The 121896-nt window shown below is 38.2% G+C and overlaps 1 protein-coding gene across 5 annotated transcripts; it reads right to left on the bottom strand.

The window, feature by feature from the left end:
* Positions 1-7121: 7121 nt before the first annotated feature.
* RCOR3 (REST corepressor 3) lies at positions 7122-64832 on the bottom strand. 5 transcript variants are annotated; one of them, XM_049858622.1, is made up of 12 exons: positions 64471-64832; positions 64067-64123; positions 56930-57007; positions 53946-53998; positions 51881-52042; positions 50345-50469; positions 49538-49616; positions 35189-35407; positions 28934-29011; positions 19158-19215; positions 10728-10969; positions 7122-10282 (listed from the first exon to the last, which is right to left on the bottom strand). In XM_049858622.1, the coding sequence occupies exons 1-12, from the start codon at positions 64637-64639 to the stop codon at positions 9938-9940; spliced, it is 1665 nt and encodes a 554-aa protein (XP_049714579.1). In that variant the 5' UTR covers positions 64640-64832; the 3' UTR covers positions 7122-9937. The 5 variants fall into 5 exon arrangements, with proteins under 5 accessions (XP_049714579.1, XP_049714580.1, XP_049714583.1 ...); XM_049858623.1 differs by having other exon boundaries at positions 64474-64832; XM_049858626.1 differs by lacking the exon at positions 64471-64832 and having other exon boundaries at positions 56381-57007; positions 64067-64085.
* Positions 64833-121896: the final 57064 nt, after the last annotated feature.

The raw sequence follows: 121896 nt of genomic DNA, 5'->3' as shown, positions 1-121896 counted from the left end.
ACTGATCTTGGGTTTCCCAGTCCCTGCAGCTACATGAATCAGGAGAAGCCTCCAGCCTGACCTGCGGATTTGGGATGTTCCGGCCTCTACAACCACGTGAGCCGTTTCCTTGGTAAAAATCTCTTTATATGGATATTTATATGCTTTACTGGTTTTGCTTCTCTAGAGAACCCAGCCTAAGACACATACCCCCACCACACACACACACACACACACACGTACACGCACACGCACACGCACACACACACCCCTCCTCATTTCTGTTCATGATTTGCTTGCTACTGGCATCTAGGGGTTAGAGCCTAGGTATGCTCTAAACATCCTCCAGTGCACAACAAAGAATTAGCTAGCTTTAATGCCAAGGTTGAAAAACTCTGGTGTATTACAGTAGTTGAGTTTCAGATGTTAAACCAAACTTGCATTCTTGAGATAAACGCCACTGGGTTATGTTGTGTAATCCTTTTTGAATCTTGATGGATTTAACATTTTTTAAAAAAGGATTATTGAATCTCTGTTCATAAGGGATATCAATCTGAAGTTTTCTTATGCTATCTTTGTCTGGCTTTGAATAGGAATAAGAATGATCTCACAGATGAGTTGTGGAGTGTTCTTTCCTCCTGGCTTTTCCGTGAGTTTGTGTAGGTTTGGTATTCTTTCTTTTTTAAGGGTTTGATAGAATTCACTAGTGAAGCTATCTGGGCCAGGACTTTTCCGTGTGTGAAGCTTTTAAGTTACAAATTCAGTTTCTTTACCTGATTCAGATTTTCTATTTCATCCTGAGAGTTTTGGTAGGAATTTCTCCATTTCAAAACTGTTTCCAAATTTGTTGTTTATAACATTCCTGCACAGTTCTTTTCAATTCTGCAGGCTATGTAGTGATGCTCCTCTTTCAGTCTAGATTTTGATAATTTGTGTATTTTTTTTTAATTTCTGGTTATTCTATCTAAAGGCTCTTTTTTTTTTTTTCTTTTGTTGATCTTTTTAGAAGCAACTTCTGGCTTCAGTGATTTTCTCTATTGTTTTCCTGTTATGTATTTCATTTATTTCCATTCCGGTCTTTATTATTTCCTTCTTTTGTTTACTTTCAGTTGGTTTAGCTCTTCTTAGCTTTTTAAGATAAAAATTTAGATGATTGATTTTTGGCTCTTTCTTCCTAATATGTTAAAAGCTATAAATTTCTCTCTATGCACTGCTTTGCTGCATCCCAGATTTTAATATATTTTTTCATTTACACTCAAATCAAGATATTTCCTAATTTCTCTTGTGATTTATTTTTTGACCCATAGGTTTAGAAATGTGTTAAGTTCCAAATACTTGGGGATTTCCCCGATTTTCTTCTGTTGCTGATTTCGAATTTAATTCCATTGTACTCAGAGAACATACTTCGGATGACTTGAATCTTTTTATATTTATTAAAACAAACTTGCTTTTGGCACAGAATATGATCTATCTTGGCAATATTTCATGTGCACAGGAAAAGAATGTTTATTCTGCTGTTTTGGGGCAGAATGATCTATAAATTTCAGTTAGGTGAAGGTGGTTGACAGTGTTGTTCAACTCTTACATTCTTACTGATGCTTGGTTTACATATTCTATTACTGAGAGGCAGGTGCTGAAATCACCGACTATAATGGTGGATTTGCCTATTTTTTCTTGCACTTTTATCATGGGTCCTCTTAATGAACTGATACCTTTATCGTTGTTAAATGACCAACTTTATCACTGATAATATTCTTTGCTTTGAAATCTACTTTGTCTGATATTCAATGTAGTCACTCTAATTTTCTTTTGATTAGTTAAATGGCGTATATTTATCCATTGTGTTATTTATTGCTACATAACAAATTGTTACATAACAAATTGCTCCAAAATTTAGCAGCTCAAATATATATATATATTCATTACTTCAGAGTTCCTATGAGTAAAGATTCTGGGCACAGCTTAACTCCATCCTCTGCTTCATGGTCTCTCATAGGTTGCAATCAAGGTGTCAGCTGGGCTCTAGTCATCTCAAGATCAACTGGGGAAGGATCCATTTCCCAGCACATGTGGTTGTTGGCAGGATTCAGTCCATCACAGGTTGTTGAACTGAGGGCCTGTTTTTCACTGGCTATTGGCAGGAGGCTGCCCTTAGCTCCTCACCTCATGGACCTCTTCAACATGGCAGCTTGCTTCATCAAAGCATGTAAGCAGAGATGGCAACAGAGAGCCTGCTAGCAAGACAGATATCATCATCTTATGTAACCTAATCACAGAAACAATATCCCATTACCTTTGCTGTTTTTTTTTTTTTTCTTTTGGTCAGAAACAAAATCACTTAAGTCCAGCCCACACACAAAGGCATGAGTACCAGGAGGCAGGAATCTTAGAGGCCTGCTCCACATGTCCAGCTCTAATTTAAGAGTATTATGGGATTCTTCTGAGAATATTGCTGTTTCCCTGCTCTTTTGCCCTTATGGAATGGGAGATTCCTTAATTTTGTGGGATCTTAAATCTATCCCCATCTACTGTGGCACCTCTCTTGGTTTTCCAGCACTGCTAAGTATTATTTTCATTTTTATATTGTCATTTCAGTCAGATTTTGAGAGGGAAGAAAAGCAAACAAGTCTGTACAATCTGTTGTCTTGAACTGGAATTTACCCTTTTCATTTGTATTGCACTTTAAAATTTAAGATGATAGTGATGTAAGTAGGCCATGTAAAAATTTCTAAAGTGCATGTTGTTGTTGTTGTTCTTAGGTGCCGTCAAGTCGGTTCCGACTCATAGCAACCCCATGCACAACAGAACAAAACACGGCCCGGTCCTGAGCCATCCTTACAATCCTTGTTATGCTGGAGCCCATTGTTGCAGCCACTGTGTCAATCCACCTCGTTGAGGGTCTTCTTTTCCGCTGACCCTGTACTCTGCCAAGCATGATGTCCTTCTCCAGGGGCTGATCCCTCCTGACAACACGTCCAAAGTATGTAAGATGCAGTCTCGCCATCCTTGCTTCTAAGGAGCATTGTGGTTCTACTTCTTCTAAGACAGATTTGTTTGTTCTTGTGGCAGTCCATGGTATATTCAGTATTCTTCGCCAACACCATAGTTCAAAGGCGTCAGTTCTTCTTTGGTCTTCCTTATTCATTGTCCAGTTTTCACATGCATATGATGCGATTGAAAATACCATGGCTTGGGTTAGGCGCACCTTAGTCTTCAGGGTGACATCTTTGCTCTTCAACACTTTAAAGAGGTCCTTTGCAGCAGATTTAACCAAATGCAATGCGTCTTTTGATTTCTTGACTGCTGCTTCCATGGCTGTTGATTGTGGATCCAAGTAAAATGAAATCCTTGACAACTTCAATCTTTTCTCCATTTATCATGATGTTGCTCATTGGTCCAGTTGTGAGGATTTTTGTTTTCTTTATGTTGAGGTGTAATCCATACTGAAGGCTGTGGTCTTTGATCTTCATTAGTAAGTGCTTCAAGTCCTCTTCACTTTCAGCAAGCAAGGTTGTGTCATCTGCATAATGCAGGTTGTTAATGAGCCTTCCTCCAATCCTGATGCCCCATTCTTGTTCATATAGTCCAGCTTCTCATTTGCTCAGCATACAGATTGAATAGCTATGGTGAAAGAATACAACCCTGGCATACACCTTTCCTGACTTTAAAACAGTCAGTATCCCCTTGTTCTGTCTGAACAACTGCCTCTTGATCTATGTAAAGGCTCCTCATGAGCACAATTAAGTGTTCTGGAATTCCCAGTCTTCGAAATGTTAGCCATAATTTGTTATGATCCACACAGTCGAATGCCCTTGCATAATCAATAAAACACAGGTAAACATCTTTCTGGTATTCTCTGCTTTCAGCCAGGATCCATCTGACATCAGCAGTGATAGCCCTGGTTCCACGTCCTCTTCTGAAACCGGCCTGAATTTCTGGCAGTTCCCTGTCAATATACTGCTGCAGCCGTTTTTGAAAGATCTTCAGCAAAATTTTGCTTGCATGTGAGATTAATGATATTGTTCTATAATTTCTACATTTGGTTGGATCACCTTTCTTAGGAATAGGCATAAATATGGATCTCTTCCAGTCAGTTGGCCAGGAAGCCGTCTTCCATATTTCTTGGCATAGACGAGTGAGCACCTCCAGCGCTGCATCTGTTTGTTGAAACATCTCAATTGATATTCCATCAATTCCTGGAGCCTTGTTTTTCGCCAATGCCTTCACAGCAGCTTGTACTTCTTCCCTCAGTACCATCGGTTCCTGATCATGTGCTACCTCTTGAAATGGTTGAATATCGACTAATTCTTTTTGGTATAATGACTCTGTGTATCCCTTCCATCTTCTTTTGATGCTTCCTGTGTCATTTAATATTTTCCCCATAGAATCCTTCACTAAGCAACTCGAGGCTTGAATTTTTTCTTCAGTTCTTTCAGCTTGAGAAACGCCGAGAGTGTTCTTCCCTTTTGGTTTTCCATTTCCAGCTCTTTGCACATGTCATTATAATACTTTTTCTTCTCGAGACACCCTTTGAAATATTCTGTTCAGTTCTTTTACTTCATCAATTCTTCCTTTTGCTTTAGCTGCTTGATGTTCAAGAGCAAGTTTCAGAGTCACCTCTGACATCCAGCTTGGTCTTTTCTTTCTTTCCTGTCTTTTCAATGACCTATTTCTTTCTTCATGTATGATGTCCTTGATGTCATTCCACAACTCGTCTGGTCTTCGGTCACCAGTGTTCAGTGCACCAAATCTGTTCTTCAGATGGTCTCTAAATTCAGGTGGGATATACTCAAAGTTATATTTTGGCTCTCGTGGACTTGCTCTGATTTTCTTCAGTTTCAACTTGCATATGAGCAATTGATGGTCTGTTCCCTAGTCGGCCCCTGCCCTTGTTCTGATGATATTGAGCTTTGCACCGTCTTTCCACAGATGTAATTTGATTTCTGTGTGTTCCATCTGGCGAGGTCCAGGTGTATAGTTACCGTTTATGTTGGTCAAAGAAGGTATTTGCAATGAAGAAGTCGTTGGTTTGCAAAATTCTTTCAGCCTCCAGCATTGTTTCTATCATCAAGGCCATATGGTCTAAAGTGCATACCAAACCAAAAACCAAACCTGTTGCCATCGAGTCAATTCTGACTCACAATAACCCTATAGGACAGAGTGGGACTGCTCCAGAGGGTTTCCAAGGCTGACGTTTTTACAGGAGCAAGTTACCAGGTCTTTTCTCCTGAGCTGCTAGGTGGATTTAAACTGCCAACCTTTTGATTAGCAACCAAGCACTTATCCACTGTGCCACCAGGGCTCCTTCTAACATGCATAGGGCAGGTATAATTTTCCTCATTTTAAAGATGAGGAAACTGAGGTTCAGAGAGCTTAAATAACTTGTTCATTGGAGCTGGGATTGAATTTTAACTTTTATTTGGAGATGGACGCTTCTTCCAGAATTGGTCTATGTAGTTTTATTTTGCAAATGATATTTTACGTGAGAACATCTATTACAAGTTATAATCAGTTCCATTAACATGAAGTGTCATCCTGTTAAAGGCAGAGGGTTACCTCTTCCACATATAAGCCAAATGACAAGGCTGCCTCAGTGATCTTGATTTTTTTCCCCCGAACTCGTTTGGAAAGCAGAGAGAGTCAGCGTGTGAACAAAAATGGTTTTGGGGTAAGAGCCTCTATAAGCCAAATCCTGCTAAGTAAGAAAGCTGTTGAGGCCAGTAAGTTAGATACCTCAAGAGGTATCTTGTGTTTTAGTATTATTCAGGGTTTTCTTAGTTATTGGTAATTGTACCTTATGTTTAAATAAAATTAAATCATACAGAATAAAAACCTAACCTTTTAAAAAATAATCCAAAGCGGGGAGGGAAGATATAAAGCATTAAGGATGTAAACTCATTATCTCATTTAGCATTATGATGGCTGCTCCCAGATAGCTCCACTTGATATCCCCACTATATTTTCTTTAGGGACCCTGTTCACCTAAATTCCAGTTTTAGGATTCTAAAGTTTAAGAACTTACCATATTGTAAAGGCCCATTTCCTTATCAGTGGACAATAGTCAATGGTCTACTTTAAATCCAGTGATGACAACTTGCAAACACTCCAACACTAATTTCTAGTTTTTGTCTTTTCTCCCTTAAGTGTATAGGACTTATGAGAAGGAAAAGGACAGATGAGTCCATATGGCTTTTTCCCCCCTACTTTCGAGTGGCTGCTTAAGCAGCCACTGAAATGACAAGAAAGCCTCTTGAAAAACAATTTATCTATTTAGGTACTAACTCAGACACTTAGCGTTCCTTTAACGTTTAGACCTAAAAATCCACTGTTACTAAAAATTTTTTGCTGCAGAATATTCCTTCACTAAGGCAGTTTAGTTATAATAAAGATGAAGGTTGGGAGAGTTATTTTTTCCCCAAGAGAAAGCAGTTTACGTAGTCCCATAAATCAGCTGTCAGAAAATGAGGTAAAGTTTCTTGTATTTTCTAATAGAATATAGCATGGTTGGTCAAACTTGATTCTTGGACTTTCTGTATTCACTTATTCTTATAAATGCTGCAAACCTATCATGAATGTTTAAGTTAAAAAAATACACATTTTAGTTTTTTTTGTTTTCTGTAATTAGAATTTATTCATTATCTATTTTGGGGAAGCACAAAGAGAATGACAGATCTTGCTTAAAGAGTTCTAAGTCAGCTTACTATTACTTTTGAGGGGACTCTGATAACCCAGTGTTAACTGGTCAGCATTTATTAATATTTATGGATAATATTCTCTTGATAGCAGGGTAATATTCTTTTGATAATGGAACATATTAACTAAACAGTACTTTAACTGAAGTACTTGCCTTCATTTTTTTTTGAAAATCATGACTTGCATTCTTTGCTTGCTCTGTGTCTATTTTTAAAAAGAATGTAGGCCTATATTAGGACAATTTTACATTCTTTCATCTTTATTTTACTCACTTAATTGCAAACTTATTATGAACAAGTTTACATCATAACTTACCTTTATACTTCCATCCTTATTACACTGGAATGAAATTATACAGAATATTTTTTCATTAAATTTATCAGATGTACCAACAGTGTGATTTATTTCTATTTATATAATAAAAACAAAAAAAAGTTGCGTATTGATTTTTGAAAATGATAACCCTGAAACCTTAATGAAAATGGTCATTAAAAGATTCCTAGGTTTTGATTTTTTTTAATAAAAATCAATATTTAGAATTTCACAGTAAAGAGGGCCTATATTCCTCATACAACGTGAAATTATGTAAAAATAGAAGACATACACATCTTTAAATCTTTAATCCTTTGATTAAGCAGCAAGCATATCACTCTTCCAGGCCAAACACTGCTTAAAACAAAAAAGAAAAATGACGTGCAATATATTTACAAAATATGCAAAGCACACAACAGACATCTCACTATATACATGTGTCATTATTACTACTGAAGCTAAGATTTTTCTGCTGTGTGCTCTAATGGACATAAATTACAGCACATCCCTCAGATACAGCACCTTGGCCCATGTCTGGGATAGGACAGATTTTAAATGAATCACAATATACCGAACAGCTGGACAGATGCTGGGACTGACCAACTTGACTGACATATGCCACATATCGTATACTGAAGGTCTATCGACGAGACAAGACAATAAAAGCTATAAAGGTTATAGAATGCACATATGCAAGAACTGATCTAAGTATTTAAAAAAAATGCATTAGATATTTTCTTTTAAGATATGTAACTGTCCCCAATGGCTTTTAAAGTAAAAATTCTTGAATACTAAGAATTTTTTAATCAGTTAGATTTTATCTACCATTCAGGAGCAGAAACTGAGATGATCCAATGAGAATGAAAGAACCCATTCTGGGAAAATGTTTTTACATTATGCCAGAACTTAAGGTCCTTATGGAAAGAAGTGGTCTAAATTTCAGAAGTAAAACTAACCAATGAATTAGTTTTAGCTCTTTAATGTTTTAGAGGCAATGGTAGGGACTATTTTTCCAATATTTTGGGAAAAATATGATCTCTCAAAACAAACTAAGTCCTTAAATGTTAACCATGTTATGAACCAGTTCTAAATGTAATGAGAATATGAACGTGCAAACATTTAGCCTTACGTTCCACTAGTATAGCAATTTAAGTGATCTGTCCCTTTGCCCAAGTTATGATTCCAATATTAAATTATTCTATCAAAAACATTAGTAACACATTGTTGAAATACCATCACTTGTAAAATACTCCTTATAGATGTTTAATGATTATGTGTTGAATTGAGGAGACTTGAAATATCTTTTTTTTTTTTTATAAAAAGGGGTCTCAGCATTTTAGTTAACAGCACAATTGTGACAATATACTGATACATTTTTTAGATAACACAGAGCAAGTTCTCGATTTTATTTTATGAAGTAATGTTGATGATTTAACCCTAAACCAAACCCACAAGTACAGGCTGGCTGTAAGGAATACACAAATGCATCCAAACAGTACGACAGAGATTTATCAAGAAAACATCTTTTATATTAAGTGCAGACCGTATTCATAAGATGAGGGCAATTTTAAGTTCAGAAAAATCTAAACACAAAAGGGTATTACAAATAAATGCTTCCATAACTACCATTTCCACATAAATGATGAAATATAATTCTTTTAAAGTTCCCAAGTGTAGGAAACTACAGGCAGTCCCTGGGTTACAAACGACCGACTTATATACAACCGGTAGTTATGAACCAACCCCTGTAAAGCCTATTATATTAAAAATTCCCAGTACATACAATGGTTCATAGAAACAAAACAGGTGCTACTTTGTGACTCACATTAAAACATTATCATCACTGTATAATTATGTTAAAGATTTTTTAGTGTATCTGGAAGTGTTTGTTTTTTATGCATAGAAAGGTACACTATACTATCTAAGACAAACATCTGACTAACTGATGTTAGATACGAACTGTACCTAACTCTTCTTTCATACAAATTCGACTTAAAGACAGACTTAGGAATGGAACACGTTCATAATCTGGGGGCTGCCTGTACTATTTAAAAGCGCATAACATTTAGAAACATTAAAAAAAAATCAACTCCATTTTCAAGGAACTTAAAAGACATTGTACTTGAACAAATTAAGTTCTCATCTGTATGTAAAATTATTATTCCAATCCCCTTATTACTGATAAATGATGGGCCAATGACCTTTAAACAAGGACTTTGCACTAAGACCCTTAATTGTATGTTAAAGGGCTAGTAAATTCAGTATATTCTTTGTGGTTTCATGTAATTGCTTTGCAATTGATTAAATTGCTTTCTTTTAAAGGAATAATTAAAATTCCTCTGGAAAAAAAGCAACATCTTTTGAAAAATGAATATTCAGCTATAATTTCTTAAATATGCATTAAATGAACATATGTCAAAATCTGAAATGCAGGCTATTTATTCTTGCACTCCTAACGTAGGAAAATGTTTATTTAAAAAAAATTAAATTAAAGAAAACAGAAAAAAAAAGTCAAACATACTTAACTGAAGAAACCTAAGGAGTTTTCACAATTCCTTAATCAATATTTCTGTACTAATAAGAGCCCTGACTATGAAGAGGCTGGAAGATAAAGAACTTCAATGAAATAAATATAGTAAAAACAAAACAACAACAACAAAAACCTTGGTATATAGAATACTTAATCTTTTTTTTTTTTTTTCCTTTTATGAGATCACATTGCTGAACATATACTCTAGAAAGGAGGCTATCTGGAGGCTTTTTGTTGCATAACATTTTAGTCTAGTGAACTGAAAAACTTCTTAGACACCCACTTACGCTATTCCACTACCACAGAAGTAGTTTGGAGCCTCAGTATCTAGGAAGGATTATTCTTTTCTGTTTTTGCATCAGTCAGATGAGCACTGGTATAATGATGGGGTGAAGAGTTATTGCAGCTCTGTTCAATTAACTCTTAGTGCAGTGAGGACTGTGAATCTGTCTGAATTCCGATAAGTGATGGTGGCTGTTGACCACCAACGGTGGCCAACACTGGTCTTGGGTTTAGACGGGGTGGCATAGAATTAGCAGGGCGGATGAGAGGTGGTGGAGGCTGATTTAAAGTTGGCCGGGGCTGGATGAACCGAGCCTGCTGCTGGAGTGGAGGAGGCTGCCGGTGAAGAGCAGGGGCAGCAGGCAGGGTTGGACGAAGAAGTGGTGGAGGCTGGTTCAGAGTGGCAATGGGGGCTGTTGGTGTTGGAGTGGATGATGGGGCAGGAGGAGAAGGACCCAGAGTCCGAGGAGCCTGTGGGGTGTGTGCCTAGAGGTGAGAAAACAAAAATACACGAATAAGATGATGGCTCCTAATGAACTTAATACAATATAGATAGTTTGGGCTGTCACAAGAAAAACAAATCAAAACAAAACAATAATGTAACACCAGTGTTTATTGGAAGCACAAGCTTCTTTTATTTTAAACAAAACAAAAAGCCAAAAAAGCAACGAAGCTACCAAACAGGCATCTTATTAGTTAACAGCTTAACACTGGAAATAAAAATAAGACTATGAAAGAACAATACACTCTCCATTCTTCTAGGATCAGAACTTAGTGTGTCATTATGACTTCAGCGTCACGAGAAATGCGCCACTGAGTAAGTGTATTGTCAACCTTTCATGTTCATTTAGCTAATCCTCTGACAAATTAACACCACAGAAAAAGGTGATTCCTCAACTCATATTAGCTCAAATTCCACACACAAACACACCTCCTCTTCTTCATCAGTGCTCTTCCCTGATGGCACATTAGAAGCACTTTTTGTCTCCTCCCCTAAAGTAGAAGCATCACCATTAGAAGCCTGGGTTCCTTGTTCTGCTTCCCACTCCTGCAATACCTCCTCTAAGTTAAACCGACGCCTGTAGTTTACAAAGAAGTTCTTCACTTGGCCAACAGTCTTGTTGCCAATTACATCTGCAATAGCTTGAAAATCTTTACCATATTTGCGGACACCTGGAAGGCAAAGTAAATAATACACCTGTGAAGGATGAGTAAGGAGAGCTGTGTGTACTATACATCATGCACACGCAAAAGATACCAGCAATGAATATCCTTTCTGATAAACTCTGCTCATTTCTCAATTCTGAGATAGAGGCTAAGATAGCAGGGTCACAGGATGAAAACTACCAATTATGTCATTTCATCAAGCCAGCCACTTGCCTTCAACTGAACAATCATAAACTTACCATTTTTTACATACTCAGTTATTTTCTCCAATCCTCTCTTGAACTCTCAAATATAGTCCATTATTGTAAAGCATTGAATTCTTTGTTCCATCCTCAATTCCACATTCATTTATTTCCCTAGTAGCCAGTCACCTAAATTTGAGCAACACCGTTTGTGAACAAAACTGGATGGGAAGAGCCATCTCTTTTATCCCCTCAATGGACTGAGTGAGTAGCATTATGGTTCCCCATTAAGACAAGCATTTTAATTTAGGTTTTAATGCTCACTCCAATATGGTTACTTGCCTATTCCACCAGGGTACCAAGGAATAGAAAAGAGGTAATAATTTAAACATAAAAAAGCAAGAGAATCATCATAATCTGACGGACAAAAAAGTGAAGATATTTTTCAGAGTTAGATGGATTTTAACTCTTCTAATAGTTCTAAAATAGTTCTAAAGACTGTATATATGAAGGATTGTTAACTACGCTTTTCAGCCTGAAGAATACGATTACAGCGGCAACTACCTGCAGGGCACCTCTCATCATCACTGCCTTACACTTTAGAAGACAGTGATGATTTGAGAACCTAACTTTTCATTAAGGAAGTTTTATTATAATGAAGGATGATACTTGAACTTGAGATTACCAATTATTCCACAGGATTTAAAATGACTTTATATAATCAGATAGATAATAACTTTAAGGGAATTCTAAAAGAAGTTTACTCACTCATTCTAGAATGAGATGCACTTTGCTTAAAATATTAAAGTTGTCAGGAATTCTGATTTTATAATTTGATAACTACTTTTAAAATATCAGGAACAGTAACTCATTAATGAAAGAGATAAGAGACAAAAATACTGATGTTCATGTACTGAAGTCTGTACTTCAACATAAAGAGGGGTTTAGGTAAATATATAAACAAACATATAATCACAGATGAGAGGATAATAGAAAGGTACGTTAAGAGCCCAGCAGAAATGCTAGATACAGTCTTAACTGATACCAATTGGTACAAAATATCCCATTACCTTAAAGCACCATCACATTGTGGCATAATTCCCATTTTTAAGTTCTGCCCTTATATTATACTGAGAAACTGAGAATAAGCATCTCTGGCTACATTCAATCAGCTGGGCTTGACTCTGCGGAGAAGAGCATTGTGGTAGCAGGTCTGACACTATTATCCTATGAGCATATCCCATCTTTAATGCAGAGTTTTAGGTTTGTAAACTATGGTCATTTGCTGTGTTCTCAAAGGGAAAGACATATATACGACAATAAATAACAATACTGAGGCATAGTTTACAATGTTTTCAATCAAGATGAATGAATTTATATTCTCTTAAAATTTGTGAGTTGATTTTCCATTAGAACTTCATAGTTAAGTCCGAATTATAATAGGGACTTGGGTTTCACAGAGGGTTTTTCCGGCAATAAAAATCCAGGTTATTCCACAGTGGGAGTCACTGTTAAATATCCAAATACTTCTCTACTACTTAAACTTGGGAAGAAACCAACTCTTTTAAAATGGCTGAGTTTCTATGCCATTTCTAAAAGTAAAATTTGATCATTGCATTGAAGAATAACTACTAATTAGACACTAGACACAGTGCTCTGTCAGTATACTAATTTTCCTACGGGATGCTTAATTTATATCTAGAAATGGTTAAAACTGAACACATGAGTTTAGAAATGAAAAGCTTAAATAAGACTAGCAAGAAGTTACATTAGAACTTTACTCTGACTCCAAATCTGAAGATATTACAACCCTCAGAACACCGATTTATTTAGCAAAAATAATCCAAAACCTACCACTAAATTGTCCCCAAGCCATGATACAGCTCTTCTTTTGACTTTATTCCTTTTGATCCTTCACTTCTTTATTTTCTCTTGCTTAATGGACTCTACCAATATTGTTACATTTCCAAAATTACAGAGCCCAAACCCAGAACTACTCCCCACAGCAGCTCGTTTTTCCAGAGACTTTGGATGTCAAAAACTTTTTTCAAGTCACCTAGGTTCAGGGTCAAATGTCTGTCAACTCATGTAAGCCAGTCTTATATTACCTACTTTGGAAAATCTTAACCCTCGGATTGCACTGCAGACTTCTGTATTCTGGCTGAGGATCCCTCCCCATCAGCTCACCAAGACAAGTGTGCCCTCAGGATGGCAGGGAGGGCTCCTTAGCACTCTCCTCTGGACAAGAACAAGCTCATCTGTTTGCCCCAGTGTGTTGTGACAAGTTTCCTAATTTTCTGTGTGCCATGATGTGAAAAAGGTTGGGAAGTACTGTCCTAATGAAACACAAATCACACCAGCACTGCGGCAGTGCTGAGTACACAGAAGTGCTCAGGAAATAGGATTGAGTTTTCTTTCTTATAAAACTTTATTGTTTTTTTCCCCCAATTCTTCCTAAAGCCACAAGTGGTATATATGACTAACTTATCACCTTCACACTTTCAGTAATGCTGCTCAACAGCATGCTTTGATTGGGTGGAATTCTTAGGCTCTGTACTGTAGCTGGCAACTAGGCAAACTCTAGTCAAAGACTGATTAAAGAAAAGACTTAAATGGAACCACCCCTTCAGAAGAGCCCCAACTATGATTTGGGAGGATAATCTAGCAGGGAGTAGTGATGAGGAACAAAGAACTTTACCAATATATGGCATCAGAGCTACATGAGTTCCAATCTGTACCTGGCAGGAAGGGCAGTCTATAAGCCTTTTCAATAGTTTTCTAAACCTTTTCAATAGTTTATAATAAACAAAGCAATCTGGTTGTTTTATCACCAAGGGAGTTAAATAAGATGATTAAACTCTCTTCTGAAGATATAAAAGGCTCAGGCCCAATTGAACCACAGTTGCAAAATTAATTAAACTTCTCATTTTCAGGGCAAGAGGTCAGTTTTTCAAGGCTCGATGGAATAAAAATTTAGAGAAACTTGCAAGAAGCAAGTCATAAATTTCCCAGGAAGAGCAAAAACTTGTTTACAGTCAAATTTCTAAATTTCATTTGAAGATACAATGAAACAACTTGGCTTTCTACTCTGTGGTAGACGATACCTTATAATCTAACTTAAATGCTTTTAAACTTATTTGGAAATTAACATAAAAATATAGCTCAACAGGATATTCTGTTATTACATTTTATGAAATCCCACAGTTTTCTACCAGGAGTCTATACTACTCAACATAAAAACATCCATTCTTATTTCTTGAGCTTTGGCTAGTTAAGATGGTAACTTCAGGTGCATTTATAAAATATGGTGTTTCTCAACTCTGGACATGAAATCACAGAATTTTTTTTTTTTAATTAGAAGGGCTATCATTGGATACCTGGTTTTGGTATCATTAAAATGTTATTTTTAAAATTTAATTTTAGATTACCAAAAAAAAAGCCGAAACACTATCTTCAAGCTGCTTCTGCATAGTGTAATTTTGGGAGCCATTTTTTCTGCTTTTTATAGCAAAATGTCTTAAAGTGAGCATGTAATTACTATGATAATTGGGAAACATTAATTTCTCAAAAATCAATTTTTGAAATAATAGAAACACTGTCACATCTAGAAACTCCAGGGATGTGGCTGTTTTCTATCAGTAAGAAATAAATTTTAAACTCCAACCATTTGGAAACATGCACTTTTTTCCACCTCCTATAAATTTTTTCAAGAAATTCAGAATTAATGATGGTGGAAAATATATCTACGGCAGTGGACAGCAATTGGTGCATCTATGCGAGGGCTGAAAGTCAAATCATACATCCTCCTTCCAATGTCTCTTCATTCTATTTTCCTTATTATAATTTAAATTCCATTACAAAAAGGCTGGGAAAACTGAATCACGAATTATTTGAAGTGCATCACAGGGCAGACAATTCCACTTCTGGGCCTCCAGTCTCACAGTATCTCTTATAATTGAAAACTCTTTAAAGCAAACTGGTGCCAGTTAAATGGAAAGGCATCAATCTCCTGTCTCCCCTTCTTTCTGACTCTTCACTTAATGGGTTACAATCCTGTTTTTATCAATTGCCAAATCTATTTTTTCTCCTACTTTATGAACCATTCTAGCTTTTTTTTTTAAAGTATGTGATAAAATTAGAAAGAACATGATTTCTAGACTTGCAACTTCAGTTCTCTTAAAAAAGAATATATTATGAACTGTAGGAAGAGAAAATAACATTTAACTATAAACATAACCCAACGAACATAGTTCCATCATTTCCTGTTTTATATGAGAAGGCAGGCAATATGAAAAAAACTAAAAATTAAAGGTGACATCAAGTTAAACAAGTTTTATCAAATAAAATAATAAAACTAACAAAACTGGACATAGTGTTGTTGTTTATCCTAAAAAAGCACAAATGTTTTAGTTGGGCAATAGTTTTGTTTTTCTTTTAGTTTTTTTTTTTTTAATGACTAGAAAATGAACACATTTAAGACCTAAAATAAAAATGGCAAATATTTTATACCATGCTTCTGCCTACCACACACCTGTAAAGGGTAGATGGTGTGTACTATCATTAAAATATACTGTTACTTTTGAAAACAGCCAATAATTTTTCCCTTTCACATTAAAAAAAAAAAAAACTAAAATCAAATTCCTTTCTTAATTCTTGATAGCTAAAACAATATTTACTACATGAATATCAAGTTTGATTTTAGAGCATATTTCTAAAACACAATACAAAAACAAACAAACAAAAAAAACCTCCATTGCCATTGACTCCATGCTGAATCATAGCAGCCCTACAGTACAGAGTAGCACTGCCCCATAGAGTTTCCAAGGAGTGCCTGGTGGATTCGAGCTGCTGACCTTTTGGCTAGCAGCTGTAGCACTTAACCACCATGCCACCAGGGTTTCCAAATGCACTGTAGGTGATAAAAAAAGTATATATATATGCCACAAGCTATAAACAAGGCTAACAGTTCACCATTAATGCAAATATAAGAGCGTAACTAGTCTCAGTGTTAATACAGTAGTTATTAAATGGAAAATTTAGATACTGAAGGTTGGAATAGGTGACAAATTGTACAAATACCATTCTTGGCAAATATTTTGACAGGATTAAATTATCTGCATTTATAATATCTCACTTGGGGACTCTTGAAGAATGCTGTCAAAATGAAAACACAGCTAGAACTAGAATTAACATAATAAAGTGATACATTACAAAAGTATAAATATTCCTGTTTGGTTTGAGCATGATTTTTCCCCCTTCTAAGGAAGGGAGCCAGAAGGGAAAACTTACACATACAGGGTTTAGTTAACAACAATATGAGTAGATGGTACAGGAAAGTGAGGCAGAAAATACATATTCAAGCTCCAAGGAATCTTAATATATTTGTCTGGCTTTAAAGGAGTCACTATGAAAAAGTTTATTTAATAGTAGTTATAGATCACACTAGTGACATCAAATAGTTCTTTCTCTAAGTCACTAACAGTTACTGCAATCCAGATAAAATAAAGCATTTAAAAAATGAATGTCAAATCAGAATGCATATATAAAATGTCTTGAATATAAAGTGCTATAGAAGTTTTTTTTTTTTTTTATAGAAGTTAAAACATGTTAATATCAAAACAAGTAATTTATTATTACCTTCTAAAACTTAAATGACCATTAGAGTAATACCACATAAAGGTTTACCACAAAGAGTTTATAAACAAAAGAAAACAACTGCTTGCTAAGATAAGAACTTTTCGATAGCAAACTATAATTGTGAAAACTAACACTATAATTACGTACCTTAACACACTAAGACTAGGGTGACACTGCTATATGACTATACTGTTTATAAGACACACTTCTGAGCATTACATAAATGTGTGAGCACATGAGACAAAATTGGCACTTTTTATTCTCTCTAAAATCATTACTATGGACACAAGGAGCTTTATATTGATTTATTTTATGTAACAAAAATATACAAGCAAAAACAACCCAAGTGAAAACAAAAATTCCAAACTGTCAAAACAAATAAAGACATGAACACATTCTTAAGAAAGTGCCTTGGAAATCTTAAGAATATGTGTATTTCTGTAAAAACTGCTGTATTAGTGTTAAAGGGTTACTTTTAATATATGCAGAAGAATATGATACTGAATATCTACCTCAGTACAGAGGAAATGTTTGATTATATCTATTAACACTCCATTCTTTCATTTTAATATTTACAAGCTGAGATAATATCCACATATACAGCTTAAACTATATAACTCTTGTGATTGTTTCTTCCCTTGTATGCAGCTTTGCGTGATATCCAACCTAGCCGTAAGATTCAACAGACGCTAACTACCACTGAAAGCAGGGTTGCAGGACAATTATCAAATCTAGAATGCTGTGCACAGAAACATTAGCCCAGATTTTCCTACGAGATCCTTGCCAGAAAACCCTTTCACTGGAATGATTTCTTATAGTAGAATACGGGATTAGTATACTGACCTTTAAGTTAACTGAATACTGCAAACCAGGGTTCAGTTCTTACGCACTATGAGCTATGATGGAGAGAATCATAGGCTTTATACGAATAAAAGCAACGTCTACTTTTTTTACTCTGTGAGAGCTGTAAGTCATCATAGATCTAAATGAATATGAAGCAGCCAGTGAAAACGCTCCCTTTTTTTTAAACAAATTTTAGACTGTCAGTTTCTAATTTTAAAAAGCTATCAACTGAAACTTTATTCAGAAGCTTAGTCCTACAATGTGCTCAGTGTACGTGCAACACCCACATCCAAAGCATCAAGCATTTCTCACTATGAAAGACTTTAATGCCGTACAGGCCAAAAGGGAAGGCTGATATCATCCTGCTGGTACTTGTCTGTGACATTCTCAAACCATACTGGCTGGCTAATTCTCACTTTTCCGGAATCCAAACTGCAGAATCATCTACCAGTCAATCTTTAACTAAATCATTCTCTAAATAACTGTTAGATGCTTACACAGCATTTTTACATTAAATATGCTCTCTGATGTATATTAGGAAATATTTTTAAAGGTATGCTATGTTTCACTGCTAGAGTGATTACATGCATATCTACTTGGCCCCATTCTTCCACAGTAGTTAGCCTAGATAAAAAGCTATTAGCACTGAACACAAAACGGGCTCAGCCAGAAGAAACAAAGTCGACCAAACTTTAAATGACACCATCAGTCCTGCAGATAGTTTATCTTGAGAAGAAGAAAAAAGTAACCCACAATGCTGATTAAAATATACAATTTGCCCTTCATTAAGTAATTCAAACATGAGGCAATCCAAGTTTATGCATCCAGTTTGCCCATGTATATTCGTAACACAAAGAATCTTTTGCCATATAATTTAACAAAGCGTTCTTATAAACAGTGCATACACAAACACTATATATACACATATTTTTGATGTCTCTTAAGTCTCTCCCTCTCTATACATATATATGTATGTATGTATATATACATATGTATATATACATACGAATGTTACATAAATGTGTGGTTTCTAAGTTGGATTGCTAAGCATTCAGTGGCACATGTCTTAAGTAAGGTACGATACACTGTTAAGCACACAGTTAATATTTTTAGTACCTGACATTTATCAAATAGAAAAATACTATATAGAGTATTTAAAGAAACCAGAAACAGACCATAGCTCATTTATGCTTTTAACCGTGAGCTATCAATGAGTGATATAGTAAGAATGAACCCAATCGCAGCCATGCTGAGTAGAGGCTCAGGGCACCTAGATAACTCGCTTGTCAGCATCATCATTCTATTTAGTGCTGAGAATGCGTTATGTGTTACGTTCAGGACCCAAAATATACACAGGTTCAGTATGTCACATCCACAAGTACAACACAGAATTCCTGGTCACCAGGCTTTGCGGTGAACACAAGAGCCCTTTCTTGATCCACTTCTAAAGGAAGGGAAGAACTATGGTAGTCACTTTTCATGAAAAGTTAAAGATAATTATTAACAACAATAACTGCTTATCTTTAATATACCTTGCACTGCTAGAAGCTGCTCCTCTGTGGTCCAACGGGCATTAATTTTCTGATTTGACTACAAAATTAAAGAGAAGTTTCCTAATGAGGATATGAAGACAGACGTTTTTCCAAAGTGCTTATTTTTTTTTTAACTTTTCACCAAATCACAGACACGAGATTACTAAAACTCTAATTTATGAAGACTGAATTTCTACAAAGATTAAACAATATATTCTGCATTACCTTTTACCCACACAGAAAGATAATGAAAGAGAAACGCTCCAGTTTGGGAGAATGAACAACAGTTGCGTTTATGCGCTAGTCAGAGACATTAAAACCTGAGAATATCTATTAGTCTCTCTATTTTCTGACTACAATGCTCCTATCACACCCTGTGGATATTAATTCAGGCCTAGTTTTAAACAGTTTAAAAGGCTTTATTTCCTTTTGAAAGGATCTGTTAATCTCTAAAATTCCTTCCCTTGATATTTACATTAAACTTATCCTTACCCCACAACAGCAGTGATATAAATTAACACAGAACTGTAGACCCAGGCTTAAGTCTTAAACTATTTCTTTAAATTTCTGAAGTGAAAAGTGACTCATTGATAAGAATGGATCCCCGCTCCCCACCCCCCCCCACCCCGCACCCAAGATTTCCCATTTTTTTTTTTTTTTTTAAAAACCTAGGTTTAGGGTATGCCTATTACGGTAATATCACAATATTAAATACCTAATCAAAGTTCATTTGGGTATACCTACTGACTAGGAAATCAAGGGTTTTGGCAGTGGGTGGATGGAAGGACAGAAATAAGCACACTGGTTTACAGAGGCTTGCAGTAGGAGCTGCCAAGAAAAAGTGGCCTGGTGTAATACCTAAGCACACTGGACAAAACAGAAGAAAGGGTTCCTGAGTGGAGAAGAGTGTTTAGGTCTCACCTCACCTGTGGTCTTAAGCAGTTAAGAGTTTCTACAGTACAGAGAGACTCTGGGTAACACCAACTTTTTCATCATGAATGAAGAAAAGATGAAACAAAAATGCAAAATTAGAAAAAAGTATTTTTATTACAAGAGAAAGGAAGGGAAAAACCCAGAACAAAAAGCACTGAATTTCAGATAATGAGATTAAGATGGTGGCTACGAAACAAGCCTTAAGGTTAGGATACTAGCACAGAGGCAAAGGAACAGTAGCAAAAAAGGAAGAGAGAAAGAAGGGGAATAGGAAAAACGATGAGGAAACACACAGAAGCTGTGTTAAGTAAAGGGTGAACCAAAGCAAAAAAAGGGAAAAGAAACAAATGAAAAAGGTGGTGATGGGGGGAAAACTAGAAATTTAAACGTATGTTCCAAAAAAAGGGGAGTAACAAGAATGGAGTAGGAGGTAATATTTGAGTTAATATCCAGGCCATCTTATTCTATCTCAGCTGTGAAAGGTTGATCAAAGAGGTCCTTGGTACCCAAGAAAAACTGGTTCTGGCACCTACTTAAAATAGGGCCAAATATTTCATAATGAATGATGAAAAATAAAGGGTTGATTGCAACTTAATATGAAATATGAAACTATGAGTTGTAAAAATCAGTTCATTTTCTCAATTTCCTCTTAATCATTTTTTCTCAAATTATTCTTTTGACAAATTCTTCTTCTGAAGTGCTGGCCTCTAAATCATCTTTTTTTCTTCAGTTGTTAACTCAGCTGGACACTCATCTACAACAATCCTGCGGGTGATTTAAACCACTCTCTTACACCTTCACAGACATCCTGAAGTCTTGCATCTTTTGAAATTTTACTTTGATTTGTGCTATATTTGCACCGTATTAGCAAGAGAGTGACAGAGAAAGATGTTGATATGGTGGATGGGATGGATAATGCCAGAGCTCACTAGGAAAAGTTGACGAGCAGAGCCGAATTTCAAAAGGGATCAGTGCATTAGTCAGTATCTTTTTTTTTGGCCACCTGCGCTTCTTGGGGCTTCCTCTAGATCAGTGAGTGCTTGAACTCTAAGGACCCCCGTAAGACCTACGATGCAAGTTGTTCTGAGGATCAAACATAAATACACGAGGATATATTTAGAATGTATGTAAAAGCACCAAGCACAGCACCTGGTGGTGTAGTGGTTAAGGGCTACAGCTGCTGACCAAAAGGCTGGCAGTTCAAATCCACCAGGCGCTCCTTGGAAACCCTATGGGGCAGTTCTACTCTGTCCTATAGAGTTGCTATGAGTCAGAAACGACCTGAAGACAATGGGCAACAAATAAAGTGTCTGAGCAAACAGAATTTGATTAACTGGCTTGTTAAATCTGAAAAGGAGTCCTGGTGGCACAGTGGTTAAAATGCTCAGCTGCTAATCAAAAGGTTGGCAGTTTGAACCCAAGAGCTGCCCCATGAGAGAAAGGTGTGGCAGTCTGCTTCCATAAGGTTACAGCCTTGGAAAACCTATGGGGCAGTTCTACTGTGTCCCATAAACTCACAGTATGGGTCAGGATCAACTCGACAGCAGTGGGTTGGTTTTGGTGTAAATCTTGAAAAAAGGTATCATTAACGAAAAGCGAACAAAAAATAAATATTTTTTTAAATATCAACAAATGTTTTTACGTATGCCTACAATAAAGATGACCGAATACAGACACGTCATCTAAACTTCCTAATGCTTATAATCTAATTAGGAGATGGGATGAACATGAATAACTATAATTAAAAGCAAACAATACAGGGTATATTGGTGCGGTGTGATGAATTGTTTTACATGGCCTTTCTCACTATGGTCTCGTAACTCCTACCCAAGTAGCTGGGTGGGACTACACAAATAAGGTAATTGTGGCCCATCGAGGGGACTGGGTAGTGTGTTAATAATGCAAATAAAATTCATGGCACAGGTGTGGGGTGGGACTATGCAAATAAGATCTATGGGACCCTAACGAAGGTACTGGTCAGTTTTGCCATTCTGGTATACTTAAAATGAGCTATCCTAGATGCAGAGAGGATCTCATCACTACCAAGGAAGATGAGCCAGGAGCGGAGTGCATCCTTTGGACCTGGTATTCCTGCGCTGAGACCCTCGTAGACCCAGGAGACAGAGAGCTCTAACACTGAGGACAGCAAGAAGGAGAGAAGCAGTGGCAGAGAAACGGCAGTAGCAAAGGCAGCAGAAGCAGGAGACCAGCAGAAGACAGCGTGCTGGGCTTCCTGGCCCAGAGGGGAGAAAGCCTTTGGGAAGGAGGCTTGCTGGTGGAGTAGGGTGCCTCCTGGCACTTGGTGGAGCTATGTTTGCCGACTCACAAAGCTAGAGCTGAAAGCCTTCTGGCCAAGGCTTACCAGCGGAGTAGGGTGCCTCAGTGTACTTGGCGGCAGAGCTAAAAGGAGCTTTGTAACACTTGCCTGAGTAGGGCAAAGGCCAAAGGGCCAAAAGAGCTTTGTAACACTTGTTGGAGCAAGTCAGTGGCCAGGGGCCAGAAAGAGGCATGCCTGCTGGCACGGTTGAGAAGAGGATGGGCTGCAAAGAGGCTGTCCTGATGGAAGAATTGAATCCTGAGTGTTCCTGAACCTGAATTGTAACCTGTTACTTCTCTGATAAACCCCTAACTGTGAGTATGGTCTGTGAGTTCTGTGTGGCCACTGCAATGAATTATCAAAACCAGTAGTGAAGTAGAGAATGCCAGGGGACGGATGGTTGGTGTCAAAATTGGTAAAGATGGCAGAGAGAAGAGGCATGTCCCATCTCTGTCTCAAAGGAATCGCCTTGGGCTGTTGATGTTGATTCTTGTTCTCCGTTGTGAAGTTAGAGGTCAGGTGCTGCACCCATGCCATTTGTACAATTTGAGATTCAAAGACAGGCAAAAAAAAACACAATGATTGGAGTGCGAGAAAAGGAGCAAGAAAAAGGAAAGTTGGCAGGGCTGGAAACTAAGATGGGTTTTAGAATAGGAGAAAATTCTGACAGGCAAAAATGAGGAGAAGGTATTCCATGTGAAGAGAACAATGGGATTTGTGTCAGGAAGAGGTGAGAAATAAGCCTGGAAAGTTGACAATATTTAACTAAAGTAAAATAATCCAAGAAGTTGGATTGTAAGAAGAAGAATGCGATACCAGAGCTGGAGAAAGATTAATTAATGACCTGTGATATGCAGATGGCACAACTTTGCTTGCTGAAAGCAAAGACGACTTGAAGCACTTACTGATGATCAAAGACCACAGCCTTCAGTATGGATTACACCTCAGCGTAAAAAAAACAAAAATTCTCACATCTGGACCAACAAGCAACATCATGATAAACAGAGTAAAGACTGTAAGTTGTCAAGGACCTCATTTTACTTGGATCCACAATCAACATCCATGGAAGCAAAGTCAAGAAATCAAATGACGCACTGCATTAGGCAAATCTGCTGCAAAAACTTCTCTAAAGTGTTAAAAAGCAAAGATGTCATTTTGAGGACTAAAGTGCGCCTGTCCCAAACCACAGCATTTTCAATTGCCTCATGCATGAGAAACTAGACAATAAATAAGAACTGACACTTTTGAATTATGCTGTTGGTGAAGAATACTGAATATACCATGGACTGCCAGAAGAACGATCCAATCTCTCTTAGAAGAAGCACAGCCAGAATGCTCCTTAGGAGACTTTGTCTCAGGTACCTTGGACATGTTATCATGAGGGACCAGTTCATAGAGAAGCACATCACGCTTGGTAAAGCAGAGGGTCAGAGAAAAAGAGGAAGACCCTCAATGAGATGCACTGACACAATGGCTCCAACAATGGGCTAAAATATAGCAATGACTGTGATGATGGCACAGGACCAGGCAGTGTTTCATTCTGTTGTACAGATGATCACTATGAGTCGGAACTTCCTCAACGGCACCTAACAAAAAAATATAAGGTCCCCCCGCTTTGGAAAGGCAGTGAAAATGAAGGTTGGTAAGTTCACACTAAATTTAATTTGCAATCATTTTTCTGGGAGAGAGGGATGGGATGGCAAATGTATGATTATAACCAGAATAAGATTTTAAGCCTGGACAGCTGGGAGAAGTGTGATGCCATTAAGAACCTAGGAAGTCAAGAAATGCTGATTTGGGAGGTGTGAGAAGGTGAGGCTAAGATGAACTGAATTTGGGATACACTGAAAATGAGGTATTAGGTAGGACATTCAGGTGGAACTCCCACTGGAGGCTGTATTATATTAATTTATTCACGCAAAGGTTTGAGGACTTTCTATAAGGGAGTAAAATGGAGTCATATCTTACTCAGATGTGGGGTTCTAAAATCAGCCTGTGACTTAAATAAAGGTGTTTCTTCCCCCAAAATTACCCCTGAAGAATCCTTACAAAAGCAGCAATGGAGACAGGCACAGAGTCTCTCAATAAGTTAATGCAGTTAGGTATTCTTTTAGCATTGGAATGGACCACTAGTTTTTCAGGTGAAAACTGTTGGCTTGAATTTACAAAAGTGTTGTGTAGAAAAAAAATTCAAACATTAGATTCTCACTCAGTTCAACGAGATGCTCACATAGGAGGCATGTGGAAGCTAAGACTGAGTAAAGGAAGAGTAGGATTTACAGTTTCCAGCTCATAACTGCTCACTCTGGGCATACATTCAATAAATGCCATCCAGACAGAACTGCCAGCACTACTAAACTTGCTATTATTAAACACATTCTCTTTTTTATTTGGCTGAGTGCCTATGGTTGAATTTGTGTCATTTAAATATACACATGACGTGACTTTTAAACATTGAGTTGTGAGACTGTATGATATATCCAAGAGGGGGCGAGAGAGAAAGAAAGAAATTCTGAAGATAAAAGCTTAGAGAAAGTCCATATTTATATTTAAGTATAGAAAGGAAAATTACAGCTGAGAAGGGAACATAATAGTAATAAGAGAGAACTTAACCTCTCAAAAGTTAAAGAAAGAAAGATAGGTAGTCATCTATGTCAAAGGCTCAGAAAAAGGAGGAGGAGTTAAGAGTTGTGGAATTTGGTCATCATTGTCAACATTAACCTTTACAAAGCTTCAGTAGAAAAAATCCAAGGGGACGTTGACATTGTATAGGATTGAATAGTCTGTGTGACAAAACGGGAGCAGTGGAAGAGGGAGAAGTCTGAAGGAAAAAGAACAAAAAAAAATGTTTAATATACAGGATTCCTGCAAGTTACTGATTTTTATATTCTCTTTTAAACCCAAGAAACTTTGATAGAGATTTAATTTTAAGAAAGAAAAACTACAATACATCTAGAATCTAAAATCGCGTGGTATTTGTGGCTTGCTAGGTGGTACCACTGAGTAGGTGGTACCACTGAGTATATTCTTCTACAACGAACCCCAAACTGAATGCTGTTTTAAAATATAATAATGCAAAAGGCCCCAAAGAGCTTTCTAGAACAGTCTGTGTCATCCTTAGTGAATTCAGAATCTTTACAGCATCCTTTCCTAGCTAAACTAGCTTGTCTTCACATCTTTCCCATTCACACTATTAGAACTGGAAGAGTTGGGAAAGGATCATCAAGTTAAACCTTCTATCTAATACTGAAAATTCCATTCAGAGTCCCTAATAAAAGGATGCCATCCATCTCTGCACGAAAACATCAAAAGGTGGGGAAACTTCTAGCTTCAAAAGTACTCTTTTCTCAGCTGTAATTAGTCTTCGTTCCTGTGATTCATTAATTTCTTTGTCCCCACCTACCCACCTCCATCCAAAATAAAACAAAGCATAACAAAACGGACTATCCATTCTCCACCCCCAACACTCTTACATACTTTCAAAGAATCGCATTAATTTCTACTTTGAAATGTTCTTTGAGTTCATCATTTGCTGTCTATTCCTACAGCTAATACCCAATCCTACCTGACAGTCCTTCATCATTTCACTTTATTAATCACAAACTTAGCATTTTAGCAGCTATAGCTTCTCTGTTCTAATTTATTCTGCATAATACAGAAAGGATTATTTTCCTAAAATTAAAATTTTTCATTACAAACTACCTATATTGAAGAAATTAATACAGTTTTTCCATTTGACTGAATTAAAAAGGCAAATCTCTAGCTTTCACAAGGACTTTCATACTCTGGACCTTGCCCACTCATCCCTATCCTAAAGAAGCCTCTGCTCAACCTTATTCAACATCCCTCTCATAGGCTGCCTTCCGCAGAAGACAACATGCTTCTAGAAAAAAGATGGTTTTACACTTCCACTGAATTCTCAATATTAATTAGCACAATAATGAGCACATAACAAGTATGCAGGGAATACTTGTTGGCTGGTTTCTAAAAGTGCTTTTAATTTTCCCCACTGGATTTATATTTTGAATGTGCTGCTCAATATCAAACCACTGTTTATGTTATTCCTTCTGCCTGGAACACTCCCCTCTAAGAAGCAGTTCCTAATTATCCTAGCTAGAATGAATAATGCCCAACTCTGTTTTCGTGTAACGCTTTACTTACAAACCTATCATAAAACTTTTATCAGTCTGTCTTAAACATCTAGATTGATTTTTTTTTTTTAAAGAAGGTGGGAAAAGCCGCATCTTCTTCATTTTTATGTGTTTCCCCTGTCCCACACACTTCTCACAGTGCTTAACACAGCACCTTACACGAAATAGGTGATCAGTAAATACTTGTGGAAGTGAATGGGCTTTCTTCACCAAATTCTTCCCTAAATGAAAATAACAAATACAACCAAATTAATAAGTAAAGCATCTTAGTAACTGTTTACTTCCAGTTGAGTTACTTCATTTAATGACCTGTGTAATTATTCCAAAGGTTGTAACATGCATTGATTAGGTATGGTCTAACCTGAAGGTAAGGGATGAAAACAATGATTTCTCAAAGTCTATACTGTGATTGTTAATCTAGTATTTTGAAATACATATATTCATATTGTCCCTTACTCCCACAAAGCAATAGAAATATGATAAATATAAATACACCCTGGGCATTTTCTAGATGATAAAACATGTATGTTTTACAAGTCCTGTGAGTTCTATAAATCAACCTCAAAGTAATATTCAAACTTCAATGTATGGATGGCAGACTGTTAAGACTGTGGTTGTTTTATTTTGATCAGTTTTTATAATAAACCAAAATATATAATAAATATTTGATAACTTCTAAACCAATAATTACATTAAAACGTGAGAATCTAACATTCAGTTCTGCTATTATATAAAAATGTCCAAAAGTAAGAGGCAGCGTGATATACACTAACGTAAGATTACAACCGGGACTCTTAAAAATCTGAAATCGGGCCAGAGTCCGATCATTACTAGTCATGAGACCTTGAAGAAGTCAGTTAACTTCTTTGAGTCCCAGTTTCCTTATGTAAAATAATAGTATCTGCTCTACCTACTTCTCTGGATTTATGTGAAGCTGAAATGAGGTAGTATATGGGAAAGTTATAAAGTACTATTATACTTTCATGTCTTACTTTATATAATGTTAACAAGGCTGTCCTGTAATTTTCTGGAAATTTTGTTTAAGATCGGAATTATCCTTTCCTTGAACATTTGGTAGATTTGTCCAATAAAACTGTCTGGACTTGGTGTTTCTTGTGAGGAAGATTGCTAATTATTTCTTCAATTTATTTAATGATTATAAATTATTCAGGTTTTCTTTCTTTTTGAGACAATTTTGGTAAAACGTATTTTCCTAGGAATTTCTCCAATTTGTTTAACTTCTTGGCATAAAGCTCTTCTATCTTATTTAATTTTTCAATTTGCAATTATAGGCATTTAAAGTGTTTTGCTTATATGCATCTTCCAAATAAAAAAAAAATTAAAAATGATTTTTTGTTATAATAAGATCACATAAAGTAAAGTAATATTTTTGTATTACATTGTCCTTAAATAAATGTTACTAGAATGTCAGTTTACTTGTAGGTTTAGTATATTAGTATATACATTTTTCATTCTTTTAAATTATTTAACCCCTTGAAAGGGATTATTGAAAACAAAAACAACTTTTCATAATGATTCTTCCTTCCTGAAAGATTCTAATCATTAAGAACACATATTTCTGAAGCACTTTTCTTCTGCTTCCCCCCAGCCCCTCAAATGTATTTCATTTGTAGATATTTCAGTCAACTTACGATTTGGGAGGAAAAAAGTCCCATTAGAACCAAATAAGATTATTTGACTATTACATACATAGAAAGGCAAATCCAGGATATGAAGAATATTAAAAAAAAAAGATTTTATTATAGAAGCTCCTACAAAAAGACAGACTTGATTGGACCTTAAGGGCATTTAAGTAATCCTATAATTATCACAAATATTAGAAAACATATTTAGGTTTCACCTGAAATATAAATAAGACTTGAGAAAATGGTCAATCTACGTCTTGTTTTTAGATTTTATTTTCAGGGATATGAGTACATGGATGTCACTTTACATACTGAAATACTAATTGGAAATCTGAAACAAAAGACAAATACCTTAAAGTAAAAATTTACTAAAATTGTCAAGATGAGCTCCTGTTCTAGTGATCTTTTCCTTGCTGTCAAGACAAAACTGCGCTGGCTTACTCATCTGATGGCCCTCTAGTCTCACACGCACTGTGCCTCCTCATACAGCTGTTTTCTCTAATTACTCTGCTTGATGTGAACTGTCAGGAGCAGGAAAGAAATGGTTTAAGCACAAAATCATTAGTCAACTCACAAAAGGCCAACTATCTACATGCCAAAATGGACTGATTTATATTATGAATCCTGCAAAGTATTAATAACACATGTGACCCGAACAGTAGTTGAACACTGGACAACTCAAAGAACAGAGTTCCACCACTTAATCACATGTATTCTTCAAAAACATACCTCAGGAGGTTTGAATTCTTCAATTCCACCTTCCATTTTCTGTTTAAGTGCACTGTTAACTTGCTTAGCATTCTGAACCTTCAATAAAATAATCCAAAATGTGAATCAGATCACTTAGTACTTAGGTAAATATCTGACTACTCAATAGATAAAAAGGGTAACCAAAACCCTCTTCAATTTTATTTCAAGAAGATACATTTAACACTTAAGAGTACGACACATCACTCATTCAACTAATATACACATCAACTAATAGACAAAGGCTGTAAGTTACAGTCCCTGAATAGCTTTTAACAATGTCTCTTATAACCAAAGACAAGTGGCACATATAGAAATTAAATTCCATCAGTATGTCTCATTACCATAATGTTTTCACCAAATAACATTTATTCTGCTGCTACTAATGAAGGTGGCAATATTGTTTATGATGTACACAAACATCATTCTCAGTGCTTTATATGTAATAAATCACTTAATCCCCAAAACCTTATAAAGTAAGTAAAATCAGCTCTGCTATAACTCGACACAAACATTCTTTAAAAGTCATCATACTATACAAATTCCACAAAGAAAGGGACATAACACCCAAAACTTTGTCAATGATACATAAAAAGAACCTAATAAAAATGGTAGCACACTTACATACATGATAAATAGTACAAAAATTCATAAATACTTTCCATGATAAATAGTATAAAAATTCATAAATACTTTTCATGATAAATAGTATAAAAATTCATAAATACTAGAATAAAGATGGCATTGTATCTTGAAAAAGACCTTCAGTTTGCTTCTGAAGTGGGCATAGAAATGGTCACAGCTTGTGAGTTACTGTAAAATGGCGGAAGGAGGGTTATCAGAAAAAAAGTTTTAACACCAGATGTGGATGTGTGTGGCTCATAACCCACATGGTGAACTGAAGTAACTGGTAGACATCTGACCAGGGGTGGATTAACCAATAAGCAAGATAAGCATAGGCTTACTTGTGCTTACTTACTAATCTGTAAGGAACAATTTCACATTTTTTCACCACATCAAACATTCTGCTTCAAGGTACGGCTAGCATCTGTCTCTCTCCCAACCCTGCAACACCTTCCTACTGAATCAAAGCCTTACTGGGTGGATGACCCAGTAAGCAAGGTAAACCCGGGCTTACTTGCATGTACTTTCTAATCTGTGATGAACAATTTCACACAGGATTTCATCACATCAGGATTAATCTGCCCCTGCATTTGAGGTATTTGTACACACACATTCTATATATTCATACCCAGCTCAGTTTAGCAGGGTACAGTTTTTCACTGATAATATTACCCATAAACAAACACAAAATTCACATTATGCTCAAACTCTTCCCTAGTATATTAACTGTGCTGGGACAAATTCATGTTTTCAAAATAAGCATTACAGCAGAACTGACTACTTCTATTACAACCATTTTACAGATGGGAAATGTAGGGCATAGAGAAGTTAAGAAATTTTTCCCAGGTCACAGATACAAGAAGTAGAACCCAAATTTGAACCATACCAATTTTCTACTAGAAATACTGTTAGTTTCCACTTAGAATATTAAGGACTGGGATTTTTTTTCACTTACTTTCTTTTCCTGTGTTTGTTATTTTTCACTATAAGCAATCAAACATTTATAAAATGACTTGTGAATTTTTTTTTTTCACCAGAGATCTTAAAAACACAACTAAAATGTATAAATCTCGGATGGCACCACGGTGGTGAGGTGGTTGGCATGTCAGACAGACACATGGAGATAAAATATAGTCTCAGTCCCTGAGGAATTCACAGGTTAAGTGGAGAGATGAATAAATATAAAAGTACGATAAATGTCAAAACACCTAACTAGATGTGCAGAGAGGGAAAAAGAGAATAAGTGTGTTTGTGCATGTGTCGGTGAGCAGGCAGTGATGAAGATTAGGGAAGGTTTTTCAGAGATGACACCTAAACTGAGTTCTAAAGGATTACTAAGCATTAAATACGCAGACAATGTTGGGGGTGGGGAATGCATTCCAAGCAGAATAGCATTTAGGAAGACAGGAAGGCCCTAATGTATGGGCAAGAAGTCAGTCTGGGGCTAGAAAAGGGGTTTAAATTTTGCCTAAGACTGTTGGAAATCTAAAGGATTTTTAAGCAAGGGAGCAACATGACCATCTTGGCCTTTTAGAAAGATCATTCCAGTAATAATGTAGAGAAAGAAATGTGGTAAAAGAGGATTAATTTAACAATTAATTTAATAATCCAGATGAGAAATGTTGAGGACTTTTAATTAAAGCAGTAGGAATGAAGAAGTAGTGGTGGTGTACACAGCCAAGTTAAAGAAACAACTTGGAAACAAAATTAAGATGTCTTTGTAAACACTTGATTGTGGAAAATTAAGGAGGAGGAATCAAGGATAACTCCTGGGTCACTGGCTTAGTAACTGACTGTATGTGGTGCTAGTCACCAAGAGAAAACATGCAAAAAGAAGAACAGAACTAGGGTGGGTGTGGAATAATTCAGTTTGGACATTCTATATGAGATGCTCTTGGGATATAAAAGTAACAATAGCTAGCAGAGTTTGTAACTCACGAGTGCAAACCTTCACTATGTCACATATCAAATGAATAATCAAGAAAGGAGCTTAAAGCTTAAAAAAAAAGTTCTTTTAGTAACAAATGTTGTAGTGGTTAAGTGCTATGGCTGCTCACCAAAAGGTCAGCAGTTCAAATCTACCAGCCACTCCTTGGAAACTTCTACTCTGTCCTCTAGGGTCACTAGGAATTGGAACTGACTCGACAGCAATGGGTTTGGTTTTCGTTCTTTTTTTAATCCATTGCTAGTGGGAACGCAAAATGGTGCACCCATTGTGGAAAACACTGTGGCAATGCCTCAAAAAACTAAAACAGAACTACCATGTGAGCCAACAATTCCACTCCTGAGTATACACCCATAACACTTGAAAGCACAGACTCAAACAAAGGCTTGTATATGTATGTTCACTGCAGCACTATTCACAATAGCCAAAAGGTGGAAAAAGCCTAAATGCCTATCAACACATGAATAAAAGCCAGTGCTGTTGAGTCGATTCCGACTCATAGCGACCCTACAGGACAGAGTAGAACTGCCCACACATGAACAGATAAACAAAATGTGGTACCTACACACGATGGACTACTACTCAGCCAGAAAGAGAAATGATTCACGCTACAACACGGATGAAGATCAAAAACCTTATGCTCAGTGAAATAAGTCAATCACAAAAGGAGAAATACTGTATGATCTCATTTATACAAAAAGGCAAGAACAGGCAAAAGTACAGTGGCCAAAGTTTCTTAGTGGTTACCAGGGGTGGGAGGGAGAGAGGAAAGAGGGGTTACTGCTTATGGAGTACTGAGTTTCAGTTTACGGTGATGGAAAAATTGCATTGCTTAAGGGGAGGGCTGCACAGCCAATTAATGTCAATAAGCTGTACACCTGTAAAAAGCTGAATGAGCAAAAGTTGTGTGATACATATATTTAAAACAACAAAAAGAAGTGTAGCGCCTGAGTGTGGTTATGTACAACCAACCACCTCATGGGATTTGTTTCTCGGTTTGGAGGTTTAGGGTCAGGGTTTCATGGGATATCTCAGATAATTGGCCTAATAACATGTTTAATGTTTCTGTTCTACTCCCTCATTTGTTGTGTAGGGCCTGGGGTCTTAAAAACTTGCAAGCAGCCATCCAATGTACAACAACTGTTCTCTACAGAGGAAGAAGGAGAGTCATAAATAGGAGGAGGAAACAATATGTGGATAATTGCCTCCATGAACAACTGCCTCCTTTGCCATGAGACAGAACAACTGGATGGTGCCTGGCTACCATTAATGAACATTTTGGACAAAGATTCTACAGAAGAATCCTGATCAAAAGGGGGAAAACGCAGAACAGAATTTCAAATTCTCATGGACTCCAGGCTTTCTGAAGACACAGAGGCTGGATGAACCCCTGAAACTACTGCCCTAAGATAATCTTTAAACCTTAAACCAAAAATATCCCTTAAAGTCTTCTAAAAACCAAACAACTTAATAAAGAATGTCTTCCTTGAGCATTACACTCTTAAGATCTGTCTATACGGGATCAAACTGACAACAGCAACTTGAAAGATCAGACAGGAATCTTATGGGGCAGTGAGTTTATGTTAATGGGGGAGGAACAACTCAGAAAAGGAAGGTGAGAATGTACTCAATGTCACTGAATGATGTATGCAGAAACGTGAATTGGTGTAAAGTTTTCATAGTGCATATTCTCAACAACAAATGAAATAAATTATTATTTTTTTTAAATCTCTTTTTAAAAGTCAATAAAAATAGTCCACAGTGTAGAAGTAGTAGTACTGAGGATGAAGTTCATACTGAATGAGCACATTTTATTCATCACTAGAAAAAAAAAAAACTGAATACTTTATTAATATTGTAGGCAAAGCTTTTTTAGAAGTTTTCCAAAGAGAAGGAGTGCTGTGGTTAGAAGATGGGAGTCCTCTTTAAGCATTGATGGTTTGACTAAAGACTAAGCATTCAATCAAATGTATACTTAAGAGAGTCCAGTGTCATAAAAGTCCAGGGAAAGGAATTCTGAGAATGAAGAAATGGTTGACAGTGTCAAATATTACTGAGCAGTGAAGGGAGATAAGAACAAGGAAGAGTGCAGTAGACCTGGCAACTTGTTCATAAACAATCTTAAAATAGCTTTTTCAGTGGTACAACTGGGATGGATGTGGGGGCAGAAACTAGATTTCAAAGGGTCAGGGAATAAATGCTAGTAAGAAAGCACAGGCAGCTAACGCGGTATATTGTAATACTAACTCTAAGTAGATCGTGGTAAGCTAAAGATGTATACTGTACTTCTTAGAGAAACTACTAAAAAAAATGCAAAGAGATAGCTGAAAATATAAATATGATCATGTTATACCGCTCTTTGAAGACTTCTGTGGTTTCCTAACTCAGGATGAATTTCAAGTTTCTTAACATGGCCTTCTTGTAAGTCCTACATGATTAGTCCCTGTCTACCTCTGCTGTAGCCTGCTAAATTCAAGCGGAAACGAATGAAGAGCTTTAAGGTGAGCGACCTTGATCGGACCGATGTTTTAAAAAGACAACACTGGCAACAATGTTAACATGGAGCCGAAGAAGTGGACAGCAAGGAGAATCAACAGGACAGTTACTGTCAGACAAAAGGTGATAAAGGGACTAAATAAGGGCATTAGTGATGGGATAAAAACGAGGGGATTGATTTAAAGGAAATTTCAGAGTTAAAACTCATATAACTTAGTTACTGCTTGGGTTTGTGGTGGGTGAGTGATAATGGTAAAAAAGAAATCAAAGATGATTCTGACATTTTGACAGATAGGGAACAGAGGAAAAAAGTCTTCAGAGGAAGATGAGGTATCTGGCAGACAACTGAAATATAGCTATGGAGCTCAGGAGAAAAGTCGGAACTTGAGATGTAGATTCAGCAATCACTCCTGTATTGTGTGGGGTTGGTTGATATAGGCAAGGAAAATACAAGTACCTAGATTTAAGGGAAAGGGAAAACAAGAACAACAAGAAGAAAAACCAACCAACCAAAAAACAGGAAAAGAGTGCTTGCTTACTATGTGCCAGGCATTTTTAAAGCACTTACACATTATCTCATTTAATTTCTCCCAAATACCATACTATTATCCTCATTTTCCAGATGAGGAAACTGAAGCTAAGAGAAGTTAAATGGTTCCCCTAAGGTTGTATAGTAAGTAAATGGTATAAGCCAGGGTTAGAATGTAGGCTCATTGACTCTTGATCCTGACTCTTAACTACTACCTAGTTATGATGACTGTACTCTTAACAATACTACCAGTAGTAATACTAGTACTAGCACTACGGATGATGATGATTAGCATTCACACTGTACCAAACACTGTGTTAAACAACTTACATGTATCATCTCAAATAATTTCCAACAAAAGAAGGGTGATTACCATCCCCAATTTCATAAATAAGAAAAGGAAACTGAAGCTTAGAGAGGCTATATAATTTGCCCAAGATCAGAGAGCTAACAATGCTAGGATTCAAATCTAAAACAGAAAGACAGGGGCCATCTTATCATTTGTAAAAAAAAAAGGTAAATTTTAAAGAATAAACCTTATGTAAATCTGTGGCTGAGAAAATATGTAAACAACTGAATGCAATCTAGGTAAAAGCAGATAACCATAACGGAGTCATAAAAATACGTGATTTTGATAAAATACCTGACGTTTTAGAGAAATCAATTCCATGTCCAGTTGCCTCAGGATGGTGTTGGCTGCATTGGGACTACAGGAAACAGCTACCACATCTTCTTGGGTTAAATACATGCCCTTAGGTGGACGGCACTTAGAACGCTGAGAATGATGGCGATGCTGTAAACTCTGATACTCTCTCCTTCCCAGTCCAATCTTGCTAGTTTGGACAGGTTGTTCAGTATTACCCTAAGGGAATAAAGATACAATAATAGGTCATTTGGTATTTTACAAATGTATAAATTGAATTCAGTCTATTACTAGTAGAAGTATCTGTTGCACTAAGCATCCCTAAAAATACTTTTAATCAATTATATTACATACAAGTCCAAACATGCACACACACAGAGCACTTACCAACCAGGGAAGGGGGAATGGGGAAAGGGACGACACCAAACAGCATAAAATATCCTTGATTAATCCACTCAATCAAATGATCGGTTTCTAGACCCAGAGGACTACGAATAAATGAAAACAAATAAACTGAATCTAAACTATTCCTGTTTGCTTCAAGATGAGATAAATTTTCCCTCTGCAATAAAGGGGGAAAACAGTATAGCTTATTAATGCTAAGTTTTTAAAGAAAGTTAAAAAGGAAAAGGGGGTGAATTATGAATTATGTATAGATTAGATAGTTGGCAAAAAGAAGTAACATTTCATTCTTATTTTAGAGCTGCTGAAAGAGAACTATGCCTCTAAAGGTAAAAAGAACACAAAATTATCTTAACTCTGACAACATTTCTAAACTCCAAGGCCATTTATCTATAAATAAAAAATGTGAATTTATACCTCAGAAGAGGTCACGAAAGCTCTAATGATAAACATAAGATCTTAAGTAGCATTTCACTATTACTTGTAGTATTTCTTTTTTTTAAAAATAATTTTTATTTTAACGTACCATTACATAAGGTTTTTTTTTCTTAATTTCAACCATTTTTAGGTGTACAATTCAGTGATATTAGCTATATTCTTCTTGTTGTATAACAATCACCACCACCTGTTTGCAAACTTTTTGTCACCCTCAGCAAAACCTCTGTGCCCCTTATGCAATGTCCTCATCTTCCCCTCCCACCTGCTCCTGGTAACCACTAATTACTCTGGTCTCTATGCTTTTGCCAATTCTGGATATTTAATTTAAATGGGATTAAACGATACTCGTTCTTTTATGTCTGACTTATTTCACTTAGCATAATGTTTTCATAGCATGTATCAGAATTTCATTTCTCTTTATGGCTGAATTACTTGCAGTATTCTGAAAGAGTGACATAATCAATGTTTCCGTGCTTCTGGGACGTTAGAAACTAATGTTCATTAGTTTGGTTATATTTCACAGAATAGATTTAATAACCCAATTCTTTGGAAAAGGAGCTCTGGATAAAACGTTTAAAACAACTGCATATTGAAGAAGCATGATCCACTTCATTGCTTAAAACCTAACCCAAAGGAACATCGTGGGTTTGATGTTCTGGGAAACTCCTCAAATTGTAGCACTCCTAATATTGCTGGATCAAGTATTTTAAAAAAATCTCTTAAAATTCAGCGCTGAGCTGGCAGGAAGTAAGGAAATTTCTCAGATGCCAGAAATAACAAGGAAGCAGGAATCCAGAGGGATAAGTGCATATGCAGGAGCTGGCCTCTGCCTAATGCTAGGATTCAGGGGACATGGGTAGTGCACAGGAGACAGTGCTGTTAACTCTGGTAGGGGAGCTCCATCACTGCATGATGTAGCAACAATAACACTGCCCTGCAGACAGAGAGGAGGATTAAAGGGAGTCATGCCTAGCTTACCCTTGGCTGGGTAGAAAGGAAAGAAAACATAAAGAGTCTCGCCTGAGATCCCTAACCACAGAGTTACATTCGGGCAGATCTGGGGCCTGAATTTATATGAGCTGTCTGGCCCCTTCAAACCCCCAAGTCAAAAATCTAGTTGAAAGTGACAGGCTGGCAGTGCCTGTAGATCCTCTCTAGATGAATATACTTTAAACCCGGTTCTCAAAAATTTTCCACAAATAATGTTTTATGAAAATGAGTTTACAACAAGAAATTGCTAAACACATGAAGAAACGAGCCCCAAAAGTGAGAGACAGCAAAATTACACCTACAAAGGTCAAAGATATTAGAATTACTGGATACAGAGAATAAAATTAAGGTGTTATATGTGTGTAAAGAAATAAAATACAGAATTGAAAATACGATGATGGAAGAAGAGTCTATCGAAACTGATCGGGCAGAAATTCAAAAGAGCCGAACAGAACATTGTCTTAGTCATCTAGTGTTGCTATAACAAAGAGAAATTCAGGCTACAAGTCCAAATTCAGGGCATCAACTCCAGGGGAAGGCTTTCTCTCTCTGTTGGCCTTCTTATCCTTGTTCCCCTGCACTAGGAGCTTCTCCATGCAGGGACCCCGGGTCCAGAGAACACCCTCTGCTGCTGGCACTGCTTTCTTGGTGGTATGAGGTCCCCCTGTCTCTCTGCTCACTTCTCTCTTTTACATCTCAAGAGATTGCCACAAGACACAATCCAATCTTGTAGATTGAGTCCTGCCTCACTAACACAACTGCCGCCCATCCTCCCTTATTAACATCATACAGGCAGGATTTACAACATACAGGAAAATCATACAATACCAGGAATCATGGCCCAGCCAAATTGATATGCACATTTTTGGGGGGACATAATTCAATCCATGACAAACATCTAGAAATAAAAAATATTATAAACAGATTAGGAACTCAAGTGATGGGTTAATAAGCAGATTAGACAGAGGTCAAAAGAAAAAATATATATATATATGAAAAAAATGCCTATAATTGAAAGAAAATACCCACAACTGAAACCCCCTTGGATAAAAAACTCTTAGCAAACTAAGAAAAGAACTGAGTTTGTGTAAAATTGGGATTATATGTTTCTTTAGACAGAAAGATAAAAAGATGAAAAAAATAAGTGGTTAAGAGACACAGATGATAGATACAACTTGAAATTCCAACATATTTCTAAAAGGAGTTGCCAAGGAAAAGGATAGAGAAGACGAGGGAGAAACAATATTCAAAGGGTCAACAACTGAGAATTTTAGAGAATTTAAGACCTAAGATTCAGGAAGTAAAGTGAATCCCAGGCAGGCAAATACCAAACAAAAGAAAGATGTTAAGAGAATGCTTCTTAGCTCAAGTAAATACCTGAGACTAAATGGGCAGCTCCTGTCTGAAGGTGAGATGAGAAGGCAAAAAGGGACAGGAGCTGGTTGAAAGGGGACAGGAAATCTGGGATGGAAAGGAGGAGTGTGCTGTCACATTACAGGAAGAGCAACTAGGGTCATATAACAATGTGTGTATAAATTTTTGTATGAGAAACTAACTTCAACTGTAAACTTTCACTTAAAGCACAACAAAAAAAGGAAAAAAAAGATGCTAACACTATATCAGGCAGAAAATAGTCTTTCAGGCAGAAGTCATCACAAGAGATGAAAGGGTCACTACATATTGATAAAACGTTCAATTCACCAGCAAGATATAATAATTCTACACTTGTTTTTAGACACCTAATAACAAGAAACAAAAAAAAACCAAACCCAGTGCCGTCGAGTTGATTCCAACTCATAGAGACCTAATGACAAGAGCTTCAAAAAATACAAAAAAAATTTCACTTCTCAATAATTGATCAGGTAAGCAAACAAACATAAACAAAAACCAAATTATCAAGTAGGTAAGCAGTAAGAACACAGATTTCAACCATAGCTTAAACGAACAAATGCAAAGAAAACCCTGTAACCAATACACCCACTCCCCACTTATCAACATGGTTAGGGACCAAAGACCACGTTGTTATGAAAAAATCAATGTTATGTGAAAATGGAGGCTTGACCATATCAGATCACAAAATGATGGATGACTACATCATTATATAACTGCCAAATTACATCATTACGTAACTGCCAAATCACTGAGAATCATGCTTTGACATATAATCTTAACCATCACATCCAGAGTTAAACTCACCTCACAACTCAGCATTCATTACTGCCAGACAGACGTTCATCATTAACATGGAAAGCTGGGTAATAGATTTTTTTTACTACTGTTGTAAATGAGAAATGTCAGATTCTGAGATAACGGTGAGGGGTAGGTGTAATTAGAATATACATTCTTCTCAAGCACACATGGAAAAACATTTATAAAAATTCCATATTCTCGGCTTGGAGGTTTTAAAATATGTCATTAAAGTCCTCAATACTCTGCCATCAAAAAAATGAGGTCAATATGCCTTCCCCTTAATTCTGGACTTGCTTATAGCCAGAAGAATGCAGTAGAAGTAATGCTGAGTAACTTCCAAGGTTGAGTCAGAAACAGCTGAGTAGCTTCCACAAGGCAGAAGGGCTTTGGGGATGATTACTTCGGGAGAAACCAGCCACCATGGTAAGAAGACAGATTACTTAACGCAGATTACTCAAGCTGGAGAGGCCACATATAGCTGGCTCCAATACAGCCCAGCTGAGCTCCCAGTTGACAGCTAACATCAACCAGCAGCCATGTGAGGAAGCCATCTTGGTCTTCCAGGTCAATTAAGCCTTCAGATGACTGCAGCTCCAGCCAATATCTGATTGCAACTGAATGAGAGACCCCAGGCAAAAACTGCACAGACAAGCCCTTTCCAAATTCCTAACTCACAAAACTGTGAGCAAAATAAAATGATTGTTATAAGGCACTGAATTTTAGGGTAATTCATTATATAGCAAGAATAACTGGAACACAGATCATAAAATACGTCTCAACAAATTTCAAAGAATTGTTGTCATAAAACAAAGTCAGAACCAAAAACAAACAAAAGTTGGAAATTAAACATGCAAACAGAAACTCACTTCTGAATAACCTATGGGTCAAAGATGAAGTCATAACAGGAATTTAAAAACATAAACAACAAATGTTGATGAAAATAACTATATATCAAATTCTGTGGGATTCAGCTAAAGCAGTAGTTAGAAATTTAGAAGCTTAAATACCATATGACAATAATTTGAAAAATATGTATGTGAAACTGAGAAAGTCCCAGAAAATTATAAGTAAACACAATAGATTCCAAAAGAAATTAAAAATCTGAATGTTCTTTATACTCACTAAAGAAATTAAATAAATAATTAAAAGCCTTTCCTCAAAGAAAGCTCTAGGCCTACCTAGACAGTTTTACAGGAAAGTTTTAGCAAACATTAAAGAAACATATAATTCCAATTTTACACAAACTCAGAGAATAAAAAAACTGATATTTATCCAGCTCATCACAGGAGATTAGTATAACACTGTACCAAACCGAGCAAGGAAAGTATAAGAGTAAAAATACAGCCCAATCTCAATTATAATAATATAAAAATTCTAAATAAAATACCAGCAAACTATAAAAAAGAAAAAGCATCTGATAATATTTAACAGCCCTCTGTTAAAAAAAAACTCTAAGTAAACTAACCACAGACTTGATGGCAAATTCTTTTATCTGATAAAACATACCTATATAAAAAAAATTCAATGAACAACTTACTTGATGGTAAAACAAAAATCATTCCCTTTAAAGAAAGGAATAACATAAAAATGTCTGTTATCATAACTTCTATTCAACACTATACTAGTGATCCTAACCAGCAGTTCAATGAGGAGAGGAAAAGTATAAATATTGAAAACAACCAAAATTGCTATTTTTCTCAGGTACTATAAATCTCCACAGGGGGAAAAAAAAATCCAAAAAAAAATTACACAAATGTTTCACTTCTCCCCAGTTGAGACACAGATTCAATGTAAAATCCTAGTAGGACTGCTCTAGGAATCTGGTAAGACTGATGAGCAAAAGACCATCAAGTAGTGATATTTGTCCTAGCAGCTATCAAGACTTATTATAAGCCTATATTAATTAAGACATTGTGGGACTGGAAAGAGACATTTAACTTACAGAAGGAAGAGAATAGTGAGTCATGCATATTCGGAAACTTCACATATGATAAAGCTGATATTGCCAACCAGTTAAAAAAGATGGCATCACTTTCATATTAAAAAATAAAATAAACAAAAAATGGATCTCTATCTCACAAGATGAATTAAAACTCAATTACCACTAGATCAAGGACTTATAAGTTAAAAAGGAAAATTTTAAAACTTTCAGAAGAAAACATAAAGCCTTGAAATTTGAACATTTAAATGCTTTTGATGAAATATCTTTTCATCAAAAACATGTACAAAGAATTGGGATAAACTATAACAAAAAACTATACTGCTTAAAAATCACTGCAACAAATAACTGTTGTTGTTAGGTGCCACTGAGTCAGTTCCAAATCACAGCAACCCCATGTACAACAGGACAAAACACTGCCTAGTTGTATGCCATCCTCATAATCGCTGCTATGTTTGAAACCCTTGTTACATCCACTGTGTCAGTTCATCTCCTTGATGATCTTCTGCGTTTTCACTGACCCCTGTTCTACCAAGCATGATGTCTTTCTCCAGGGACTGGTGTCTCCTGACAACAGACTCAAGGAGCACTCCGGCTGTACTTCTTCTAAGACAGACTTCTTCGTTCTTCTTGCAGTCCCTAGTATATTCGATATTCTTTGCCAACACCATAATTCAAAGGCATCAATTCTTCTTTGGTCTTCCTTATTCATTGTCCAGCTTTTGCATGGATAGGAGGTGACTGAAAATATCATGGTTTGGGTTATGAGTACCTTAGTCCTCAAAGTGACGTCTTGGCTTTTCAAAGAGGTCTTTTGCAGCGGATTTTCCCAATGCGGTATGTTGTTTTGACTCCCTGACTGCTGATTCCACAGGCGTTGACTGTAGATTCAAGTAAAATGAAATCCTTGACAAGTTCATACTTTTCTCCATTTATCATGATGTTGCTTACTGGTCCAGTTATGAAGATTTTTGTTTTCTTTATGTTGAGGTGTCATCCATACTGAAGGCAGGTGCTTCAGGTCCTCTTCACTTTCAGCAAGCAAGGTTGTGTCATCTGCATATGGCAGGTCCTCAATGAATCTTCTTTCAATCCTGATTTCCCATTCTTCTTCATATAATCCAGCTTCTTGGATCATTTGCTCAGCATACATATTGAATAAGTATGGTGAAAGGATACAACCCTGACACACACCTTTCTTGATTTTAAACAACACAGCATCCCGTTGTTCTATTTGAACAACTGCTTCTTGGTCTATATACAGGTTTTGCATGAGCACAATGAAGTGTTCTGGAATTCCCATTCTTCGTACTGTTATCCATAATTTGTTATAATCCATGCAGTCGAATGCCCTTGCATAGTCAATAAAATACAGGTAAAATATCTTTCTGGTATTCTCTACTTTCAGCCAGGTCTATCTGATATCAGCAATAATTATCTCTTGCTCAACGTTGTTACAGGTTGAATTGTACCCCCCAAAATGTGTGTCAACTTGACTAGGCCGTGATTCCCAGTATTATGTGATTGTCCACCATTCTGTTATCTGATATGATTTTCCTATGTGTTGTAAATCCTACCTCTATGATGTTCATGAGGCAGGATTAGAGGCAGTTATGTTAAAGAACAGGATTCAATCTATAAGATTAGATTGTATCGTGAGTCAATCTCTTCTGAGATATAAAAGAGATGAGCAGAAAGATGGGGACCTCACACTACGAAGAATGAAGAACCAGGAGGGGGGCACATCCTTTGTGCTTGTGGTCCCTGTGCTGAGAAGCTCCTAGACCAGGGAATCATTGATGACAAGGACCTTCCCCCAGAGCTGACAGAGAGGGAAAGTCTTCCCCTGGAGTTGGCACCCTGAAATCGGATGTTTACCCTCCTAGACTGTGCGAGAATAAATTTCTCTTTGTTAAAGTCACCCATTTGTATTTTTGTTAAAGCAGTACTAGATAACTAAGATAAATGCCCTCTTCTGAATTCGACTTGAATTTCTGGCAGTTCCCTGTCAATATACTGCTGCAACTGTTTTTGAATTATCCTCAGCAAAATTTTACTTGTGGGTGATATTAATGATATTGTTCGATAATATCTGAATTCTGTTGGATCATCTTTCTTTGGAATGAGCATAAATATGGATCTCTTCCAGTCCGCTGGCTAGGTAGCTGTCTTCCAAATTTCATGGCATACATGAGTTAGCACCTTTAGTAGTACTGCTTCTGTTTTTTGAAACATCCCAATTGGTGTTCTGTCAATTCCTGGAGCCTTGTTTTTGGTCAATGCCTTCAGTGAAGCTTGGACTTCCTCCTTCAATTCCGTTGGTTCTAGATCATATGCTGCCTCCTGATATGGCTGAACATCAACCAGTTCTTTTTGGTACAGACTCTGTATTTTCCCTCCATCTTCTTTTTATGCTTCCTGTGTTGTTCAATATTTTGCCCATAGAATACTTTAACGTTGCAACTAGAGACTTGAATTTTTCTTCAGTTTTTTCAGCTTGAGAAATGCCGAACGTCTTCTTCCCTTTTGGTTTTCTATCTCTAGTTCTTTGCATATTTCGTTATTTTACTTTGTCTTTTGTCGCTCTTTGAAATCTTCTGTTCAACTCTCTTCAACATTTCTTCCTTTTGAATTAGCCACTGTACGTTCAAGAGCAAGTTTCAAAGTCTCTTCATACTTCCATTTTGGTCTTCTCTTTCCTTCCTGTCTTTTTACTGACCTTTTGCTTTCTTCATGTACGATGTTCTTGATGTCATTTTACAACTCACGTGGTCTTTGGTCATTAGTGCTTAAAGAGTCAAATCTATTCTTGAGGTAGTCTCTAAATTCAGGTATGATATACTCAAGGTCCTACTTTGGCTCTCACGGATGTGTTTTAATTTTCTTCAGTTTCAACCTGAACTTGCATATAACCAATTGATGGGCTGTTCCGAAGTTGGCCCCTGGCCTTGTTACCATTGATGATATTGAGCTTTTTCATCATTTCTTTCCACAGAGATAACGGATCTGACTCCTGTGTTTTCCATCAGGTGAGGTCCACATGTATAGTTGTCATTTATATTGTTGAAAATGTTTTTTGATGAGTAAGTTGATGGTCTTGCAAAATTCTATCATGTGGCCTTTCACACTTCTATCACCAAGGCCGTATTTTCCAATGATCGATCCTTCTTCTTTTTACAATTTTCGCATTCCAACATCAGTAATTATCAATGCATCCTGATTGCATGTTTGATCAATTTCAGACTGAAGAAGTTGGTAAAAATCTTTTATTTCCTCACCTTTGGCATTAGTGGTTGATGTGTAAATTTGAGTAATAGTCGTATTACCTGGACTTCCTTGTAGGCGCATAGATATTATCCTATCCCTGACGGCATTGTACTTCAGGATAGATCTTGAAATGTTCTTCTTGATGATGAATGAGATGCCATGCCTCCGCAATCTGTCATTCCCGGCATAGTAGACCATATCATTGTGTGATTCAAAAAGGCCAATATCAGTTCACTGCAGCTCACTAATGCCTAGTATATCGATCTTTACGTGTTCCGTGTCATTTTTGACGTCCAATTTTCCTAGATTTCCTACTTGGTACATTCCACATTCCAATTATTAATGGATGTTTTCAGCTGTTTCTTCTTATTTTGAGTCATGGCCACATCAGCAAATGAAGGTCCCGAAAGCTTGACTCTATCCACATCATTTAGGTCAACCCTACTTTGAAGAGGCATCTCATCTTCTGACACTACTTATCCATGTTTCATGGCTGCTCATAAGGTTTTCACTAGCCAATTTTTTTTCAGAAGCGGACTGCCAGGTCCTTCTTTCTAATCTATTTTAGTCTGGAATCTCTGATGTAGGCTGTCCACTTTGGGTAACCCTGGAGGTATCTGAAATATCGGTGGCATGGCCTCTAGCATCACAGCAACATGCAAGCTACCACAGTACTACAAACTGACAGACAAGTGGCGTACCAAAGAATTAGTATCCAGCATATATAAAGAGGAACCCTGGTGGCGCAGTGGTTAAGACCTCAGCTGCTAACCAAAAGGCCTGCATATGGAATCCACTAGCCACTCCTTGGAAACCCCATGGTGCAGTTCTACTCTGTCTTATAGGGTTGCTATGAGTTGGAATTGACTCAATGGCAACTGGTTTTCAGTTTAAATATACATAAAGAATTCAACAAGAAACTAAACTTTTATAATGCTGCTTTTAAGAAAAGACAACTCAATATAAAAACATGTAAAAAACACGAATATTTCAAAAAAGACACGCTAGCCAATAAACAGATGAAAAAATGGTTAGCCTCATTAGTAATCTGATGAATTGAGATTAACAACACAGTGAGATACCATTTCATACAACCAGGTTTGTAACATTTTTTTAAGCAGTTCTGTATTTTATTTCATGCAATATTACATCATTAACATTTTCTATGTCACTGAATGTTTTGAGAACATAATTTTAATTCCTCTTTTATAATCCACTTTGAGGATTTCCCATAATTAACTTTTCTCTGTATTTTAACATTTAGGTGGTATCCACTACGGAAAATATGCAGTTTTTTTTGACATAAATATTTGTGTTTACATCTGGTTATTTTCTTTCTTTCTTTTATTATTGTGCTTTAGGTGAAAGTTTACAGAATTAGTTTCTCATTAAACAATTAATACACAAGTTGTTTTGTGACACTGATTGCCAAACCTGTGATGTGTCAACATTCTCCCCTTTTCTACCCCGGATTCCCCGTGTCCATTTGTCCAGTTTTCCTATCCCTTCCTGCCTTCTCATCTTTGCTTTTGGGCACGTTCCTCATGTGTTATTGTTTGTCCTATAGACATGTCTAATCTTTGGGTGGTTTTAAAAATCTGATCATATTAAGTATTGGCAAGGACATGGACAATGAGCACTCTCATAGTCCTGTGGAAGTACATCAACTATGGAAAACAATTTGCCATTACCTAGTAAAGTTGAACGTGGTATACCCTAAAAACAGGGTGATTCAACTCCAAACAATCCTACGCAGCATTGGTATTGTTATTTAATAAGTCACTGCTGGCATTTAATTGGGACAATCTGCACTATGCACTTCAGGATAGTTGGCATCCCTTTCCCCTTCCCATTATATGTCACTGGTGTCCCATAATCATTGTAACAACAAAACAAGTCTCCATAATTCCTAAATGCCTCTTACGGGGGCAATGGTACACCCAGCTGAGAACCACTGGCCTAAAAACTCTTATACGTATATATCCAGGACATGTTCATATCAGCATTGTTCATAGTAATAAAAAATAAGAAATGATGTCTGTCGATAGGAAAATGAATTATGGTATATATATATACAAACACTATAATATAGCAATGAAAATGAACTGCAAAAACATGTTGATAAAAAAAAAGCAGCTAAGAACACATACAATATGATTCCATTTAAATAAAGTTCAAAATGTACAAAACTAAATGACATATTCCTCAGAGATACATACTTATGTGATAAACGTATATAGAAAAATACAAAAGTAAGAATAATTGATAAATTTTAGGAGAGTGGATCCTCTGAAGAGGGATGCAATTGAGGACACACGGGACTTCTGTTTCTTAAGCACACTGATGGATATACTGGTGTTTATTATTCTTCTTTAAACTGTACATACACATTATATATACTTCATATTTCACAACTAAAAATTAAAAAAAAAATTGCTATGGAATGTGTCAACATGAAAAAGCAGCTATAAAGATTTACACTAAAGACAAAAATGTAATATCTTTTCCTGCCTGCTGCCCCTATCATTTGTGAAAGAGCAGAGAAAGGAATGAAGCTGCTGACATATAGTGCCAGCCCTGAATCACAAGCCTGCAGTATCCTTTTCACACTTTTTTATTTATACCCCTCTCATGGTATTTGCTAATCTGATGAGATCACAGGCAAACAAAAGGGCAAATGAGTATGTATCATCCTGCATAGCTGAGCAAAACAGTATCCCACGTTTATATATTTTCTAGCTAACTGAACCCAAATCTTTAATTTCTCATATTTGTTCAGTAATTAGAGTTTATAACATATATTCTCATTCATTATAATAAATTTTACTGAATGCTTACTATGTACCAGGCACTGGGACTAAGAAAATAAGTAAGACACAATTCTTGCTCTAAACAGCTTACCACCCAGGAATGGCCAGGTGGGAAGTAGGGCTCTGAGTAAATAAGTACTGCTCTTAACACATTCAGAACTGTAATAGATTTAAAGAAAAATAGGGAGGTGGTCAATTCAACGTAAAGCACAGGAAAATTTCATAGAGAAGCTAGATATTATAATTGTGAGGAGTCTTCTAAGCAGATTTGAGAAGGGAATTCCAGGAAAAAGAGCAACATAACCATAAGACAAGAGTTGGGGAACTAAAAGGCATACCCGAAACACTGTTAGTAATCTGCAATACATGTGGTGGACTGGGCAATGACTAGGTAGAGTTTGTATTTTATCCTATAGACAAGGCCCAGAAGGAGTTTCAAGGTATAGACATGGTTTTAAAATGATTACTTTGGCCAGAGGGTAGAAAATGGGCTGGAAGAGATGGTGTGAAAAGTCTGGAGGTGTGGAAATAAGTTAGGATAGAAAACTGCTGCAGTAATTCAGAGAAAAGAGGAGAACCTAAAAAATAAAGTAGTAACACAGAAGAAAACACAGAAAAGGACAAATTCCAGTTACTCGAGAGAGAGAGAGAATGAAAATGAATAGAGAAACAGAAGTTACTAAAATTGAGACACGATGCTTAACAAGGTAGACAGGAATCAGAGGAAGGTATTATGAAAGTCAAGAGATTTTCAGGAAGAAGGGAGGAGTCAGCAGCTTGAAACAATACAGAAAGGACCAGGAGGATACAAGGCATAATCACTGGACGTGGCAGTCTGGGATCACTGGTGACCTCCGCCGGCAGTTGGGGGTGGGGGGTGGGGGTGGGGAACAGAAGCAGCCTGACTGAGGCAAACTCAAGAGTGCATTAAGGAGCGCAGTTCTTTCAAGAAGACTGCCTAAGAGATAAACAAGGTTTTAAATGGAAGACCTGAACATACTTTAAGCTGCAATGAAAAGACAGCATACATAACGGAGAAAGACCCGGAGGTATGAAGGATGGATAAGATCAAACAAGCAATGAAGACTGCTCAGAACAAGAGAAAGGACCCTTCTTACTGTGAAACTGGAGGGAGAGTGGCATTCAGGAATAGATTGTTCATTCAACAAACATTTAGTGAATATCTGCCATGTGTCAGGTACTGTGCAAAGCGTTAGGGTGTACAAGACAACTAACTCAAGTCCTGGCTTCTAAGAGTTCACAGCTAGGTGGGGGAAATGCAGTAATTATAACGTACTAACAAATGCTTTTTTTTTAACAAATGCAGTAAGATGAAAAGGGTAGTACTGTAGCACACAGGTTAGGGGTAAGGGCTGAAATTAAGGGAGTTCCTGCCTGATATTTTCTGTGAAGCAGAAGGTGAAGTTACTTGCCAAGTTTAATGCACGACAGAGTGTGGTACGCAATGTGTAGCGCTGCTGTTGGTATACCTTAATAGCAGGTATGCTAAACAAAAACAAACAAACCCATTGCTGTCGAGTTGATTCCAACTCACATCGATCCTATAGGACAGAGCAGAACTGCCCCACAGGGTTTCCAAGGCAGTAAATCTTGATGGAAGCAGACTGCCACATCCTTCTCTCATGGAGAGGCTGGTGGGTTTGAACTGCTGACCTTTTGGTTAGCAGCTGAGCTTTTAACCACTATGCCACCAGGGCTCCTGCAGGTATGCTACTAAAGTCTAATTTGCTACAACATGAAACCAACAAAATGGTTTCAGGGAAAAGTGGGTAACAAAACCAGAAGCTTACTTTTATACCTTCATCTGAGGGTGGCTATGTATATTTTCTATGGATTAAAGGCCATGGATTATGACAGGGCTTCTGTACTTCTCGGCGGATGAGATAACCAAAAATTAGACTACTGGCTAATTGGGGTTCTAGACAGTGCTGTAGTTCCAAAAACCTCTAGTTGGCATTGAAATATACTACCTCCCAAACCATTATATGTAATCCCTGAGTGGTGCAAACAGTTAACATGCATAGCTACCAAAAGGTTGGAGCCCACCACAGCAGCCTTGGAAGAAAGGCCTGGTGAACAACTTCTGAAAAACCAGCCATTGAAAACCTTATGGAACACAGTTCTACTCTGACAACGCACAGGTTTACCACGAGTCAGAATCAACTGGATGGCAAACTAGTTTTGTTTAAATCATTATATAAAAAAAGTTTTTCTCAGTATGAAGTACTTTTCATTCTGTTTGAGTGGATATGTAGAACAATTACAAGCACTCTACTTAATAATCATCATTACCTCTTTTTTGGCTTCTTTTTTAGGATCATAATCACTATCATTCCCATCCATTGGGTGTGTTTCCTCTACATCATCATCACTGAGAAGAAATAAAGATTAGTAAACTTAATTCCTTCCTTTTAATTCTAGTCCAGTGCTCTTATCAAACTTTAAAATACCCTGTTAATAGTTTTACTAACATTTTTCAATGGAACAACAGTTGTCCTTGGAAAGATGACCTTGTAATTTAGATTTTTGTTGAGTTTAGAAACATTTAACTCTTTAGGCATATAGAATCATTTAGCAAACATCTCTAGCTAAAAAAAAAAAGAGAGAGAGAGACTCAGTTGGACATGGATTTAGAAAAAAATTATCTTTTGGGAAAGTACATTATATCTGTTCTCTGATTGGAAGATAAAGACAAAAACCAGTAAACAAAATGATTTTATACTATGAGAAAGGTTCAGCTACAATAATGTGCACTTTCAGTTACCCAGGTAATTGTGAAAACAGCATCCTCCAAAGAACATATTAATATATACTCTAAACACATGTATCCACTATAGCAATACTAAAAGGAAATACTTGTGATTACTGCTAAACACAGCTCAAATATAACTCAGCTGGGATGTTTACTGGTTATGACAAACAGTTTAAAGGGTTCAAGACGGTTCTTACTCTTAAGATTTCTGACCACTCGGCTCTTCCTGTCAGAGTAGAGACAGAATGTGAGGATAGGAAGTTGTAATAATTCTTCTGCCTTAGGCGACATAAGCAATCCAATGCAGTGTTCCTAACGATGTAATTGTATAAAGGCATCCAACCTACCTGTCACCCTGATTATGTCTATTAGCTAGTTTACGAGCCTGGCGATCCATCAAACTTGTCCTAGACCGAGTTTTTTTCCACGAATAGTAATACTTTACAAGGCTTGCAATTGTCTTATCTGGAAGCTTAAAATAACAAGAACAACAAAAACAAGTTAAATCAGCAAGTTTAATTCATAAACTGACTAACGGAATGCAGTAATATTTTGATACACACCAAAAATAGGCATAAATGAGAAATTTTCATAGGTACCTTTATGAATTATAGTCATAGTACCCTGCCACACCTACGTAACTGACATTTCTGAATGAATATCCCTATTTGTCCTGAGGCCCAAAGGGATCACAACCAAACAGTGGGAATGGCCCCAGAAGTCCCCCAGCACAGCCATGTCAGTATTCAGTATTGGTTTTCTTTAAAAAAGTGGCTCAATTGTTTCTTCCTCTCTGTAATTTGGAATTTTTTTTTAATTGAGAACTAATTCATATACCATAAAATTTACCATTTTAAAGTGCATGATTCAGTGGTTTTTAGTTCATTTACTGTATGGTATAGCCGTGCCCACTAATTCCAGAACATTTTCATCACTCCAAAAAGAAATCCTGTCCCATTAGCAGTCTCTCCCATTCTTCCTTCCCCCAGCTCCTGCCAGCCACTTTCTATCTCTATGGATTTGCATATTCTGGACATTTCATGTAAATGGAATCACGTAATATGTGGCCTTACGTGTCTGGTCTCTTTTACTTAGCAAAATCTTTTCAAAAAGAGCTACTCAATTCTGTAACAGTAAATTAAAAAAACTTTGTTTTAAATCCAGGTTTTAAAATGGTAAATAGCGCAAACAGCCTTTACCCACCAAATAAAGCCTTTGGGTATTAAAATGGTTACTGATCATACACTGATCTGCCATACTGGCAAACAAGGAGGCGCACTCCTCGTCAAAATGCCCGCTTCCCTTATGGAAGACACCTAGATACATATGCAAACACTGTCTAATTTCCATCCACTCAGGTTAAAATAATTTACTGCACCAGCTTGTCAGGTTTATATTATTTTGACATGATACTAAAAATTTCAGCAGCAGGAACAAAGAACAGTTTTTCTCCTTTAATGACAATAAAAAAAAGCAACAGCACCTGGACAGTATTGAAGCAATAAGGAATTCTTAAAAATGGGCTTTAGTAGCCAAAAGAATATAAGTTAGAAAACAAAGTTCTAATGATAAAAAAATGAAACATTTAAAAATTGATTGAAATTATGATTTTTTTTTTTCCTGGAACTGTGAACATATTCAATAACTATGACATATACAAGTCAAAATAAACACTAATTAGTTATTGTGAAATAGCATATAACTGTCATGCATTAGCGTGGTTGTAGAAAATAGGAATGTATGCAAATATGCCTATTTCAAAATATTTTTTAAAATTACAGTTAAATTCAAAAACTGCTTTGTATTTAATAATTAAGAAGTACTTAACAAAAGCATAAGATTTCATTCAGGTATGAATTGCAATAAGACCAAAGTTACCATACCATTTGCTGAATCCTGTGAAAGCTCTTCCCATGAAAACTAAAGGCTTGTTCAAATAGGACTTTATCTTCCACTGTCCACTCATCCGGAAAGGGAGTGAAATTAGGGAGATCAGCAAGGGACTTCTCAATGTTATGTTTATGCCAGAACAACATGCCAAGTGCCTTTGAAGAGAAATCATTCCCCTTTGGTTTTAATGGACTTATATTCCACCACACTTAAGAAAATTCAACACAAATTAGATTAAAATTTTACGCCTGCAAGTTCAACTGAAAATACACTCACAGTTTGGGGCTTTTAATCAAGGGTGCCCAGGTAGTAGAGCTCATTTAGTTATTTCTTTTAAATCAAGGCCTCAGAACAGTGAGTGTTCTTACATACCATATCTGCTCCAGGATCTAGGAAAAACAGTGAACTGAGGAGAGTGACTATAATTACTAAGCAGGTTTGCAGGTTCGTAGTAAGACTTTCACCCGTATTTATCCATTTGTCAAAGCATAAAGAAAAATAGGCTAAAAGGAAAATATCAATAAATCAATATTTGAGTAAAGCCTGAAATTATCAATTAAAGCAAAAAAACCAAAAAGTGCTCAGTAAAGAGGGAATTTAGTAGAAAAATATTTAAATTTTAACTTTTTACAACTGTATCATAGGTTAAACACTAGAAGTTAAGAGTACCTCAAGTGCAACTTTAACAACTTAATATTTTAACACACATTTTTTAAAGTTCTTTATTATCATAATGTATACACAGAATTATTACAAGTCAGATCACTAACTTCAATGACTTGTCAAGTCATTAGAAACCCTGAAACAGACAACTTCCGATAATTCCATAACGTTCCTCTCTATTATAAATAAACCAAAAAACCCGTTGCCGTTGAGTCGATTCCAACTCACAGTGACCCTATGGGACAGAACAGAGCTGCCTCATAGCGTTTCCAAGGAGCTGCCGGTGGATTCGAACTGTCAACCTTTTGGTTAGCAACCGAGCTCTTAACCACTATGCCACCAGGGCCCCCTATTATAAATAGCAGGCTTTTATCTTTATGGTAAGGTATTAAGTACTATTTAGAAGATAAACTAATTTTTTAAAAAGAAATACAGGAACTTCTTAAATAATGATTTTGGAAGTTAATTTTTGTACTCAAGTAATAGTCCTTTAAAATGAATATGGAAATAAACATATCGGCATTTTAAAGGATTAATGTTCTCAAACAAGTCTTAAGAAGTCAAGGCTTAAAAACAAAATACACAATTAAAGGCTTCAAAATCCACAGAAAATGTTGGCTTCATTTAAAAGAAAATGTCTCAGTTTCACAGAAATGATGTTACTTTACCATGTTACCAAGTACAAAATTACATCTTGATAATCCAGATTACAGATATCTTTCCTACTTCTTGAAAAACAAATCTGCCTACTTTATTATTAATTCTGTCAAAAGTTGATATACTTAATTGAAATAAGATTTAAGAATCTGTAATTATTTCTTTTCCATGTTCTTTCCTCCCTCATAACTACAGGTAACAAACCATATACGTGGCCTTTTAAGGTCATTTAACAACAACAACAACAACAACAAAACCCTTATATTTAATTCAAATTTAAAAAGTCTTAAATATTTCTTTAAATGAAAGCTAAACTTTTGCTCTTTTGGATCGAAAAGTTCAAAAAAAATTACCTGTATTCTGTATTTTTTTTTTAAATAGAAGGCTTGTTTTAAAATTCTATTCATACATATTTTTCCCAAAATACGCCAAAACTTATTTCTCATTTTGGGAAGCATTTGCCAGAGTAATCCTGAACGCTTTCAGATACTTTCAGAACTCAAAATAGAGTAAAAAACAAAGGTACTGAAAGAAAAGCGCTCAAGCCTTTGTGATGAATAATGTTTATAAAAGCAAAATCCTTAATACTGAAAAGGTCAGACTTTTCTAGAACCTTTTTGGTGTTTACAAAGTTGGTTGAATGTATGTACGTTTTTAGGATAGAAACTTATCATCAGATATTGTTTGGATTTGGTAAATACTGAGGTGAGCCTTAATACTGAAATATTTTCCACATACCTGCTCCACATTGTAGCCATGTTTTTCCTTAGCAATTGCAATATACTCATCCACTGTAACAAAACAGTGTTATATAATTAATTATTTTCATTTACACCATTTGTCCAGGTCTACGTTTTCTAATACAACAAATAAAATACAGTCCAAGAATGAAAAAACAGCTAAAGCCATCTTCCATGAAATATTACAGTAAGAGGCTTTTATTTATATAAACACGATCAAAAGCTAACTGAATTAAAACTTTATTTAGTATCACTTATCTCTCTGACCATGTATCATATACTTGTTCGATGACATTATCATCATTGTTTCACATGCAGAAAAAGACCAATGTGTGGGTAGCCGACAGAACCTAATTACAATATAAGCTATTAAGATAATTTCTTGATTTTCTGTTCTAGTCTTTATTTGAAGAGACTTGACTATTTAAGACTCTCTCTCACAACTTAGAATTGGCCAAGCCTTTACCATCTCATTTCTGGTTACTGCATAAAAGACGGTTTATCTGTAGTTTTGCCAGCTATACATAGTAATAATGACACATTGCGCTTCAGTATCCCTAAAATTTTCTTCACCTCTTCCTGCCTGCTATACAAAAGGTATTTGAGAACTCAATTTTCATTCACTGTCCACATGTAGTCAACAGAATACTTAGATTAAAAAAAATAATAATAAGCAGTACTATAATGATGATATGCTATTTTAAGGCCTCACTACTCAGAAGTCTGTAGTTTCACGTTCAAGAGGAGTCAATTTTGTGTGAAGTCCACACAGTCACTCTTTCTTGATCCTTAATAGTAAATATGTGTGTGTGTATACACAGATAGTAAATTTTTATATACAACTATTCCTTAAGTATATTTTTTGAGAAGCAGCCGTTAAACATTCTAATCCTGAAATAGCTAGTGTGCCTGGGTTTGATTTTTGACTTTGAGCAAGTTCTTGATCTTTTTTACCTTCGTGTCCTCATTCTAAAATGGTGATAAAAATAGTACCTTCCTCCTAGAATTAAATGAGTTAGTATACATAAAGTGCTTAGAACTGCACCTGGCACATCATAAGTACTTAATAAGTATTTGTTATTACTCTGTCAGTACAGTTTAACACATGAATATGTTATTATAACAATAATGCTACTACAATAACAACTTCTTATTATCGATGTTCCATCTGCCCAAGATTGTAAGCTTTTGGTGCAGAAAATCCCAATGTTACACTTTCTTTAGAACCCATAGCACATAAAACATACCACTGTTTTATATGTGCTGTTAACTTTAACGAAAACGTCTTAAGGTCCTATAGAAGGCTAAACAACATGAACAGACCTGCATACAGTTCGCAACCCTCACTATGCATTAAAATCACTGAGGGAACTCGTAAAAAAATAAGCTGTTCAGTCCCCACCCCTAATGATTCTGATTTATTCGTTTGGGATAGAGACCAGACATTAGTATTTTTTTTTAAGCCCCTCAAGTGATTCCAATGTACAGCCAGGGCCACTGCTCTGGATCTTCAGTTGAATTCCAAGTGAACCCTATGCTACCAGCACACGTTGAGTCTCTGAATTTGTTTTCCACTTTGGTAAGAAATGCATCATTGCAAAAAACAAAATGCTAAAACAGCAAAATTCAATGATGCACTGATGCAGTTTGTAAATGAAAGCCTGACGTAATGAGGACTGAACCAGAGAATCTTGACAGTCTCAGCTGTCACAGTACACAGTCCCAGACTAACTGAATAATTTCACGTTGTCTGTTACAAATGCCTCAAACCAAAACCAATCCCGTTGCTCTTAGGTAGATTCCGACTCATAACGACCCTATAGGACAGAGTAGAACTGCCCCATAGAGTTTCCAAGGAGAGGCTGGTGGATTTGAACTGCCATTTGGTTAGCAGTCAAACTCTTACCCACCGAGCATGAGTGCTACAAGAATGCCTCAAGAACATACAATTCCTAGATTCCTAGGTCTTTTGCTGGCATTCTAAATTTCTTAAAGAGGAAGAATTACCAGGTATGCAGAAGCATACTCAGTTGCCAATTTTTAGCTCTCTTATTGCACCAATAAGTATGATTAGACTTACTAAGCACACGATATGATCCAATAACCCACTGCCGTCGAGTCGATTCCAACCCATAGCGACCCTAGACAGAGTAGAACTGGCCGATAGGGTTTCCAAGGAGGAGCTGGTGGATTCGAACTGCAGGCCTTTTGGTTAGCAGTCGTAGCTCTTAATCACTGCACCAGCAGTGCCCCAGCACATGATATAGGAACATCATTAATTTTCAGGGGACTAAATAACCATCATGGGACATCTTTAAGATGTCAGTAAATATTTAGGAAAAAACAAGCTTAAGTTACAGCTGCCAGGATAGCTGTTTGCGTTGTTTTATAAATGATAACTAAATGGAGGGGTGGGGATCTGAGTGTTGTTACCTGCATGTTTCCTATATCTGATGTGCCGCAAAGGATCAGGTCCGCTACATCACACTGAAGTCTAAAGCCACACCATGATTCAAGGAGTGCATGGTCAATGATCCGGAAGGTCTCCGTCCAGAAATGGAGAGCACAAAGATGACCTGATGGCGGCTGAAGTCAGTTCTTTCCCCTTTCCTCTTCCAAATAGTAATGATAGTGGGCTCTTTGAAGTCTGAAAGCAGTTCTTTACAGCTCCATTTACTGAGAAAAAGCCTGCACAGATGTCTACATAGTAATTCCCTCCCCTGCTTGAGGATTTAAGCAGCAATGCCGCCAGGTCCTAGGTCTGTTCATTCTGCATGAGCCTGACACAAATTGGAACGATCAACCCACTATCTTTCAAAAGGAAATACACTCTAATATAACAACCTCCATCAACAAAAAAAGACAAAACAATAAAGACAAAACTCTTATGAGAACCTAAGAGGTCCCAAAACAAATATAAGTTGAATTTTTAATCGGTTGATAGGGTTTTTGTTCACATAATATTCATTTCAGAAAACTTACATTTGGCATCTGGGATGCTGTGATACGGAGACCATACAAGCATCCCTCCATTGTCTTTATCTGTGTACTTTGTAGCACCTGGGGAAAAAATTAATTACTTTGAATATGATGGGTTTCACTTACAATCAAAATAACTGTAAACAATGTAAACAATTATTTCTATTTTAGAACAGTACCTGCAAAGGAAGAAACAAAGTATAGGGAAAAACAGAAAGAAAATATTTACATTAAATATACTAAATATCTTGTTTGTGGAAGGGATTTTGCAAATGCTGAAGCTTAAAAAATAAAGACAAGTCTTGTGCTTAACACTTTAATTTCTTAAGGGCAATGGGTTTTTTTAATTATATATCCTTGCTTTACAGAGAATAATCTGATTTAATTTCTACACATTCCTTACAGGTCATCATTAAAAACTGACTTTTTAACCTAGAGGAAATGCCTGAGGTGTTGTTTTGCCCCATATCTAAATAGGCCAAGATTTATACTTGTGTCTGCTTTTTTATAATTTGTGTTTAATCCTATTCCTTGATAAGCTTGCCAGCTATTCCTTTCCAAACAATTTCACTTATTACATTTTATATTTGTAAAAGTATTACATGCTTGCTGTAAAAAGAAAGCAAAGTCAAAGACACATAAAAATTAATAATGCTATTTCTTCTTAATGCAATCTAAGAGCCTACTTTTAATCTAGGGGAATACTATCCATTTCTAATTTATTTCTAATTTGTTGTTATCTATATAAAGTCAGAAAAATAAAGCCCTATTAAAACTGCATTAAATTAAGAATAAATTGAATGAATGAAAGTCTGACACCTGGGCTAAGAACATGTATCTGCCTTTTATTTTAATTTCTCAATGGTCTTTTTCTGGCTTCTTTCTAATTTTTAATTACAGTCAATTAAAACTATCAACAAAGCATTGCTGACATATGTTTTAAGACCTGCCTATGAACACAAGCCTGCATGGGGCAAATGGTTAGCTTGGCTATTAACTGAAAGGTTATATAGGTTTGAGTCTACCAGCGGCACCTTGAAGAAAGGCCTGGTGATCTACTTCCCAAAAATCAGCCAGTGAAAAGCCTACAGAGCATAGTTCTACACTGACACACATGAGGTCACCGTAAGTCAGAATCACCATGACGGTAACCGGTTTAGGTTTTTACCTATGAATATGTCATAAGTTACTTTTTTGAGGTGTTGATAGCTACCACTAACAATGGCAGAATTCCAAAATCATTCATATAAAATAATAATACATAGAATTCTGAGGTTAAACTGTAATCATTTTTAAAGTTATTAGATATTTGGACTACAAAACATTCGGCTATAGGAGCAAGGGAAAAACTACCTGTGTAACTTCCATCTAGAAAAGTTATCTAGCAACAATAATTTAGTATCATTCGATAACTTTTTTTTTAATCATCATACATCACACAGTAAATTCAATCAACAAATGCTAGTTACAGATTGATACACCACTAGTGAAATATGAAGTTAAAATTGTTTAAAAATTATATGTGTTTTACTACCTGGAAAAAATAAGGATGGAGAAAAAGAAATCAGGAGAGACACAGAACATTACAAAAATGATAATCACAAAATTCTAACAAAATTGAAAACCTATTGTATTTTTCCACAACTATCTTTAACAAAAGAACAAAAACAGAGCTTAGAATTCAAGAAAATGCAAGTCAGAAGTTAGTTATCTAACTATATTTAATGAAAATAAATTTTGAAATGTTTTTTAAAAATGTCAATATTAAGATGTATAATTTTTAACCATGCAACCAAAAATCCTAAAGCAAGAGTCAAACTGCTCAGTGGAAATAAAACAGATAAAACCTAAGTTAGTCAGAGGCCTTTAACCAATTAAATCACTTTTTTTCTGTGAATATCATAAACTGAAGTCCTTTAACATTTTACACAATGGATTGCTACAATATGATCCCTTAAATCCTACTTACTAGAACATGGACTGTAACAAAGATAGGTTTTTATTGAGCCTCAAGTCTTAATAGCGTACCACGCTTAATACGTGAACATAGTCCCTTGCATCTCATTCTTGTATTAGAGAGTCTGAATTACTGTCTACATTAAATATTTGTTTTTAGGTATAAAGTATGCCAATTCATTTAATTATTTGAGCAGCCCTGTGAAGATGAGGAAAAATAGGTACAGACAGGTTGAGCAGATTTGCCCAAGGTGAAACAGATTTTCCCCCATGAAGAGCAACAGTTAAGTTTGCCCAAAAATTGTTAGCATGGTAATTAAGGGCCTGATCTGACAGAAACTGGCATACAAGCTATAGCGACTAACCGCTCTGCCAATATTGGGGAATTGGTGTGGGGGGTGGGGAGGAGAATACTATCTGCTTGCAGAGATCCCTAATTATGCATTTTACAAACATCCTTTCTCTAACGGAAACCATGGTGGCATAATGGTCAGCAGTCTGAATCTACCAGGTGCTCCTTGGAAACTCTATGGGGCAGTTCCACTCTGTCCTATAGGGTCGCTATGAGTTGGAATCAACCAATGGCAATGGGTTTGGTTTTTTTAAAACCCTGAATTGGACGCCACCATTATCCATCATACATGTGCCAACCAGACCCAAAAGATGACAGATGTTCACAGGAAATGAGAGATATTTTAGTGTAATGATTAAGAGTGCGGACCGTAGAATTTCAGCTCTGCCACTCACCAGCTGTTTCACCTTGGGTAAATCCAGTCAACCTATTTATCTCTTTTTTCTCATCTTCACAGAACTGCTCAAAGAACTGAATGAGCTTATATGTAAAGTACCTGGTATATGATAAGCATTATATAAAACATAACTATTACTATCAGAGGCTTATTAAAGATAGTTCTTTCTTAAGTTCCCTTCTTTCTTTACTCTGGAAAGGCTTCTTCTCACCTATCAATCAACTAAAAAATATATAATAATAAACCTAATGTAGCTATAACTCAAATGGCTGATGCCCAATCTCACCAACCCTTGAAAGTACAATTGAAGAGCTGATATGATCTTGTTTTTCTGACAACTCTGACATAAATGAAGAAAGTTGTATTATTAAAAACATTTTATCTACTCCCTTAGGGTGCTTTGCATCCAACGAAGTTTTACCTTTTCCCTCATAAGAGTTGAAAGAACTAATAAAATATTTAAAGGACATAAACCAATGTTTATTTTTACCTATTATAATATTTAAGATTATGCCTTGAAACTGTCTGACATTCGGAAATAATGCTGAGAATCAAACTTGACTAACAATATAATTAAGCCTTAAAAGTATACTATCTTCCAAATGGATTAAAAACAAACCAAGACATCAAACTATGACAATTTTAAAAGACTATAGTGGCATGTCAGTTCTGAAAATAAAAGTGTTGAATGGTTTTAAAAAGTATTATATAAAACCTTTAAAAGTTTAACTCCTTTAAAATCTTTAGATCTCCTTAACTGGACGTGGTAAAGCATATTTATAAGACTACTGGGAAAAACCAACAACCAAGAAACAAAAAATTTGATACACTATGGTTTCTCTATCAATGGCAAATTTCAATAAGTACAAAAATAAAAATATTTTATTACTTTTTATGATCCCTTTAAGAGATTCAAAATAAAGACTTTGATAGAGATCATGGAATATACTACATAAAACACTTAAGTTCTGAGATTAAGAAGCTCTAAATATATTTTTTTTAATTCTACTATTTATACCCCAGGCTCTGAATGATATACTTAGTATCACCAACTTCAAACTGGGGCACACAAAGACTTTCCAAGGGGCACATGAGTATCAATATGTTTCAAGGGCAGCAATTTTCAGATCTGTCCTCCTTCCTAAGACTGATCTGCCTGAGAACTCACCTGTATTCTAGGCTATATATTGGTTCTACTTTTCCACCTTTCTCTTCACAAATGCCCTTCTCTCATTCTTAAGAGAGAAACGCAAATCTCTCACCTGTCCCAAATCTTCCAAGAATGCACTGTCCAAAATTTAAAAACCTCCAGGGCGTCAAACAGTGTCAGCAAAGCCCTTCTTTAGTCAAGGTACCATGATCATTACAAGTTCAATCAATTATGTATTAATAATTGCAATAACTTAAGCCAGAAGAGATTTAACACTTAGAACTTTATGCTCACAAGAATACATATTATGATGGTAGGGAATAAATGATAAAGCATTTTCAAGTACAAAAAATATATTACAGAAGATAGCATTCTGTGAGGAAACAGTATGGAAGTATCAAAGACAAACTGGAACAATGTAAACTTTCAGACTGTTAGAAGCCTTTCCAATTATTTTATAAAACAGATACCATGAAATCACTATAGTATTTGTGTTTTAATTGGATGCATTTAAAATAAGGATATAACAACTTTATTTCAAAATGTTAATATTTTCAATACGCTGGAGACTATATCCTTCAACAATTTAAACTCAGTGTAAAATAAACGTCAACTTAAAAAATTTGTGAGATGAATTTTTCAAAATTCTTTTACAGATATGCAAGCAAAATATTTTGAAGGAGCTTTTCTTCCAGTGATTTGGAGGGCTATGAGCGAACACTCTCTACAGAGCGCTTTAGGAGACTAAAGATAATAGATGAGACAGAAGCCCAATATATATCTTTTTTTCTAATTTTACTTTTTCCAAAGAAATGTTTAAATTCTCACCAAGAAATGTTTAAATTCTCACCTAATGATATTGAATTGATATGAAATAATGACTTCATACAATAACACGACACAATAAAATACACCAGCAGTACTAACTTAACGGCACAGAGCACAATGTTCCCTCATAAAAGTGTCCAATCATTGATCATCTACCTTGGCCTGACAAGGCTGGCCTATACCAATCATATACAAGCCACCTAAGTTTAAATAGCAACTGGTTTTATTTACGTCTCTGGACTCAGTATTTTCCTCAAGGAGATTACTAAGGAGAAAATGAATAGTTGAATTTAAAGAATGTGACATTTACTCTTACTCTAATGAAGAATACCAATGACAGCTTCTAAATAAATTGCAAATGACTATTTAAAAAATAATATTTCCATAAATTTTCCACAAATACTCCATTTAGGTTTAAAACAAGCACAATATTATGATCAAGTTGGATAACCCAAATACGGACCACGTGAAAACTACATAAACAGTGCTTTACATCTCTTATAAATTATTCTTCAGATTTTGAAATCTGTTCCAATGCTTAGTCTACCATGAAACAAAAAATGCTTTACAGTGATCCGGACTTGGTATATACAAATTTATTCCCTCATGGAGTATGGCTCTGAAATAAAATACACCCTAATAAACTCATTCAGAAAGAACACAAATTTTTGTATAGTTGCTTAATAAAAAAAATATTGACTTATAAACCCTCCTAACAGGGCAAAGAGAAAAGTGCAGAACATCAAATGAAAGTCCCAAACCAGACAGGTGTAAATGTACCCAGAATAATTCCTTACAATTATGAAATTTAATCTTTATTGAATAACTGCATGTGTCCAGTGTGTTATTCTTGTTTAACCCTGGCAAGAATTCTATGAACCAGTTTTTATTTTCATTTTATGGCTAGGAAAACTGAGGCTCAGGGAAGGCCAGTGAGTTGCTCACTCAAAGCACAAAAGGAGTTGAGAATTCAATTCAATCTATCTTAAATCCAAAGCATGCTCTTTCCAAATGTCAAGCTAAAACCTGAGGCAGCAAGGTAATGTGATAAAGTGTCATTCACCTGCTAGCTACATCAATAAAAAAAATTAGTTTCACAAAACACTTAAAATTATTTGAATCCCACAAGCTGACAGGCTTTTAATAAAATGCATTAATATTCATGTCGTTTAGAAGACAACCTAAATCTAGTGAGCATTCTTGTACCACTGATTTTACCTGCTGGAAAATAGACTGCCCTGATAATCCTTTTAACACACTATTTTATCATTCTCCTTTGGGACCGGAGAAGCCGTAAGGCCCCCAGCCACTCTGCTACCTAAACTCTTTAAATGGTTGGGAAATATAATTTTGCATTTTTCTAATGTGGAGGGGAGAAGCAAAAATACCCATCTATACCCTATAACCAAACATACTGTTTCTCTTAAAATGCAAGCAAGTTCTTTTAGGTATAATATAGAATTCAAAAGTCCAACACAGACGTTATTACAAGCGGGTACTGGGCAGAAATTAACCAACTGTTTTAATTAAAAAAAAAAAAAGTCCTTTTCAAAATCTACCCACAGCCTTAAGGTGAAGAGTGTCTGGGCTGGGTTTGGGAGAAGGAAGCGCGCTCCACTCGGAGAGGCTCCAGCAAGGGCGCCTCCATATGCGGAACTCTTGCCCAATCCCCGTCCAGGCAGAAATCCCGTGACCGCCAGGGAGCCTGTTTGGAGAAAAGTAGACGGAGAAGCCCGCAAGCTGGGTTGGCAGAGGACGCTGGAACCTGACTGCTCGGGGAGAAAATGTCTCCTTGGCAGCCGCAGCCACTGTCCTGCGGTCTGATTTCCTAGGGCTGGCTCACCAACGAGGTGTGCCTCTAGCGTTTCCCTAACCCCTTCCCCCACCCCTTTCTCTCCGCGGCTCCCAAAGATGCCGCGACCCAAGCTACACTGTCTAGCGAAAAAAGAAAGAAAATCCTGTCTGTGCGCGGGTCGGTGACAGCAGCCCGGGCACCCGCCGCCCTTGCAGAGCGCGACCCTCGGCTCCCAGCGGCCGGCAATATGGCAATTGACATTCGCTTGGTCCTTCCACACACATCCCTCACACCCTCCTCCCAGCTGCTCCTCCCCCAACCTCAGACCTCCGAATCAGCCAAGAGCTGTCTTCCTCCGCTCACCCCGACCTCTTTCCAGGCTCAGGCGGTAGGAAGGCGTTGCCACCAGCGGGCAAGTGGCCTCCAAAGGCAACCATGTTAACCTTGCAATGCACACATCTGCCCACACGCCCTGTGTCACAGCCCGGCCAAGCCTGACAGTCTCCTGCCAGAGATGCCTCCCCATCCCAGCCTAGCATCCACCCCCGACCCCACACCCAGACCCCTATCCCGCCCGCCCGCCCGCCCGCACTCTACCCCTTCCTCCCAAAAGCAATCCCAGGAAAGGGGACACAGGATTTTGTTTGAGCAAATACATCTACCTGGATCAAATTCTGGGATCCGAGCTTGGTATTCGGCTCCGACTCTCATTCCAACATCTGCAAAGCAATGCCAAAAAGAAAAAGAAAAAAGAAAAGACACTTAATGAAATAACAAAATTGCGGGGCTAGGAAAGCAGCAGCAGAGGGTGGATGGGAAGATATTAACTCTGGGCACTCCGGGAGATGGCAGCGGATGGGGGCGGGGAGCGGGGGGGCGGAGGATTGGGCGAGGGCGGAGGGACGGGGGTCGCGGGGGGTGTCGCTGCACTGCACCGGGAGTTCGAGGCTACCGCAGCGCCCGGGCTCCGAGGGGAGGGAGGGCGGGAGCGCGGCGAGGGGAGGGGGTTGGGGGAGGGGTGGAGGGAGGGGGGCCGGCGGGCCGGCGGGGAGGAGTTCGAAGCTACCACCGTGCTCGTCGTCGCTGCTGCAGCCGCTCTCGGGCTCCGAGTAGTGCAGCCCGCCGTTGGTGGACGAGGCACCGCTGCCACCGCCGCCCGCCGGGCTCTTGGCGCTGCCGTTGGCCGATCGGTTCTTCCCCAATAACTCGGGCCCTTTCTCCATCATGCCGGGCATGGTAGAAAAGGGGAGGGGGAAAGGTGAGGGAGAGGTAGGTGTCAGGGTGAAGGGGGAGATGGCTTACGAGTGCGGGCGGGAGGGAAGGAGGAGGAGGAGAAGGCGGAGGAGGAGGAGGAGGGTGTTAATATGGAGCCGCCATAACCGCCCGGGTCCAGCAGTAGCGCAGTCGCCTCACAACAACCCGCCCCGGCCCCGCCCCTCTCCCCTCCTCCTCTGCCCGCCGCCCGCCCCGCGCTGTCCCCGGCGCCCCTCTCGGCCGCGCTGCGCTCTACGCCGCCGCCGGTATCACTCCGCCCCGCAGGGAGGTTCCGGCCGCTGGAGAGGGGGTGCGAAGGGGGAGGGGCGGGGAAGCCCCGCTCGCTGACGGGCCAGGCAACCCCGACCGAGCACCGACAAAATCGCGGCTGAGGCGCGGCAGCCTCTCTGGCTTCCTTCCTAGGGGGCGCTCTGGGGCGCGGGCCGGAGACTACTGCGAGAGAGCCGGACTCTTTGCCCTCTCAGGGCGGAAGAAACGTGGTCAGACTGAGAAAGAGCCGCAGCGACCGGAGCGCCCGAGTCGGGGGAGTGGCCCCCGTTTTGCGGACAGGGCTGATGGTCGCGGCCGCGGAGGTGGCTTGGCTGGAGCGCTGCCCTTTTCAGATACTGCGCATGGCCGGCTGCACGGTTCCCGGGGCTCCTCCGGCCACGTAGAGCTGCTCCCTCGCTTGCTTGCCGTGGAGTGGGAAGTCCAGCAGGGCGGCTTTCAGATTCCGAGGATCAGCCGGCGAGAGATGCCGACTGTCATAATCATCTGGTCATTACGATTTTTAGTCTCTGGCCCTGTGAACTGGGGCCTAATTCCCTAGAGAGGCGAGAGGTGGTGAGAGAATTTTCTGGTTATGAGCAATGCAGCTGTGTTTTGCTGAAAGGTGTCTTAAAAAAAAAACACAACTTTCTCCTGTCTTATTTTTCTCACAGTTTTTGTTTTCGGTTTTCTATTCTAATACAGTCAGCGCTGTCAAGTGGAAAGATAAAATTAGGACGGGGCGCCCCCAGTCCAGGCTGACCTGTGATCCCGGGTGGGAGAGGGCGGTAGAGGGGGCAGAGTCCTCAAGTAGAGGCGAGGCAAGAGCTGCCTTCTGGCAGTTTCCAGCCTGGAAGTTGCTCTGTAATGCTTTTCTGAGTTGCATTCGGCAAAAGGAATAGGGAACTGCATCTGTTGGTTCATCAGATTTGAGGACGTCTGCTATGTGCAATAGGGTCGCTACCACTTGGAATCGACTCCGCAGTAATGAGCTTACTCTGGCCTGGCGTGGGGGCTATTTTCTCTTTTTTTTTTTTTGCTCTTAAGTAAAAGTAAGTGAGAACTTCCGGTGAACATCTACTAGGAACAAGATGTATACAGAGCAGTATTTGGGGTGAACAGGAAGGTGTCCTCTAAACCCTTGAAAACAAAGATTGGTCTCTAAGGATTCTATTACAGGTGAATGCAGACTGGATCAAACCAGAAATGAGCCTCTCTAGCCACCGCAAGAATTTACCAAAAGCAGGAATGTCTCAATCAGGAATTTAGAAAGAAAAGCCTAGGAAGTAAATATTTGGCAGTGTCCTGGTTTAAAGGGGAAGGTCTCCTGGCAAGTACAAAACCTGCTTGGTTAAGGTAGTGGAGAGTTGCATACCTGTATCAAAGCTTAATGTGATTCTATTAAATATTTGAATCATACAACTAAATCTTACATTCTGTTCCTTTTCTTTGCAAATAATAGTTCTGAATATTTGAATTTCCCATATAGTTTTTCTACAAGGAGAGAATGCCTTGGCCAAATGAAATGACTAGCCATTTCTCTTGTGGTTATCTTTTCCATTGTAAATTTTGACTTTTATGCACAAGCGTCTAATAAATGTTGATTCAGCATTTTTGGTCCTGTAAGACAGGCCAAGGAGCCCTGCTCGCACAGTGGTTAAAGCGCATGACTGCTAACCAAAAGGTTAGTGGTTTGAACCCACCAGCTACTCCACAGAAGGAAAATGTGGCAATCTGCTTCCATAAAGATTTACAGCCTTAGAAACCCTGTGGGGGCAGTTCTCTGTCCTTAGGGTTACTGTGAATAAGAATCGACTTGACAGCGACAGGTAAGACAAGGGCCAGACCCTGAACTGTGTGAATTCACCAAGATAATTGCCAGTCTGAGGCCTCCTGGCCCAGCAGCTTTCTAACACCCCAACTTTGCAACATCTTCCATGCACTTTTCTACATAAAAATATCTACATACAGATCAGAGACCAAAACTTTGTGAAGATTTGGGGACCTTTGTAACTCATTTTTATCACCCTCTCATTCTAGTAAAACCCTTAAAGTGAAAAGAGCACGTGCTTTTCCTGAGTACAAAAAAAAAAAAAAAAAGCCAGAGCGGGAAAGACTTCATTCCACTCCTGGGAGAAAAACCTCAGGGAGAGGGGGTAAGTTACGACAATTTGGAAAAAAAGGAAAACAGATTTCTGTTTTGCCCTTGAAGAAAAGGAAAACACTGAAGCTGGCCTATTTTTGAAAAATAATAATGGACCTTAAAACGGTTTCCCAGTAGTTAACAAGGAGAGTATAGAAAGAAAAACAGCTAAGGAGAAAATCTTGGGAATGCCTGGCTGCATATATGGGCTTAGAGGAGGAACATATTGGGCAAAGGAAGAAGAAAGCTTTAAGAAGACTTAATAGTGTTTGATGATGCAGAATCATGAGAAGGGTTTAAGAAAAGGCTTTGATTTGTTAATTAAGGATGTTGGTTATTTTGTTTGTTTTTTCCTGTACTTAAAAATGTTTTTAGAGGAGGCGGGGCCAAGATGGCAGAATAGCCAGATCCTTCCGGTGATCCCTCTTACAACAAAGACCTGAAAAATCAAGTGGAAAAAAGCATACCTTGCTTGTGGATAGGAAGACTCGACATTGTAAAAATGTCTTAGTCTACCCAAAGAGATCTATAGAAACAATGCAATCTTGATTCAAATTCCAATGGCATCTTTTTAATGAGATGGAAAAAAAATCACTAACTTAATATGGAAAGGGAAGAGGCTCTGGATAGGTAAAGCATTACTGAAAAAGAAGAACAAAGTGGGAGGCCTCACTCTACCTGATTTTAAAACCTGTTTTACTGCCACAGTAGTCAAAACAGCCTGCTACTGGTACAACAGATACATAGACCAATGGAACAGAATTGAGAATCCAGACATAAATCCATCCACATATGAGCACCTGATATTTGACAAAGGCCCAAGGTCCATTAATTGAGGAAAACAGTCTCTTTAACAAATAGTGCTGGCATAACTGAATATCTATCGCAAAAAAAAAAATGAAACAAGACCCATACCTCATACAATGCAGAAAAGCTAACTTAAAATGGATCAAAGATCTAAATATAAAATCTAAAATGATAAAGATCACTGAAGAAAAAATAGGGACAATGCTAGGAGCCCTAAAGGATAAACAGTATACAAAACATTCATAACAATGCACAAGCACCAGAGGAGAAACTAAATAACTGGGAGCTCCTAAAAATCAAACATGCTCATCAAAGACTTCACCAGTAGAGTAAAAAGACAATCTACAGACTGGGAAAAAATTTTTGGCTATGACAAATCTGATGAGTGTCTAATCTCTAATATCTACAGGATACTGCAAAACCTCAAGAACAAAAAGACAACCCAATTAAAAAATGGGCAAAGGGTATGAACAGGCACTTCACCAAAGAAGACATTCAGGTAGCTAACAGATACATGAGAAAATGCTTATGATCATAAGCCATTAGACAAATGCAAACCAAAACTACAATGAGATACCATCTCACTCCAAGAAAAAAAAAAAAAAGAAGGCTAGCATTAATCCAAAAAACACTAATAAACATTGGAGAGGTTGTGGAGAAAGTGGAACACTTATACACTACTGATGGGAACGTAAAATGGTACAACCACTTTGGAAATCGATTTGGGGTGTCCTTAAAAAGCTGGAAATAGAACTACCATACAATCCAGCAATCCCATTCCTTGAAATATATTCTAGAGAGATAAGAGCCCTCACACAAATAGATACATGCACACCCATGTTCACTGCAGCATTGTTTACAATATCAAAAAATGGAAACAACCAAGGTGCCCATCAATGGATGAATGGATAAAGAAATTATGGTATATTCACATGATGGAATAGTACACAACAGTGAAGAACAACGATGAATCCTTGAAACATAACATGGATGAATCTGGAAGGAATTATGCTGAGTGAAATTAGTAGCAAAAGGACAAATATTATATGAGACGAGTATTACAAGAACTCAAGAAAAGGTTTAAACACAAAAGAAAACATATCTGATGATTACAAGGGTGGGGAGGGAGGGCGAGGGGTATTCACCAACTACATAGTAGACAAGAATTATTTTAGGTGAAGGGAAGGACAACACAATACAGGGGAATTCAGCACAACTGGACTAAACCAAAAACTAAGAAGTTTCCTGAATACAACCAAACACTCTGAGGGACAGAGTAGCAGGGTAAAAGTGCATTAAGAAACTGTTCTGAATCCCACTTTGGTGAGTGGCTTCTGGGGTCTTTAAAGCTAGCATGCAGCCATCTAAGATGCATCAGTTGGTCTTAACCCACCTGGATCAAAGGAGAATGAAGAACACCAAAGACACAAGGAAAATATGAGCCCAAGAGACAGAAAGAGCCACATAAACCAGAGACCCCATCAGCCTGAGACCGGAGGACCCAGATGGTGCCCAGCTATCACTAGTGACTGCCCTGGCAGGGAATACAACAGAGAAGCCCTGATGGAGTAGGAGAAAAGTGGGATGGAGATCTCAAATGCTAGTAAAATGACCCACATTTAATGGTCTCACTGAGACTGGAGAGACCCCAGAGGACATCACCCCCAGACTCTCTCTTAGCCCAAAACTGAAACCATTCTCAAAGCCAACTCTTCAGAAAAGATTTAGAGTGGACTATAAGACATAAAACGATACTGGTGAGGAGTGTGCTTCTTAGTTCAAGTAGACACATGATACTACATGGGCATCGCCTGTCTGGAGGTGAGATGAGAAAGCAGAGGGGGACAGTAGCTGGTTGAATGGACCCGGGAAATACAAGGTGGAGAGGAGGAGTGAGCTGTTGCATAATAGGAAGAACAACTAGGGTCACATAACAATGTGTGTAAAAGTTTTTGCAGGAGAAACTGATTTGAATTGTAAACTTGCACTTAAATCACCATTAAAAAAAAAATAGTGCTAGGCACATAATATAAACTTCTTCATGTCAGCCAAAAAAGAAAAGAACCGATAATACTGAAGGAAGAAGTCCAAGCTGCACTGAAGGCACTGGCAAAAAATAAGGCTCCAGGAATTGATGGAATACCAACTGAGATGTTTCAACAAGTGGATGCAGTGCTGGAAATGCTCACTTGTCTCTCCCCAAAAATTTGGAGGACAGCTGCCTGGCCAACTGACTGGAAAAGATCTATATTTGTGCCCATTCCAAAGAAAGGTGACCCAACAGAATGCAGAAATTATCAAACAATAACATTAACACCACACACAAGTAAAATTTTGCCGAAAATTATTCAAAAAAGGTTGCAGCAGTACATTGACAGGAAACTGCCAGAAATTCAAGCCAGGCTCAGAAGAAGTGGATGTGGAACGAAAGATCATAGCTGATGTCAGATGGATCTTGGCTGAAAGCGAAGAATACCAGAAAGATGTTTCCTGTGCTTTATTGATTATGCAAAGGCATTCGACTCTGTGGATCATAACAAATTATGTATAACACTAAGAAGAATGGGAATTCCTGAACACTTAATTGTGTTCATGCAGAACCTGTACATGGATCAAGAGGCGGTTGTTTGAACACAGGAAGAGCATACTGCATGGTTTAAAGTCAGGAAAGGTATGTGTTGGGGCTATATCCTTTCACCATACTTATTCAATCCCTTTACTGAGTAAATAATCCAAGAAGCTGGACTATATCAAGAAGAATGGGCCATCAAGATTGCAGGAAGACTCATTAGCCATCTGCGATATGTAGATGACACAACGTTATTTGCTGAATGTGAAAAAGACTTGAAGCCCTTACTGATGAAGATCAAAGACTACAGCCTTCAGTATGGATGATAGCTCAACATAAAGAAAACAAAAAACCTCAGAACTGGACAAATAAGCAACATCATGATAAATGGAAAATGATTGAAGTTGTCAAGAATTTCATTTTACTTTTATCCATAATCAACACCCGTGGAAGCAGTAGCCAAGAAATCAAAGGACGTGTTGCATTGGGCAAATCTGCTGCAAAAGACCTCTCTAAAGTGTTAAAAAGCAAAGATATCACTTTAAGGACTAAGGTGCACCTGACCTAAGCCATAGTATTTTCAATTACCTTATGTGAAAGCTGGACAATGAATAAGGAAGACTGAAGAAGAATTGATACCTTGGAATTATGGTGTTAGCAAAGAATATTGAATATACCGTGGACTGCCAGAAGAATGAACAAATCTGTCTTGGAAGAAGTATAGCCAGAATGCTCTTTAGAAGCAAAGATGGTGAGACTTCATCTCATGTACTTTGGACACGTAATCAGGAGGGGACCAGACCCTGGAGAAGGACGTCTGGCTTGGCAAAGTAGAGGGGCGGTGAAGAAGAAGACCCTCAATGAGATGGACTGACACAGTGTCTGCAACAATGGGCTCAAGCATAACAATGATTGTGAGGATGGAGCAGGACTGGGCAGTGTTTTGTTCTGTTGTACATATGGTCACTATGAGTTGGAATCAACTGGACAGCACCTAACAATAACAAAAAATATGTTGACGTCCTAACCCATGGTGCCTGTGAATGTGACTTTATTTGGAAATAGGGTCTTTGAAGATGTTAGTAGTTAACGTGAGGTCATACTGGAGTAGGGCAGGCCCTAGTCCAATATGAACGATTTCTTTATAAAAGAAGAGACACAAACACAGAGGGAAGATGGCCATGTGAAGATAGAGGCAAAGATTGGGGTGATGAACCTACAAGCAAGGAACACTAAGGATTGACAGGAACCACTAGAAGCTAGAGCATCACCCTGCCAACACCTTTATTTTAGACTTAAATCATCCAGAACTGTGAGACAACAAACTTCTGCTGCTTTAAGTCACCCAGTTTGTGGTACTTTATTAGCACAGTCACAGGAAACTAACGTACCTGTCATCAGCTAAGACTCATCCCTTCCCTTTTACTTTCCATATTTAATCAATCCCCAAAACCCAAACCCATTGCTGTCGAGTCGATTCAGACTCATAATGACCCTATAGGACAGGGTAGAACTGCCCCATAGGGTTTCCAAGGAGTGCCTGGTGGATTTGAACCGCCAAACTTTTGGCTAGCAGCTGTAGCTCTTAACAACTATGCCACCAGGGTTTTCCCTCGATCAATCCCCAGATTCTGCTAATTATACCAACTAAGTATTCATATCTGTCCCTACCTCTATTCTTGCTATCACTGTCCTAGTTCAGGCCTCATCAGTTCTGGACTACTTCAATAGCATAACTGATTTCTTTGCCAAATTCTACTTCCACCTGAAATAACAATTTGATCAAATCACTCTCCTACTCTGATCTCTCTGATCCCTTTCCGTTATCTATAGGGTTAATTGCCTAATCCTTTCGACTCGATGGCAACAGGTTTATTTTATTTTTTGGTTTGAATGTTATAAAACACTCTATGTGCTTCAGAACTAGCCTACCTCTCCAGCTTCATTCTGAGTTCGTTTCATATTCGAGTAGTGTGAAACTACCGAAAGCTCCCTAACACAACAATTTAATTTAAATTTCTTTGCATTTCCCATACTACTTTCTGTATCTGGAATGCGCGATATTTTCCTTTATAAGGAATGGTTTTTATGTCCTATTTAAGAAATATTTGACCACCTAAAATCATAAAGATAATAAACTATGGTATCTTCTGGAAGCACTTCTATTGTTTTACCTTTTACATTTAGGTCCAATCTATTTGAAATTTTCCTTTTTTAAGTATGGTATGAGTAGGGGTCAAGGTTTCTTTATTCCCACGTGAATATTCAATTGACCCAGCATCATTGATTAAAAAGTCCATTTTTCTCCACGTTACTACAGTAACACTATTATGGATTCAATTAAAAAAAAAAAAAAAAACCTGTTGCCCGTCGAGTGGATCCCAACTCAAAGCGACCCTATAGGACACAGTAGAACTGCCCCATAGGGTTTCCAAGGAACACCTGGAGGATTCAAACCACTGACCTTTTGGTTAGCAGCCTAACTTTTAACCACTACACCACCAGGGTTTCCATGGATACAATTATATCCCCCCAAAATACGTGTTGTAAATCCTAACCTCATGCCTATGGTTGGAGCCCTGGTGGCACAGTGGCTAAGAGTTCACCTGCTAACCAAAACAGCAGCAGTTTGAATCTACCAGCCCCTCCTCAGAAACTCTATGGGGCAGTTCTACTTTGTCCTAGAGGGTCGCTATGAGTCGGAATGGACTTCATGGCAATGGGTGTGGTTATCATCCTATTTGGGAATGGGCTGTCTTTGTTATGTTAATGAGGCAGTATTAGCATAGGGTGTATTTTGAGTCAATCTTGAGACATACAGGAGATTAAACAAGGGAACAGAGTAGAGATGGTTTCAAATAGATGCTAAGACACATAAAGATTTCCAAGGAACCAGGAAGCAGAAGCTGAAGAGGCAAGGACCTTTCCCCCAGAGCCGAAAGAGAAGAAAATCTTCCCCTGGAGCCGGCACCCTGAATTTGGACTTCTAGCCTGTTAAACCATGAGAAAATAAATTTGTTTGTTAAAGCCATCCACTTGTGGTATTTGTTATAGCAGCACTAGCCTTTGCATAAAGTGTTCACGCAGGCATTAGTTTGGGAGCCACATTCTGTTTCACTGGTCTATTTTCTATCCTCATGCCAGCACAATACTGAATTAATTATGGTAGCTGTATCAGTATTAATATCTGGTAGTTAAATTCTCCAACTTTGTTCTTATTCCAGATTGTCATGACTATTCTTGGCCCTCTGAATTTCCATATAAATTTTAGAATTAGCTTGTCAGTTTACACATCCTACAAGGATTCTAAAAAAATCTGTTGCTGTCAAGTGGATTCCAACCCATAGCAGCCCCAGAGGACAGAGAACTACTCAATAGGGTTTCCAAGGAGGGGCTGGTGGATTTGAACTGCCAACCTTTTGGTTAGCAGCTGTATCACTTAACTACTGCACCAGCAGGGCTAGATCTACACATCAGTTTGGGGAGAACTGATCTTTCCAATATTGTGTGTTCCAATCAATACGCATAGTATATCCATTCATTTATTTGGATCTTCTCTAATTTCTCCTAAAGATATAATTTTCGGTATGAGTCCTTACAAATCTTTCATGAAGTTTTATTCCTAGGCTGAATGGCAGCCTAAACATAAAAAACCCGTTGTCATCGAATCGATTCCAACTCACAGAGTACACCTGCCCCATAGGGTTTCCAAGGAGTGCCTGGTGGATTTGAACTGCCGACATTTGTTAGCAGCCATAGCCCTTAACCGCTACACCACCAGGGTTTCTGGCCCAAAGATATCAGGCCCTAATCCCTGGAACCTGTGAATGTCACCTTATTTGGAAAAACAGTCTTACAGATGTGATTAAGTCAAGAATCTTGAGATAATCGTGGATTATTTGGATAGACCCTAAATACTAATTGTTGTTGGGTGCCATCTAGTTAATTCTGACTCATTGTGACCCTATAAGACAGGGTAGAATTGCATCATAGGGTTTCCTAGGCTGTAATCTTTACAGAGCAGATAGCCAGGTCTTTTCTCCTGTGGAGCCGAGAGTGGGTTTGAATTGCTGACCGTTCTGTTAACAGCTGAGCCCTTAAATAGTGTCCTTATTGAGAGTTAGGGGAGATTCGAGACACACATAAAGAAGGCAATGTGAAGCAGAGATTGGAGTGATGTGGCTATAAGCCAAGGAATGCCAAGAGCCAGCAGAAGTAGAAAGAGGCAAGGAACAGATTCTCCACTACAGTCTCCGCAGAAAGCGCAGCCCTGCCGACAACCTGAGTTTGACCCGGTGAAAGATTTCCGACTTCTGGCCTCCAGAACTGTGAGAGAGTAAACTTCAGTTCTTTTAAGCCATAAATCTGTAGTAATTTGTTATAGCAGCCAGAGGCAAATAATCCACAAGGAGTTTTATTTTTGATACATTTATATATGCTAGTGCTTTCTTAAAAATTCATTTTCTACTTGTTTAGTGTTAGCAATAGAAATACAATTGATCTTAACATACTTCGTATACAGCAACTTTGCTAAATTCACTTATTAATATTAATAGTTTATAGATCATTTTCAGTTTTTATACATACTATCAAATAATAGGTCGATGTGTTTCTTTCCAATCCTTACACACTTCTTTCCTTGTCTTTTTTCAATGGCTGGGACCTCAGTATAATGTTTTTGGTTTTTTTAAATATGAGAATGTATTGTCTGTTCCAAGTTTAAAATATCATGGAAATAATTTTTAAAAACTTTTTTCATTTTTAATTTTTATTGTGCTTTAAGTGAAACTTTACAAATCAAGTCGGACTCTCATACAAAAATTTAAAAACACCTTACTATATACTCCTAATTGCTCTCCGCCTAAAGAGACAGCACACTCCTTTCCTCCACTATCTTTTTCTATCCGTTTGGACAGCTTCTGACCCCCTCTGCCCTCTCATCTCCCCTCCAGATAGGAGATGCCAACATAGTCGCATGTATCTACTTAATCGAAGAAACTCATTCTTCACCAGCATCATTTTTTATCCCATTGTCCAGTCCAAGCCCTGTCTGAAGGGTAGCCTTAGGCTAATAGAAGGCCTGGGGAACATGACCACTGGAGTCCTTCCACTCTCAATCAGACCGTTAAATCTGGTCTTTCTATGTGAATTTGGGGTCTACATCTCACTGCTCTCCTGCTCCCTCAGGGTTTACCTGTTACGTTCCCTATCAGGGCAGTCATGAGTTATAGCTGGGCACCATCTAGTTTTTCTGGTCTCAGGCTGATGTAGTCTCTGGTTTATGTGGGCCTTGCTGTCTTTTCGGCTGATAATTACCTTGTGTCTTTGGTGTTCTTCATTCTCCTTTGCTCCAGGTGGGTTGAGACCAACTGATGCATATTAGAGGGCTGCTTGCTAGCGTTTGAGACCCCAGACTCCACCCTCCAAAGTGGGATGTTTTCTTAATAGATTTTGTTACGCCAATTGACTTAGACACGCCGTGAAACCATGGTCCCCAAACATTCACCCCTGCTATGCTGGCCTTCGAAGCATTCAGTTTATTCAGGAAACTTCTTCGCTTTTTGTTTAGTCCAGTTGTGCTGACCTCTCCTGTGCTGTATGTTGTCTTCCCCTTAACCTGAAATAGTTCTTATCTACTATCTAATTAGTAAATACCCCTCTCCCTCCCTCCCTCCTTCCCCCACTCTGATAACCATCAAAGAATATTCTCTTCTCTGTTTAAACTATTTCTCGAGTTCTTATAATACTGGTCTTATAGGATATTTGTTCTTTTGCAACTGACTAGTTTCACTCAGCGTGATACCTTCCAGATTCCTTCATGTTATGAAATGTTTTCGGATTCATCATTGTTCTCTATTGATGAATAGTATTCCACTGTGTGAATATACCATAATTTATTTATCCTTTTATCCATTGATGGGCACCTTGGTTGCTTAAATCTTTTTGCTATTGTAAACACTGCTGCAGTGAACATGGGTGTATATATATCTGTTCGTGTAAAGGCTCTTATTTCTCTACGATATATTCCAAGGAGTGGGATTGCTGGATCTTATGGTAGTTCTAGTTCTAGCTTTTTAAGGAACTGCCAAGTCGATTTCCAAAGTGGTTTTACCATTTGACATTCCCACCAGCAGTGTATAGGTGTTCCAGTCTTTCCACAACCTCTCCAACATTTATTATTTTGTGTTTTTTGGATAAATTCCAGCCTTGTTGGAGTGAGATGGAATCTCATTGTAGTTTTCAATTCCATTTCTCTAATGGCTAATGATCGTGAGCATGTCCTCATGTATCTGTTAGCTACCTGAACGTCTTCTTTGGTGAAGTTCATATCCTTTGACCATTTTTTAAATGGGTTATTTGTTGTTCTGTAGTTGAGTGTTTGCAGTATCATGTAGATTTTAGAGATCAGGCGCTGATCAGAAATGTCATAGCTAAAAACTTTTTCCCAGTCTGTAGGTAATCTTTTTACTCTTCTGGTGAAGTCTTTCGATGAGCATAGGTGTTTAATTTTTAGGAGCTCCCAGTTACCTAGTTTCTCTTCTGCATTGCTAGTAATGTTTTGTATACTGTTTATGCCATGTATTAGGGCTCCTAATGTTGTCCCTATTTTTTCTTCCATGATCTTTATTTAGATTTTATATTTAGGTTTGTGATCCATTTTGAGTTCGTTTTTCTGTATGGTGTGAAGTATGGGTCTTGTTTCATCTTTTGTGTAGGTGGATATCCAGTTATGCCAGCACCATTTGTAAAAAAAGACTGTCTTTTCCCCGTTTAACTGACTTTGGGCCTTTGTCAAATATCAGCTGCTCATATGTGGATGGATTTATGTCTGGATTCTCAATTCTGTTCCATTGGTCTATGTATCTGTTGTTGTACCAGTACCAGGCTGTTTTGACTACTGTGGCAGTATAAAAGGCTCTAAAATCAGGTAGAGTGAGGCTTCCCACTTTGTTCTTCTTTTTCAGTGACGCTTTACTTGTCCGGGGCCTCTTTCCCTTCCATATAAAGTTGGTAATTTGTTTTTCCATCTCATTAAAAAATGCCTTTGGAATTTGGATCAGAATTGCATTGTATCATTGTATCTATAGATCACTTTTGGAAGAATAGACATGTTTACAATGTTAAGTCTTCCTATGCATGAGCAAGGTACGTTTTTCCACTTATGTAGGTCTCCTTTGGTTTCCTGCAGTAGCGTCTTGTAGTTTTCTTTGTATAAGTCTTTTACATCTCTGGTAAGATTTATTCCTAAGTATTTTATCTTCTTGGGGGCTACTGTAAATGCTATGGATTTGGTGATTTCCTCTTCAATGTTCTTTTTGTTGGTGTAGAGGAATTTAACTGTTTTCTGTGTGTTTATCTTGTATCCTGATGCTCTGCTGCACTCTTCCTTTAGTTTCAGTAGTTTTCTTGAGGATTCCTTAGGGTTTTCTGTGTATAAGATCATGCCATCTGCAAACAGAGACACTTTTACTTCTTCCTTGCCAACCCGGATGAGCTTTATTTCTTTATCTAGCCTAATTGCTCTGGCTAGGACCTCCAACACAATGTTGAATAAGAGTGGTGATAAAGGGCATCCTTGTCCGGTTCCTGATCTGAATGGAAATGCTTTCAGGCTCTCTCCATTTAGGATGATGTTGGCTACTGGCTTTGTATAAATGCCCTTTATTATGTTGAGAAATTTTCCTTCTATTCCTATTTTGCTGAGAGTTTTTTATCATGAATGTGTGTTGAAATTTGTCAAATGCCTTTTCTGCATCAATTCATAAAATCATGTGGTTCTTGTCTTTTATTTATATGATGGATTACAATAATTGTTCTTCTAGTGTTGAACCATCCCTGCATACCTGATATGAATCCCACTTGGTCATGGTGAATTATTTTTTGATACATTGTTGAATTCTATTAGATAGAATTTTGTTGAGGATTTTTGCATCTAAGGTCATGAGGGATATAAGTCTGTAATTTTGTTTTTTTGTGGTGTCTTTACCTCGTTTTGGTATCAGCGATACGCTGGCTTCATAGAATGAGTTTGGGAGTATTCCGTCCTCTTCGATGCTCCGAAATACCTTTAGTAGTAGTAGTGTTCACTCTTCTCTGATAGTTTGGTAGAGCTCTGCAATAAAGACATCCGAGCCAAGACTTTTTTTTTGTTGGGAGTTTTTTTTATTACCTTTTCAATCGCTTCTTTTGTTATGGGCCAATTTAGTTGTTCTACCTCTGTTTGTGTTAGTTTAGGTAGGTAGTGTGTTTCTAGGAATTCACCCATTTCTTCTGGGTTTCCAAATTTGGAGTACAATTTTTCATACTAATCTGATATGATTCTTTTAATTTCAGCTGCATCTGTTGTAATATCGCCCATCTCATTTCTTATTCAGGTTATTTCATTCCTCTCCTGTTTTTCTTTTGTCAGTTTGGCCAATGGTTTATCAATTTCATTAATTTTTTCAAAGAACCAGTTTTTGGTGTTGTTAATTCTTTCAATTGTTTTTGAAAAAGTTCAACACCCATTCACGATAAAAAACTCTCAGCAAAATAGGAATAGAAGGAAAATTTCTCAACATAATAAAGGGCATTTATACAAAGCCAGTAGCCAACATCATCCTAAATGGAGAGAGCCTGAAAGCATTTCCATTCAGATCAGGAACCGGACAAGGATGCCCTTTATCACCACTCTTATTCAACATTGTGTTGGAGGTCCTAGCCAGAGCAATTAGGCTAGATAAAGAAATAAAGCTCATCCGGGTTGGCAAGGAAGAAGTAAAAGTGTCTCTGTTTGCAGATGGCATGATCTTATACACAGAAAACCCTAAGGAATCCTCAAGAAAACTACTGAAACTAAAGGAAGAGTGCAGCAGAGCATCAGGATACAAGATAAACACACAGAAAACAGTTAAATTCCTCTACACCAACAAAAAGAACATTGAAGAGGAAATCACCAAATCCATAGCATTTACAGTAGCCCCCAAGAAGATAAAATACTTAGGAATAAATCTTACCAGAGATGTAAAAGACTTATACAAAGAAAACTACAAGACGCTACTGCAGGAAACCAAAGGAGACCTACATAAGTGGAAAAACGTACCTTGCTCATGCATAGGAAGACTTAACATTGTAAACATGTCTATTCTTCCAAAAGTGATCTATAGATACAATGATACAATGCAATTCTGATCCAAATTCCAAAGGCATTTTTTAATGAGATGGAAAAACAAATTACCAACTTTATATGGAAGGGAAAGAGGCCCCGGACAAGTAAAGCGTCACTGAAAAAGAAGAACAAAGTGGGAAGCCTCACTCTACCTGATTTTAGAGCCTTTTATACTGCCACAGTAGTCAAAACAGCCTGGTACTGGTACAACAACAGATACATAGACCAATGGAACAGAATTGAGAATCCAGACATAAATCCATCCACATATGAGCAGCTGATATTTGACAAAGGCCCAAAGTCAGTTAAACGGGGAAAAGACAGTCTTTTTTTACAAATGGTGCTGGCATAACTGGATATCCACCTACACAAAAGATGAAACAAGACCCATACTTCACACCATACAGAAAAACGAACTCAAAATGGATCACAAACCTAAATATAAAATCTAAATAAAGATCATGGAAGAAAAAATAGGGACAACATTAGGAGCCCTAATACATGGCATAAACAGTATACAAAACATTACTAGCAATGCAGAAGAGAAACTAGGTAACTGGGAGCTCCTAAAAATTAAACACCTATGCTCATCGAAAGACCTCACCAAAAGAGTAAAAAGATTACCTACAGACTGGGAAAAAGTTTTTAGCTATGACATTTCTGATCAGCACTTGATTTCTAAAATCTACATGATACTGCAGAAACTCAACTACAAAAAGACAAATAAGCCAATTAAAAAACGGGCAAGGGTATGAACAAGCACTTCACTAAAGAAGACATTCGTAGCTAACAGATACATGAGGAAATGGTCAGGATAATTAACCATTAGAGAAATGAAATTGAAAACTACAATGCGATTCCATCTTACTCCAACAAGGCTGGCATTTATTCAAAAACACAAAAAATAAATATTGGAGATGTTGTGGAGAGACTCGAACGCTTATACACTGCTGGTGGGAGTGTGAAATGGTACAACCACTTTGGAAATTGATTTGGCAGTCCTTAAAAGGTTTAGAACTAGAACTACCATAAGATCCAGCAATTCCACTCCTTGGAATATATCGTAGAGAAATAAGAGCCTTTAAATGAACAGATATATGAACACCCATGTTCATTGCAGCACTGTTTACAATAGCAAAAAGATGGAAGCAACCAAGGTGCCTATCAATGGATGAAAGTATAAATAAATTATGGTATGTTCACACGATGGCATACTATACATAAGTAAAGAACAGTGATTATTCCATGAAACATTTCATAGCGTGGAGGAATCTGGAAGGCACTGAGTGGAGTGAAACTAGTCAGTTGCAAAAGGACAAATAGTGTATAAGACCAGTATTATGAGAACTCGAGAAATAGTTTAAACAGAGGAGAGAATATTCTTTGATGGTTATGACAGAGGGGAGGTAGGGAGGTAGGGAGAGGGGTATTCACTAATTAGATAGTAGCTAAGAACTATTTTAGGTTAAAGGAAAGACAACACACAGTACAGGTGAGGTCAGCACAACTGGACTAAACAAAAAGCAAAGAAGTTTCCTGAATAAACTGAACGCTTCGAAGGCCAGCGTAGCAGGGGCGGGAGTTTGGGGACCATGGTTTCGGGTGCGTCTAAGTCAATTGGCATAATAATGTCTATTAAAAAAAATCCCACTTTGGAGGGTGGTGTTTGGGGTCTTAAACGCTAACAAGCAATCTAAGATGCATCAGTTGGTCTCAACCCACCTGGAGCAAAGGAGAATGAAGAACACCAAAAACACAAGGTAATTATCAGCCCAAGAGACAGAAAGGCCCACATAAACCAAAGACTACAACAGCCTGAGACCAGAAGAACTAGATGGTGCCCACCTACAACCGATGGCTGCCCTGACAGGGAACACAACAGCGAACCTGAGGGAGCAGGAGAGCAGTGGGATGCAGACCCCAAATTCACATAAAAAGACCAGAATTAACAGTCTGACTGAGAGTGGAAGTACCCGGTGGTCATGGTCCCCAGACCTTGTATTAGCCCAAGACAGGAACCATTACCAGAGCCAACTCTTCAGACAGGGATTGGATTGGACAATGGGATAGAAAATAATACTGGTGAAGAATGAGCTTCTTGAATTAAGTAGAGACGTGGGACTATGTTGGCATCTCCTATCTGGAGGGGAGATGACAGGGCAGAGGGGGTCAGAAGCTAGCCAAATGGACACGAAAAGAGAGAGTGGAGGGAAGGAGTATGCTGTTTCATTAGGGGGAGAGCATTAGGAGTAAATAACAAGGTGTATATTAATTTTCGTATGAGAGACTGACTTGATTTGTAAACTTTCTCTTAAAGCAGAATTAAAAAAAAAAGAGTGGTCATAAAGGGCATCCTTGGCTCCTTCCGGCTCTCAGGGGAAATGATTTCAGACTCTCTCCTTTTAAGATGATGATGGCTGTTGGCCTTGTGCAAATGTCCTTTATTATGTTGAGGAATTTCACTTGTTTTCCTATTTTGCTGTGAGTTTTTATCACAAATGTGTGTTGGACTATGTCAAATGCCTTTTGTGCATCAGTTGATAAGATCATGTGGTTCTTGTCTTTTGTTTTATTTACATGATAGATTCCATTGTTTTTGTAATGCTAACCCATCCCTGGGTACCTGGTAAGAATACCACTTGGTCATGGTGAAGTATTTTTTGATGCTGAATTCTATTGGCTAGAATTTTGTTAAAGATTTTTGCATCTAAGGTCATGAGGGATATAGGTCTGTAATTTTCTTTTTTTTGTGGTGTTTTTATCTGATTTTGGTATCAGAGTTATCCTGGCTTCACAGAATGAGTTTGGGAGCATTCCATCCTTTTCTATGTTCTGAAATACCTTTAGTAGTAGTGGTGTTGACTCTTCTCTAGAAGTTTGGTAGAATTCTCCAGTGAAGCTGTCAGAGGCAGGGCTTTTTTTGTTTGGGAGTTGTTTTTTTTTTCATAATTTTTACTGTGCTTTAAGTGAAAGTTTACAAATCAAGTCAGTCTCTCACATAAAAACTTGTATTCACCTTGCTACATTCTCCCGATTACTCTCCCAGTAATGATACAGCCCGCTCCCTCCCTCCACTCTCTCTTTTCGTATCCATTTCATCAGTTTCTAATCCCCTCTACCTTCTCATCTCCCCTCCAGGCAGGAGATACCAACATAGTCTCAAGTGTCCACCTGATCCAAGAAGCTCACTCCTCACCAGCATCCCTCTCCAACCCATTGTCCAGTCCAATCCCTGTCTGAAGAGTTGGCTTCAGGAATGATTCCTGTCCTGGGCCAACAGAAGGTCTGGGGGCCATGACCACGGGAGTCCTTCTAGTCTCAGTCAGACCATTAAGTCTGGTCTTTTTATGAGAATTTGGGGCCTGCATCCCACTGCTCTCCTGCTCCCTCAGGGGCTCTCTGTTGTGTTCCCTGTCAGGGCAGTCATCGGTTGTAGCCAGGCACCATCTAGTTCTTCTGGTCTCAGGATGACGTAGTATCTGGTTCATGTGGCCCTTTCTGTCTCTTGGGCTCGTAATTACCTTGTGTCCTTGGTGTTCTTCATTCTCTTTTGATCCAGGTGGGTTGAGACTCACTGAAGCATCTTAGACGGCCACTTGCTAGTGTATAAGACCCTAGACGCCATTCTTCAAAGTGGGATGCAGGATGTTTTCTTAATAGATTTTATTATGCCAATTGACTTAGATGTCCCCTGAAACCATGGTCCCGAAGCCCCTGCCCCTGCTATGCTGGCCTTTGAAGCATTCAGTTTATTCAAGAAACTTCTTTGCTTTTGGTTTAGTCCCGTTGTACTGACTTCCCTTGTATTGTGTGTGGTCTTTCCCTTCACCTAAAGTAGTTCTTATCTACTAATTAGTGAATACCACTCTCCTACTCTCCCTCCCTCCCCTCTCTGGTAACTACAAAAGAGTGTTTTCTTCTCAGTTTAAACTATTTCTCAAGTTCTTATAATACTGATCTTATACAATATTTGTCCTTTTGCCACTGACTAATTTCACTCAGCGTAATGCCTTCCAGGTTCCTCCATGTTATGAAATGTTTCACAGATTCATCACTGTTCTTTATCGATGTGTAGTATTCCATTGTGTGAACATACAATAATTTATTTATCCGTTCATCTGTTGATGGGCACCTTGGTTGCTTCCATGTTTTTGCTATTGTAAACAGTGCTGCCGTAAACATGGGTGTGCATGTCTCTGTTCATGTAAAAAAAAAATTTCATTTCTCTAGGATATATTCCAATAAGTGGGATTGCTGGGTAGTATGGCAGTTCTATTTCTAGCTTTTTAAGGAAGCGACAAATCGATTTCCAAAGTGGTTGTATCATTTTCCATTCCCACCAGCAGTGTAGAAGTGTTCCAATCTCTCCAACATTTATTATTTTGTGTTTTTTGGATTAATGCCACCCTTGTTGGAGTGAGAAGAAATCTCATTGTGGTTTTGATCTGCAGTTTTCTAATGGCTAATGATCATGAACATTTCCTCATATATCTGTTAGCTACCTGAATGTCTTCTTTAGTGAAGTGTCTATTCATATCTTTTGCCCATTTTTTAATTGGGTCATTTGTCTTTTTGCAGTTGAGTTTTTGCAATACCATGTAGATTTTAGAGATCAGGCACTGATCAGAAATGTCATAGCTAAAAACTTTTTCCCAGTCTGTAGGTAGCCTTTTTACTCTTTTGGTGAAGTCTTTGGATGAGCATAGGTGTTTGATTTTTAGGAGCTCCCAGTTATCTAGTTTTTCTTCTACATTCTTTATAATGTTTTGTATATTGTTTATGCCATGTATTAGGGCTCCTAACATTGTCCCTATTTTTTCTTCCATGATATTTTAGATTTTGTATTTAGGTCTTTGATATATTTTGAGCTTGTTTTTGTGCATGGAGTGAGGTATGGGTCTTGTTTCATTTTTTTGCAGATGGATATCCAGTTGTGCCAGCACCATTTGTTAAAAAGACTGTCTTTTCTCCATTTAACTGTTTTGGGGCCTTTGTCAAATATCCACTGCTCATATGTGGATAGACTTATGTCTGGATTCTCATTTCTATTGCATTGGTCTATGTATCTATTGTTGTACCAGTACCAGGCTGTTTTGACTACCATGGCTGCATAATAGGTTCTAAAATCAGGTAAAGTAAGGCCTCCCACTTTGTTCTCCTTTTTCAGTAATGCCTTACTTATCTGGGCCTCTTTCCTTCCATATGAAGTTGATGATTTGTTTTGCCATCTCATTAAAGAATGTCGTTGGGATTTGGATCGGAATTGCATAAAATGTATAGATAGCTTTTGGTAGAATAGACATTTTTATAATATTAAGTCTTCCTATCCATGAGCAAGGTATGTTTTTCCACTTATGTACGTCCCTTTTGGTTTCTCCCAGAAGTGTATTGTAGTTTTCTTTGTATAAGTCTTTTACATCTCTGGTAAGATTTATTCCTAAGTATTTTATCTTCTTGCGGGCTACTGTAAATGGCATTGATTTGGTGATTTCCTCTTCAATGTTCTTTTTGTTGGTATAAAGGAATCCAACTGATTTTTTATTGTTGATCTTGTATCCCGATACTCTGCTGAACTCTTCTATTAGTTTCAGTTGTTTTCTGGAGGATTCCTTAGGGTTTTCTGTTATATGATCATGTCTTCTGCAAATAGAGATACTTGTACTTCTTCCTTTCCAGTCTGGGTGCCCTTCATTTCTTTATCTAGCCTAATTGCTCTGGCTAGGACCTCCAACACAATGTTGAATAAGAGTGGTGATAAAGGGCATCCTTGTCTGGTTCCTGATCTGAATGGAAATGCTTTCAGGCTCTCTCCATGTAGGATGATGTTGGCTGTTGACTTTGTATAAATGCCCTTTATTATGTTGAGAAATTTTCCTTCTATTCTTATTTTGCTGTGAGTTTTTATCATGAATGTGTGTTGAAATTTGTCAAATGCCTTTTCTGCATCAGTTGATAATATCATGTGATTCTTGACATTTGTTTTATTTATGTTGTGGATTACATTGTTTTTCTAATGTTGAACCATCCATGCATACCTGGCATGAATCCCACTTGGTCATGGTGAATTATTTTTTGATACATTGTTGAATCCTATTGGACAGAATTTTGTTGAGGATTTTTGCATCTACGTTCGTGAGGCATATAGGTCCATAATTTTCTTTTTTTTGTGGTGTCTTTACCTGGTTTTGGTATGCTGGCTTCATAGAATGAGTTTGGGAATATTCCATCCTTTTTTATGCTCTGAAATACCTTTAGTAGTAGTGGTGTTAACTTTTCTCTGAAAGTTTGGTAGAACTCTGCAGTGAAGCCGTGTGGACCAGGGCTTTTTTTTTGTTGGGAGTTTTTTGATTTCCTTTTCTATCTCCTCTTTTGTTATAGGTCTATTTAGTTGTTCTACCTCTGTTTGTGTTAGTTTAGGTAGGTAGTGTGTTTCTAGGAATTCAACCATTTCTTCTAGGTTTTCAAATTTGTTAGAGTACAATTTTTCATAGTAATCTGATATGATTCTTTTAATTTCAGTTGGGTCTGATGTAATATTGCCCATCTGATTTATTATTTGGGTTACTGTTCCTCTCCTGTTTTTCTTTTGTTAGTTTGACCAATGGTTTATCAATTTTGTTGGTTTTTTCGAAGCACCAGCTTTTGGTCTTGTTAATTCTTTCAATTGTTTTTCTGTTTTCTATTTCATTCAGTTCTGCCCTAATTTGTATTATTTCTTTTCTTCTGGTGCCTGTGGGTTTCTTTTGTTGCTCTCTTTTTATTTGGTCAAGTTGTTTGGATAATTCTTTGATTTTGGCCCTTTCTTCTTTTTGTATGTGTGCATTTATTGATATAAATTGGCCTCTGAGCACCACTCTTGCCATGTCCCAAAGGTTCTGATAGGCAGTGTTTTCATTCTCATTGGATTTTATGAATTTCTTTATTCCATCCTTAATGTCTCCTATAATCCAGTCTTTTTTGAGCAGGGTATTGTTCAGTTTCCAAGTGTTTGATTTCTTTTCCCTGCTTTTCCTGTTATTGATTTCCACTTTTATGGCTTTATGGTCAGAGAAGATGCTTTATAATATTTCAATGTTTTGGATTCTGCTAAGGCTTGCTTTATGACCTAACATGTGTTCTATTCTAGAGAATGTTGCATGTGCACTAGAAAAGAAAGTATACTTGGTTGCTGTTTGGTGGAGTGTTCTGTATATGTCTACAAGGTCAAGTTGGTTGACTGTGGCATTCACATCTTCCGTGTCTTTATTGAGCTTCTTTCTGGGCATCCTGTCCCTCACCGAAAGTGGTGCGTTGAAGTCTCCTACTATTATTGTGGAGCTGTCTATCTCATTTTCAGTGCCGATGGAGGTTGTTTTATGTATCTTGCAGCCCTGTCATTGGGTGCATAAATATTGAATATGGTTATATCTTCTTGGTGTATCGTCTCTTTCATCATTATATAGTGTCCTTCCTTATCCTTTATGATGGATTTAACTTTAAAGTCTATTTCGTCAGAAATTAATATTACCACTCCTGCTCTTTTTTGATTGTTGTTTGCTTGGTATATTTTTTTTCCATCCTTTGAGTTTTAGTTTGTTTTTGTCTGTAAGTCTAAGGTGTTTCTCCTGTAGGCAGCATATAGTTGGGTCTTGCTTTTTAATGCATTCTGCCACTCTCTGCCTCTTTATTGGTGCATTTAGTCCATTTACATTGAGCATAATTATGGATAGGTATGAATTTAGTGCTATCATTTTGATGTCTTTTTTGTGTGTGTTGTTGACAGTTTCATTTTCCCACTTAATTTTATGTGCTGAGTAGATTATATATTGTCCTTTCCTCATATTTGTTGTTGTTGATTTTGTTTCTGCTGAGTCTCTATTTTTTTCTGGTACTTTATTTTGATGAGTAGGATAGTTTGTCTCCTTTGTGGTTACCTTATTATTTACTCTTATTTTTTAAAACTTAAACCTAACTATTATTTCTTTGTATCATTGTATCTTCCGCTCCATGTGGAAGGTCTATGATTACATTTCTTAGTCTCTCTTTATTATTTTAATGTTGTCTTCTTTTATATAATAATATCGCTGTTACCCTGTTTTGAGCTTTTTTTCTTTTTTAAATAATCTTGCTTTGTTCTTTTGGATTTCCGTGTCTGGTTTGACTTCTGGTTGCTCTGCCCAGTGTTCTAGTCTTGGGTTGATACCTGATATTATTGATTTTCTAACCAAAGAACTCACTTTAGTATTTTTTGTAGTTTTGGTTTGATTTTTACGAATTCTCTCAACTTGTGTTTATCTGGAAATGTCTTAATTTCACCTTCATATTTAAGGGACAATTTTGATGGATATATGATTCTTGGCAGGCAATTTTTTTCCTTCAATTTTTTAAATATGTCATCCTATTGCCTTCTTGCCTGCATGGTTTCTGCCGAGTAGCCCAAGCTAATTCTTATTGACTGTCCTTTGTAGGTGGCTTTTCGTTTATCCCTCACTGCTCTTATAATTTTCTTTATCTTTGGTTTTGGCAAGTTTGATTATAATATGTCTTGGTGAATTTTTTTTAAGATCTACCTTATGTGGAGTTCGATGAGCATCTTGGATAGATATCTTCTCATCTTTCATGATATCAGGGAAGTTTTCTGCCGACAAATCTTTGACAATTCTCTCTGTATTTTCTGTTATCCCTCCCTGTTCTGGTACTTCAATCACTCGTAGGTTATTTCTTTTGATAGAGTCCCACATGATTCTTAAGGTTTCTTCATTTTTTAAAATTCTTTTATCTGATTTTTCTTCAAATATATTAGCGCCAAGTGATTTATCTTCAAGTTCAGAAATTCTAGCTTCTACTTGCTCAATTCTGCTCCTATGACTTTTATACAGTTGTATACTTCTGTAATTTTATTGTTAATCTTCTGAATTTCTGATTGCTGTCTGTCTATGTTTTTTTCCAGCTTATTAAACTTTTCATTATGTTCCTGAATAATCTCTCTGATTTCTTCAATTGCTTTATCTCTGTGTTCCTTGGCTTGTTCTGCGTATTGCCTCATTTCCTTCCTGATGTCTTGAAGGGTTCTGTATATTAAACTTTTGTATTCTGCCTCTGGTAATTCCAGGAATGCACTTTCATCTAGAAGATCCCTGGATTCTTTGTTTTGAGAGCCTGTTGAGGTGATCATGGTCTGTTTCTTTATGTGACTTGATATTGACTGTTGTCTCCGAGCCATCTATAAGTTATTGTATTAGTTTATGCTTGCTTACTGTGTTGTAGCTTCTTGCTTTGTTTTGTTTTGGTATACCCAGATGGGTTGCTTGAGTGAGCTAGCTTGATTATTTTTGCCTTTGGAGCTCTGACGTCCTGTCCCTAGATGGCTAGAGCTGTTATCAGGTATATCAGTCTAGGAGTCCATTCACTTTTCTTGTATAAATTCAGCTCAGTTTTCCAGGTAGCTGATCGTCAAGTGTGTGGTGTAGGCTTTGTCCTATAGCCTTAGAGGGGCAGGGTGATTGGCATATATACCAATATCTGATTGCTTCAGGGGGTCACACTCTGAACAAGGCAGGGGGCTGAGAATTGACCCCCGAGTGTCTCTGAGGAAAACGTGTCTCTGTTCCCTAGAGCATGCAGGTGGGTGGGTTCTGCAAATGGACCATGGGCACCCAAAGTTTTTGGTTGTAAGGACTGGGAGGTGCCAGTTATCCTTGGACCCCTGTCGTGGGTGGCTGGGTGACCTGAGTGGCACTTCCAGTCCTTAGGTCCCTGAGGAGCGTAGGTGAGGACCTTGTTTAATAGGCAAAGCCATGTCAAACATCAAACACCCACCTCTCTGCCTCACAGCTGAAAGGGTTGGAGCCTGCCCACACAGGTCCATGCAGAGGGGAAAGGTGCTCGGAGTCCACAGACCATTTATGCCTGGACAGGAGCCACTTCTGTCCTGAGCTCCCCTGGTTAGTGGAGCTAGCAAATTATCTTTTCCCCCAGTTGCAAATTTTTTCCTTCCCCAAGGCTGGGAGGATGGCTCTAGGTGCTCAACAGTGTGTGTCTCAGGCCCAGGGAATTCAGCCGCTGAAGCCGCCTCGGGGTGGGGGATGGGGCGTGGTAAAATGCGCCGTTCTTCTCAGTTTCCGGGGGTGTGAGTAGGCTGTGTGGCTTCTGCCTGAGGAAACTGTGGCCGAACGCTAGTACCAGCTCACCGCAGCCGCTCCAGGAATGGTGCCTGAGGGCTCCCCACGATTCAGGTCTCGTAACTCCTCTCCGCTTTGAACGGTCTCTTCCTTCCCTTGCCCCTCAGTTCGTTTTCTAAGCTTTGCTTTGAAGCTCAGGGCTACCAGCTTGTCACAAGTGTACTCATTTCAGTTGTTTTTTCGGGTCTTTGTTGTAAAGAGGGCCCGCCAGAAGCATCTGTGTATTTCGCCATCTTGGCTTCGCCTCCGCGGGAGTTTTTTAGTTACCGTTGCAATCTCTTCTTTTGTTATGGGTCAATTTAGTTGTTCTACCTTTGTGTTAGTGTATGTGGGTAGTGTGTTTCTAGAAATTTTTCTGTTTCCTCTAGGTTTTCAAATTTGTTAGAGTACAACTTTTTCATAGTAATCTGATATGATTCTTTTAATTTCAGTTGGGTCTGTTGTAATATCACCCATCTCATTTCTTATTCAGGTTATTTGCTTCCCCTCCTGTTTTTCTTTTGTCAGTTTGGCCAGTGGTTTATCAATTTTGTTGATCTTTTCAAAGAACCAACTTTTTGTCTTATTTACTCTTTCAATTTTTTTTTGGTCTCTATTTCTTTAAATTTTTTTTCTAATTTTTATTATTTCCTTTCTTCTGGTGCCTGAGGGTTTGTTTTGCTGCTCTTTTTATTTGTTCGAATTGTAAGGATAATTCTTTGATTTTGGCCCTCTCTTCTTTTTATACGTGTGCATTTATTTCTACAAATTTACCTCAGCACTGTTTTGCTGTTTCCCAAAGGTTCTGGTGAAAGTGTTTTCATTCTCATTTGATTTTATGAATTTCTTCACTCAGTCCTTAATTTTTTCTTGGAAACCCTGGTGACGTAGTGGTTAAGTGCTATGGTTACTAACCAAAGGGCTGGCAGTTCGAATCCACCAGGTGCACCTTGGAAACTATGGGGCAGTTCTACTCTGTTCTATAGGATCACTATGATTCAGAATCGACTGGACGACACTGGGTTTGGATTTTTTGGGGTTTTATTTTTTTCTATAACCCAGTAGTTTTTGAGCAAGGTGTTGTTCAGTTTCCATGTGTTTGATTCTTTTTCCTTACCTTTTCTGTTATTGATTTCTACTTTTATGGCTTTATGGTCAGAACAGATGCTTTGTAATATTTCAGTGTTTTGTATGCTGTTAAGGCTTGCTTTATGGCGTAATGTGTGGTCTATTCCGGAGAATGCTCCATGTACATTGGGAAAGAAAGTATACTTGGATGCTGTTGGGCAGAGTGTTCTGTGTATGTCTATGAGGTCAAGTTGGTTGACTGTTGCATTTAGATTTTAAGTGTCTTTATTGAGCTTCTTTCTGGATGTTCTGTCTTTCACTGAAAGTGGTGTGCTGAAGTCTTCTATTATTGTGGGGTTGTCTAACTCTCTTTTCAGTGCTGTCAGAGTTTGTTTTATGTATTTTGGAGCCCTGTTGTTGCGTGCATAAATGTTTATTATGGTTATATCCTCCTGGTTTATTGGCCCTTTAATCATTATATAGTGTCCTTCCTTATCCTTTGTGGTGAATTTTACTTTAAAATCTATTTCGTCAGAAATTAATATTGCCACTGCTGCTTTTTTTTTTGATTGTTTGCTTGATATGTTTTTTCCCATCCTTTGAGTTTTAGTTTGTCTGTGTCTTTAAGTCTAAGTGTGTCTCTTGTAGGCAGAATATAGAGGGAGTGTTGTTTTTTTTAATCCATTCTACCACTGTCTCTTTATTGGTACATTTAGTCCATTTACTTTCAGAGTAATTATTGACAGATATGAGTTTAGCACTGACATTTTGATGACTTTTTTTGTGTGTTGTTGACAGTTTCTTTTTTCTGCTTTATTTTCTGTGCTGAGTCATTTTCCTCTATGAATCATCTTTTCTTCTTTTTCATTGTTGTTGATTTTGTATTTGCTGAGTCTTTATGTTTTTCTTGTTTTTTATTCTGATGTATAGGATTGTTAGTTTCCTTTGTGGTTACCTTAATATTTACTCCTATTTTTGTAAGTTTAAACCAGTCTTTTATTTCTTTATATCACTTTGACTTCCTCTGCATATGAAACATCTGTAACTACTTTATTTAGTCCCTCTGTATTGTTTTGACCTTGTCATCTTTTACATAATGACATCGCTATTTCCCTGTTTTGCGTGTTTTTTAATCTTGATTTATTTTTGTGATTTCCCTTTATGGGTTGATATCTGGTTGCTCTGTCTTGTGTTCCACTCTTGGGTGTTATCTGACATTACTGATTTTCTAACTGGAGGACTCCCTTTAGTACTTCTTATAATTTTGGTGTGTTTTTTTTAAAATTCACTAAACTTCTGCTTATCTGGAAATGTCCTATTGTTGCCATCATATTTGAGAGACAGTTTTGCTGGATATGTAACTTTTGGCTGACAGTTTTTTTCTTTCAAACCTTCGTATATGTCATCCCATTGCCTTCTTGCCTGCATGGTTTCTGCTGAGTAGTCCGACCTTAGTCTTATTGACTCTCCTTTGTAGATGACTTTTCGTTTATCTCTAGCTACTCTTAAAATTCTCTCTTTATCTTTGGTTTTGGCAAGTTTGATAATAATATGTCTTGGTGACTTTGTTTTGGGATCTACCTTGTGTGGGGTTTGATGAGCATCTTGGATAGAGATATTCTCATCTTTCACTGTATCAGGGAAGTTTTCTGCCAGCAAATCTTCAACAAGTCTCTGTATTTTCTGTTATCCCCTCCCCCATTCTGGTACTCCAATCACTTGTAGGTTATTCTTCTTGATAGAGTCCCACATAATTCTTAGAGTTTCTTTATTTTTAAAAATTCTTTTATCTGATTTTTCCTCAAATATGTTGGTGTCAAGTGCTTTATCTTTAGTCTCACTGATTTTGACTTCCATTGCCTCAATTCTGTTCCTATGACTTTCTGTTGAGTTGTCTAACTCTGAAACTTTATTGTTAATCTTCTGGATTTCTGTTTGCTGTCTCTCTATGGATTCTTGCAGTCTGTTTAATTTGTCATTATGCTCTTCTCTAATCTTCTTAAGTTCCTTTGTTGCTTTGTCTGTGTGCTCTTTGGGTTGTTCTGAGTTTTGCCTGATCTCCTACCTGATCTTTTGAAGAGTTCTATATATTAATCTTTCATGTTATACCTCTGGTAATTCCAGGAAATTCTCTTCATCTGGAAGATTTCATGAATCTTTGTTTTGGGAGCCTGCTGAAGCCATCATGGTCTGCCTCTTTATGTGATTTGATATTGACTGTTGTCTGTGAGCCATCAACAAGTTACTGTATTTATTTATGTTTGCTTACTGTTTCCTAGCTTCTTATTTTGTTTCATTTTGATATGCCCAAATAGGCTGCTTGAGTGAGCAAATTTGATTATTGGTGACTTTGAAGCTCTAATGTTCCACCAGGTGGTTGGAACAGCTGGTAGGTTTATGAGTCCAGGAGTCTATTTCTTTTTCTTGTATGGATTCAGCTCAGGTGTCCAGGTAGTCAGTTGTCAAGTGTGTGGTGCAGGCTCTCATCTACAGTCTTAGACAAGCAGGATGATTGGTGTAGGCACAGGTTTCTGGCTGCAATAGGTCACGTGCTGAGCAAGGCAGTGGTCTGAGTGTCGCTTCTGAGTGTCTGTGAGTAAAACGTGTCCCTGTTCCCTAGAGCACGTAGGTGGGTAGGCTTTGCAGCTGGACTATGGGCACTGAGTGCTGTTGGCTGTAAGTACTGGGGGGCACCACTTGTCCTTGGACCCCTGGTGTGGGTGGCTAGGTGGTGTGGATGGAGCCAACAGTCCTCAGACCCCTGATACGTGTAGGTGAGGACTCTACTTAATAGGTAGAGCAGTGTCAAATGTCACAAACCTGCCTTTCCACATTATAGCTGAAACCATTGAAGTTAGACTTCAGGTATATACCCTGTTGTACTGTGCTAATGAGGGCCTACGCTGTTGAAAAAGGCCCACACTGGTCCACAGAGGTGAAAGGCATTCAAAGTCTGTGGACCCCTTATGCTTGTGCCTAGGCAAAGAGCTGTTTCTGCCCTGAGTTCCTGGCTTAGGGGAACTGGCAGATTATTTTTTCCCTTGTTTGTTAATTGGTTTCTTCTCCAAGGCTAGGGGAATGGCTCAGGGTGCGCTACAGGTCCTACTTCTGGCCCAGGGAAAGTGGCTATCACTGAAGCTGGCTTGGGAGCTGCTGCAGAGTGGGGAGGAGTCAGGTAAATGAGAGAGAGTTTTTTCCCAAAGGGGTGTTTTTTGGTCTGTGTGGCAGATTAGATGCATGTACTTATCATTTGCCGAGAGAGCTGATTTTCGCTGATTCTGGAGGCATGAGTGGACACTTTGCTGCTCAGTCTCTTCTGGTGTGGAAGAGTCTGAAATGCCACTACTCGCCTCACCGTGCTCGCACTGGTGGATCTGGCCTGCGGGATGCCAGTTCAGGCTGGGTCAGGTCTGGCAACTACTTGCTGGTTCTGAACCGTCTCTCCCTCCCCCCTGCCACTCGGTCTGATTTCTCAACTTTGCATTTGATGTTCAGGTCTCTTATATTGTCATATATAATTGATTCACTTGTTTTTTTGGGTGTTTGTTGTAAGAAGGACAAGTGGAAGCATCTGACTACTCCACCATCTTGGCCCCACCTCCAGTTCCATCATTTCTTGATTATATGCTACCTCTTGAACTGGTTGAACATCAGCCAATTATTTTTGGTACAGTTACTCTGTATATTCCTTCCATCTTTTTTGATGTTTCCTGCATAGTTTAATATTTTCCCTGTAGAATCCTTCAATATTGCAACTCAAGGCTTGAATTTTTTTCTTCAGTTCTTTCAGCTTCATAAATGCTTACTGTGCTCTTTCTTTTTGGTTTTCTAACTCCAGTTCTTTGCACATTTCATTGGAATACTTTCCTTTGTGTTCTCGAGCTGCCCTTGGAAATCTTCTGTTCAGCTCTTTTACTTTATCATTTCTTCCAGTCACTTTAGCTAGCCTATGTTCAAGAACAAGTTTGAAAGTTCTTAAATCCATTTGGTCTTTCTTTCTTTCCTGTCTTTTTAATGACCTCTTGTTTTCTTCATGTATGATGTTCTTGATGTCATTCATTCCACAACTCATCTGGTCTTTGGTTATTAGTGTTTAATGAGTCAAATCTATTCTTGAGATGGTCTCTAAATTCAGGTGGGATATACTCAGGTTAATACTTTGACTCTCATGGATTTGTTCTAATTTTCTTCAGCTTCATCTTGAAATTGAATATGAGTAATTGATGGTCTGTTCCGCAGTCGGTCCCTGGCCTTGTTCTGACTGATGATCTTGAGTTTTTCCAACATCTCTTTCCACAGATGTAGTCTATTTGATTCTCGTGTGTGCCATCCAGTGAGGTCCACGTGTATTGTCACCGTTTATGTTGTTGAAAAAGAGTTATTTGCGATGAAGAAGTCATCAGTCTTGCAAAATTCTATCATGAGATCTCCAGAGTCATTTCTATCACCAAGGCCATGTTTTCCAGCTACTGTTCCTTCTTTGATTCCAACTTTTGCATTCCAATCACCAGTCATTATCAATGCACACTGATTGCATGTTCAATCAATTTCAGACTGCAGAAGCTGTTAAAAATCTTCAATTTATTCATTTTTGGCCTTAGCGGTTGGTGTGTATATGTGAATAATAGTCATATTAACTGGCCATTCTTGTAGGCTTATGAATCTTCAGGATATATCTTGAAATGTTCTTTTTGGTGATGAATGTGACATCATTCCTCTTCAATTTATCAAGCGTCTGTTAGTTTGTCAAACTGTGGTGGCTTGTATGTTGCTGTGATGCTGGAAGCTATGCCACCAATATTTCAAATACCAGCAGGGTCACCCATAGTGGACAGGTTACAGCTGAGCTTCCAGACTGAGTCATTCTAGGAAGAAGGACCCAGTGGTTTACTTCTGAAAGAATTAGCCAGGGGAAACTTATGAATAGAAGTGGAACATTGTCTGACATAATGCTGGAAGATAAGCCCCTCAGGTTAGAAGATACTCAAAATACAACTGGGGAAGAGCTACCTCCTCAAAGTAGAGTTGACCTTAATGGTATGGATGAAGTCAAGCTTTGGGACCTTCATTTGCTGACGTGGCATGACTCAGAATGAGAAGGAACACCTGCAGACATTCATTAGTAATCAGCATGTGGAATGTACTATGAATCTAGGAAAAGTGGAAGTTGTCAAAAATGAAATGGAATACATAAAGATCGATATGCTAGGTATTAGTGAGCTGAAAGGGACTGGAATTGGCCCTTTTAAATCAGATAACCATATGGTCTACTATGCTGGGAATGACAAATTGAAGAGGAATACTGTCACATTGATCATCAAAAAGTACATATCTTTCGGGTAGATATAGTTCAATTTGTAACACTAGGATTTTGGCTTGGGTGTTTGGGTGGATGATTGTGTCAACAACTGAGATGGTGAATACTGAAGACTTACTAATTTGGAGGACAAGGAGAGTGAATTCATTTCTGGATGTTTTAGGTACTCCATGGGGAGATATCCAGAATGTAGCTGGGTACATAAATGAGGAGAGACTGGAGAGAGGAATTTGTTAGTCCTTGAGTGCACTTAACTGAGGTCATGAGACCTAACTAGATCACCCAGGAAGGACATGTAAAATGAGAACTATAATAAGCAGTGAGTGAAAAATAGGGGCCGGTAATATTGAAGGGCCAAAAAGAGGAAAAGAAGTCCATAAATGACACTGAGAAGAAATAGAGGAATAGTAAGAGAGCTAGGAGAACATTGTTTACTGAAACCAAGGGCATAGGGAGTTTCAAAGGGAATCAGGATCACCATGGTAACAGAGAAATCAAGTAAGATAAAGACTTAAATATGCACAATGCTTTGGCAAGTAAGTGTGATTTTGGTAAGAGCAATTTTACTGGGATGATGGGCTGAAGAGTCCAATTACAGTGGATTGAGAAGTGAAAAAAAGTAAGGCTATAGGAACAGCATACTCCTTTTACTCTAGAAAAGTACTAGAATGGGTAAGAAAAGTGAAGAAACGGGGACTACACTTAATGTCTTGAAGCAAAGTAACCATATAGTCATAGCCAAGAGTATGTGTATATGTAATACCTTAAAAGCTGAAGTACCAAATACTGTTATTTCCAGTTATTATCAAATAGGTGCTTAAAGCTGCAACTTTATGCTAAGGAAAAAGAGAATAAAGATTATCTAGGTCTGTGTACATAAAAAAAAAAAATAGTAGATGCTTAATAAATGTTTGCTGAATTGAAGAACAAAATTTCCAGAGTTCTAAATTTAAGTTTTTAAGAATTTTTCTGTAGTGAAATTGAAGAAATTTTCCATTTGGATATTTAATGTTAGTGCCGTTATTGGTTTTTAGCCTTTAAAATTAACACACACACATAATATATCATACAATGGAATATATGTGACCCCTTAAAAAAATGAAGCATATCTATTTTTGCCAATATAGATAGAATAGTGTTGAAGATACTTTAAGTGAAAAAGTCAGTGTGCACATAGTTAATACAGCATTCACATATGTGTATAGAGCCCCCTTTAAACTTGTACACATATAAAGATTTATAGCTGCCTATACATGCTCATAGCGACCCTATAGGGTCACTATGAGTCGGAATCGACACGACTGCACTGGTTTTTTTTTGGTATACATGCTCAGGAAACCCTGGTGGCATAGTGATTAAGTGCTATGGCTGCTAACCAAAAGGTCGGCAGTTCGAATCCACCTGGTGCTCCTTGGAAACTCTATGGGGGCAGTTCTACTCTGTCCTCTAGTGTTTCTATGAGTCAGCATTTACTCTCCGGCATGAGTATACATGCTCAGGAGCCCTGGTGGAGCAGTGGTCAAGAGCCACAGCTGCTAACTCAAAGGTCGGCAGTTTGAATCCACCAGCTGCTCCTTGGAAACCCTATAGGGCAGTTCTACGCTGTCCTATAGGGTCGTGATGAATTGGAATTGACTCAACAGCACAGATTTATACATGCTCAGGAAACCCTGGTGGCACAGTGGTTACCGATGAGCTGGTGGTTCGAACCGACCAGGGGCCCTGAGGGAGAAAGATGTGGCAGTCTGCTTCCATAAAGATTACAGCCTTGGGAACTTATAGGGCCACTCTGAAAGGGTACGTAAAGAATGGTTACCTCTGGGAGGGATTATCAAGAGTATGAAATGGAAGGGAAATTTATCTTCCTGTGTATTTCTTTGCACAGCTGAACTCTTTTACTGTGTGAACATATTATTATTTTAAGGAAATAAATGCTTAAAGAGTCAACTGTTAGCCAACACACAGATAATTATAGTTACAAAACAAATAATACTTTAAAATAATGTAAAAGTAAAATACAGCTAATAGAAGTTGGGAGGTAGAATGGAAGAGGGAAAGGTGGAAAGTGGGTAGGGGTATTAGTATCCTCACTTCAAAAAAGAAAAAAAAAATTAAGACGCGCAATAATGTACTACACCTTGGTTCACCAACCATACCAGGTTCACAGGAAGGACCTCAGCAGGCTGTTTTATTCATATTATCCAGGCTAATAATACTTTCTTTATGACACCAATTTTGCTGAAGAGTTTATTGATATACTCTTTGCTTCTTCTTCCTCATTATTACTTTAGAAGTCTGGGTCCCAAAATAGGTATAACTTTAAAAAGGAGTCAGGTAGTGCTGTGCAGCTTGGCCAGGAGACTGCCTAATAGTGAGCTAGCTCATGCTGGGTTCAATCTGTCTGGTGGTGACAGTCTGTATTCTGTATTTAACATAGGAAAAAGGAGCTTTTTTCTTTTAAACCACTGATACAAAAAAAAAAAAAAAAATTACCTGAAGAGCCGAAAGGAATTTTAGAGGTCTGATAACTCCATGGGATATTTACTATTTCTGAAGCTAGTCTTACAACCTCCAGGCACATATATGTAGAGATGGGAAACTCTGCAACATAAAGTAAACCACTTAATTTTTTAAGATGTGTAAGTTTTAGAAAAAAAAAAAACTTTTTTTTTTTTAGTACCCAATGCTTTCAGCCATTGATTCTCAGTTTGCTCCCTGGAACTGCAGAGAATTAATCTGTTCTTCCATAAAGTACATGTATAATGAAATTCAGCTACATGTAAGGGAAATTCCAAATAACAGTGGCTTAAACTGAATAAATATTTATTTCTTTTCATGTAAAAGATATTCAGAAGTGAGAAGTCCTGTGATGAAATGGCAACTATAATGAACTTGTCAGGGAGCCAGGCCCCTTCTATCTCACCCTTCTTTTTTCCCAGAGTGTAATTTTGCCCTTGTGATCCCAGATGGCTACTAGAGCATCAGTCATCATAGCCACGAGCCATGCAGCAGAACAGAATAAGACAGGCAGAAGGGACAACCCCCCCCCCCCACCCAAAGGAGACTCTCTGTTAGCACTACACACCGCTTATGCTGATGTATCAATGTCCAGAACTAGTCACATACCTCACCTAACTCCAAAGAGGCTGGGAAATGCCAGATTGCCCAGCTAAAAACCAGGGTTTCATTGCTAAAGATGAGATCAGTGCTGAGAGGCAGCTAGCAATCTGTTACACTAGCTCTTTAAATATTAAAAAATAGCAATCATTTCCCAGTTAAGCCTCTTTTTCAAAGTAAACATCACTATTCCCTTTGACAAATCTTTACTGATACTGTTTTCAGACCCTTCACCTTTTTTTTGATTGTCTTATAATATGCCCTAGATTATCCTTAAAAGGAGACCTCTCCACAACTCTGTGATATCTGTTTGGTGCAAAATTAATTGGAAATATTTTGGCCTCTCTTCTCCACATCATACTTTTATTAATTTGTCCTAATTTTAGCTTTCTTGGCAGCAACCGCTCATGGTTTTACTAAATTTGGAGTCAACTACATCCTGTTCGGTCTTTTTTACATCTGTTGTTATTTAGCCTGGTCTGGCACTAGTTTTTTTTTTTTTTTTCCTTTTCCTCACTTATACTCCAGCAAGGTTTTTGTTTTTTCTTTTCCTTTTTCCTGAGTAAATGAGTATAAATGTATTGCTATTTAATTTCCAACATCACAGCAACACTCAAGCCCTCACAGTATGACAGACTGACAGACGAGTGGTGGCTACAGCCATGCATTGACAGAGAACTGCCAGAAATTCAAGTTGGATGCAGAATAGGATGTGGAATGAGAGATATCATTGCTAATGTCAGATGGATCCTGGCTGAAAGCAAAGAATACCAGAAAGATGTTTACCAGTGTTTTGTTGACTGTGCAGGCATTCAACTGTGTGAATCATTACAAATTACGGATAACATTGCAAAGAATGGGAATTCCAGAATGCTTAACTGTGCTCATGTGGAACCTGTACATAGACCAAGAAGCTGTTTTTTGAACAGAACAAGGGGATATTGCATGGTTTAAAATCAGAAGAGGTATGTGCCAGGATTGTATCCTTTCACCACACTTAATCTATATGCTGAGCAAACAATTCAAGAAGCTGGACTATATGAAGAACGGGCATCAGGATTGGAGGAAGACTCACTAACAACCTGAGATATGCAGATGACGCAACCTTGGTTGCTGGAAGTGAAGAGGACTTCAAGCACTTACTAATGAAAATCAAAGGCTACATCCTTCAGTATGGACAACACCTAAACAAAAAGCAAACAAAAATCCTCACAACTGGACTAATAAGCAACATCATGACAAATTGAGAAAAGATTGAGGTTATCAAGGGTTTCATTTTACTTGGATCTACACAAAATGCCAATGGAAGCAGCAAGTCAAGAAATCAAATGACATATCACATTGAGCAAATCTGCTGCAAAAGACCTCTTTGAGGTGTTAAAAAGCAAAGATGTCACTTTGAGGACTATGGTGTACCTGACTCAAGCCATGGTGTTTTCAGTCATGTCGTATGCGTGTGAAAGTTGGACAATGAATAAAGAAGACCAAAGAAGAATTGATACATTTGAATTGTGGTGTTACCAAAGAATACTGAATATACCATGAACTGCCAGAAGAAGGAACAAATCTGTCTTGGAAGAAGTACAGCAAAGATGGGGAAACTTCACCTAGACATGTTATCAGGAGGGACCAATCCCCGGAGAAGGACATCATCTTGGTAAAGTGAGAGTCAGCAATAAAGAGGAAGACTTTCAACAAGATGAACTGGCTGCAGTAATAGGCTCAAACATACTGTTTTAAGGATGGCACAGGACTGGGCAATGCTTCTTTCTGTTACATGGGTCACTTTGAGTTGTAACCAACACAATGGCTCCTAACATTTAATTTTACCTGGCTTGTTTTAGCTTATCGCAGCCTTTCGAGAACTTTTTGAGTTCTGATTTTCTCACCCAACAAATTTTATTTTATTTTATTGAACTTCAGATAAAGGTTTATAGAACAAACTAGTTTCTCATCAAACAGTACACTCATTGTTGTATGATATTGATTGTCAATGCACGACATGTCAACACTCTCCCTTCTCAACCCTGGTTTCCCTATTACCAGCTTTCCTGTTCCCTCCTGCCTTCCAGTCACTGCCTCAGAGCTGTGCTGCTTTAGTCTTGTTTTGTGCCATGGGCCTGTTCAGTCTTTGGTTGAAGGGTGAATCCCAGGAGTGGCCTCATTACTGAGCTGAAAGTGTGTCTAGGGACCATTCCCTGAGGGTTTCTTCAGCCTCTGTCAGGCCAACAAGCCTCGTCTTTCCTTTTGAGTTAGAATTTTGTTGTACTTTTTTCTCCAGCTCTGTCCAGGACCCTCTATTGTGATCCCTGTCAGGGCAGTCAGTGGTGGTAGCCGGGCACCATCTAGTTGTACTGGACTCATTCTGGTGAAGGCCGTGGTATATGTGGTTCATTATTCCTTTGAACTAATCTTTCCCTTATGTCTTTAGTTTTCTCCATTCTTCTTTGCTCCTGGAGGGGTGAGACCAGTGGAGTATCCTAGATGGCCCCTCACAGGCTTTTAAGACTCCAGACACTACTCACCAAAGTAGAATGTAGAAAATTTTCTTTATAAACTCTTGTTATGCCAGTTGAGCTAGATGTTCCCTGAGACCATGGTCTCCGCAGCCCTCAGCCCAGCAATTCGGTCCCTCGGGGAATTTGGATGTGTCTATGTAGCTTCCATGACCTTGCCTTGTACAGGTTGTGCTGGCTTCCCCAGCATTGTGTACTGTCTTACCCCTCCCCAAAGTTGCCGCTTATCTATTGTCTATTTAGTGTCTTTCTATCCCCACCCTTCCCCTCCCTTGTAACCATCAAAGACTGTTTCTTTTTGTATGTAAACCTTTTCATCAGTTTTTACAGGAGGGGTCTCACAATATTTGTCTTTTTGTAACTGATTTATTTCACTCAGCATATCTTCCAGATGCGTCCATACTATGAGATGCTTCACAGATTCATCTAATGTTTTCTTTGTTCCTCTTACCTCTCCTGTGCTGAGTTCCTTTGTTTGTGGATTTCTTTTGTTTTTGTAGGTTTTGTTTTTATTGAGACTGTATGTTTTTCTTCTTTATTTTGATTTGTAGGTTTGTTAACTTTCTTTGTGGTTACCTTGAAATTTACCCTTACCTTCCTAGGTTTGAACCAGTCTATCATTACTTGGTATCGCCTTGCCTTACCCTCCATTAGGAAATTCTATACCTATACCATTTATTCCCTCTTTTATTGTTCTGACATTGTTGTCATTTACAGATTAACCTCTCTGGTTCCCTGTTGCAACTGTTTTGGTTTTGGATAGTCCTTGAGAGTTCATTTCCTAGGTTGGTATCTGGCTGGTACAATCTTGCGTCCAAGATTCAGGCTGTGGTCTGATGTTGTTTTGTTCTCAGACCAAAGGACTCCCTTCAATAATTCTTGTAAGTTTGGCTTGGTTTTTACATATTCCCTTAATTTCTGTTTATCTGGAAATGTCCTAATTTCACCATCATATTTGAACAAAAGTTTCGCAGGATATATTATTCTTGGTTGGCAATTTTTTTCTTTCAAGGTTTTATACATGTCATCTGGTTGCCTTCTTGCCTGCATGGTTTCTGCCGAATAATCAGAACTTAGTCTTATTGTTTCTGCTCTGTATGTGACTTTTTTGTTTTTCTCAAGCTGCTCTCAGGATTTTTTTCTCTGTCTTTGGTTTTAGTGAGTGTGATTACGATATGCCTTGGTGTTTTTCTTTTGGAGTCTATCCTATATAGAGTTCTTTGAGCTTCTTGGATGGTCAGCTTTTCATCATTCATGATATTAGGGAAGTTTTCTGTCAGCAATTCTTCAATGATCCTTTCTGTGTTTTCTATTTTCTCTCCCTGTTCTGGAACTCCGATCACTCATTAGTTTTTGCTTTCGATTGTATCCCACATAATTCTCAGGGTTTCTTCATTCTTTTTTCTGATTTTTCCTCAAACAGAGTTGTATCCAAGTGTCTGTCTTCAATTTTGCTGATTCTGTCTTCCATCATTTCAAACCTGCTCCTCAACCCTTCTATGACACTGTCCATTTCTGAAGTCTTGTTGTTTATCTTTTGGATTTCTAATTGTTGTTTTTGTATGATTTCTAGTTGTGAATTTATTTTGGCACTTTGTTCCTGTATTATTTTCCTGAATTCTTCCATTTTTGTGTGTGTGTATTTTCCATGAATTTGTCTATTTTTTCCTCATTTTTGTCTGGTTTTTGCTTCAACTCTTGGATTGCTCTGAATATTAGAGATTTGAATTCCCTATCAGGTAGTTCTAGTGCCTTTTCTTCTACTGGAAAGTCATCTGGTGTTTTATTTTGGTTGCCTACTGGACCCATCCTGTCTTTTTTTTTTTTTTTAATATGCTTTGATATTGTCTGCTGTGTTTGGGACATTTAGTAGTTATTTTCATCATTTCTTGGTTGTAAGTTTGTTTTGTCCTGCTTTTTTGTTGTATTTGGTTATGTCTGAGCAGGTGGGCTGTGAGTTCTCTGCTGTTTGTTCATCTTTAGTCATAATAATTTTCACCTCCTTGTCCAAAGGTCAGGGCCAGTCATTCAGCTGCAGTGCAGCAAGGCAGGTCCAGCTGAAGGGGAGGGGCTGGAATGGGTTGTGTGTAGCATGTACTAGGGCCAACAGGGCAGGCCAGGAATCAGTGCTGGGTGGGTTCCAGTAGGCCGTGCCTGTGCTGCTCAGGGGTGTGATGTTCAGTGCATGGTGCAGATAGGCAGGAAAGAGGTGGAAAGTTGTGATGTGTGGAGCTAATAGGGGTATGGGAAAGAAGAGAGAGAGGAGAGATAAACAGGAGCCAAAAACAATCAAGCAAAGAAATAAAGAGAGAAAAAAAAAAAGAGTTCGAAGGGAGCTTACCATTGGAGTGGAGAGATGAGAAACTGAGAAATGGAGAAAAGAAAAGAAAAAGGGATAAAGAAAGAAAAAAAAAACTAGATAAAAATGTGGAAAAGAAAAGCCCCCGGGAGTCCTGGGGTCCCACCAGTGGGGCTGCTAAGACCAGGGAAGTGGCTTTCTGTCTGTGCACAGTATAGCTTGGCTGGAGCGGGTATAGATGTTACATAGCACCAGGTATTCAGGAGACAGGAAAAGAAGATAAGTGTAGAGAGATGAGAACTGAGAAATGAAGACAGACCAAAAGGTAAAAAGAGAGAGAAAAGGAAAAAAAAAAAAAAAAAGAAAGAAGAAAAAAAAGAGATGTCCCCAGGGATCCCACCTACATGGCTCCACAGCCTAGGGGAGTGGCTCCTAAACGGTGCAGTGCAGCCGGGCTAGAAGGGGCTCCCAAGCTGTGAAAAGAAAAAGAAAACAAACAGATAAAACAGAAAAAAGCAAAACAAGGAAAAAAAAAAAAAAGCCTCAGGGATCCCACCAGAGATGGTGTCACCAGCCGGAGGAGTGTTCCCCAGCAGAGTGTGGATTCACAGCCTTTCAAGAAAAAGCAAAGATGGCACACGGAGCCAGGTGTTCTAGAGAAAGGAGGGGGAGGTGGTAGGAGGCACAGAAGAAAGCAAAGGAGATGGAAAGAACCTACACCAGCTCAGAGGCCTTGGCAGTGGGGGCAAGGTGAATCCAAGGAGCCTGAGGCCAAAGCAGTTGCCTCCTGGCCAAGAGACTGCAGCTGGTGGGAAGAAGAGTAGGCTGAAGGGAGGGGTGGGGAGAAGGTAGGGGGGTAGTGCTGGTGGGGAGGCCTAGGAAAGCATACATCGCTCATTACTGGGTGCTCTCCCTCCTGCTGGGAACTTCGTGAAGCTGCTTTACTGTGCTCCCTGTCTGTTGATCTCTGACTGGAGTCCAAGATGGCGGATCCGTGCTATGTTAGGTGATGGGGTCCTCCTCACGCATCTCTCCTCGCTTTTCATACTCTGTCAGTTTCTTATTCCATTTGGTGCTTGGCTGAATTCTCTATTCCTTCGTTTGGCACTTCAGGTTCCAGGAATGACATTTGTCCCTGTTTTACTTAGTTTTTTGGGTCTTTGCTGTCCTTACCCAACATATACATGTCTCAGCTGTGTGCAGTTGCACCTGTAATAAGCTGAATCTATTTAAGGGAAGGGGCAGCATCTTAGTTTATACTCTCAGCATTGGGCACAATGTCCAGTACATAGTACATCTTTAATGTTTGCTTAATGCATGAATACTGCAGTTAAAAATAAAGAACATTTTTCTAGAGGAATTTTTTTATTTTTTAATTCTGGAGTTGTTTATGAAAGGAAACAATAGGAAGCCCCTATCTTTTAAAACAATATGGACTCTTATCTGCTATTTGTTTGAGAGATTTTACATTTCAGTGTGTATACAGAGTTCTGAAAGCAGATAGGCAGCTGACTTAAATTACTTTGCTAAATTTCTCCCAGTTACATGATTTTGTAATGATTTTATTTGGCTAAAAAATTAAGACTAGACAGTGAAAAATGTAAAGTTTATATCATAACTTGTCCCCGATACATAGCATTCTTTACTCACTTCTTTTCCCCCGGTTTCACAAATTATAAAATGGAACTCACAAATTAAGTTTTTCTGTTTATAAAAAGGCTTTAAAAAAGCATATTTATTAAAATAAGTCCATGGGGAACTCCAGGATCCCCATTATGAAAATTTGAAGATAAAATTTAGATATGTCAAACTCTGAAATGCAAACAAGAAGCTAACATTAAATTGATTTAATCCTAGAAAGTAACTTTAAAAATGTTTCCAAATGTACTGCTTATGAGACCAGTTGCCATTGAGTTTAGGGGGCTCCTAAAATACTTTCTTGAAGATTAAAGATAGTTATCTATAATATAGATATAATATATGTATAATCTATAAATTTGGCACAGGTGTTATAACAAATTCCTAGTTGCTGGCACATAGTAAGTATTAAAATGTCATTTATTATTATTAATTGTAGAGATTAGAAATCAAAGAGCTTCTCCATAACTGATCAAGGAGATGGCACCTTGAGTCTATTTAAAAAACAAACAAACTTGTTGCTACCCAGTGGATTCCAACTCATGCCAACCCCAAGCATGTCAGAGTAGAACTGCTCCATAAGGCTTTTTTTTTTTTTTTTCTGGCTGTAATCTTTATGGAAGAAGTTTGCCAGGTCTTTCTTCTGTGGAGCCGCTTGATGGGTTCCAACCACTGACCTTTAGATTGCAGACCGCTTGCGCCACCCAGGGACCTTTGGGTGTATACAGTGGGCCTATACAGTGGTCCTTTATTCTGATAGAAATATTTATTAGTAGAGATAACAATACAGAGAAACAGGTTCCTTGCAGAATCTCAATTTGTTGGGATATAAACAAGATCTTTTTTTAAGTAACTGTAGCCAACTGTGCTGTTTACCTCCCCATTTCCTCTGGATACAGGGCTCTTTTAGCTACATCTTGGTCTTATTCCGTTACTTTTGATTATTAGAATAATGCCATTCTATTTAGCATTGGTTAAACTCATGGCTCTTGGATTTGGAGTAGGTGTGGCTGTGCTCTCCCTCTTCATTTCCCCTAGCACAGCTCTGATGTTGGTCTGGGGAGGAAGAAGAAAGGAGGTAGACTGTCTTCTTCACTATTCATAACAACAGTATAGTTTTCATTTTGTTGGTTTCAGATCACTCGCTGATTCTGGCAGACACAAATGCATGGGGCACTTTTGATTCTTCAGAAGGCTCCACTGGGGCTTCAGGCTTTACTCTTCTACTGCCCACTGAAGATTCATCCACAGCTCTAACAATTGAGCCTCTCCCCAATGGGCAGCCCTCTTTGATGGAGTACCAAAAACATAGTAGCTATGAAATTAATATAATGGGAATTATTAATTTAGACAATTTTTAGAAATTATTACTTCTCATTACTTCTAAGCCATGAATTGCATCTTGAAAATAAAACTTTTTTAATTGGAATCTTCTGTGACACATCCAACATATTATAGATTGAGAGATACAGTAAAACCTGTCAAAACTGAAACCTGTGTAAGGTGGAAACCTGTCAGAGAGGGAAAACTCAAATATTTTCCACTAATAGAGAGTGATAGGAGAGTGGCGTGGCTGCACCCTGTCAAAGGTGGAAAACTTGCAAGACCTGGAAAAACAGGGCAGCCCCATCAAATTCTGGCTCTCACATGTTTCACTGTATTGTAATGTGGGGAAAAATCCTCACATTTGTATTTATGCCATCAGAGTCTAATATTAGTCCTATATAATATTTAAGCTAGGAATATTGCAAGATGGATTATACATAGAATTAATATGTTGTTGTTGTTAGGTGCCATCGAGTCGATTCCAACTCATAGCGACCCTATGCACAACAGAACGAAACACTGCCCTGTCCTGAGCCATCCTTACAATTGTTGTTGTGCTTGATCTCATTGATGCAGCCACTATGTCAATCCACCTCGATGAGGGTCTTCCTCTCTTCCGCTGACCCTGTACTCTGCCAAGCATGATGTCCTTCTCCAGGGACTCATCCCTCCTGACAACATGTCCAAAGTATGTAAGATGCCGTCTCGCCATCCTTGCCTGTAAGGAGCATTCTGGTTGTACTTCTAAGACAGATTTGTTAGTTCTTGTGGCAGTCCGTGGTATATTCAATATTCTTCACCAACACCACAATTCAAAGGTGTCAATTCTTCTTCAGTCTTCCTTATTCATTGTCCAGCTTTCACATGCATATGATGTGATTGAAAATACCATGGCTTAGTCTTCATGGTGACATCTTTGCTCTTCAACACTTTGAAGAGGTCCTTTGCAGCAGATTTACCCAATGCAATGTGTCTTCTGATTTCATGACTGCTGCTTCCGTGGCTGTTGATTGTGGATCCAAGTAAAATGAAATCTTTGGCAACTTCCATCTTTTTTCCATTTATCATGATGTTGCTCATTGGTCCAGTTGTGAGGATTTTTGTTTTCTTTAGGTTGAGGTGCAATCCATACTGAAGGCTGTGGTCTTTGATCTTCATTAGTAAGTGCTTCAAGTCCTCTTCACTTTCAGCAAGGAAGGTTGTGTCATCTGCATAATGCAGGTCGTTAATGAGTCTTCCTCCAATCCTAATGCCCCTTCTTCATATAGTCCAGCTTCTCATATTATTTGCTCAGCATACAGATTGAATAGGTATGGTGAAAGAATACAACCCTAAAGCACACCTTCCCTGACTTTAAACCAGTCAGTATCCCCTTGTTCTGTCTGAACAACTACCTCTTGATCTATGTAAAGGTTCCTCATGAGCACAACTAAGTGTTCTGTAATTCCCATTCTTCGCAACGTTATCCATAGTTTATTATGATCCACACAGTCAAATGCCTTTGCATAGTCAATAAAACACAGGTAAACATCCTTCTGGAAGTCTCTGTTTTCAGCTAGGATCCATCTGACATCAGCAATGATATCCCTGGTTCCACGTCCTCTTCTGAAACTGGCCTGAATTTCTGACAGTTCCCTGTTGATATACTGCTGCAGCTGTTTTTGAATGGTCTTCAGCAAAATTTTGCTTGCGTGTGATATTAATGATATTGTTCTATAATTTCCACATTCAGTTGGATCACCTTTCTTGGGAATAGGCATAAATATGGATCTCTTCCAGTGAGTTGGCCAGGAAACTGTCTTCCATACTTCTTGGCATAGACAAGTGAGCACCTCCAGCGCTGCATCTGTTTGTTGAAACATCTCAATTGATATTCCATCAATTCCTGGAGCCTTGTTTTTTGCCAATGCCTTCAGAGCAGCTTGGACTTCTTCCTTCAGTACCATCGGTTCCTGATCATATGCCACCTCTTGAAATGGTTGAACATCGACTAATTCTTTTTGGTATGATGACTGTGTGTTCCTTCCATCTTCTTTTGATGCTTCCTGTGTTGTTTAATATTTTCCCCATGGAATCCTTCACTATTGCAACTTGAGGCTTGAATTTTTTTCTTCAGTTCTTTCAGTTTGAGAAACGCCGAGCATGTTCTTCCCTTTTGGTTTTCCATCTCCACCTCTTTGCACATGTCACTGTAATACTTACTTTGTCTTCTCAAAGGCCCTTTGAAATATTCTGTTCAGTTCTTTTACTTCATCAACTCTTCCTTTTGCTTTAGCTGCTTGATGATGAAGAGCAAGTTTCAGAGTCTCCTCTGACATCCATCTCGGTCTTTTCTTTCTTTCCTGTCTTTTCAGTGACCTCTTGCTTTCTTCATGTATGATGTTCTTGATGTCATTCCACAACTCGTCTGGTCTTCAGTCACTACTGTTCAATGCATCAAATCTGTTCTGCAGATGTTCTCTAAATTCAGGTGGGATATATACTCAAGGTCATATTGCCAGTGTGAAAATCAGGGCTTAATACTATTTATGAATATCATTGTATTATGTCCCTGGATTGTGCAATGGTTAAGTGTTCATCTACTAACTGAAAGGTTAATGGTTTGCATCCACCCAGAGATGCCTCTGAACACAGGCCTGGCAATCTGCCTCTGAAAGGTCACAGTTCTACTCTGGCACACATGGAGTCCCCATGAGTCGGAATCCACACACGACAATCAACAACAGCATTGTATTAGTGAGAACCTACCACTTGAGTTGCAAGTGATGGAAACCTATTTTGAAATAGCTTAAGAAAAGCAGAGGATTTACTGAAAGACAGGGGATAGCTCATAGAATCAAAGAAAAGGCTGCAGGAAACAGTCTATTTCAGGCCGTCAGTATCTAAAAAATAGGGGCTTGTTGCTATTAAATGCCTCCTCCCACAAAGACAGGAGACCAGGTGGCACAGTGATTAAATAGCTCAGCTGCTAAGCAAAAGATTGGTGTTCGAACCCACCAGCAGCTCTGCAGGAGAAAGACCTGGTGATCTGCTTCTGTAAAGATTACCACCTAGGAAAACATATGGAGAAGTTCCATTCTGCCCTGTGGGGTCGATATGCGTTGTAATAGACTCAGTGGCAATGAATTCCCCCGCCCCCCCCCCCATACGAACATCTGATTTCTCATCTTTCAGCTCTGTTTTGTCTCTGTTTACCTTTGTTCTGTACTACTCCAAGCAACCACTTCTAGACAGGAGCCTCCTTTAAGCCCCATTAGCTTTCAAACCTTTACCGTAACCCACTGCAAAACACAATTATTGTCAACTCAGTACAGACATATACAAACAAATATGAATCAGTCAGCTATTTCTGCAAAATAAAGCGAGCATAACATATCAGGGGCATATAACAATAAACATTTCACTCACTTGTTTATAGGCTGGGTAGGGTCAGCTGGTCCATGCTGGGCTCAGCGAGGCAGCTCTGCTGTTCTTGGCAGTGCTTGCTCATGCTCTGTAGGTAGATTGGGGGTTGACTGATATGGGTCGAGCTTCGCTGGGTGGCTTAGCTGGGGTGGGTCATCTTCCTGTGTCTCTCATCCTCTTACTGTTACCTGCAGACTAGCCTGAGCATATTCTTCTCATGGAAATGGCTAAAGTGCAAAAAGGTAAGCCCTGTTATACAAATATTCTTCAACCCTTTGATCATGTCACACCTGCTAACATTCCATGGGCTAAAGCAAGTCACATAGCAAGCCCAAAGTCAAGCGCAGGAAAGTATACTCCACCCATGGAGTGAATATTTCTGAACAATTATCTAACTGATCTCAAATATATAAATACAAGTAAATCAAAAATTCCACAAAAGAATTCTTACCTAGCAGTTTGTGATGCATGCTAATATTTCCTATTATATTTTTTTTCATTTAGTTGCTTAAGGCTCACTACATTGATTTCACTACCCTTCATTGGGTAAAGATCTATAGTTATAAAAACAGTGCTCTAGACAGAAACTGATTCAGACACACATGCTCTATGTCTTAAGCATAAAATGGACACCAATCTGAGATAATCCCAGCATTTCTCTCTCCAGCCTCACTTGGCCAGAATAGGGAGTCCATGTGGGGATATAATGAAAGAGTTGCATTACCCCCTTCAGTATTACTCAGTGTGTGGTCCGCTAACTAGAGCTAGTTCACAAACTGTTCATTATCAGTCCACAGTGAGAAAAGGCGCATGTGCCAGAATGTAAATCAACAAACTGCTTCTTTCATTGAGAAAGTTTTGCTAACAAAACACCAGGTGAATGAAACTGCCTGCTTATTGTTGTAGTTGCTTTACACTCTGATACAAGCTCCTTCATCAGTTCACAGACCAGCACTTTGAATAACACCACCCAAGGAACACCCAGAATCTTCTAAACAGGAATCATCCTAAAATAGTTATCTGGTGTATCTGAGACAATGGAGGGATGTTTTGGAGAAGTGAATTCTTAATCTTTTTATAAATATTGTAGGAGAAGAAATCGGTAATAGAGAGGAGCTGAAGAAACAAGAGCAGACAGATTAACTGATAGAGCGAGGCTTTGGAGAATGAAGCAGGGGATAGGGACGAGCGGCTGGACTGGTCTTGAACAGGAGGTGATACACTTCATCCTCTGAAACTAGAGAAATCTAAAAAGGGGATTCCTTGCAAATAAATTTGTAGGTAAGGGTTTGGACGATTGAGGTATAGATAGATCATGCCTAATGGTATTGCTGCTCTCAGTGAAATAAGAGTGAAGGTCATCTGCTGAGAATGAAGAAGGGGGACAGATTTTTGAGTACAGTGTTTCAAAAGTTGTTGAAAACTCCATACTTTAGTTTGCTCTTCTTATTCTTTTCTTTTTATTGCTGTTTTGGAGCTGGAGGGATTTGATTTTACCCAAACTAGTTGCCCTCAAGTCAATTCTGACTCATGGGGACTTCATGTATGTCAGAGTAGAGCTATACTCCATATGGTTTTTAATGGCTGATTTTTCTGAGGTAGATTGCCAGGACTTTCTTTCGAGACACCTCTGAATGGATTTGAACTTCTAACCTTTAGGTTAGCAGCCAGACATATTAACCATTTGCACCACCCAGGGGCTTACACTAAATTTATTTAAAATCCTAGTAAGATTGTACCCCTTTATTCAATTTATAAACATTTTTCTATTTAAGTTTTTTCTCACAAACCTAGTATTTCAAAGCTATTTTTTTCCAGATTTTAAAAATGAAATTATCAATCATAAAAAAGATTGAAAGAATTATGCAGGAAGTATTTGTATACCCCTCGCCTGGATTCTACAATTTATTTTTATTTTATGTCATTTTCAATTTGAAGCCCATTTAGGAAGTGGAATGATTATTATTTTGTTTATCAAAGTTAGCAGGTGCCTGTGAAGACATCGGTGAGGAAGTAATTTCTAATTCAACAGGTCAAACATGAATGCTTGCCACCTCTTTGTGCTCTATTAGAACAGTAATCGTCTCCAATCTACCTCATGCTGCTCCTGCCCCGCCTTCCTCCATGAAAAAAATCATTGTAACGTTGTTTCTGAAAGACATAGCATGTTTATCTTGTGTGTTTAACTCTCAGTCCACCGCTAAATATCCTTAGGAGTTTAGTATTTCCCTGTAAATAATACTATTTTAAATAGAAATCCTTTATAATTGTACATATATATATATTCTACAAATACACATGCAGCTGTTTCAAATTTCTGTGGAATAGAATGGAATATAAATACAATTGTTTTTACCAATCAAATGTGGATGTTTTAAATTTTAAACTATTTTTCTTATAAATTGGAATGATGTGTTTTAAGATCTTCATAAGTTGTTGGGTTTTTAGGCTAACTTGCTCTTCATCTTTTTCTCCATATTTTATTAGTAAACCAGAAAGAGGCTTTTCTAGCTGTTAAAAATTTTCCTCTCTTTTTTCACAATTTCTTAGTCTGAAGGAGCAAATAAGTCACAAACTGAGTCCAATGGATCTAGAGGCTTTAAAGTTAATTCCATCATTTATTCCATAAACATTCATCCATCACCTTTTGCAACAGGCACTCAGTGAGATACTTGGAGCACAAGGATGAGTAACACTTAGTCCATAGTTCTAAGGGGCTCATAGTCTTGTGAGGGAGGCAAGGTTAAAAAAAAAAAAAATCCTGGAATGTCAGAAGTTAGAAAGTCTCTTTCTCTAGTCAATCCCCTCCCCTTTTCCTTCTCCATTTTGCTTGTGGAGAAATAGACACTAAAATCTATAACCAGCTGGGCAGATTGTAATGAGTAATGTAACCAGGAAGAAGGAATCTACCAAGGTGGCACCTGCTTGTGTGAATCTGCACCTGGGTCTGAGCAGAAAAAAAAAAAAAAAGAGCTCACGACAATTATGCCACTGGGAAAACCGCTCCCACTAGTGATTCACTGGCATCAACTTCAGTGTGGTCTTCCATACCTCCCAACAATCCTACATTGCTTTTGAAAGTCAATTTACTTTCTCATCCTTAACAAGGACTATTTCAGATTTTCTCCACCTTCTTCATTTCTCCAACCCTACTACTCCCTTTCCTTACTCTTCATATATGACCTTCTTACCTCACACCAGTAGCAGTTGCCATTGACTCAATTCAACTCATGGTGACCCCATGTGTTTCAGAGTAGAACTGTTCTCCGCAGGTTTTTTTTTTCCTAAATTTTATTGATTTTGTTGTTGTTGTTAAGAATATACATAGCAAAACACAATTCAGCAGTTTCTATATGTGCAATTGGTTACATTATTTGAGTTATGCAGCCATTCTCACTCTCATTTTCTGAGTTTTTCTCCCTCATTAACATAAACTCACTGCCCCTTGTGGTTTCTATCTAATCTTTCAAGTTGCTGTTGTTGATTTGATCCCATGTAGATAGTTCTTTTGTACTACTTAATCTGAACTATTGTTCTGTTTTGAAAAGTAAAGATGTCACCTTGAAAACTAGGGTGCATCTGACATGATACTTTCAATCACATCATATGCATGTGAAAGCTGGACAATGAATAAGGAAGACTGAAGAAGAATTGATGCCTTTGAATTGTGGTGTTGGTGAAGAATATTGAATATACCATGGACAGCCAAAAGAACAAACAAGTCTGTCTTGGAGGAAGTACAACCAGAATGCTCCTTAGAAGCAAGGATGGTGAGACTGAGTCTTACATACTTTGGACATGTTGTCAGGAGGGATCAGTCCCTGGAGAAGGACATCATGCTTGGTAAAGTAGAGGGTCAGCGAAAGAGAGGAAGACTGTCAGTGAGATGGATTGATGGAGTGGCTGCAGCAATGAGCTCAACCATAACAGTGATTGTGAGCATGGCGCAGGACAGGGCAGTGTTTCATTCTGTGGTATATAGAGTTGCTATGAATCAGAACCGACTTGACAGCACCTAAAAACAACAACATTTTTCTGTGCTAAGATGACTTCAGGAGATATTTTAGGTGCAAGATTTAAAGAGTATCTCAGGGCAATAGTTTCAGGGATTCATCCACCCCTGATGCTCCAGAATGTCTAGAGTCCATGAGAATTTGTAACAGTAGCCAGGCACCATCCAGTTCTTCTGGTCTCATTGCAAAGGAGGCAGTTGTTCATGGAGGCAATTAGCCACACATTCCATATCCTCCCCCTGTTCCTGACTCTCTTTCTTCCTCTGTTGCTGCAGGTAAAGAGAGACCAATTGTTGTGCCTTGGATGGCCACTTGCAAGCTATTAAGACCCATGACACTATTCAATGAACTAGGAGGTAGAACAGAAACAGTAAACATGTTATTAAACCAATTAACTGGGATGTCCCATGAAACCATGAGCCTAAACCTCCAAACCAGGAAAACCATATCCCATAAGTGTTTGGTTGTACATAAGCAGCCTGAACAGCTACTCTCTCTCTCTTTTTTTTTTTTTTTTTGTCGTTGTTGTAAATATACCTATCACTCAACTTTAGCCAATTCAACTTTTTACAAGTGTAAAAGTTATGATAGCAATTAAAATAATCAGCTGTGCAATTCTACTCTTAATCAGTGTGATTTTTCCATCACCGTTAACCCCCTTTATCCTCCTGTGTCCTGCCTCTAGTAACCATTAATAAACTTTGATCTCTATACACTCGTCTTTTTAGATAAATGAGATCATACAATATTTTCCTTTTGTGATTGGCATATTTTGCTCAGCATGATGTCTTCAAACTCCGTTCATACTGTAGCATGTGTCAAGACTTCATTACTTCCACTGGCTGCGTATCCATAGGGGTTTCAATGGTCGATTTTTTAAAAGTAGATTGCCAGGGATTCCTTCTGAGGTGGCTCTGAGAGGACATGAACCTCCGACCTTTCAATTAGCAGCCAAGTGTGTTAACTGTTGGCACCACCCAGGGACTTCCTACCTCACACACAACCCCCAAAATCACAAGCCATCAAACCCTTTAACAACAAATTATAACCCAAGCCTCTGCCTCCCCATCCCTTGCAGAAGTCAGTGTCTTCTATGGGATAGGAATGTTGTGGAAGGTCACAGCAACTAACAACAACAACTGGCCCCCTTCTGGTGGGCCAGTGAGCTTCACTCAGTCCCTAAGCTGACTTTTCAGCTTTCAAGTTTGTACCTCTATGGGACAACTTTTGTGAACCACTTCTTCGTGCCTTGGTCGCACTTATCTTTCATTCCAACTACTGCTGTGGTAACAGTTTTGTGCGTTCCTTCAGTTTCCTGTAGGTGCAAATTGACATGCCTCACCTCAGGCCCATGGAGCTCAACACTCACATTTCACCTGGGCTTTGTCTGTTGGTTCCACGGTGACCTTGGTGCTCATGCTTATGCAACCCAGAAATACTGGGCTCATGCCCATCCAGGTGGAAATTCAAGCAACAGGGCATGGGATCTGATGGGTAAATACTCCTCCCACCACTTTTATCCCTAATTGATAGTCCTGAGAGGAATTTCAAGGGGCTCTTCTGTCCCACTGGATCCAGTAGCCAGTAACCCATAGTGGTGGCTCACTTGATAGTGCATCTTTAAATTGGTTCTCCTTGCATCCCTGCTTCTCTTCCCCTATACCTCACTCCTGCTTCCTGGTTCACACTCTTCAATAAAGAATGTGTACTTATACCTTTTCAGCAAGCAAGGTAGTGTCATCTGTATAATGTGGATTGTTAATGAGTCTTCCTCCAATTCTGATGCCCTGTTCTTCTTCATATAGTCCGGCTTCTCATATTATTTGCTCAGCATGCAGATTGAATAGGTATGGTGAAAGAATACAACCCTGATGCACACCTTTCCTGACTTTAAACCAATCAGTATCCCCCTGTTCTGTCCGAACAACTGCCTGTTGATCTATGTAAAGGTTCCTCATGAGCACAGTTAAGTGTTCTGGAATTCCCATTCTTTGCAATGTTATCCATAATTTGTTACGATCCACACAGTTGAATGCCTTTGCATAGTCAGTAAAACACAGGTAAACATCCTTCTGGTATTCTCTGCTTTCAGCCAGGATCCATCTGACATCAGCGATGATATCCCTCGTACCACGTCCTCTTCTGAAACTGGCCTGAATTTCTGGCAGTTCCCTGTCAATATACTGCTGCAGCCGTTTTTGAATGATCTTCAGCACAATTTTGCTTGCATGTGATATTAATGATATTGTTTTATAATTTCCACATTCAGTTGGATCACATTTCTTGGGAATAGGCATAAATATGGATCTCTTCCAGTCAGTTGGCCAGGAAGCTGTCTTCCATATTTCTTGGCATACATGAATGAGCGCCTCCAGCACTGCATCTGTTTGTTGAAGCATCTCAATTGATATTCCATCAATTCCTGGAGCCTTGTTTTTCGCCAATGCCTTCAGAACAACTTGGGCTTCTTGTCCTTCCCTGGAGAAGGACATCATGCTTGGCAAAGTACAGCATCAGCAGAAAAGAGGAAGACCCTCAATGAGGTGGATTGACACAGTGGCTGCAACAATGAGCTCAAGCATAAGAACGATTGTAAGGATGGCACAGGACCAGGCAGTGTTTCGTTCTGTTGTGCATAGGGTCGCTATGTGTTGGAACCTACTCGACGGCACCTACCAACAACAACAACAACAACAACAACAACACTTACACCTTTGTTTCAGGCTCTGCTTTCTGAGGAACTAGGCTAAGACAGTAAATCTTCAATTCTTCCCCATGAAAGTCTTACCAACCTTTTGGTAAACTCCCACAAACACACAGGGAGGAGTCTGACCCCTTGGATTCATTCCTCTTGCCTCATTTGTATGGTTCTGTAAATCTGAATTATTCAACTTGAACTGGTGCCCTGTGGCTTCAGCAGGATGGTCAGTGGTGATTGATGATGCGCAAGTGCCACAATTTATTTTTTGTTGTTGTTATTTTTTGTGGTGGGTGATAGGTGAGACTTGAAATACTTGTTTGTACAGTGGGTCCAAGATAGGCGTAGAACTTCTGAGATGGGTCTTTCCTTTGATATATATACCAGTGTAAATTGCACAACTGTTGCTCTACTGCTGCACCTAAAGAAGCAAACATGAACACACATACTGGCTGTGGAATGTAGCTTCTAAAATGGCTCCTAGTGATCCGATCCTCCTGGTATTCATGCCATTGTGTAATCTCCAGCCCTTGAGTAGGGGTGGGATCCAGTGACTTGTATCTAATAAATAGAATATAGCAAAGTGATGGAATGTTACTTACAAGATTAGATTATAAAAGTCTATAACTTCCATCTTGTTCACAGTTTCTCTTTATGGCTCTTCTCACCAGCTTGCTCTGATGAAGTCAGCTGCCATGTTATGAGCGGCCTTGTGAAGAAGCCAACTGAAGTTGGCCTCTGGCCAACAGCCAACAAAGAACAGGCCTTCAGTCTAATAAAAAAAAAAAAAAAGTCTAATAGCTCACGAGAAACAACATGTGAGTGAGCTTGGAAGCACATTCTTGCCCAGCTTTGAGATGACTGCAGCCTCAGCCGACACACTGATTGCAGCCTTGTGAGAGACCCTTAACCAAGGAACCCAGCTGAGCCATGCTCTGATTTTTTTTTGTGTGTGTGATTGCTTTGAAATTTTTAAAAAATTTTATTTTAGATGTAGGTTTACAAAACAAACTAGTTTCTTATTAAACGGCTAGCACACACATTGTTTTATGACATTGGTTAATAATCCCATAACGTGTCAATGCTCTCTCTTCTCGACCTTGGGTTCCCTATTACCAGCTTTCCTGTTCTCTCCTGTCTTCTAGTCCTTATCTCTGAGCTGTTGTGCCCCTTTAGTCTTGTTTTTTTTTTTTTTTTTTTTTTTAATGAGGCTGTCAAATCTTTGGCTGAAGGGAGAATCTCAGGAGTGACTTCATTACTGAGCTAAAAGGGTGTCCAGGAGCCACACTCTCAGGGTTTCCCCTGTATCCGTCAGGCCAGTAAGTCTGGTCTTTTTTTGTGAGTTGGAATTTTGTACTACATTTTTCCCCAGCTCTGTCCCAGACCCTCTATTGTGATCCCTGTCAGAGCAGTCAGTGATGGTAGCCAGGCACCATCTAGCTGTACTAGACTCAGCCTGGTAGAGGCCGTGGTAGATGTGGTCCATTATTCCTTTGGACTAATCTTTCCCTTGTGTCTTTAATTTTCTTCATTATTCCTTCTGAAGGGGTGAGACCAGTGGAGTATCCAAGATGGTCCCTTAGAGGCTTTTAAGACCCCAGATGCTACTCACGAAAGTAGAATATAGAGCACTGCCTTTATAAACTCTGTTATGCCAATTCAACTAGATGTTCCTGGAGGCAATGGTCACCACAGCCCTTAGCCCAGCAATTCAGTCCCTCCAGGAGTTTGGACGGGTCTATGGAGCTTCCATGGCCTTGCCTTATACAGATTGTGTTAGCTTCCCCAGTATAGTGTACTGTCTTACCCTTCACCAAAGTTACCGCTTATCTATTGTCTATTTAGTGTTTTTCCACTCCCACCTCTGCCCTCCCTCATAACCATCAAAGATTGTTTCTTTTTGTATATAAACCTTTTCATGAGTTTTTACAGTAGTGGTCTCATACAATATTTGTCCTTTTTGTGATTGGCTTATTTCACTCAGCATAATGCCCTCCAGATTCATCCATGTTATGAGATGCTTCACAGACTCATCTTTATTCTTTGTCATTGTGTAATACTCCATCATGTGTATGTACCATGCTATGTTTATCCATTCATCTAGGTTGTTTCAATCTTTTTCCTGTTGTGAACAATGCTGCGATGAACATGGGTGTGCATATGACTATTGGTATGATGACTCTTATTTCTCAAGGATGTATTCTTGGAAGTGGGGTTGCTGGATCATATGGTATTTCTATTTCTAGCTTTCTAAGGAAATGCTATATCATTTTCCAAAATGGTTATATCATTTTGCAGTCCCATGAGCAGTGCTTAAGGGTTTCGATCTCTCTGCAGCCTCTCCAACATTTGTTATTTTCTGCTTTTTTTTTTTTTTTTTTAATTCATGCCAGAAATGCTGGAGTGAGATGGTATCTCACTGTGCTTTTGATTTGCATTTCCCTGATGGTTAGGGGTCATGAGCATTTCCTTATGTGTCTGTTGGCTGCTTGAACATCTTTGGTGAAGTGTCTGTTCATTTCCTTTGCCCGTGTTTTAATTGGATTATTTGTGCTTTTGTTGTATAGGTGTTGGATTTTCTTGTAGATTTTAGAGTTTAGACCTTTGTCTGATTTGTAATAGTCAAAATTTTTTTCCCAGTCTGTATGTTTTCTTTTTACTCTTTTGGTTAAGTCTTTTGATGAGCTTAAGTTTTTAATTTTTAGAAGATCCCAGATATCTAGCTTATTCTCTGGAGCTTGTGTGTTGTTGGTTGTGTTTTGTATCCTGTTAACGCTGTGTATTAAGGCCTCTAGCATTGATCCTATTTTTTCTTCTATGAACTTCATAGTTTTTGACTTTATATTCAGGTCCATTTTGAGTTAGTTTTTGTATATGGTGTGAGATATGGGTCCTGTTTCATTTTTTTTTTTTTGCAGATGGATATCCAGTTTTGCCAACGCCATTTGTTAAAAAGACTGTCTTTTCCCCATTTGATAGACTTTGGGCCCTTGTCAAAGATCAGGTGACCATAGGTGGATGGATTTACATCTGGGTTCTCAATTCTGTTCCATTGGTCAATGTATCTGTCGTTGTACCAGTACCAGGCTCTTTTGACTACCGTAGCTGTAGAGTAGGCTCTGAGATCAGGTAGTGCGAGTCCTCCTACTATATTCTTATTCTTCAATACTGCTTTACTTATCCAGGGCTTCTTCCCTTTCCATATAAAGTTAGTGATAAGTTTTTCTGTCTCTTTAAAGAATGTTGTTGGTATTTGGATTGGTATTGCATTGTATTTGTAAATCATTTTGGGTAGAACTGTCATTTTCACAATGTTGAGTCTGCCCATTGGTGAGCATGGTATGTTTTTCCATTTGTGTAGATCTCTTTTGGTTTCTTGCACTAGACTTTTGTAGTTTTCTTTGTATAGGTCTTTTACTTGCCTGGTTAGATTTATTCCCAAATATTTAATTTTTGGGGGGGGGGCTATTATAAATGGTGTTGTTTTCCTGATTTCCTTTTCATCATTCTCTTTATTGGTGTATAGGAATCCAACTGATTTTTGTATGTTTATCTTGTATCCTGCTAATCTGCTGAATCTTTCTATTAGTTCCAGTAGTTTTCTCATGGAGTCTTTTAGGTTTTCTATGTATACTATCATATCATCTGCAAATAGTGACAGTTTTACTTCTTCATTAAGAATTTGGATGCCTTTATTTCTGTTTCTTGACTTATTGCTCTAACTAGGACTTCCAACACAATGTTAAATAGGAGTGGTGATAAAGAGCATCTGTCATGGATTGAATTATGTCCCCCCCCCCAAAATGTGTGTATCAATTTGGCTGGGCCATGATTCCTGATATTGTGTGATTTTCCTATATGTTGTAAATCCTGCCTCTATGATGCTAATGAGGGAGGATGGGCAGCAGTTGTGTTAGTGAGGCAGGACTCAGTCTACAAGATTGGATTGTGTCTTGAGGCAATCTCTTGAGATATAAAAGAGAGAAGCAAGCAGAGAGACAGGGGGACCTCATACCACCAAGAAAGCAGCACTGCGAACAGAGTGTATCCTTTGGACCTGGGGTCCCTGTGCCTGAGAAGTTCTTTGACCAGGGGAAGACTGCGGGCAAACACCTTCCGCCAGAGCTGACACAGACAGAAAGACTTCCCCTGGAACTGAAACCCTGAATTTGGACTTTTAGGTTACTTCACTGTGAGAAAATAAACTTCTCTTTGTTAAAGCCATCCACTTGTTGTATTTCTTTTATAGCAGCACTAAATACGAGAGTGTCCTCGTCCTGTTCCTGTTCTCAAGGGAAAGTCTTCAACCTCTCTCCATTAAGAATGATGTTGGCTGTTGGTTTTGCGTATATGTCCTTTATTATGTTGATAAATTTTCCTCGTATACCTATTTTATTAAGAGTTTTTATCAGGAATGGGTGTTGGATTTTGTTGAATGCCTTTTCTGCGTCTATTGAGATGATCATGTGATTCTTTTCTTTCCTTTTATTTATGTGGTGGATTACATTGATTGATTCTCTAATATCGAACCATCCTTGCACAAGTGGTATGAATCCTACTTGGACGTGGTGCATTATTTTTTATATGATGCTGAATTCTATTGGCTAGAATTTTGTTGAGAATTTTTGCATCTATGTTCATGACAGATATTGATCTGTAATTTTCTTTTTTTGTGGTGTCTTTGCCTGATTTTGGTATAAGGGTTATGCTGGCTTCATAGAATGAATTTGAAAGTATTGCTTCCTTTCCTATGTTCTGAAATAGTTTG

Source organism: Elephas maximus, chromosome 18, assembly GCF_024166365.1.
Source record: "Elephas maximus indicus isolate mEleMax1 chromosome 18, mEleMax1 primary haplotype, whole genome shotgun sequence".
NCBI classification, from domain to species: domain Eukaryota; kingdom Metazoa; phylum Chordata; class Mammalia; order Proboscidea; family Elephantidae; genus Elephas; species Elephas maximus.
Note: the sequence above shows the minus strand (reverse complement) of the source record. Positions and strands in the feature narration are given on the sequence as shown.

Excerpts from the sequence above, each read along its gene's own strand:
- RCOR3 (XM_049858622.1), bottom strand. The coding sequence starts at position 64,639 with ATGCCCGGCATGATGGAGAAAGGGCCCGAGTTATTGGGGAAGAACCGA. Across the intron at positions 64,124-64,470 it reads CAGCGACGACGAGCACGGTG|ATGTTGGAATGAGAGTCGGA; the intron begins GTAGCTTCGAAC and ends ATTGCTTTGCAG. Across the intron at positions 50,470-51,880 it reads TTCACAGGATTCAGCAAATG|CTTCCAGATAAGACAATTGC; the intron begins GTATGGTAACTT and ends TGTTATTTTAAG.